We start from the raw sequence: 143,005 nt of genomic DNA on the forward strand, positions 1-143,005 counted from the left end.
AAAAGTTCTTCAAAGATAAGGAAAATGATATAGGTCAGAAACTCAAATCTACATTAAAAAGGAAGAGTGCTAGAGAAGGAATAGTAGGTAACATAAATGTCTGAAACAAGCCAGCACACTTCCTTCAAAAATTCTCCATGCCCCAGCCACACAGCATTCCTTCTTATGTTCCAGAAGCACCCACATCGCCATTGTCACATTGCCAGAATGGCTGCTGTCTTCCTCAAGGCTGTAAGTTATGTGTCCCCAGAGCCAGGTCTGTGAGGTGCTCAGTGCCTGATGAATGAACAAATGAATGACAGAGCACCCCAACCAGCAACTGGGTGGGTTATTAAATAGCACGTCTCTTTATTTGCAGTTCAGCAAGACGACTCCAGTGCTGACACTGTTGCATGAAGACCTCACCTGCTGGACTCTTTCTGCCCAGGTCTGGCCCTTCTTCAGGTCAAGCAGGAGATGGATGTTCTTCTGACACAGGTTGCTCCTGGACCCTGAAGGACTTCCACCTAGGAGGTAGAGAAATGCCCAAGGGACACAACAGGGAGATGTGGTTGGCCAAGGGGTAGGGCTGAGGATGACTCCCTGTAACTACACTGTTCTCCACGTTCCCAGAGCTCCATCTAGAGAGCAGAAACCCATGGAAGAACAGGCAGTGGTGCATCGGGCAGCTGGAATTGAAGCCTGAGTCAGTTTCTTCCAACTCAGAAGTCCCTGCTAACAGTTCTTCATCTCCAGTCATATGAGCAAACAACTGATGTGGCATTTATCATGTGCTAGACACCATCACCCCCAAGACAACGCTCCAAAGTAAATAGGTCTGTTGCAATGAGGAAACTGAGGCACAGGGGCATTATGTAACTTGCCATGGTGGAGCCGAATTGGAACCCAGCTTCTGCTCCCGAGTTTGGCTTAAGGTCTGCCTTCTGTATAATGGTCACAAACAATGCCCCCTCTTAAGGTTGTTTTTGGATCAAATGAGAAACCCTGGCAAAATGCCTTGTGCAGAAGCTGGCGTATAGTGAGTGCTCAATAAATGCCAGTGGTGCACTCCAACAGCCTTCTTGTAAGCATGCTGAGGTCGCCGTGCCTAAATCTCTCCCTTAGCCCCAGCATGGTCAGCGCAGCTGTTCACCACAGACAGGCTCAGGGGCTGCATCCTGGATAGCTACCATGGTTGTTTATCCTGCCATCGGCCCTCCACCTCCCACGGCCACATAAACAGCCCCTGTGTGACCACTGGGTCAAGCACAAGGGAAGGAGACCATGGGACCCAAAGTCACGTCCCAAGTTGGTGGCAGGTCTAAAACCTATGCAGCATCACTCCTTACACTACCATCTGTGACTCAAGGTAAGGTCAGCAGACCAGCAGTGACAATGCCCAGAAAGTTTTAGAAATGTGAAATTGCAGGCTCCACCGCAATCTCCTAAACACAGGAGCCCAGGCCCATGAATAATGGAGAGGCAGTGCTCTCTGACACCACAGAGTCAGGGAAGCCAATATGAAACTTGACTTCAAGTCCTTCCACAAACTTAAGAGAAGCATTGCAGGAGCCCAAGACAGCCAGCCCCCACCCACCTCTATGGGCCCTTCCCAGTAGGGAAAGGCTAAGCCTCTTTCCCAAGTTCCCCACTGCAGTGCCCCTTCCCACTGTCCAGGATAACCATCTTTTCTGCCCAGTTCCTCATTCATCAGCTCTCTCACCTGTTGCTCTTAGCAGTCCCAGTAGAAGGGTCTCGTACTGGAGTCCTGAGCTGAGCAATCTGTAAGATGTGATATGCTGCAAGGAACAGAGAAGGAGGGCCAGGTGGAGGGAGGCTGCCTGATAGCAGAACCTACCCAGACCATGGCACAGGGGCTGGGGTGGGAGGGCAGGCCATGCCTGGGCCGTGGCTGCAGTGGGCCTGGGAGCAGAGTCATATGAACAGGCCCTCAGCCTGGAGCCTTTCTGTGCACTGGCAGACACCATGAAAGGCTGGCAAAGCCCTGTCATGTGAAGCACAGAAGACAGGACACAGCCCTGCGAACTACATGCCCCTGCTCTTGATGTTGGCGTACCAGAGAGAGCATTGCTGGGTGTGGGCAGAAAACCCAGCAGTCACTCCCACTCTGCCTGCCCGCAGTCAGGAACACAGATCAACCAGTCCCAAACAACTTACCTTCGTCTCACCTGCTCTATACGATCTCGCGTGATGTCCTCTGTCATCTCACTTGGCACTTGGAAGATACGAGTGTGGCTGCAAAAGGCCATTCATACATTGGCATATGGGATCTGAGTTTCTTTCTTACCAGGCATAGAGAACGGCTGGAGATCCTGCGAACAATGGCTCTTGCCCTGACATCATGAACTTTTGAGGTGGTCTCTTCCCCTTCTCGACTCATGAGCACAAAGCCTTTTTCACTAACCAGGTACCCTTGAGCCCCCAGTAATGCTGAACAGGTAGCAGACCGTCCCAGGGAGAGCCAGGAACACAGAGTTGAGCGCCTTACTGAAAGCAGCAGGCAGTGGTCTCGTGAGCCATGGAATTCACCCTTCTGAATTCACCCTTCTGAATTCCTCTCCAATTTATCATCAGCTCTTGATGACCTGCATCACCCCAAACCCACTGTGGTTCAGAGATGATTCTAGGAAAGCCTATGGCGAGGAAGCTGCGGGGCCTCCTGGGAGACTCCTTGCTTTGTTTCGCTGTGCTGCCTCCACCTTCCTGCCTCTGGCCCGCTTCACCTCCATTCCCACTCTTCCCCTCAAGAGGCCCCCCTCTTTCCACCAAACACCCTAGTTCTGTCTCTGTAGACAATGCTCTCGCGGTAATGCTAGGGACTTTTGACAGTGATGACAGCATGGATGCTGCAGCAATGACCACAGCCAATGGGGAGGTAACGTGGGCTCATGAATATTGCTCCTGCATGGCAGAGCCAGGTCTTTGGCCTGAGAGGAAGATAAAGAATGCAGGGATCCCAGAGGAGGCAGGGAGCCCTGTCCTAGGAGGAAAGGGGAAGGCCTCAGAGAAGAAGGGGCAGTAGCACTGGGCCTGGAGGCCATGTGGGATGGCCAGCTTGCTCAGGCTCCTGTGCTGTAAAGTTTCAGACACCCTCCCGGCTGCTATTTCTCCAATTCCTTCCCAGGTCACCAGCTCCAGCAACAGTCCCAGCAAACAGTCCACTAGCAGTCTTTCCTGAGTGCCCCGGGCAGTAGGACCTGGGTCGCCCACACTACGCTCTCCGAGATACTCCGCGGGGCTTCCCTTTAACTAGCACACAGCTTATCCACGTAGCTAACTTTTAACTCTTTGAAACTGGGAACTATGTCATATTCTTTTCTCTCTTTTTCCAAAAGCCTAGCAAACACCAGGTGGCCAGTACATGCCTATCAAACAAATGAATATTCAACAATGCTTCATAAAGGGATATATTTCCTGACTACATACTTATTTCAGTAAGAGGGGGACCCAACACGAGTGGGCTGTGGAGGAAGGCAGGCAGAGGCTTTCGGTTTAAAATCTTTGTAGAAAATCCAGAGTGGAAAAATTGTAAGTAGATAATTGACTGATTCCTGCAGGCTGTCTCAAAAGCTTAAACCTAGTCTTGTTGCACAGCCAAGATTTTTTAAATATTGGCAGATGATGTGTGTGCTATCCAAATCAAGAGCACAATGTCTGCAATTCCATAGCACAACCACATCAGGCACAGAAAAGCCTGGATTATAATCAACAACATTTATGGTTTTAGGGGCCTCAGAAGGTTTCTCATCCAAAAAAACTGTTTCCCAGGGAGGTCTCAAATCCCACCATGTTATTCCTTTTGGTTATGTAATTACTGTGTATTTGAATCTTCTCAAAAGGCAGATGCCACTAAAAGGGGTAAGCACATGAAAACCCTTTCTTGAGAAATGGAGCCTCCTTGATACAAGAGATCAATGCCAATGATAAGGCAGGGAAAGGGAAAAGAAAGGAGGAAGGGGAGAGGGTTCCCTCAGTTTCCTGGAGGACCAGTCTTAAGACCTTAGTCCCTCTCCTGGGAAGGGTGGCTGATGTGCTCCAGAGACCCCCAGAGAACACAGGTGCAGGAAAGGAAATGGGAAAGTCTCCCTCCAGAAGAGTGATGGCTTCAGGACAGCTCCCTGGGCCTCGTGACTCGGCATCTGCAGAGCCAGGAGAGGTGGTGGGGATGGCTGTGCACTGGCAGGCACCCGAGAGGCTGGTAAAGCCACCATAACCGAGCACAGAATTCTAGCCCTGGGCGCTGGGAAGCCTGCACACACCTCAGTTGCAGATGACAACTTTGGCTTCTGCATTTTAAGAGCTTATTTTCTTTTAGCTCTTTAAAGTGCAACCACTTCTGAGCAACTCAAGTGCAAAAAGAACAGAAGTCTGAAATGTATTCAGAAGCATTTAAGAAATGGAGTGCAAGCCCAGTTTTCCAACCCCTCAAGTCATTTAAAAATGTAGAAATGAGCTGGGCTTTCAAGATAGTAAGAATATTCCCTTGAGACCCCAAAGCAAGGCTGAGAAATTTGTCAGCCAAAGACGGCATCTCCAGAGAAGAGCATCTGTGGGTTCGTAAGGAGAGGGGCTTGCACATCTCTCCCTGTCCTCCCTCTCCCCTCTTCACCCAGGGCAAATGGGACACTTTACCTCCATCTTATGAACTGGATCCGTGTTCTCTCCTCCAAGACCTCCTGGCTCTGATTTGCCGACAAATCAGACTTAGAGAGGTGGTGCTTCACCTGGGAAATCCAAAGGGGTCCATGTGATTCCTGCCCAGCATGGCCCCCAGCTTGGCTGGCACAGAGCCCAGACAAGCACCTCACTCTTGCCCAGAATCACTTATGGTGCACCTCCTGCCTCTCCCTTCTCCCTCACCCCCACTCCCAGGCAACATCTCAAATTCTTAGTTACCACATCTCTGGTCACATGGATGTCCTGGCCATGGGTGGGAGGGGAGTCGATGGACATCTTCTCCCTTATGCCCTGGGAAGGGTAGTTGATGGACAGCTTTTCCTTTATACCCTGAGAAGCCTCTTCTTCTGTCTGAAAGGTGAGCAATGTCCTCTGAAAATGTCATTCTGCATCCAACCCTGAGTCGTCTTCTCCTCTTCCTTCCTGTTTATTCCTTCTCCATCACAACTCACACACCACATATTCACACACATGCACTCCTTACCTCACTGTTCCTGCAATAAGCTACTTTCCTGTGATGTCCTCAGAACTCCCTAAGTCCCCGGCCCTATCCCAAGCTGTTCCTGAGACACCCTTGAGCTGGAAAGGATGCAGCTGAAACCCTCAAGCCAGAATGCTTGAGAAGCAGGATGGCGTTAGTGGCGGTGCTAACACATTTCCTACTGGGACACAAGCCACAGTGTCCTCCAGGACATGTGAAGAAATTAGACTCAAATCTAGGGAGGGTGTCTGCCAATGAACTTGAGTTCCAGTTCCATGAAGAAGGAAGCCCAGATCCTCACACCCACTGAGACCAGCTCTTTAGGATTTTGGATACCCCGAGTCATAGAGAAATCTTACTCACTTTTTTCAACCAGTGCTGTACTACAGATACAGCCTCGCTTTCCACAACGTCAATGTCCTGGAACAAATTGGCAAGTTGGTGACCTCAGAAAACCTAGAAACCCAGCTCCTCCCACCCACCCCCACCACTGTTACTCAAAATTATTTGTAAGATCTCTCTGAAGTGCAGCAGGGCCCCAGAGCGGGAGATGATATATGAGAAATTGTGACTACCATCAAGCTGCTTACCGAACTGGTTATTGGTAGGAAGGTAAGCCCTACACCTCTCCGAGCAAGAATATACACAATCCAGGTTGTAATTATCATCTCTGAATTTATACCAGGCCCCCTTCTTGGCTCCCTCCTTCCATTGAAGCTGCCTGAGAACTCCTATGGGACAGGGAGGTCATTGAAGGGAGGTGTCCCCCTGATTGGCTGACCTGTGATGATGTGACAATGGCCTCCCTTTGAAAGTGGTGTATATGAGTATAAATGCAGTTGCCAGGAGACCCTGCATTTTAGGCTCTGGGTGCAATGCCTATGAGTTACCGTGCTTCAAGGAGCAGAACCATTCAATAAAAGATGGCTTTCTAACACCACTGGCTGACCCTTGAATTCTTTTCTTGGGAAAGCGCTAATTTGAGAGTTCACCTTGAGGCAGGCGGATAGGGTTTGGAGGCAGGAAACCTAAAGCCCATTCACTCTGACTTCTTAGAACTAAATCAAAAGGAAAACCCCAACATTCCATGCCCAAGTAACAGAAGGACCAGAGGCTACTCCCTTTGCAACCCTCCCCTCTTCTGCATGGTAGATGAAAAGCTGACAGTACCCTACCACAACCGATCAGGCTGGTCATGGACCAGGTCTTCATTTGCATAGAGGTATATAATTTTGTAACTTCACTTCAACCTCTGATTGGTCACTTTCCACAACAAATCAGACATTTGCATAGGGTGTAACGTTGTAACTTCACTTCAGCCTCTGATTGGTCACTTTCTGCAACCAATCAGACTGATCACGAGCTGCTACTTCATTTAATAGGGTATTTACCAAGTAACCAATGGGAAACCTCTAGAGGATATTTAAACCCCAGAAAATTCTATAACCAGCCTACTCCTACCCTGTGGAGTGTACTTTCATTTTCATTAAATCTCTGTCTTTGTTGTTTCAATCTTTCTTTGCTTGGTTTGTGCATTTTGTCCAATTCTTTGTTCAAGACGCCAAGAACCTGGACACCCTCCACCCATAATACCCTGTCCTGTAACAACTTGTTATGTGCTCTTGACCTCATCATTAGTCCTTCTGGTCTGTTCCTTTGTCTTATACTGAAAGGGATAAAGTTGTGTCTCGTGTCTCTAGTTTTCTTCTAACTGTAACATTCCATAAATTTTCCCATGTTTATTCTTCTCAGGACTATAGAAAACCATTTTTCACTTTCTCCAATTCCCCTGATACAACCACTACACCTCTTCCCACTCAACAATTTGCCTCAATTTTGTGTCATCCCTGACATAATCAGAATAGACTAGGTTCTGCTGAGGACTAAGGCAATAAACCCACCTCCAAATAAAAAATGTTTATTTCTCACGCTCAAAACTCTAGGGCAAGTTGGGGAACTTCTTTTTTTTTTGAGACGGAGTTTCGCTCTTGTTACCCAGGCTGGAGTGCAATGGCGTGATCTCGGCTCACCGCAACCTCCGCCTCCTGGGTTCAGGCAATTCTCCTGCCTCAGCCTTCTGAGTAGCTGGGATTACAGGCACGCGCCACCATGCCCAGCTAATTTTTTGTATTTTTAGTAGAGACGGGGTTTCACCATGTTGACCAGGATGGTCTCGATCTCTTGACCTCGTGATCCACCCGCCTCAGCCTCCCAAAGTGCTAGGATTACAGGCGTGAGCCACCGCGCCCGGCAAGTTGGGGAACTTCTGAGCAGTTGTGGTTCTGACCTCCATGACTGCCAAATCAGGGAAGAGAGCACAGAGAGGAATCAGGTCAGTGTTCCACATTTCAGCCCAGAAGCTCCTACTTAGAGCCTTTGAGCTAGAACTAGTCCTATGGCCTCAACCTATCTCCAAGGAAGACTGGAAATTGTAAAATAACAGATGAAATTACCTGTCAACATCTCTGTTTCTGCTGCTATCCCCTAAAATTTATGTTTTCATTCTTACTGATGTAATTTTATTTTTGAATATTTAAAATATTAATGTGATTCTGAAATCAAAACTACATGAACAGATATATTCAAGGAAGTTTCATCTCTTCCCCTATACCTTCAACCATGTTCTAACTCACTTCAGAAGTAAAATTTTCATTAGTTTCTGAACTACACATCCTTTGTTTATGTTGACAAAATGAAGCTGATACATAAACCTATTTGCTTTATGATTACTATTTTATAAAATGCATACAGTAAAATGTACAAATGTATGTACAGCTGAGAAATATTTTTACACACACACACACACACACACACACACACACACTCTCTCTCTCTCTCACCTGTTTAACCACTGCCCAGATCAAGATAGAAAACATTTTTAGTAGGCCATTTGTATTATACTTGATTTGATGCTGTTTAAAATAATGCTGCTATGAAATTTTTATACTGTACTTATCTTTTGGTTGCCATAAGCACTAAATCTTCTGAGCATATACCAAAGATTAAAGTTGCTAGGTCATAGGCTTCACGTATGTGTAGCATTAGTATATACCAAACAGTACTGCAAAGGGGTTGTACTAACCTACTGCCCATAAGCAATGTATGAAAGTCACAGTTACTCCATATTTCTTCCAACACTTGGTATTGTCACTTCTTTAAATTTAGCCAGTCTAGTAGAGGTGTAGTGGTAATTAATAACACTTAAATTTTCATTTAACTGATTATCAGTGTCATAATGCATGTTTTTATTTGCCTATTGATTACTTTGGATATTCTTTTTTGTGAAGTGCCTCCTCAAGCTTTGTGTCCTTTCACTGAATTGTTGGTCTTTTCCTTATTGATTTGTAGATTTCTCAATATATTGTAAATAGTACTCCTTTTTCAACTATGTGTTTTACAACTATTTTACCTCAACTTATGACTTGGCTTTTCACCCTTTTAGTACTGTCTTCTGTGGAACCGAAACTCTTAATTTTTAAAGTCAGTCTTATTGTGATATATTTAAATAATATAAAATTTACCCATAATAATGTATAACTAAATAATTGTTAGTAGATTCAGAGAATTATGCAACCATCACAACAATCCAATTATAGAACATAGCTATCACCCCAAAAATATCTGTCATGCCCATTTACAGGCAACCTCTGCTTCCATTCTCAGCCCCACCAACCTGCTCTCTATCTCTAGAGATGTGCCTTTTCTGGACATTTCATACACATGGAACTATACCATATTATGTCTGGCTTATTTCACCAGTAAGTAGGTAGCATGTGGCAGTAATTCATTCCTTTTTATTGTGGTGTAGTATTCCACTGCATGGACATACCACATTTTGTTTGTCCGTTCACCAGTTGATGTACCTTAGATGGTGTCCAGTTTGGAGGCTACTATGAATAACACTGTGGTGAATATTTTTTGTTGTCGTTGTTTAATTTTTTTATTTTATTTTTCCATAAGTTATTGGAGTACAGGTGGTATTTGGTTACATGAGTAAGTTCTTTAATGGTGAATTCTGAGGTTTTGGTGCACCCATCACCCAAGCAGTGTACACTGCACCATATTTATAGCCTTTTATCCCTTGCCCTCTCCCACATTTCCCCCTCAAGTCCCCAAAGTCTATTGTATTATTATTATGCCTTTGCATCCTCATAGCTTATCTCCCACATATCAGCGAGAACATATAACACTTGGTTTTCCATTCCTGAATTACTTCACTTAGCGTAACAGTCTCCAATCTGATCCAGTTCACTGCAAATGCCACTAATTCATTCCTTTTTATGGTTGAGTATTACTCCATCGTATACATATATACCACAGTTTCTTTATCCACTTTTTAATTGATGGACATTTGGGTTGTTTCCACAATGTTGCAGTTGTAAATGGTGCTGCTCTAAATATACGTGTGCAAGTTCTTTTTTGAATAATGACTTTTTTCCTCTGGATAGGTACTCAGTATTGGGATTGCTGGATCAAATGGCAGTTCTACTTTTGTTTGTTTAAGGAATCTTCACACTGTTTTCCATAGCAGCTGTACTAGTTCATATTCTCACCAGCAGTGTGGAAGTGTTCCCTGATCACCGCATGATGCCAACATCTACTGTTTTTTTTATTTTTTTATTATGGCCATTCTTGGCAGGAGTAAGGTGATGTCGAATTGTGGTTTTGATTTGTATTTCCCTGAGCATTAGTGATGTTGAGCATTTTTTCATATGTTTGTTGGTCATTTGTAAACCTTCTTTTGAGAATTGTCTATTTATGTCCTTACCCTACTTTTTGATGGGATTGTTTGAGTTTGTTATAGATTCTGGATATTAGTCCTTTGTCAGATGTATAGATTGTAAAGATTTTTCTCCCACCCTTTGGGTTGTCTGTTTACCCTGCTGACTGTTCCTTTTGACCTGAAAAAGCTCTTTAGTTTAATTAGATCGCAACTATTTCTCTTTGTTTTTATTGCATTTGCTTTTGGGTTCTTGGTCATGAACTCCTTGCCTAAGCCAATGGCTAGAAGGTTTCTTCCAATGTTGTCTTCTAGAAATTTTATAGTTTCAGATCTTGGATTTAAGTCCTTGATCCATCTTCAGTTCATTTTTGTACACAGTAAAAGATGAGGATCCGGTTTCATTCTTCTACATGTGGCTTGTCCAGCACCATTTGTTGAAAAGGGTGTCCTTTCCCCACTTTATGTTTTGTTTGCTTTGTCAAAGATCAGTTGGCTGTAAATATTTCAGTTTATTTCTGGGTTCTCTACTCTGTTCCATTGGCCTATGTGCCTATTTTTATACCAGTGCCATGCTGTTTTGGTGACTATGGCCTTATTGTATAGTTTGAAATCACGTAGTGTGATGCCTCCAGATTTGTCCTTTTTGGTTAGTCTTGCTTGGGCTGTGTGGGCTCTTTTTTGGTTCCATGTGAATTTTAGAATTGTTTTTTCTAACTCTGTGAAGAATGAAGTATTTTGATGGAGATAACATTGAATGTGTAGATTGCTTTTTGCAGTATGGTCATTTTCACAATATTAATTCTACTCATCTATGAGTATGGGATGTGTTTCCATTTGTTGTTGTCATCTATGACTCCTTTCAGCAGGGTTTTGTAGTTTTCCTTGTAGAGGTCTTTTGACTCCTTTGTTAGGTATATTCCTCAGTATTTTAGTTTTTGCAGCTATTGTAAAAGGGGTTGAGTTCATGATTTGATTCTTTGCTTAGTGGCTGTTGGTGTATAGAAGACCTGCTGATCTCATACCTGGAAACTTTGCTAAATTCTTTTATCGGTTCTAGGAGCTTTCTGGAGGAGTCCTTAGGGTTTTCCATGTAAACGATCATACCATTAGCAAACAGGGACTGTTTGACTTCCTCTTTACCAATCTGGATGCCCTTTCTTTCTTTCTCTTGTCTGATTTTCTTGCTAGGACTTCCAGTACTATGTTGAAGAGGAGTGATGAGAGTGGGCATCCTTGTCTTGTTCCCATTCTCAGAGGGAATGCTTTCAATTTTTCCTCATTCATATTATGTTGGCTGTGGGTTTGTCATAGATGGCTTTTATTACATTAACCTGTATCCCTTGTATACCTATTTTGCTGAGGGTTTTAATTATAAAGGGATGCTTGATTTTGTCAAATGCTCTTTTGACATCTATTGAGATGATCATGTGATTTTTGTTTTTAATTGTTTATGTGGTCAATGACATTTATTGACTTGTGTATGTTAAACCATCCCTGCATCCCTGGTATGAAATCCATTTCATTGTGGTGGAATTTTTTTTTTTTTTTGACATGTTGTTGGATTTGGTTGGCTAGTATTTTCTTAAGTATTTTAACATCTATGTTCATCAGGGATATCAGTCTGTAGTTTTCTTTTTTGGTTGTGTCCTTTCCTCATTTTGCTATTAGAGTGATGCTGGCTTCATATAATGAATTAGAGAGGGTTCTTTCTTTCTCTATCTTGTGGAATAGTGTCGAAAGGATTGGTACCAATTCTTCTTTGAACATCTGGTAGAATTCTGCTGGGAATCCCTCTGATCCTGGACTATTTTTGTTGATAATTTTTAAATTTTAATTACCATTTCAATCTCTCTGCTTGTTATTGGTCTGTTCAGTGTATCTAATTCTTCTTGATTTAAGCTAGGAGGGTTATATTTTTCCAGGAATGTATCCATCTCTTCTGGGTTTTCTAGTTTATCTGCATAAATGTGTTCATAGTAGCCTTAAATAATCTTTTGTATTTCAGTGGTGTCAGTTGTAATATCTCCTGTTTCATTTCTTAGTGAGGTTATTTAGATTTTCTCTCTTCTTTTCTTGGTTAATCTTGTTTTGTCTGATATAAGAAAAGAAGAGAGAAAATCCAACTGGTCTATCAATTTTATGTATCTTTTCAAAAATAAGTCTAAATGTTCTATCAATTTTATTTATCTTTTCAAAGAAACAACTTTTTTGTTTCATTTATCTTTTTCAATTTGTTGTTGTTGTTGTTGTTGTTTCAATTTCATTTAGTTCTGCTCTGATCTTGTTTATTTCCTTTCCTCTGCTAAGTTTGGGTTTGGTTTGTTCTTATTAGGTTGTGTCATTATTGCCATTCAGTTTGAAGAAATTTTTAATTTCTATCTTGATTTTGTTTTTGACCCAATGCTCATTCAAGAGCAGTTTTTTAATTTCCACGTATTTGCATGGTTTTGAAAGTTCCTTTTTGATTTGAGTTCCAGTTTTATTCCACTGTAGTCTGAGAGAGTGCTTGATATAATTTTAATTTTCTTAAATTTATTGAGGTTCATTTTATGACATCATATGGTCTATCTTAGAGAAATTTTCATGCACTGTTGAATAGAATGTGTTTTCTGCAGTTGTTGGATGAAATATTCTGTATATATCTGTTAAGTCCATTTGTTCCAAGGTATGGTTTAAATCCATTTTTTCTTTATTGATTTTCTGTCTTGATGACCTGTCTAGTGCTGTCAGTGGAGTATTGAAGTCTCCCACTATTATTGTGTTACTGTCTATCTCATTTATTAGGTCTATTAGTAATCATTTCATAAATTTGGGAGCTCGAGTGTTAGGTGCATATATGTTTAGGATTGCGGTAGTTTCCTATTGGACAAGGCCTTTTACCATTACATAATGTCCCTCTTTGTCTCTTTTAACTGCTATTTCTTTAAAATTTGTTTTGTCTGATATAAGAATAGCTACTCCTTGCTCACTTTTGACATCTATTTGCATGAAATGCATTTTTCCACCTCTTTACTTTAAGTTTATGTGAGTCTTTATGTGTTAGGTGAGTCTCCTGAAGGCTGCAGATATTTGCTTGGTGAGTTCCTACCCATTCTGTGGTTCTGTGTCTTTTAACTGGAGCATTTAGGTCATTTACATTCGATGTTAGTATTGAAATGTGAGGTACTATTGTGTACATCATGGTCTTTGTTGCCTGTGTACTTTTCCTTGTTTTTTGTATTTTGGTTTTGATTCTTAACTTGTATTTTTGTTTTATAGGTCCTGCACGATTTATGCTTTAAAAAGGTTCTATTTTGGTGTGTAGGACTTGTTTAAAGATTTACAGCTCCTTCTAGCAGTTCTTGTATTGGTAATGACAAATTATCTTAGCATTTGTTTGTCTAAAAATGACTGTATCTTTGCTTCATATATGATGCTACATTTTGCTGGATACAAAATTCTTTGCTGATAATTGTTTTGTTTGAGGAGGCTGAAAATAGAGCCCCAATCCCTTCAGCTTGTAGGGCTTCTGCTGAGAAATCTGCTGTTAATCTGATCAGTTTTCCTTTATAGGTTACCTGAAGCTTCTGTCTCATAGTTCTTAGGGTTATTTTCTTCATCTTAACTTTGGATAACCTGATGCCATGTGCCTAGGCAAAGGTATTTTTACAATTATTTCCCAGGTGTTCTGTAATGATTGTTTCTTTTGCTGTACAGAAGCTCTGGAGTTTAGTTAGGTCCCATTAGTCTATTTTGGCTTTTGTTGCCAATGCTTTTGGTGTTTTAGTCATGAAGTATTTTCCTATGCCTATGTCCTGAATGGTTTTGTCTAGGTTTTCTTCTAGGGTTTTTATGGCTTTAGGTCTTATGTTTAAGTCTTTAATCCATTTGGAGTTAATTTTAGTGTAAGGTATCAAGAAGGAGTCCAGTTTCTGTTTTCTCCACAAGGCTAGCCAGTTACCTCAACACCATTTATTAAACAGGGAATCCTTTCCCCATTGCTTGTTTTTGTCAGATTTGTCAAAGATCAGATGGTTGTAGATGTGTGGTGTTACTTCCAAGGCCTCTGTTCTGTTCCACTGGTCTATATCTCTGTATTGGTACCAGTACCATGCTGTTTTGATTACTGTAGCCTTGTAGTATAGTTTGAAGTCAGATAGCGTGATACCTCCAGCTTTGTTCTTTTTGCTTAGGATTGTCTTGACTATGCAGGCTCTCTTTTGGTTCCACATGAAGTTTAAGATGGTTTTTCCAAGTTCTGTGAAGAAGGTCATTGGTAGCTTGATGGGGATAGCCTTCAATCTATAAATTACTTTGGGCAGTATGGCCATTTTCACAATATTGATTCTTCCTAACCATGAGCATGGAATGTTTCTCAATCTGTTTGTGTCCTCTCTTACTTCCTTGAAGAGTCGTTCATAGTTCTCCTTGAAGAGGTCCTTTACATCCTTTGTTAGTTTTATTCCTAGGTATTTTATTTTCTTTGTAGCAATTGTAAATGGAAGTTCGCTCTTGATTTGGTTCTCTGTTAGTCTGTTATTGGTATATAGGAATGCTTGTGATTTCTGCATATTGATTTTCTATCCTGAGACTTTGTTAAAGTTGCTTATCAGTTTAAGGAGCTTTTGGGCTGAGATGATGGGGTCTTCTAAATATACAATCATGTTGTCTGCAAATAGAGACAATTTGACTTCCTCCTTTCCTAATTGAATACCCTTTATTTATTTTTCTTGCCTGATTGCTCTGGCTAGAATTTCCAATACTATATTGAATAGGAAAGGTGAGAGAGGGCATCCTTGTCTAGTGCCTGATGTCAAAGGGAATGCTTCCAGTTTTTTCCCATTCAGTATGATATTGGTTGTGGGTTTGTTGTAAATGGCTTTTATTATTTTGAGATACGTTCCATTGATTCATAGTTTACTGAGAGTTTTTAGCATAAAGGGCTGTTGAATTTTGTCAAAGGCCTTCTCTGCATCTATTGAGATAATCATGTGGTTTTTGTCTTTGGTTCTGTTTATGTGGTGAATTACGTTTATAGACCTGCATATGTTGAACCAGCCTTGCATCCCCGGGATGAAGCCTACTTGATCATGATAGATAAGCTTTTTGATGTGCAATTGGTTTGTCAGTATTTTACTGAAGATTTTTGCATCTATGTTCATCATGGATATTGGCCTGAAGTGTTCTTTTCTTGTTGAGTCTTTGCTGGGTTTTGGTATCAGGATGATGTTGGTCTCATAATATGATTTGGGAAGGATTCCCTCTTTTTGTATTGTTTGGAATAGTTTCAGAAGGAGTGGTACCAGCTCCTTGTTGTACAACTGGTAGAATTCACCTGTGAACCCATCTGGACCTGGGTTTTTTTTTTTTGGTTGGCAGGCTGTTAATTGCTGCCTCAATTTCAGCCCTTGTTATTGGTCTATTCAGGATTTCAACTTCTTCCTGGTTTAGGCTTGGGAGGGTGCAAGTGTCCAGGAATTTATCCATTTCTTCCAGGTTTATTGGGTTTTGTGCATAGAGTTGTTTATAGTAATCTCTGATGGTAGTTTGTATTTCTGTGGAATCGGTGGTGATATCCCTTTTATCATTTTTTATTTCATCTATTTGATTCTTCTGTCTTTTCTCTTTTAATAATCTGGCTAACGGTCTGTCTATTTTGTTGATCTTTTCAAAAAAAACCATCTCCTGGATTTATTGATTTTTTGAAGGGTTATTTGTGTCTCTATCTCCTTCAGTTCTGCTCTGATCTTAGTTATTTCTTGTCTTCTGCTAGCTTTTGAGTTTTAGCTCTTCCAATTTTGATGATAGGGTGTCAATGTAGATCTTTCCTTGCTTCTCTGGTGGGCATTTATTGCTATAAATGTCCCTCTAGACACTGCTTTGAATGTGTCCCAAAGATTCTGGTACCTTGTGTCTTCATTCTCGTTGGTTTCAAAGAACATCTTTATTTCTGACTTCATTTCATTGTTTATCCAGTCAACATTCAAGAGCCAGTTGTTCAGCTTCCATGAAGTTGTGCAGATCTGAGTTAGTTTCTTAATTCTGAGTTCTAATTTGATTGCCCTGTGGTCTGAGAGACTGTTTGTTATGATTTCCATTCTTTTCCATTTGCTCAGGAGTGATTTACTTCCAATTATTGGTCAATTTTACAGTAGGTGTGATGTGGTGCTGAGAAGAATGTATATTCTGTGGATTTGGGGTGGAGAGGTCTATAGATATCTATTAGGTCTGCTTGATCCAGATCTGAGTTCAAGTCCTGGATATCCTTGTTAATTTTCTGTCTCGTTAAACTGTCTAATATTGACAGTGAAGTGTTAAAGTCTCCCACTATTATTGTGTGGGAGTCTAAGTCTCTTTGTAGGTCATTAAGAACTTGCTTTATGTATCTGGGTGCTCCTGTATTGGTTGCGTATATAGTTAGGATCATTAGCTCTTCTTGTTGCTTTGATCCTTTTACCATTATGTAGTGCCCTTCTTTGTCTCTTTTGGTCTATTTTGGTTTAAAGTCTATTTTATCAGAGACTAGGACTGCAACTCCTGCTTATTTTTGCTCTCCATTTGCTTGGTAAATTTTCCTCCTTCCCTTTATTTTGAGCCTATGTGTGTCCTTGCACGTGAGATGTGTTTCCTGGATATGGCACACCAACGGGTCTTGACTTTTTACCCAATTTGCCAGTCTGTGTCTTTTGATTGAGGCATTTAGCCCATTTACATTTAAGGTTAGTATTGTTATGTGTGAATTTAATCCTTCATTTTGATGCTAGCTGGTTGTTTTGCCCATTAGTTGATGCAGTTTCTTCATTGTGTCAATGATCTTTACCATTTGGTATGTTTTTGGAGTGGCTGGTACTGGTTGTTCCTTTCTCTGTTTAGTGCTTCTTTCAGGAGCTCTTATAAGACAGGCCTGGTGGTGATGAAATCTCTCAGCAATTGCTTGTTCATAAAGGTTTTTATTTTCCTTCATTTATGAAGCTTAGTTTGGCTGGATATGAAATTCTGGGTTGAAACTTCTCTTCTTTAAGGATGTCGAATATTGGCCCCCACTCTCTTGTGGCTTGTAAGGTTTCTACTGAGAGATCCGCTGTGAGTCTGATGGGCTTCCCTTTGTGGGTAACCCAACCTTTCTCTCTGGCTGCCCTTAGCACTTTTTCCTTCATTTCAACTCTGGTGAATCTGACGATTATGTGCCTTGGGGTTGCTCTTCTTGAGGAATATCTTTGTGGTGTTCTTGGGTTTGAATGCTGGCCTGCCTTGCTAGGTTAGGGACGTTCTCCTGGATAGTATCTTGAAAAGTTTTCCAGCTTGAATTCATTCTTTCTGTCACATTCAGGTACACCTTTCAAATGTAGATTAGGTCTTTTCACTTAATCCCACATTTCTTGTAGGCTTTGTTCATTTCTTTTCACTCTTTTTTCTCTAATCTTGCCTTCTCTTTTTAATTCATTGAGTTGACCTTCAATCTCTGATATCCTTTTTTCTGCTTGGTCTATTCAGCTATTGAAACTTGTATATGTTTCATGAAGTTCTCATGTTGTATCGTTCAGCTCCATCAAGTCATTTGTATTCTTCCCTATGCTCTTTGTTCTCATTAGCATTTTGTCTAACCTTTTTTTCAAGGTTCTTAGTTTCTTTGCATTGGGTTACAACATGTTCTTTTAGCTCTGAGAAGTTTGTTGTTACCCATGTTCTGTCAATTCATCAGACTCATTCTCCACCCAGCTTAGTTCCCTTGCTGGTGAGGAGTTGTGATCCCTTGGAGGAGGAGAGGCATTCTGGTTTTTGGCGTTTTCATCCTTTTTGTGCTGGTTTCTTCCTGTTTTCATGAATTTATCTACTGGTGGTCTTCGAAGTTGGTGACTTTCAGATAGGGTCTCTTAGTGGATGTCCTTTTTGTTGATGTTGAAGCTATTTCTTTCTGTTTTTTAGTTTTCCTTCTAACAGTCAGGACCCTCTGCTGTAGGACTGCTGGAGGTCCACTCCAGAGCCTGCTTGCCTCTGGATCACCTGCAGCAGCTGCAGAATATGAAGGATTGCTGCCAGTTTCTTCTTCTGTTATCTTTGTCCCAGCAGGGTACCCACCAGATGTCAGCCTGAGTTGACCTTTATAAGATGTCTCTTTGGATATATGGGGGTTGGGGAGCTGCTTGAAGAGACTGTCTGCCCCTTCTGGGAGCTCAAGTACTGAGCCAGGAGCTCCATTTTTCCATTCAGAGCTGCTGGGCATGTATGTTTAACTGCTGCAGTGTAACTGATAATCACCTTTTTTCCCAGGTGCTCTGTCCTGGGAAGGTGGGGCTTTATTCATAAGTTCCTGACATGCTGCTGCCTTTTTTCAGAGATGATGCCCTGCCCAGCAAGGAGGAAGTCTAGTCACAGTCTGCCAGCAGAGGCATTGCTGAGCTGCCGTGGGCTCTGCCCAGCTGCTCTGTGAACATCGTTGCTGTTTTGTTTACACAGGTACAGTTAGAACTGTCTCTGTAATGGTAGACTGCCTTAGTAATGGTGGACTGACTTGGTAATGGTGGACTGCCTCAGTAAAGACAGATTGCCTTGGTAATGGCAAACTGCCTTGGTAATGCTGGACTGCCTCAGTAATGGCGGACTGCCTTGGTAGTGGTGGACTGCCTTGGTAGTGGTGGACTGCCTTGGTAATGGCTGACACCCTTACCCCCACCAAGCTGGACCGTCCCAGGTCCAGCTCCACTTGCTGTGAAACTCTCAATCCAGAGTATTTCAGATTGCTGGTCTTTGTGGGAGTGGGACCTGTTGAGCCAGATCACCTGGCTCCCTGTTTCAGCCCCCTTTTTTTCAGTTGAATGGGCAGCTCTGTATCCCAGGAGTTCCAGGCACCAGTTGAAACAGCTGCCAGATTTGTGTGTTTTCGTGTGGAGACCTGCAGCACTGGCTGAAATAGCCATGTGGAAACTCATGGTGCTTGTCAGTCCAGGAATCTCCTGCTCTGTGGGCAGTAAAAACTCATTTGGAAATGTGGTGTTCACTCACCTTCTGTGTTGTTCTTGCTGGGAACTGCACTCCAGAGCTGTTCCTATTTGGCCATCTTGGATCTCACTATTTATTTATTTATTTTTGAAATGGATTGTCACTCCATTCCCCCAGGCTAGAGGGCAGTGGCATGATCTCAGCTCACTGCAACCTCCGCCTCTCAGGTTCAAGCAGTTCTCCTGCCTCAGCCTCCCAAGTAGTTACATGCCACTATGCCCAGATAATTTTTTTTATTGCATTTTTAATAGAGAAGGGATTTCCCCATGTTGGCCAGGCTGGTCTCGAACTCCTGACCTCAGATGATGCACCTGCCTCTGTCTCCCAAAGCGCTGGGAATTACAGGTGTGAGCCATCATGCCCGGCCTCTTTATGCTTCTTGTATTTGCCTGTCTAGGTCTGTAGCAAAGCCAGAGAAGTTTTCCTTGATTATTAGCCCAAATATATTTTCCAAGCTTTTAGAATTGTCTTCTTCCACAGGAACACCAACTATGCTTAGGTATGGTCATTTAACATAATCCCAGACTTCTTGAAGGTTTTGTTTATATTTTCTTTTTCTTTGTCTTTGTTGGATTTGGTTATTCAACTCTGGATTTGGTTACTCAAATCCAGCTCTGAATTTCTTTCTGCTACTTGTTCAATTCTATTGCTGAGACTTTCCAGAGCATTTTGCATTTCTAAAAGTGTGTCCAAAGTTTCCTCAATTTTTTATTGTTTTTTCTTTAAGCTATGTATTTCCTTGAATATTTCTCCCCTGACTTCTTGTATTATTTTTTGGATTTCCTTGCATTGGGCTTCACCTGCTCTGGTCCCTCCCTGATTAGCTTAATAACTAATCTCCTGGATTCTTTTTCAGGTAGTTCAGGGGTTTCTTCTTGGTTTGGCTCCATTGCTGGTGAGCTAGTGTGATTTTTGGGGGGCGTTGAAGAACCTTGTTTTGTCATATTATCAGGGTTGGTTTTCCAGTTTCTTCTCATTTGGGTAGGCTGTCAGAGGGAAGCTCTAGGGATGAAGGCTGATGTTCAGATTTTTTTGTCCCGTGAGGCATTCCCTTGATATAGTACTCTCCCCATTTTCCTGTGGATGTGGCTTCCTGTGAGCCAAACTGCAGTGATGGTTGTCTCTCTTCTCAGTCTAGCTATCCAGACAGTCTACCCAGCGCCAGCCTGGTACTGGGGGTTGTCTGCACAGAGTCCTGTGATGTGAACCATCTATGGGCCTCTAAGCCATGGATACCAGTGCCCATTCCAGTGGAGGTGGCAGAGGATGCAATGGACTCTGTTAGTGTCCTTAGCTTTGTGCTCTAATGCTCTATTTGTGTGCTGGCTGGCCCCTGCCAGGAGATGGTGCGTTTCAGAAGGCATCAGCTGTAGTAGTGTGGAGAGGGATCAGTGGTGGGCAGGGCCCTAGAACTCCCAAGATTATATGCCTTTTATCTTCTGCTACCAGGGTGGGTAGGGAAGGACCATCAGGTGGGGGCAGGGCTAGGCATGTCTGAGCTGAGACTCTCCTTGGGCGAGTCTTGCTGCAGGGCTGCTGTGGGGGATGAAGGTCACTGGAGTTGGGTACCTAAGAGGATTATGGCTACTTCTGCTGAGTCATTCAGGTTGTCAGGGAAGTAGGGGAAAGCCAGCAGTCGCAGGCCTCACTCAGCTCCCACAGAATCCAAAGGGCTAGTCTCACTCCCAGTGTGTCCCCCGCAACATCCCTGAGTCTGTTTCCAGGCAGAGGGAAAGATGGGTTTGAAAACTTGCCTGAGGCTTTCCACCTCCCAGCTGTGGTGGGTGGGGAGGGCTTTAGTTCTTACCCCTGCCTGTGAAGCCTGCACACGAGATTCGTGCCCTCCCCCAAGTTCTGGCCAGGAGGTTTCTTGCCCTGTTCAAATCGTTACAAAGTTCAGTTAGAGAATTCCTTCTTCCTGTGGAGTTTTACCCCTGGCTCCTCTGGCCACCCTCCTGATGGATCCCTGTGGTGTCAGGCAGGAATGGGCTTCTGGGGACTCAGCAACCTCCCAGGGCCTTCCTGCTGCTTTCTCTACCCCTGTATTTCACCCAGCTCAGCTCACTAACTTGACTCAGTTCCAGGTAAAGTTGAAAACTTCTCCCACAGAAAGACCTTCAGCTTTTTCTCCAGTGGGGGTGTGTGTTTGGGAGAGGAGGGTCTCCCATTCCCACTTCCAGAGTTGGGGCACTCACAATATTTGGGGTGTCTCCTGGGTCCTGCAGGAGCCATCCACTTCCTTCAGAGGGTCTGTGAGTCCTCTCAGGATTGCTGGTTGGTTCTTGCAGTCAGTCTGGAGCTAAAATTCATAATGCAAGCTTCTGCATGCTGCTCTGTCTGGAACTGCAGTCTAGTCCTGCCTCCTGTCCACCATGATCTGTGATGAACATTTGAAAAAATATTATGTGGAATGGAGATTTTGTTTATCTTGGGTAAATTCCTAGGACTGGATTGATAATTTTATGCTTAACATATTTTTCTTTTTCTTAACAGCTTTACTGAGACATAATTCACATTCCATAAAATTCACCATTTAAAAAATACAATTTGATAGCCTTTAGTATATTCACAGAGATGTACAACCATCACCTCGACCTAATTTTAGAATATTTTTATCACTCCAAAAATGAAACCCTGTCAAACTCATTTTTCTCCAACCCTGTGTCTCAGCCCTAGGCCACCACTAATCTACTGTCTCTACAGATTTCCTTATTCTGTACAGTTCATAAGAATAAAATCATACAACATCTGGTATTTTATGACTGGCTTCTTTAACTGAAGATAACATTTTTGAGGGTCATCCACATTATAGCACATATCAGCAATTCATTCCTTGTTACTGCGGTATAGTATTCCATTATATAAATGTACCACATTCTGTTTATCCATTCATCAGCTGATGGACATTTGAATTGTATGTCTTGGTATGAATAATGCTGCTATGAACATTTGTGTACAGGTTTTTGTATGGACCTATGTTTTTGGACATATGTATGGACATATATTTTCATTCTCTTGGGTTTATATCTAGCAGTAGAATTCCCAGATCATATGGTTACCCTATGTGTAACATTTTGAGGTACTGTCAAAATGTTTTTTAAATGGCTGCATCATTTTACTTTCCCACCATCAATGTGTGAGTGTTCTGTTCTCTCCACATTCTTGCCATCATTATTATCTGTCATTTTGATTTTAGCCATCCTAGTGAGTGTGAAGTGGTATCTCATTGTGGTTTGATTTGTCTCTTTCTAATGATTAATGATGCTGAGTATCTTTTCATGTGATTATTGGCCATTTGTATATATCCTTTGGATAAATATATACTCAAATCCTTTTTCATTTTATAATAGGATTATTTTCTTTTATTGTAGAGTGATTAGAGTTTTTTATATATACCCTGTATAAGTGTCTTATCAAATATGTGATTACAGATATTTTTTTCCCCATCCTATGGGTTGCCTTTTCACTTTCTTAATGGTGTCATTTTAAGCACAGAAGTTTTGAATTTTTATGAAGCCCAATTTACCTCTTTTTCTTTTTATTACTTGTACTTTTGGTATCAAAGCAAAGAAACCATTGCCCAGCTTGTGACCATCAAGATTTAATCCTATGTTTTTTCAATGAGTTTAATAGCTTTAGCTCTTGTATATATGTCTATGGTTAATTTTTAGTTAATTATTGTAGATAGTATGAGGTAGAGGATCCAACTTCATGCTTTTGTATGCAGATATCCAATTGTCTCCACACAATTTACTAAAAAAGAATATTCTTTTTCTATCTAATTGTCTTCTCATCCTTGACAAAAATCAACTTATTATAAATGTAAGAGTTTACTTCTGGACTGTCAATTAACCATTGTGTCTGTCCTTATGCCAGTACCACACTGTCTTGATTATTGTAGCTTTGTAGTATGTTTTAACACTGGGAAGTTTGAGTTCTCCAACTTGGTGCTTTTTCAAAATTGTTTTAGCTATTGCAGGATCCTTGAATTTTCTTTTTTTCTTTTTTCTTTTTTTTTTTTTTTTGAGACAGAGTCTCACTCTATAACCAGGCACCAAGCTGGTGTGCAGTGGCACAATCTTGGCTCACTGCAACCTCTGCCTCCCAGGTTCAAGCAATTCTCCTGCCTCAGCCTCCCGAGTAGCTGGGACTACAGGCGCATGCCACCACGCCCAGCTAATTTTTGTATTTTTAGTAGAGACGGGGTTTCACCATGTTGGCCAGGATGGTCTCGATCTCTTGACCTCATGATCCGCCCGCCTCGGCCTCCCAAAGTGCTGGGATTACAGGCTTGAGCCACCGTGCCTGGCCAGGATCCTTGAATTTTCATATGAATTTTAGGATATAAAAAAGAGCTTACTGGCATTTTAATAGGAATTTATTGATCAATTTGAGGAGTACTGCTCATTTGACGATGTTGTCTTCCACCCATAGACATTTATTTCTATTTATTTAGAGCCTAAATTTCTTACAATAAAGTTTTGTCGTTTTCAGTGTACAAGTCTCACACTTCATTTGTTATTATTCTTAGGTATTTATCTTTTTAGTGCTAGTGGAAGTGGAATTCTTTTTAAATTTCATTTTGGATTTTTCATTGCTAGTGTATAGAAGTATAGTGGATTTTCAAATAATAATCTTGTATTCCACAACTTTGCTGAACTCATTTCTTGTAATAGTTTTTTAGGGAATTCCTTAGAATTTTCTATGTACAAGATCAGGTCATCTGCAAATAATTTTCCTTCTTTATTTCCAATCCAAATGCCTTTCATTTCTTTTTCTTGCCTAATTATCCTGGCTATACAGGACTAAATAGAACTGGGAGAACAAACATCTTCTTCTTGCTCCTGATTTTAGGAGAAAAGCATGATCTTTCACCACTAAGGATAGTGCTAGCTGAGAATTTTCATAGATGCTTTTTATCAGTTTGATAAAGTTAACCTTTTAGTCCTAGTTTTTGTAGTGTTTCAGTAATCAAAAAGCGTTGGATTTTGTCCAGTGCTTTTTCTGCATTTATTGAGTGAACCATGTGGTTGTGGCTTTTACTCTATTAATATTGTGTACTACATTAGTTTTTTACTTTCAAATGTTAAACCAACTCCAGAGATAATCCCACCTGGTCAGGAAGTATAATCTTTTTTATATGTGCTGAATTCAGTTTGCTATTATTTTTACATCTATAAGAGATATTGGGCAATAGTTTGTTTTCTTGTGATATCCTTGTCTGTTTTTGGTATCAGGGTTTTGTAGCATTCAATTCCTCTTGATTTTTAAACCTCATAGAGTGAGTTGGAATGCTTTATTTTTTCTTCTGTTTTTTGGAAGCATCTGTAAAAAGATGAGTAGTAGTTCTTCTTTAAATATTTGATATACATTTAACTTGTTAAGAAGTGCCAAACTTTTTTCTGTAACATTTTATATTCCTATCAGCAAAGTATAAAGGCTCAAGTTTCTCCAGATCCTCACAATATTTGTATTATCTTTTTTTATCACAGCCATTCTAGTTGGTGTGTAAAGAAGTATAACATCTGTCTTAACTTACATTTTTCTGACAGCTTATAATATTGATAATCTGTTTATATTAGATAGATAATATAGCTTTATATTAGATAGATAATATAGCTATATATTAGATATTACACCAACACATATATATATAACAGATATATGTTATACATATATCTAAATCTTTATATACATATAGCATATATAGTTATATATAAAGATCTTTACATATCTTTATATATATAAAGATTTGGATACATATGATATATATACACACATAAAACTTATATATATGTTTTTTATATATATATATGTTTGTATAATATCCAAATATTTCTTTTTTAAAAAAATTAAGTTGTTGGCCGGGCGCGGTGGCTCAAGCCTGTAATCCCAGCACTTTGGGAGGCAGAGGCAGGTGGATCACGAGGTCAAGAGATCGAGACCATCCTGGTCAACATAGTGAAACCCCGTCTCTACTAATACAAAAAATTAGCTGGGCATGGTGGCACGTGCCTGTAATCCCAGCTACTCAGGAGGCTGAGGCAGGAGAATTGCCTGAACCCAGGAGGCGGAGGTTGCGGTGAGCCGAGATCGCGCCATTGCACTCCAGCCTGGGTAACGAGCGAAACTCCGTCTCAAAAAAAAAAAAAAAAAAAAAAATTAAGTTGTCTTCTTTTTACTGAGTTTTAAGAGTTCTTTTTATATCCTGAATTCAAGTCCTTTATCACGTGTGATTTGCAAGTACTTTCTCCCAGTCTCTTGCTTGTCTTTCAATTTCTTAATGTTTTCTTTTCAAAGCAAAAAGGTTTTAATTTTGATTAATTCAAATATTATTTCATGTATGAAATATGTTTTTGGTATCATATCTCTAAGAACTCATTGCTCAATCTAAGGTCATGAAGAACATTTTGTTTTCTTTGAAAAGTTTTATTATAATAGCTCTTACGTTTAGGTGTATGATCTATTTGAGTTGTTTTTGTAGATATGCTGTAGGTAAAGATCTGTATATGCTTTTTCATATAAACATATAAACATACCAGCACCATTTGTAGAAAAGACTGTTTTTTCCCCCACCGAATTGCCTTGGCAACTTTGTTAAAAATTAAATTGACCATAAGAGTTTATTCTTTTGTGCATTCTCAATTTTACTTCATTCTCAATTCTACCTCTGCTTACCCTTATACCAGCACCACATTGTCTTGGTAATTACACCTAGGTAGTAAATTTGAGATCAAGTAATATAAATCTTTTTTTCTTAAAACTTCCCTGGCTATTCTAATTTCTTGGATTTCCATGGAAATTTTAGGATTATTTTGCTAATTTCTACCAAGAAAAAGCCTACTGGAAATTTGATAGGCATTGTTTTGAAGCTATAGCTCAACTCACCTAGATTGTCTAATTTGTTGATATAAAGTTATTCATAGTATTGCCACAGAAACTTTTTAATATCTATAGGGTTGGTGGTCATGTCCTGTCTTTCAGTCCCAATTTTGGTAACTTGTTATGTTTTCTAGTTTTTCTTGCTCATCCTATGTAAAGATGTGTGAAATTGTAAAAAGTCTTTTCAAAGACCACTTTTGATTTACATTGAAATTCCCTATTTGTTTTTCCTCTGTTATTTTTCCATTTTCTATGTCATTCTTCCTAATCATCTTTTGTTTTTTCTTTCTTTATTTTTGCTTGTGTTGGGCTTAGTTTGCTCTTCTTTTTCTAGTTCATTAGGTGGAAGTTCAGATTATTGTTTTGAGAGCTTTATTTTTTTCTAATATGGGTGTAATATATAAATTTCCCTCTAAACATAGCTTTAGTTGTATTCTGTAAGTTGCATATTCTTATAAACTCAATCCAAGATACATTGACTTATTTTACCAAAAGTTATCTAGAAGTACAATAGTACCCCCTTATCCACAGGGAATATACTGCAAGACCCCCATGGATGCCTGAAACCTCTGATAACACCAAACCCAACTCCTGTCCATCAGTACACATCCTGTCTTCCACCTGCAAATAAAAAGTCTTTTTCATCTTAACTAAGCGCTTACGCACTGTGGCCATAGCTTCTGTGGTTTGAGGCGTGTGCCAGCAAAACTAGCATGAATTTATTTTTCTTTCATCACAATTTCATGGATAGAAGATTTGTTCTTACCATAAATCTCAGCAACATTAGCATATAGTTTTTTTTCTTTCCTTATTGAGAACTTTCACCTTTTCCCTTAAAGGAAGCACTTCATAGCTTCTCTTAGGTGTATCCAAACTGCCAGCATCACTACTCTTGTGCTTTGGGCCATAAAGTAAAATAAGAGTTACTTGAACACAAGCACGGTGACACTGGGACAGTCAAACATAACCAAGAGCGCCGCTAAGTGGGCGGGTAATGGGTGGGTAAGGTAGGCAGCATAGAGACCCCAGACATAGTAATAATTCATTTCCCAGGAGAAACAGAGCAGGATTTCATCATGCTACTCAAAATGGCTTATAATTTAAAACTTATGAATTTTCTATTTCTGAAATTTTCCATTGACTGTTTCAGACTGCAGATAACTAAAACCACAGAAAGTGAAAGCAAGGATCAGGAGGGATTAATGTATGTTGTTTTAACTTATAAATATTTGAAAAATTCCCAGATTCCTCCCCACTGTTGATATCTAATTTAATTCTTTTGTGTTCAGAGAATATCCTTTTTTATTTCATTTCTTTTAAATTGTTGAGATTTATTTGATAGTATAGCATATCATCTATCTTAGAGAAGGTTTCAAGTGTACTTACAAGAATATGTATTATGCTGTCATTGGTTGACTCAAGTGTTCTCTCGCTCTCACATGAAGCTGGTCAATAGTGCTGTTCAAGTCTTCTATTCATTTAGTGATTTTCTGTCTACTTTTTCCATCATTTATTGAAAGTCAAGTTTTTAGGTCTCTAACTTGCTGAATGGTTTATTTTTCCTTCCAATTCAGTCAGTTATTGCTTCAAATATTTGACAGCTCTCTTGTTTCACGCATAGACATTCACAATTGTTATATCTTCCTTTTGTCATTATGAAATATCACTGTCTCCAGAAATATTTTTGTCTTAAAATATATGTTGCTATTAACATAGCCATTCCTGTTCTCTTATGGTTATTGTTTGCATGGCATATACCTTCCCTCTTTTATTTTTAAATTCTTGTGTCTTTGAAGCTAAAATATGACACTTACAGACAGCATATAGTAAATTTTTTTTCATCCAGTCTAACACCTCCGCCTTTTGAGTAGTCCATTCACATATGTTATTCTGATATGGTTAAATTTACATTTGCCATTTTACTATTTGTTTTCTATTATGTCTCATGAGTTTTTGTTCCTTGTTCTTTATTCATTATATTCCTTTGTATCAAATAGATACTTTTAGTGTAACATTTAATTCCTCTTGATTTTTTGAACTGTATTTTTGTACTTTTTGTAGTGGCAGGTTTAGGGATTACAATATACATCTTAATTAATTATGGTCTACATCAAGGGAATCATAACAATTCTGGCAAACTATGGAAACTCTGTTCTAGTATACCTTCATTCCCTCAGCTTCCTCTGTACAGTTATCATACATATTAAATCTATATATGTTTTAAATCAATAATACAATGTTATAACAATTGCTTTATGTAATCATATAAAAGAAATTAAGAGAAGTGAAATATATATATTTATATGGACTTCTTTTTACTATTTTTAACTGTGGTAAACTAATATAACATAAAATTTCCCATATTAATCATATTTAAGTGTAGAGTTCAGCATTATTAAGCTCATTCACGTTGTGCAACTACTGCCATCATCCATTTCCAATTCTCTTTTTATTTCATAAAACTAGAATTCTACCATTAAACAGTAACTCCCCATTCTCCCTACCCTCAACCCCTAGAAACCACAGTTTTACATTCTTTGACTATGAGGTTAACTATTCTACGTATGCTGTATAAATAGAATTATACAATATTTGTTTTCTTTGTGACTGACCTATTTTACTTAGCATAATGTCTTCAAAGTTCATCCATGTGGTAGCATATTTTAGAATGCCCTTCCATTTTTAAGGCTGAATTATAGTCCATTATGTACATCGCGTTTTAAAAATACATTTACCTATTGATGAACCTGTGGGTGGCTTTCACCTTTTGGCTTTGTGGATAATACTGCTATGAACATAGTTGTGCGTATAGCTCCTCAAGATCCTGCTTCCAGTTCTTTTGGATATATAACCGGAAGTTGAATTTCTGAATCATATGATAATTTCATTTTAAAAATTGTGTAGCAACAGGTCTCACTCTGTTGCCCAAGGCTAGAGTGCATCGGCATGATCATAGCTCACTGTAGCCTCGACCTCCTTGGATCAAATAATCCTCCCACTTCATTCAGCAATAGCTGGGACCACAGGCATGCACCACCATGCCCAGCTGGGTTTATTATTATTTTGTAGAGACAGAGTCTTGCTATGTTGCCCAAACTGGTCTTGAACCCCTGGCCTCAAATGACCCTCCTGCTTTGGCCTCTCAAAATGCTGGGATTACAGGCATGAGCCACTACATCCAGCCTCATTTTTAACTGTTCAAGGAACCACCATATTGTTTTCCATAGCAGCGCTACCAAAAGTGTTCCAATTTCTCCACATTCTCACTAATGTTCATTGTTTTCTGTTGTTTTCAATGTGTACATTGTGGCCATTCTAATGGGTATAAGACAGTATTTCATTGTGGTTTTGATGTGCTTTTCATTAATGACTAGTGATGCTGTGCTTCTTTCCATGTGCTTATTATCCATTTGTATATCTCCTTGAAAGAAACATCTGTTAAGTTCTGTGTCCATTTTTTAATCAAGTCATTTGGGTTTTTTGTTGTCACTGTTGTTGTTGGGTTGTAAGAGTTCTTTATATATTCTGGACATAAACCTCTTATCAGATATATGACTTGCAAATATCTTCTCCCATTCTACTGGTCCCTTTTTCCATCTACTGATAGTTTTCTTTGATGCACAGAAGTTTGGAATTTTGAGGTAATCCAATTTATCTGCTTTTTATTTTGTTTTGTTTTGTAGCCTGTGCCTTTGGTGTTTTACCCCCCGCAAAAAATCATTGCCAATTTCAATGTCCTGCACGTTTCCCCCTGTGCTTTCGTCTAAGGATTTTATAGTTTTAGTGCCTACAGTTAGGTCTTTGACCCGTTTTGAGTTAATTTTTGTATATGGTTTAAGCGAAGGGTTAATTTTATTTCTCTGCATATAAATATCCAGTTTTTCCAACACCATTTTTTTAAAAGGCTATTTTTTCCCCCATCCAATAGTCATGGAACTACTGTCAAAGTTTATTTGACCATATATATATGTGAGGGATTATTTCTGGGCGGTCTGTGCTTTTCCATTGGTCTACATGTCTTTTTTTTTTGTTTTTCTTACAGAGATTTTATTGCATTTGGTCCACAGTCTGTAATTATCTTATGGTGGGGGTCACTGTGCAGTACTTGAGAGGGTGTGTGGCCGGTGGGGGTGGGGGAGACAGAACAGTATAGCTGGTCAGGCCCCGAAAGGGGAGAAGGAGGCTCCTTAAAACCTACTGAGGGACTGGGTGCCGTGGCTTATGCCTGTAATTCTAGTACTTTGGGAGGCCAAGGTGGGCCAATCACCTAAGGTCAGGAGTTCAAGACCAGCCTGGTCAACATGGTGAAACCCTGTCTCTACTAAAAATACAAAAATTAGCCAGGCATGGTGTAGAACCTGCAGTCCCAGCTACTCGGGAGACTGAGGCAGGAGCATCCCTTGAGACCAGGAGGTGGAGGTGCAGTGAGACAAGATTGCCCCACTGCACTCCAGCCTGGCAATATCAACAACAAAAAAAACCTACTGAGGCCACAGTGGGGTGGGGGAGATTAGCATGGAGAGGGGGTCAGGCTTAGCCCCGACAACTCAGAATTTCATTTCCTTGTACGGGCCTCAGTTTCTGCACTGGTCCCTGGGACAGGTCTGAGGGTCTGAGGTTGGTCTGTGGGGCCTAGGAAAATCCAGCCACTCAGGAACCTCAGATATTTAGCATCGTGGCTGGGCCCCCTCTTCCAGGAGACTCATTTTCCAGCACCCTCTCCACTGCCCCCCGCCCCCATTCCTCAGGAAAAAAAAATACACAGATAGATAGATAGATAGATAGATAGATAGATAGATAGATAGATAGATAGATATAGATATAGATATTTAAATAATTCCTGAAACTTTTGCGGGTACAGAAACCACAAACTAATTGGCTGACAAAAGGGGGAAGAGGCAAAGCAACTGGAAACCTTCAGGGACCCGTTTCCTCCGTGCCCAGGTATCTTCTCCTCAGCACAGCTCAACGCACATCCTGGACGTGCCAGCAGGGACCCTCACCCTACACGCATGGGGATACGGCCTTGACCCCTTCCCCCACGGCCCGGTGGCTCAGTCCTGCGAAGGAACCAAGGCAAGAGGGGAAAAAAGCCCTGCTGCCTGATCCCACGCTGCCACTCACAGACCCTCGGTTGATTGGCAGCACTAAACAAAATAAAACAAAAGAAGATGAAAACACAGAAAAATCCAAAAACCCAGACGGTGAGACGATGTGGGGAGAGAGCGTGCTGGAAGCCTCAGTAGCCGGCCTCCTCCTGGTAATAAGGGGGGTATTCAGGGGCCTCCCCCGGCACAGGCCGTCGCCGCACCCAAGGGAGCCCCGTGGGCCACTGTGCCTTGCGGGCAATACCTGGGGTCGAATATCTGGAGGCCCAGGCTGAAGACCTGGCCGCCTTGTTGGCGCCCTGCGTGTAGCCCTTCTGCAGGGGCACGGAGTAGTTGTCACACTTGTCGGTTCCCAGCTCGGTGTCACAGATGTGCCTCCGGGTCCCGGGAGCCGTCATGCCCACCTGGCTGGCACACGTGTTTATCCCCATCTGGAGGCTGATGGTCGAGTGGTCCGTGGGGAGGGCAGGATGTGGTTCTTGGGGTCGTAGAGATGCCTCCTCGTGCCGTACGCAGTCATGCCCGACTGGCTGGCGTATTCGTTGGTGCCCACCTGCAGCCCGATGACGCACTGGCCGGCCTTCACGGTGGCGTCGTGGGAGTTCCGCTCCTGCTTCTCCGAGTACTTGACGCCGATGTCCGCCCCGCTCTGCAGCCCCTCAGTCTCGGCCCTCCCCGCCAGGGCGAGAAAAGACACCTGCACCTGCGTCATGTTGCCACGCTCAAACTGCTCGTTGGCCTCAAATAGGTCGCGGCGGGCTTGTAAGAAGTTTGAAACCAGGAAGTGTGAGACCTCCAACTTTAATTCTTCATTTTCAAGATTGTTTTGGCTATTTTGGGGTCTCTCAAGATTCCATATAAATTTCAGGATGGATTTTTCTATTCCAGACAATAAAATTGGAATTTTGATAGAAAATGCACTGAAACTGTAGGGCAATATTGACATCTTAATGATATTAAGTATTCTAATCCACGAACACATTTACATGTGTCCTCTTTAGTTTCCTTCACAATATCTTATAGTTTTCAGCATACAACGTGTATTAGGTCATTCTTGCATTGCTATAAAGGAATACTTGAGATTTAGTAATTTATAAACGAAAGAAGTTTAATTAGCTCATGGTTCTGTAGGCTGTACAAGCATGGCTCTGGCATCTGCCTAGTTTCTGGGGAGGCCTCATGAGCTTTTACTCATGGTAGAAGGCCAAGCAGGAGCAAGCACTCACATGGTGACAGCAGGAGCAAGAGAGAGGGTGGGGGTGGGGGCCATACAGTTCTTAACAACCAGATCTCACAAGCAATCCTCTCCTATCATGAGAACAGAACCCAGGGGATGCCGCTAAATCATTCATGAGAAATCCACCCCCATGAATCCAATCACCTCCCCCAGGCACCCACCACTGGGGATTACATTTCAACATGACATTTTTTTTTATCCTATAACTTTGCTGAATTTGTTTATTAATTCCAACAGGTACTTTTCATATGTGAAACTATTAGGGTTTTCTTTTCTTTTTTTTTTTTTCCTTGAGACGGAGTTTTTGCTCTTGTTGCCTGGGCTGAGGTGTAATGGTGCAATGTCAGCTCACCGCAACCTCCACCTTCCAGGTTCAAGCCATTCTCCTGCCTCAGCCTCCTGAGTAGCTGGGATTACAGGCACACGCCACCACGCCTGGCTAATTTTTTGTACTTTTTTAGTAGAGACTGGATTTCTCCATGTTGGTGAGGCTGGTCTCGAACTCCCAACCTCAGGTGATCGGCCCACCTCGGCCTCCCAAAGAGCTGGGATTACGGGTGTGAGCCACCGTGCCGGGTCACCATTAGGGTTTTCTACATATAAGATCATGCCATTTGTAATCACAGATAATTTTACTTCTTTTCCAATTTGGATGCCCTTTTTCCATCCTAATTGCAATGGCTGGAACTTCCAGTATTATACTGGATTTTGGGGTTTTTTGTTTGTTGTTCTGTTGTTGTTGTTGCTGTTGTTGTTCTGTTGTTGTGGTTGTTGCTGCTGTTGTGGTTGTGGTTGTGGTTGTGGTTGTTTGAGACAGATTCTTGCTCCGTTGCCCAGGCTGAAGTGCAGTGGTGGGAGCTTGGCTCACTGCAGCCTCCACCTCCTGAGTTCAAGCAATTCTCCTGCCTCAGCCTCCCAAGTAGCTTGGATTACAGGCATCTGCCACCATGCCCACACAATTTTTGTATTTTTTATAGAGACGGGGTTTCACTATGTTGGCCAGGCTGGTCTAGAACTCCTGCCCTCAAGTGATCTGCCCACAGCAGCCTCCCAAAGTGCTGGGATTACAGGCATAAGCCACCGTACCGGGCCTCCAGTATCGTATTGAATGAAAATGTCAAAAATAGACATCCATCCCTTGTTCTTAATCTTTGAGGAAAAGCTTTCTGTCTTTTACCATAGTGCACGATGCCTGCTATAAGCTTTTTATATATGGTCTTTATTATGTTGAGGTAGTTTTATTCTATGACTAGTTTGCTGAGTGTTTTTATCATCAGAAGGTGTTTAATTTTGTCAGATGTTTCTTCCACATCAATTGAGATGATCGTGTGTTTTTATTTCTCTTATTTTACTAATGTAATGTATTACATTGATTGATTTTTGTATGTTGAAACATCCTTGCATTCTAGGAATAAATTCTACATGGTCATGGTGTATAATCTTTTTAGTATGCTGTTGAATTTGGTTTGCTATATTTTGTTGAGGATTTTTGTATCAATATTTATCAGGGACGCTGGTCTCCAGATTTCTTGTAATGTATTTGGCTGGCTCTGGTATCTGGTATTTTAGGGCAATGATCATCTAAAAGAATAAGTTTGGAAGTATTCCTTCCTCTTCAACTTTCTGGAAGAGCTTGAGAAGGATTGGTGTTAATTCTTCAAATGTGTGGTAGAATTCACCAGTGAAGTCATCTGGTCCTGAGATTTCCTTGATTGGGAAGTTTGCGATTATTGACTCATTCTTTTAGTATTCATAAGTCTGATCAGATTTTCTGTTTCCTCATGATTCAGTCTTTGTAGATTGTATGTTTCTAGGGTCCATTTCATCTAGATTATCCAATTTGTTGGTATACAATCGTTCATAGTATTCTCTTATAATCCTCTTTATTTTTGTACAATTGATTGTAATATCCTCTCTTTTACTTCCAATTTTAACCATTTGAGTCTCCTTTCTATTTTTTTCTTGGTCAGTCTAGCCGAAGGTTTGCCAATTTTGTCAATCTTTTCTAAGAACCTATTACTGGTTTTGTTGATTATCTCTATGATTTTCCTATTCTCTATTTTGTTTATCTCTGCCCTAACCTCTATTATTGCCTTTCTCCTGCTAGCTTTATGTTTAGTTTGTGCTTCTTTTTCCAGTTCCTTAAAGTATAAACTTAGTTTGTTGATCTGAAATATTTGTCCTTTTTATTGTAGCATTTCTAGCCATAAATTTCCCACTTAGCACTGTTTTCACTGCATCCCAACAGTTTTGGGATATTGTGTTTTCATTTTTACATGTCTCAATTATTTTCTACTTTTCCATGTGATTTCCTATCAGCCTATTGGTGTTCAATAATGCATTATTTGATTTCCACATACTTGGGGATTTTCCAGTTTTCCTTCTGCTATTGATTTCTTGTTTTATTTCATTGTGGTCAGAAAAGGTATTTTGTATAATTTCAGTGTTTCTAATGTATTACGATTTGCTCTGTGGCCGAACATATGTCTACTCTGGAGAGTGCTCCACGTGCACCTGAGAGAAATGTGCTTCAGCTGTTGTTCAATGGAATGTTCTTCAAATGTCAAGTAGGTCCAACTGGCGCATTTTGTTGTTCAAGACCTCTATTTCCTTATTAACCTCCTGTCTCGTTGTCTACATAGAATTTTCTATCAGCTCACATATTTACTTTACCGGTACTCCTCATTTCTTCATGTGGATTTGAGTTACTATAAAGTTTCATTCCCTGCAGTTTAAAGAAATCTCTTTAATATTGTTTGTAACTCAAGCATGATAGCAACACATTTTTTCAATTGTTTTGTATTTAGAAATAACTGGCAAGGTTCTGGTAACCTTGTGCAGTCATGCACTGCATAATGACATTTCAGTCAGTGATGGACTGCACGTACAATGATGCTTCCATAAGGTTTTTTGGGTTTTTTTTGAGACAGGGTCTTGCTCTGTCACCCAGGCTAAAGTGCAGTGACACAATTACAGCTCACCACAGCCTCGATCTTCTGGGCTCAAGCAATCCTCCCACCTCAACTTGCTGGGTTACTGAGACCACAGGCACATGCCACATGCCTGGCTATTTTTATTATTATTATTATTTATAGAGACGAGGTCTTGTTATATTGCCCAGGCCTGTCTCAGACTCCTGGGCTTAAGTAATCCTCCTGCTTTGGCCTTTTAAAGTTCTAGGATTATAGGTATGAATCACTATGCTTGGCTCCCATAAGATCATAATACTGTATTTTTACTATACTTTGTCTATCAGACATGTTTAGATACACAAATACTGACCATTGTGTTACAGTTGCCTACAGTATTCAGTACAGTCACATGCTGTACAAGTTTGTGGCCTGGAGCGTAGGTTATACCATATAGCCTAGGTGTGTAGTAGGCTATGCCATCTAGATGTGTGTAAGTACGTTCTGATAATCACACAGCAAAATCACCTAATGATGCATTTCTCAGGACATATCCCCATCGTTAAGCAACACATGACTGTATTTGATACAATAGAACATTTTTGTCAAACTAACGAGTATAATGACTGACCAGTATCTCCTAATCATACTAGACAATGTGGAGAGGAAGAAAAGATGTGCTCACAGACTCAGATTTCCAGCTTAAGCACTGCATTAATGACATGAAAGTTTCTATAACTGTCCTGAAAGAAACTCCTCCTCTAGTTACAGAGCTGAGATTGCTGAAAACTAAGCCTAGAAGCTCATCCTGTGAATAGCTGAAATACAACACAAATTGAATTCCCAACTGTGTTCCTCTGATTGAGCTGCTACAACAAAATATATTAGACTGGGAAATTTATAAGCAACAGACATGTATTTCTCACAGTTCTGGAGGCTGGGAAGTCCAAGGTAAGACACTTGGAGATTCAGTATCTAGTGAAGACTCACTCTCCGCCCCACAGACCATGCCTTGTTACTGCATCCTCACGCAGTGGAAGGGCAAGACAGCCCCTTTCAACGTCTTTTATACGGACAGGCATCCCATTCACGAGGGCAGAACCCTCATGACTTAGTCGCTTCCCAAAGGCCCCACCTCTTATACTATCAACTGGGGATTAAGTTCCAACATAGGAATTTGAGGAGAGGGGACATCAGCATTTAACCACAGCACCAACCTAGCAAGATGTCTGGTGTTAAAGTGAAGGCCTTGATTGGGAAGTAATGGGGTCTGGAAACTGGAATAGGAACACATGGAAAGATCTTCATGAAGGTGGGAATGTTGAAACTCAAATTCTTCTGAGTCTTTCTTGCCAGTAGGAGAAGTTCTTCCATCCGCGTTGAAGGATCTTAACTCTGCTCTGCCTAAGCAACCTGTATTGGACCTTCTGAGTCACCTACCGCTGAGTCTCCTTGGGACCCATCCCCACCAACCCTCTTTGCTTCTAGACCTATAAGTCCATTCAAGTCCCAGCAGCCTCTAAAAGGTGAAGCACAAGGTGTGACCAATAAGGAGGGGGGCTACATTCCAAGAGAACTACATGTTTTTCAGATTTATACAGACAGAACTTTGGGGAATATGCGTGGAAAGAGATATTAAGGACATGGGAGAATGGTGGAAGGAGCATAAAGTTGGGTCATGTCAAGTTTATCAATATGGGCCCATGAAGCAAAGGTTCTAGACATAATGCTACAGCTCAGAGAGCAAGAAACTACTCTAACCATGTGTTTTGTTGATTGGCTGCAACATAGAACAAAATGTGGGGTACACTAAATGAAGTTGAAATGCCAGAGCTGCCTTTCTGCACTGTAGAACACAGGTCTCCAACCCCCGGACTGGTCTATGGCCTGTTAGGAACTGGGCTGCACAGCAGGAGGTGAGCAGGGTGGGGGTGAGAAAGCAAGCTTTACTGCCTGAACTCCACCTCCTGTCAAATCAACAGTTACATTAGATTCTCATAGGAGCACAAACCCTACTGTGAACTGTGCATGCGAGGGATCTTGGTCACTTGCTCCTTATGAGACTCTAACGCCTGATTATGAGGTAGAACAGTTTCATCAGGAAACCACCCCCCTAACCCACAACCATGGAAAAATTGCTTTCCATGAAACCTGACCCTGGTGCCAAAAATGTCGGGGACCACTGCTGTAGAGGAAAGTGTCCAAAGGCTCAAGAATATTGGAATGTTAATATGGCCTCATCACGTAAGACCTGCTCACCCAGCCCAGGGTCTGGAGGACCCACCTGTCATCACACTGTGAGAAAGAAATTTGCGAGAGGAGCCCCAGCATCTTTGAAGAGCTCTGTAGTCGCTCTCTGTTGGTCAGAAATTGCAGCGAGAACTCCTGCCACTGAATTGGGAAACCTAAATGAAATGGAGATAATTGGATCCTGGGATGGCAGGGGCCAAGTGGTGACATAATCACCAAAGGCAAAGCCAGTGTGGTTAGTGGAACACAGAGCAGAGTCAAAGCAATAAGAACAGTCTGGCTCACAGAGACTGTGACGTTGGTAGGTTGTTCATGATGTCTCTAATCTGCTGAAGTCTTATTTGATTTGTATAAGTGTAAGGGTTCCAGGCCAAGTAGACAGAAGTCTAACTTGAATCATGAAAATAGAGAGTCACAACCCATTTGTCAATTCTCAGACTTGACCCAGTGTACAGATCCAGAACCCCCTGAATGAAGGGCAGGCCAGATTCTCTTGAGGAAGGATCCCACTACTCAGCCAAAAGTGCATACTGTTAATTTTTCTCCCCTGCCAACAATAGCCCTTTACTGTGGTGACAGTGCATTAGGGGAAAGAAAATAGACTTTTCAGGGATTACTGGTTCTGAACTGATACTAATTCTAAGAGACTCAGAAAGTCTCTGTGGTACACAAGTTAACATAGGGGTTTACAGAGATCAGACAATTAATGGAGTTTTAGCACAGGTCTATCTCACAACGGATAAGGTGGGTCCCTGAACCCATTTTACGGTTATTCCACTGAGTATATGCAAGACATAGACTCAGTAACTGGCCAGGTCCCTATATTGGCTTTCTGACCGGTGGAGTGAGGGCTATTATGGTAGGAAACGTCAGGCAGAAGGTCCTAGAACTGCCTCTACCTAGGAAAATTGTAAGGAAAAAACAACAGCATTTAATACATTCCTGGAGGGATTCCAGAGATTAGTGCCACCAAGATCTTGAAGAGGAATGCAAAGGTGGCAATTCCCAGTACATCCTCATTCAACTGACTGGTTTCGCCTATGCAGAAAGCAGGCACATTTTGGAGAATGACAGTAGATTCTCATAAGCTTAACCAGGTGGTGACTCCAAGATATGGTCCAGATGTGCGACTCCAGATGTGGTTTCATCACTTGAGCAAATTAGCACATTCCCTTGTATCTGGTATGTAGAAATTGATCTGGCAAGTGATTTTTTTTCCTCAAAACCTGTTAGTAAAAGCCATCAGAAGCAGTTCTTCCACATGGGCCATATGATCCAGCAGATTCAATGATGCTTGAAGTGTCAGTGGCAGATAGGGATGCTGTTTGAAGCTTTTCACAGGCCTCTATGGGGAAATCACAGTGTGAACCATCAGGATTTGGGAGCAAGATTTGCCGTTCTCTATAGACAACTTGTCTCCTTTTGAGAAAAGCCTTTTGGAGTACTACTGGACCTTATTAAAGACTGAGTGTTTAACCGAACCAACAACTTACCATGCAACCTAATCTGCCCATCATGACCTGGGTGTTGTCTGGCTTACCAAGCCCTTAAGCTGGGTGTGCACAGCAGCACTCCATCATCAATGAAAGTGATAGAGTTGAGATCAGGCTCAAACAGGCCCTGAAAGCACAAAAAAGCCCATGAGGAAGTGATCCAAATGCCCATATTCTCCATCCTGCTCCACTGCCTTCTCTCTCCCAGTACACATGTGTTGCCTCATGGGGACTTCCCTGTAGATCAGTTGGCAGAGGAAGAGAAAACTCAGGCCCTGTTTACAGATCATTCTGTGCAATATGCAGGCCTCACCCAAAAGTGGAGCTGCAGCACTCCAGCTCTTTTGTGACACATCCCTGAAGGACAATGGTGAAGGGAAATCCTTCAAGTGGGCAGAATTTTGACCTGTACAGCTGGTGTTTCACTTCGCTTGGGAGGAATAACAGCCAGACATGTGATTATATGCCAACTCATGGGCTGTGGCCAATGGTGTGTTAGATGGTCAGGGTCTTGGAAGAAATATGGTTGAAAAATTGGTGACAGAGGCCTAGATAAGAGGTATACAGATAGACCTCTCTGAGTGGGCAAAAGCCGTGAAGATATTTATGTCTCATGTGAATGCTCACTAAATGATGAGCTCAGCACAGGAAGACTTCAATAACCAAATGGATAGAATGATCCACCATGTGGATTCCAGTCAGTCTGTTTCCCCAGTCACCCCTGTCATCATCCAATGGGCTTATGGACAAATGGCCAGGGTGGCAGGGATTAAGGTTTTTATGCATGGGATCAACAACATAGACTTCCACTCACCAAGACCAACCTGGCTACAGACAGTTGGTGCCCAATCTGCCAGCAGTAAATTTAGTCCTGATGTGGTGCCATTCCCCTGACCACCCAGCTATCTGGCAGGAGGGTGATTACAACGGCCTACTTCCACCATGGAGGGGTAGTGTTTTGTTCTTGCTGGACTAGATATTAACTCTAGATACAGACTCACCTTCCCTGCATTCAATGCTTCTGCCAAAACTACCATTCATGGACTTATAAAATGTCTTATCCACCATCGTGGTATTCCACATTGCATTGTTTCTCCCAAGTAACTCACTTCATAGCAAAAGAAGTGGGGCCCATTCTCATGGTATTCACTGATCTAACCATGTTCTCCACCATCCTGAAGCAGCTAGATTTGATAGAAACATGGAATGGACTTTTGAAGACTCAGTTACAGTGCCACCTAGGTGGAAATACCTTTCAGGCATAAGGCAGTGTTCCTCAGGAAGCTGTATATATTCTAAATCAGCATCCTAAATATGGTGCTATTTCTTTCATAGCCAGGGTTCATAGGTCTAGGAATTGAGGCATGAAAATGGGAATGGCACCACTCAGTATCACCCCTAGTGACCTACCAGAAAAATTTTGCTTCCTAGCCCCATGACATTGTGCTCTGCTGGCCCAGAAGCCTCTTAGTTCCAGAGGTAGGAATGCATCCATCAGGACTCACAACAATTTCATACAACATAAAGTTCATGTCCACCCAACCACTTTGGGCTTCTCGTGCCTCTGCATCGACAGGCAAAGGAGGGAGTGTACTGGCTTCAGTGATTAATCTTAATTACCAAGAAAACACTGGATTCTACTCCACAATGGAGATAAAGAAGAGCATTACGGAATGCAGGAAGTTCTTAGGATGTCTCTTAGTATTCCTATGCCCTGTGATTAAAGCCCAAGGGAAACTACAACAACCCAATTCAGGCAGGACTACTAACGGCCCAGACCTTTAGAAATGATCCCCAACTTAGCCATTTTTCCTTTATATGTTTTCTTCTTGCGTTGAAAGAGGCTCTACCTCAAAGTCATGAAGACATCCTAAGTTTTTTTTATAATATTCATTGTTGTAGAAGCCTTTACATTTAGATCTGTGATCCATGTCAAATTAACTTTGAGCATTGTGTGGTGAGTAAGGAATCAAGATTTTTTCATTCAGATATTCATACTGACCCAACACCATTTATTGAAAAGACCACACTTATCCTGCTGAATTGGAGAGTTACCTTTATCAGAAACAAATGACGATGTATGTACAGTGCCATTTCTGGGCTTCCTTTTCTATTCTATTGGTCTATTTTTTGCATCAACAGCCATTTTTCTTAATTTTTTTCTTACTATTGATCTTGATATTTAAAAGTCTAAATTCTCCTGCTTTTTTATTCTTCATGATTGTCTTGATTATTCTAGGTCTTTTGCATTATATATATATATATTTAAAATCAGATTGTCACAAAATATTTCTGGAATTTTTATTAGTATTTTATGGAATCTGTCGCTCAATAAATTAAAGAGAATTGACTTTTTGAAAAAGTAAGTTTTCCACCCTAGAACATACTATACCTCTCCATTTATTTAGGTCTTCAACTTTATCAACAATATTTTATAGTTTTCTGTATAGAGAATTTGCATAGCTCTCATTAAATTTGTTCCTAAGTATTTGGTATTTTAGTGCTACGTGTGTGTGTGTGTGTGTGTGTGTGCGCGCGTGCACGCACGTGTGTGTTTGAGGCAGGATCTCACTCTGCCACCCAGGTTAGAATCCAGTGGCTCAATCATGGCTCATTGCAACCTCAACCTCCTGAGCTCAAGCAGTCCTCCCACTTAGCCTCCTGAGTAGCTGAGACTGTGGCACACACCACCACATTTGGCCTTTTATTGTGTAGAAATGGGTTTCACTATGTTGACCAGGCTGGTTTCTAACTCCTGGCCTCAAGCAATCCTCCCACCTCAGCCTTTTAAACTGTTGGGATTACAGGTGTGAGCCACCATGCCCGGTCACATTTATTTCATTCTGTTCTATTTATATTTTTTGTTGGTAGTAAATAGAACTTGTTATGTTGTACCTGTGTTCAGCAACCTTATAAATTTCACTTTATTCATAGTAACTTTTTATAGATTATTTGGGATTTTCTACATAACCAGTCATGTCATATGTAAATAATGATAATTTTTCTTTCTAGCCAATTATTATAGTATTTCTTTCTTGTTCTTGCTCTCTTGCATTGGCTAGTACCATCAGTAAGATGTCGAATAGATGTGATGAAAACAAGCTTTGCTTTAGTTCTAATCTTAGAGGAAACGTGTTTATAATTTCACCATTAAATATGATGCTAGCATTTTAATAGATTTCCTTCATCAAATTAAATAGCATTCTTTCTATTCCTAGTTTGCAGAGACTTTGGTTATGAGTGTTAAGATTTATCTATTTTTTCTGTATCTGTTGAGATGATCATATGGTTTTTCTTTTGTTCTATTATTATAGTGCATTACGTTGACTGATTTTCAAATGTTAAACCAACATTATATTTCCATGACAAATCCCAGCTATTCAGGAAATAAATCCAGTCATCCCACAGTCGGGGATTGGATTCAGGGATGTCTGTGAATACCAAAATCCACAGATGCTGAATTCCCTTTTATAAAACGGTGTACTACTTGCATATAACCTATGCCATCCTCCCATATATTGTGTCATCTCTAGATTACTTATAATACCTAATACAATGTAAATGCTATGTAATAGTTGTTATACTGTACCGTTTAGGGAATAATGACAAGAAAGGTCTGTACATGTTCAGCACAGATGCAACCATCCATTTTCTTCCAAATACATTTGATCTGCAGTTGGTTGAATCCAGGAATGGAGAACATAACATATACAGAGGGCCAAGTGTGTGTGTGTGTGTGTGTGTGTGTGTGTGTGTACACAAAGCTGTTATAAATGACACTATAGCTTCTATCTCAGTTTTTCAGATTTCTTGATCTTAGGAAACTTGATGACTTTAATCCAAGTAGTCCTGTGGTGACATGCACATGGAGAATAACTGAGGTCTCCCATCAATATCCAGTATCAACTTACCAGCCAGGTTGAAAGCAAATCTTTCAGGAAAACCTTCATATGACTGAACACCAACAAACATTCTGAAACTTCCCGAAACACCCTAAGCCTGAACCACCCAGTTAAGCTGCTCCCAAATTCCTGGCCCACAGGAACTGAGATAATAAACATTTATTGTTGTTTGAAGTCAAAGTTTAGGAGTGATTTGTTATGAAGGAATAGACAAATAATATTAAATATATATATATACATTCTTTTGCAGCTTGTTTTTTCATTTAACAATATGTCCTGAAAATTATCTTACATGATTTCAGAAAAACCTTCCTTGTTCCTTTTACAGTTTACAGCACTATATGTTGTGAGTGTATTGTAGTTTGCTGAACCAGTCTTTTGTGAATGTGCAATCAGATGTTCCCAATGTGTTCATATTACAAATAATGCTACAATTAATACCCTGTGTATAGTTGTTGTGGTTGTTGTGGTGGTTGTTGTTGGAGGGTAGCTTCGGGGTAAATTCATGGAAGTAGGATTCAGCGTGTAATATATTTGTAGTTTTGTTACATATTGCTAGATTTCACTCTGTAGGGTTGTACCATTATTACTCCCACTGGCAATAATAGCACACCTATTTCCCCAGGACATCAACAGTATTTTATTAAGCTTTTGAACTTTCGCCAGCCTAGTAGATGAGAAATTATATATCTGTGTAATTTAACTTGCCTTTCTATAATCATGAGGAAAGTTGAGCATCTACTCATTTGTTCAAGAGCCATTTATATTTTTGGTGAAACTGCCACACGTTTTACCCATTTTTTATTGAGTATTTAATTCTTTACTTTCATTCTTGAGAGTTCTTTATGCATTAGTATACTCGTAATCTATGATATATGTAGAAAATATTTTCTTTTAGGTGTTATTTCTCACTTTTGACCTTGCTCATGGTGTTTTTACCATGTAAAAATTTTCCTGATTTGTTTGTTTGTTTTATTATACTTTAAGTTCTGGGATACATGTGCAGAACATGCAGGTACGTTACATAGGTATACACGTGTCATGGTGATTTACTGCACCCATCAACCCGTCATTCAGGTTTTAAGCCCTGCATGCATTACGTATTTCTTCTAATGCTACTGCTTGCCTCCCACACCCCAACGGGCCCCAGTATGTGATCATTCCCTCCCTGTGTCAATGTGTTCTCATTGTTCAATTCCCACTTATGAATGAGAATGTGCAGTGTTTGGTTTTCTGTTCCTGTGTTAATTTGCTGAGAATGATGGTTTCCAGCTTTATCCATGTCCCTGCAAAGGGCATGAGCTCATTCTTTTTTATGGCTGCATAGTATTGCATGGTGTTTATGTGCAATATTTTCTTTATCCAGTCTATCATTGATGGGCATTTGGATTGGTTCCAAGTCTTTGCTATTGTAAATAGTGCTGCAATAAATATACGTGTGCATGTGTCTTTATAGTAGGATGATTTATAGTCCTTTGCGTATATACCCAGTAATGGGATTGCTGGGTCAAATGGTATTTCTGGTTCTAGATCCTTAAGGAACTGCCACACTGTCTTTCACATGGTTGAACTAATGTATACTTCACCAACAGTGCAAGTGTTCTGATTTCTCCACATGCTCTCCAGCATCTGTTGTTTACAGAATTAGAATGATCATCATTCCAACTGGTGTAGATGGTATCTCATTGTGGTTTCGGTTTGCATTTCTCTAATGACAAGTGATGATAAGCTTTTTTTCATATGTTTGTTGACGTCATAAATGTCTTCTTTTGAGAAGTGTCTGTTCATATCCTTTGCCCACTTTTTGATGGGGTTGTTTGGTTTTTTTTTCTTGTAAATTTGTTAAAGTTTCTTGTAGATTCTGAATATTAGACCTTTGTCAGATGGATAGATTGCAAAAATTTTCTCCCATCCTGTAGGTTGCCTGTTCACTCTGATGATAGTTTCTTTTGCTGTGCAGAAGCTCTTTAGTTTAGTTAGATACCATTTGTCAATTGTGGCTTTTGTTGCAATTGCTTTTGGTATTTTATTCATGAAGTCTTTGCATGGTTGTAGATGTGTGGTGTTATTTCTGAGGCCTCTGTTCTGTTCCATTGGTCTATACCTTTGTTTGGGTACCAGTACCATGCTATTTTTGTTACTGTAGCCTTGTAGTATAGTTTGAAGTCAGGTAGCATGATGATTCCAGCTTCATTCTTTTTACTTAGGATTGTCTTGGCTATACAGGCTCTTTTTTGGTTCCATATGAAATTTAAAGTAGTTTTATCTAATTCTGTGAAGAAAGTCAATGGTAGATTGACAGGAATAGCACTGAATCTATAAATTACTTTGGGTAGTATGGTCACTTTTATGATATTCATTCTTCCTATCCATGAGCATGGAATGTTTTTCCATCTGTTTGTGTTCTCTCTTATTTCCTTGAGCAGTGGTTTGTAGTTCTCCTTGAAGAGGTCCTTCACATCCTGTGTAAGTTATATTCCTAGATATTTTATTCTCTTTGTAGCAATTGTAAATGAGAGTTCACTCATGATTTGGCTTTCTGTTTGTCTATTATTGATGTATAGGAATGCTTGTGATATTTGCACATTGATTTTGTATCCTGAGACTTTGCTGAAGTTGCTTATCAGCTTAAGGAGTTTTGGGGCTGAGATAATGGAGTTTTCTAAATATACAATCATGTCATCTACAAACAGAGACAATTTGACTTCCTGTCTTCCTACTTGAATGCTCTTTATGTCTTTCTCTTGCCTGATTACTCTGGCCAGAATTTCCAATACCATGTTGAACAGGAGTGGCAAGAGAGGGCATCCTTGTCTTGTGCCAGTTTTCAAAGGGAATGTTTCCAGCTTTTCCTCATTCAGTATGATATTGGCTGTGAGTTTGTCATAAATAGCTCTTATTATTTTGAGATATGTTCCATCAATACCTAGTTTATTGAGTGTTTTTGGCATGAAGTGGTGTTGAATTTTATCAAAGGCCTTTTCTGAATCTATTGAGATAATCACGTGGTTTTTGTCTTTGGTTCTGTTTATGTGATGGATTACATTTATCGATTTGTGTATGTTGACCCAGCCTTGCATCCCAGGGATGAAGCCGACTTGATCGTGGTGGATAAGCTTTTTGATGTGCTGCTGGATTTGTTTTGCCAGTGTTTTATTGAAGATTTTTGCAATGATGTTCATCAGGGATATTGGCCTTAATTTTTCTTTTTTTGTTGTGTCTCTGCCAGGTTTTGGTATCAGGATGGTGCTGGCCTCATAAAATGAGTTAGGTAGGAATCCATCTTTTTCTGTTGTTTGGAATAGTTTCAGAAGGAATGGTACCAGCTTCTCTTTGTACCTCTGGTAGAATTCAGCTGTGAGTTCATCTGGTCCTGGGCTTTTTGTTGCTGTTGTTAATAGGCTATTAATTACTGCCTCAGTTTCAGAACTTGTCTATTCAGAGATTTGACTTCTTCCTGGTTTAGTCTTGGGAGGATGTATGTGTCCAGGAATTTATCCATTTCTTCTAGATTTTCTGGTTTATTTGCATAGAAGTGTTTATAGTATTCCCTGATGGTTTGTGGGATCAGTGGTGATATCCCCTTTATCATTTTTTATAGTGTCTCTTTGATTCTTCTCTCTTTTCTTCATTAGTCTGGTCAGTGGTCTATTTTGTTAATCTTTAAAAAAAAAAAAAACAGCTCCTGGATTCATTGACTTTTTGAAGGGTTTTTCATGTCTCTGTCTCCTTCAGTTCTGCTCTGATCTTAGTTCTTTCTTGTCTTCCACTAGCTTTTGAATTTGTTTGCTCTTGCTTCTCTAGTTCTTCTAATTGCGATGTTAGGGTGTCCATTTTAGACCTGTCTCACTTTCTCCTGTGAGCATTTAATGCTATAAAATTTTCCTCTAAACACTGCTTTAGCTGTGTCTCAGAGATTCTGCTGAGATTGAGAATCATCAGAATCATCTCAGAATCATCTCTGAGATTCTGTCTCAGAGATTCTCACATTGTGTCTTTGTTCTTATTGGTTTCAATAGAACTTATTTATTTCTTCCTTTTGTTATTCACCCAGTAGTCATTCAGGAGCAGGTTGTTCAGTTTCCATGTAGTTGTGTGGTTTTGAGTGAGTTTCTTAATCCTGAGTTTTAATTTGATTGCACTGTGGTCTGAGAGACTGTTATGATTTCCATTCTTTTGCATTTGCTGAGGAGTGTTTTACTTAATTATGTGGTCAATTCTAGAATAAGTTCTATGTGATGCCGAGAAAAAATGTATATTATGTTGATTTGGGGTGGAGAGTTGGAGAGTTCTGCAGATGTCTATTAGGTCTGCTTGGTCCAGAGCTGAGTTCAAGTCCTGAATATTTTTACTAACTTTCTGTCTTGTTGATCTGTCTAATACTGACAGTGGGGTGTTAAAGTCTCCCACCATTATTGTATGGGAGTCTAAGTCTCTTTGTAGGTCTCTAAGAACTTGCTTTATGAATCTGGGTGCTCCTGTATTGAGTGCCTATATATTTAGGATAGTTAGCTCTTCTCGTTGCATTGATCCCTTTACCACTATGTAATGCCCTTCTTTGTCTCTTTTGATCTTTGTTGGTTTATAGTCTATTTTATCAGAGGCTAGGATTGCAACCACTGTTTGTTTGTTTTTCCTTTCCATTTGCTCAGTAAATATTCCTCCATGCCTTTAGTTTGAGCCTATGTGTGTCTTTGCACATGAGATGGGTCTCCTGAATACAGTACACTGATGGGTCTTGACTCTTTATCCAATTTGCCAGTCTGTTTCTTTTCATTGGGGCATTTAGCCCATTCACATTTAAGGTTAATATTGTTATGTGTGAATTTGATCCTGTCATCATGATGCTAGCTGGTTATTTTTCACATTAGTTGATGCAGTTTCTTCATAGTGTGGTTGCTCTTTATATTTTGATGTGTTTTTGCAGTGGCTGGTACTGGTTTATTCTTTCCATATTTAGTGCTTCCTTCAGGAGCTCTTGTAAGGCAGGCCTGGTGGTGACAAAATCTCTCAGCATTTGCTTGTTTCTAAAGGATTTTATTTCTCCTTCACTTATGAAGCTTAGTTTGACTGAATATAAAATTCTAAGTTGAAAATTATTTTCTTTAAGAATGATGAATATTGGCCCCCACTCTCTTCTGGTTTGTCAGGTTTCTGCAGAGATCTGCTGTTAGTCTGATGGGCTTCCCTTTGTAAGTAACCTGACCTTTCTCTCTGGCTGCCCTTAACATGTTTCCCTTCATTTCAACCTTGGTGAATCTGACAGTTATGTGTCTTGGGGTTGCTCTTCTCAGGGAGTATCTTAGTGGTGTTGGCTGTATTTCCTCAATTTGAATGTTGGCCTGTCTTGCTAGGTTGAGGAAATTCTCCTGGATAATATCCTGTAGTTGGAAGTTTTCCAACTTGGTTCCATTTTCCCTGTCATTTTCAGGTACACCAATCAATTGTAGGTTTGGTCTTTTCATATAGTCTCATATTTATTGGAGGCTTTTCTCATTCCTTTTCATTCTTTTTTTTTCCTCTAATCTTGTCTTCACAGTTTATTTCATTAAGTTGATCTTCAATCTCATATCCATTCTTCTGCTTGATTGATTCAGCTATTGATACTTGTGTATGCTTCATGAATTCTCATGCTGTGTTTTTCAGCTCCATCAGGTCATTTATGTTCTTCTCTAAACTGGTTATTCTAGTTAGCAGTTCCTGTAACCTTTTATCAAGATTCTTAGTTTCCTTGCGTTGGGTTAGAACCTGCCCCTTTAGCTCAAAGGAGTTTGTTATTATCCACCTTCTGGAGCCTGCTTCTGTCAATTTGTCAAACTCATTCTCTGTCCAGTTTTGTTCCCTTGCTGGCAAGAAGTTGTGATCCTTTGGAGAAGAGGCATTCTGGTTTTGGGGATTTTCAGCATTTTTGTGCTGGTTTTTCCTCATCTTTGTGGATTTATCTACCTTCAATCTTTGATGCTAATGACCTTTGGATGAGGTTTTTGCATGGATGTCTTTTTTGTTGATGTTGATGTTGGTGCTTTCTGTTTGTTAGTTTTCCTTCTGACAGTCAGGCCCCTCTGCTGCTGCAGGTCTGCTGGAGTTTGCTGTAGGTCCACTCCAGACCCTGTTTGCCTAGGTATCACCAGCAGAGGCTGCAGAACAGCAAAGATTGCTGCCTGCTCCTTCCTCTGGAAGCTCTGTCCCAGAGGAGCACCCCAGATGTCACATAGAGCTCTCCTGCATGAGTTGTCTGTGGACCCCTGCTGAGAGGTGTCTCCCAGTCAGGAGGCAAGGGGGTCAGGGACCCACTTGAGGAGGCAGTCTGTCCCTTAGCAGAACTCGAGTGCTGTGCTGCTCTCTTCAGAGCTGGCAGGCAGAAATATTTCTGTTGAAGCTGCGCCCACAACTGTCCCTTCTCCCAGGTGCTCTGTCTTAGGAAGATGGGAGTTTTATCTATAAGCCCCTGACTGGGGCTGCTGGCTTTCTTTCAGAGATATCCCATCCAGAGAGGAGGAATCTAGAGAGGCAGTCTGGCTACAGCGGCTTTGCCACACTGTGGTGGGTTCCACCTAGTCCAAACTTTCTGGTGGCTTCGTTTACACTGTGAGGGCTAAACTGCCTACTCAAGCCTTGGTAATGGTGGATGCCGTCCCCTCACCAAGCTCCATTGTCCCAGGTCAACTTCAGACTGCTGTGCTGACAGTGAGAATTTCAAGCCAGTGGATCTTAACTTGCTGGGCTCCATGGGGGTGGGACCTGCTGAGCAAGACCATTTGGCTCCCTGACTTCAGCCCCCTTTCCAGGGGAGTGAATGGTTCTGTCATGCTGTGGTTCCAAGTGCCACTGAGGTGTGAAAAAAACTCCTGCAGCTAGCTTGGTGACTACCCAAATGGCCACCCAGTTTTGTGCTTGAAACCCAGGGCCCTGGTGGCATAGGCACCCAAAGGAATCTCCTGGTCTTCAGGTTGCAAAAACAGTGGGAAAGCATAGTGTCCAAGCCGGATAGCACTGTCCTTTATGGCACAGTCCCTCATGGCTTCCCTTGGCTAGAGGAGGCAGTTCCTCTGACCCTTATACTTCTCAGGTGAGGCAACGACCTACCTACCCTGCTTCTGCTCGCCCTCCGTGGGCTGCACCCACTGTCTAATCAGTCCCAGTGAGATGAACCAGGTACCACAGATATGCAGAAGTCACCTGCCTTCTGCGTTGGTCTGTCTGGGAGCTGCAGAGGGGAGCTGTTCCTATTCAGCCATCTTGCCCCCTCTCAAATTTTCCTGATTTTATGAAGTCAAATTTATTAATTTTTTACATTGCATCTGGATTTTAAGTCATAGTCAAAAGATTTTTTTCCCACACCCCAAATTATATAGGAATTTACCCATACTTTCTTAGAGCACTTACATGGGTACAGATTTTTACACTTAGGTCTTCAATTCTTTAGGAATTTAATAAAAATATCAGTTTACCCTGTGCATCAGTTATTGATTGCCTCAATAATGCTGTATTAACAATCAACTATAAAATGCCAGTGGCATATAACAATAAGTGTTTATTACTCATAAATGCTTGAAATCATAAACACTTGGAAATATGAGATTCCACCACAGGCATCAGCTTGGTGTCAGCTAGGTGTCTCTCCTGACCTTGACTGGGCTCACCTACATATATGAGGATCAGCTGATCAACACAGGCTTCTCATATAGGCTGGTTCAAATTGGAGCAATTAGAGCAATGTGGCTCTGCTCTCCCAGCAAGCTACCATAGGCACATTCTCGTGGCAATGGCACAAGCACATCAGAGCAAGCTCCAAAGCATGGCCCTATTTCAAGTCTTTGCTTGTATAACATCTGCTGACTCCCCACTGATCAAGCCCAATCAAGCCTAGAGTAGAGAGGGGAGACACTAGAAAGCTGTATGGCAAAGACTTTGAATACAGGAAGGGGTAAAGGATTGAGGGCATCTTTGCAATATGCTACATCCTGCAGTCTCCTAGATCTAGCTCATCCGAGATTTCTCCTTATCATCTCAGGCTTCTTGAGAGTCTTTATCCTTCACTATCTTCCCTGTAAGTCAGTCAGTCCACTGCAATTTGGCTTTTTGTCCTGACTATTCTACTACACCTGTTTTCAACAAGGTTGCCAGTGGGTTCTAAACTGCCAATCTAATGTGTATTTTTTTGTTCTGATTTTTTGTGACAGAACATGTTATTTGAGCATCATCCTGTCAAACATTCTGTAAGCAGGTCATATTTGTGCCGGGTAACCTCTGTCTCTCAATATCCACTCTCTAGACCTCCCTCTCTGTTCTCTTCCACTATCCGGACCACATCAAAGCACTCCTGTGCCTTCTGGCTACTGGTTAGCTTCAGCCTGTGGAAACCCTTGGCAGGAGATTGAAGGGCAAAAGGAAAGTAAGATCCAGGTATCTGCTCCCTTGGCTCCACACCTGTGAGGTTATCTGGGGCTGTCAGTAGCCCTGGTCACTACTCTTCTCAAGGCCACCTGCTCCATGTGACATCTTCTCGTTCCCAATTATGGTGGCCTCTGCTTCCCCACTTGCCTCCAGGCTTAAGGGGGCGGACAGCCAGCCACTAACTGCCTGGGTTCCCGCACCACTCACATGGCCTTCCTACACCCTCCCACACCTATGAAAACATCCCTTTATAAACACATCTTCCTCCCATTGTGTGTCTCCTGATGAAACCCCAACTGATCCACTGTGGCATCATTCATTGCTCCCCTCTCCCTCCCGGTACATCCACTTGCATTTAGGACTTGGATGTTATTCCTTCTACTCATCTAATCAAATCCAAAAAATTATATGGAGGCAAATGGGAAGAAAATGGAGAGAGCCTGTGATCCCTACCCTTTGAGATTCTAGGAACTGGGTGTCCTGACAGGAAACAAAAACAAGCACACAGACAGAGCTAAGACTTTACACAAGCAGTGTGTGGTTCTCCCTGGCCTACGGAGCACAGCACCGGAACTTAAATCCTTCCACCTCCAGACACGTGGTCTCTACCCACGCAGGCACTGGCAGCAGCAAGAGCAGCAGACATCCGAAGATGCAAGGTCCACCACCCCAGACTCCTTTGAGCTGAATACAGGCTCTTGAGTTTCCATTCCTACCTGCAAGCAGTGAAGATATCCTGGATTGATTCTGGAATTCATGCAAACACTCCAAGGATTCTGAGAAATGTAAGAATAAGGGACCTGGGATAATTGGCCTTCCTGTTTATGTGGCAAATGAGACAGAGTCATTGAAATGTATAGTTCCAATGGAAAGTTAACTCAGTTTTCATCCCAGCCTGGAAGACAGTTAGGCGATATTTACATGATCTTTCTCTTATACTTGACCCTAGTGACGACTTCCTCCTTCTTGGGCCCCCTTTTTTCTGCTTGTTCCTTAAACATTGGTGAACCCATGATGCTCTTTTCAGCCACTGCCCATTCCCCCCGCTCTGTGCCCTCATAAGTAACCTCAACTACTTTCATGATCTAACCTGAGGTTCCATTTTTTTTTCTCTGCAACACATTGGCTTAGGGACATGTGTTGAAAAAGTCCCAGGGCCAGATGAGGAACTTGGTGGCTCCAGGAAAAAGTTTAGTGTGCAGAGATAGGTAAACCTCAGGGGAAGACAATAATAACCCATGGGACTGCGCCTGTTCTCTCTGACCTCCAGGGAGCTGAGAAAGAGCTGAGCAAGGGACTCCTCTGCCTTTAATGCCTTGAAAGAGGGTTGAAAACTGCCTGCTGCTGCTGCTGCTGCCATACTGCTAACACCAGAAGCCAAAAATGGTATTTGTAGAAATGCATGGTCCAGAGATTATAGCACCTATGAACCTATCTAACAAAGACTTTACTCTCGAAAGAAATCCAAACACAAACAAAAGATGATGGAGAAAAGGAAGTGGTGAGTAATAAATATACACAAATCCATATGTATGTACCTATATGCATTCAGAGATATTTTATATATGCATGTAAGTACATATATATTGAAAATTAGCATCTAAAAATAAGTAATCCAAAAATAAAGATCTTAAATAAAAGAGACCTACTTACTGAAAGACAAATTATAATAATAGCTTAGAATAAATGTACCAAACTCTCTCAGCAAAGCCTGGGTATTAAGATGGAGAGACATCAATAAAAATGTTCAAAGGCATCATTCAGGTTGAGGAAGAGAAAAGTCGGGAAGTAAAAATGTCCTAAAGTTTCGCCTGATGCCAGGTGGAGAAAACAGCCAGACAACTGAGTGTCTTCACGGAGGAAAACGTTGGCATTTGCTATCACTCAATAGTGATGAAAATATGAATTTGAGTACTTAGAAATGGAACATTATCATTCATGGAATGGAAAATGATAATTGAACCCCCAAATTTAATAAGGGAGTTAAAAAGCAGTAAATAACAACTGAAAAATAAATAGCAACCAGCAAAAATAAGGAAAAGGATGATTGGGAAACCGCAAAATAAAATGACTTAAAAAATACAAAATAAGGTAGAATGCTGTATTAAGTATAACAGTCATTACTGAATGTGAATGAACTGAATGATCCTCTGAAAAACCGACACCATCTGATTAAGAAATATTTTTACAAATATGCGATCTAGAAAAGTAAAAACAGTGTACTTTGAACAAAGACAAAGAAAGGACGGAGGTTTTCAGTGTTGGTAAGAAGGCCAACCAGATAGCCTAAAAAGCCTCCTGCCCCAAAATCTAGAATCCTGGATAGGATGTAGCAAGCGTACCTCTGAATGTATAGCTGAGTTATGACTTCTTTAGCCAAAAGTGAAGAGAGAATTAGAAACCAGAGTCCTAAGCATGGGCTGATGCTCCAGTTGATCGCACAGAGAGAGAGGTAGGCAAGAGGGGAAGGGTCCAATCTCTAAGAAAAGAACAGGGACTTGGCTCCTGGGGAGAGGTGTCAAACACACAGGCCCGTGTAAGGCAAACTATCAGTCCTGATAGAAACCCAGACCATTTACGGGACCACGTCCTCAGAAAAAGGACCACCACAGGGAGAAAGGGATGCTCATCTGTCTTAATCTGAGGTCCATATTATTTTAGAGCTTCTCTTGTCTCTCAATGAAATCTTACCATTTAACTCATAAAGGTCTTGCCCATTGTTTTCTCTTGTTTTGCTGTTGTCATCACTATTATAAAGGTGCCTTTTAAAACACGTCTTTTTGTTGCTGGTATAAAGAACTCCATCCACCTTGGTTTCAGCAGTCTTGCTTGGTTCTCTTAGATTCTCACAGATTTTCTGTGTATATATTCATAGTACTTGAAGATAATCAATGTTTTGTTTTACTTTCTTTTACCCTTTTATTGATTTACTTTTTAACCACATCAGTTGGATTTTCAGCACAATATTTCATGATGTCATTGATGTCATTTCTTTTCTTATTCTGGGCTTCAGAAGGATTCGCCATGAATCATGACAGCTTCTGTAGGCTGTCAGTACACACCCAGTTCTGTATCAGCAAATGGAGCATCAGCCCCAGCCTCCCGGGGACAGCTGTGCTGAGCTGCTCATCCATGCTGGGACCCTCTCACCAACCCATCCTTTATCTCCCGGGTGAATGGAGAGTCCTGCAGGCCAATCAAAAAGCACAGGCAGCTGGTGGGTCTTCTAGTTTTCGAGAGTAGGTCCTTTCTAGCATGCCCACTTCCTTATGCCTTCGATCCCTTCAGCCGAGATCTGCAAGAGAGTTCTGACACATCTGTTCCATCTCATGTGGGCCATCACTCTCAGCAAGCCTCAAGAAACCACTCAGCAGCCATAAGAATTGCCTTCTGGGGCCCTGGCAAGATTATTAAATCTCATATCACTGGTGGGTGCCCCCATATTAACAAACTCTCCCTTGAAGATCTCTCTAGTCTGGACCTCTTGGCCCAGCACCCTCAGCATTCACCCTCAAGCACACTGCCCGGTCTCTGCCCAGCACACAGTAGCCAGACCCTTCAGTTCCTTGAAGAAATCCCTCCCCTCTCTTAGGAGACCCAATGCTTGCCTGAGGGGATATGCTGGGCCTTGACTCTCTTCATGGTCTAAGTGATAAGAAGGGACAAATGGAGCAGCTATGGATGGGAAAGCTGCTGAGGAAGTCAAGAACTTCTTGTAAGATACCTGCTTCATTTGAAGCATCAGCCCGTTCTTCAAGCAAGGAGGGGTTTCTGTCTTCCAGAAAGGGAGAAAGGCCAGTTCCGTAGGACCAGAGGTTTTGGGGAGTCTGGAGGCTCAAAGTCTTCCAACACATTTCTCTCTCTGTTTCCATCCCAGATGGCGGGCCTCGGTTCTTACCTATTAGATCCTGACTTCGGTGTATGAGATTCGTCTGGACAAAGATTCAGCCTGCTCCAGAATTCTGCTTCTCTAACAATTAAGTCCTGGGTCTGGTCTTCAGCTTGGTCTGCCCTTCTGCTGCATATGGGAGTCTCCTTAAGGCCACCAAGGAGGCATGCTGACTCTCCTTTGCTCTAAATTGGAGATTGGCTGCCCTGATGCTGCCTTTTCTCTCTTCAAAGCCTCAAGGGCATCCGGCCATTCCATCCCACAGTTCCTATCAGTACTCTTTCTTCAGAACCTCTCAAATGTAAGGTGTTCTATGAACCAGTATATCTCTTTGCCCCGTACCTTGCCTCAGTCCCACGTAGGTGACCATCTTAGCAATTGCTCTGTTAGCACACACCAGCGACTGCTAATACTGTACCTGCCACTCTGATGGAGTCCTTTTGCCAGCCAGTGGTGAGTGACCTAACTCCTGAGTTCCAACCTCGGAGTCCCCTGGCACCCAGTCTTAGAAGGGGTTTTCTAGGTGCAAAGCCTAAGCCAGGCAATGGGATGTGGGGTGTTTCATTGTGGAAACATCCAAGAAAAAGCTAAAGAAGTAAAGAAAGCTAGACAGGCCTGGGGAAAGAAGAGACGAAGGATGTCACCTCAGGTGAATTCTAGCCATGGCCTGATCCTGGAAAGCACCATAGAGATGCCTCCTCTTTAAATCAGGCAGGTGGCCTTTTGTATCCCTGTGCCAGCCATTGGCTGAGGGTCACTCCCGGGAGAGGAGCTTGTCATTTCTCGGGCAAGGGGGCTCATATTAGCCAAGGGCACTCCCCAGTGATGGGCAGGGTGGGGAGCACCTGTGAGCTATGAGCCACCAACATGCAAAGAAGTCAGGGTAGGGGCACACCCATCAGTAGAGGGAAACTGAATGGGACACTTTGGCACCCACGGCGCTCCTGAGCCCTAGAGCTATGATGTCCTGGGAAACTTGCATTCAGCAATCAGCAAATGCCCCTGTGCTGTCAGAACTTCCCCTCTGCCTCCTAGCCCAAGATTTGTCAATAGTCACTGTCTCCACTTTCTTCTCAACCCACTGCCATGGGGCTTCTGTCCCCACCATGCCACTGACGCCACCCTTGTCAACATCATTAATTACCTGCCTCTATGCTACACTCAGCGGCTTGTGTGCACCCCTTCTCTTCTCTGTCTCCTCTCTCTTCCTAGGATTTAAATACCATCTCTCCGAGGACAGTTCCCTAACCTGTATCTCCACTGCCAGGCTCCCTCTGGAATCCCAGGCCCACACACCTAGTGGCATCTGACCCGACACCTCCAATGGGAAGTTTAATGACACTTTCAGACCTTACGGCTCTTGACGTCTGCTCCCTTTCATACCCCCTCCTCCCTCAGTCCTCCTTCTCAGCTGCTCAGGTCAAAAGCTGGAGTCATTCTTGATTCCTCCCTTTTCCTCACTCTTGCGGCAAGCCTTTCAGCAAGGCTGTCGCCTCTCCCTCCCACACAGATCCAAACCAGCCTCCTTCTCTCCACCTCTGCTGTGGCTGTCCTGGTCTAAACGCCTCTCGGCTGGGACTGTAGATGGCATTGGCATCTCTCTGCTCCCTCTGCAGTCACCCTCCTATAGTCCGCTCTCCACCAGCAGTCAGAGAGGTCTTTCTAATACATAAAGCAGATCAAGCCTTTGCCCAGCTTAAAACTCTCCAATGACTTCCCAGCACCCTAAGAATACAATCCAATCCTCCTTCCGGTTTACAGAGCCCTGGCTTGTCACTCATCCTTCTCTTCCGCTGCTCTCCCCTTCCCACTCACGACTCATTCTATTCCTCAAACACAAGAAATCTACTCCTACCTTCAGATCTGAAGAAACAGCACCTCTGCCTGGAAGGCTTTTCTCTGCTGAGCTGTACCTGACTGGCCCCTTCTCAGCAGCGTGACCAGGCTGAAATGTGACTTTGAAGCCGTCTTCCCTAACTACCCAACCTAAAAGCATCCTGCCCATCACTCCACACCACCCAACTCAGTTCCCTACATAATACCCATGACACTTTCACAGTTGTTGATTGGGTCACTGGCTGGACCCCTACATCAGAACGTGGGCTGTGGGAAAGCTGGGCCTCTCTGCTGGTTCAGGCCATTTCTCCCTCCTCACACTGCTCCTTTGAGATGTGTGCCTTTGGGGTCGGCCGCCTCCCCTCTCGTTGCTGACATCCCCCATCCTCAAGAGGCTCTCATTTGCTGAAAATGTTAGCGCCTGCCCCAGTCTTCCCCTTTCCAACACCAGTCATTATTCCCAGGATGGACCCTCCCCGCAGGAAATCTGCACACTACCCTGGCCTCTTTGCTCTCTGAGCACGTCTTCAGTGAACTTCTCTACCCTACCTGAGCCAACCACTCCCAGTCACACATGGGCCCGCTCATTACCAGATGCTTTTCCTTTAAATTATGAGCACCGGGATCCGCCTGTAAAGCCCCATTCTTCAATCACAGATAGCCAACACTGCCCGCAACACAGAATCCAGTCATCACGTCTCGGATCCACTGGCCCCATCACTTTATTTGCATCTATGCCTCTCGTCCTGTCTCATGTACTCACCAACCTTGGACTCCATGGTTTCTCATGAGTATTATTTCACCCTCCCCCTCCACTACCTTGCCCCACTCCCTCCATCATACTTTCCTAGAAAATCCACAACTCTGGATAAACCACCGCACATTCGTAATCACCAGCCCCAAACTGACCCCGCGCAGCCAGCAATCCTCAGCGCTTCCCCAGCATGCTGGCTGCTGCAGGTTTCCTCCACCACCCCTATGGCCCCTCTGCCTTCCCACTGATACCCTGCTTCTCACTTACAGGGAAATGCAGGCCATGGCAGGGGAGCTCCCTGCTGGCCCCTGGCTGCCCAGTGCCTTCCCCTGCAGGCCAGTCCTGCTCCTCCCTGCTCTTTCTCAGGGACCTTGTTCCTTTCCTGAGCGCCTTTCCCTCTGGTATCTTTGGTCTCTTCTGTTGAATCATTCCAGAGCATGGAAGCGTGCATTAATCCCTTCCAACTAAAACTCAGGCAATGCCCACCTGTGACCCATACCCTGCCAGCTGTCATCCCGTTTCTCTGCCCCCGTTGCTATGCGGTATATGAACTCTGTCTTTATTTTCTGTTTTCTGATACTTTGGAATCTGATGACTTGCTGACCCTGGAGGGACTGCCCCTTCCAGATTAGCCAATTCCTAGAGCCAGTATTTGTTAAATACAAACTCACCAAACCCAGAGCCCACACCCTACGACCTCCTCCGTGGGTCTTAGACTCCTGCCCTAATCACCCAGGGCCAGGCACTAGACACCTAGGTACCCCACCCACAGCGTTCAGGTCCCCTGCCTCCCAGCTGACTCCAGTCTTCCCCAAGTGGCCCTGTGGTGTGGTGTGGTGTGCCGCTTCCCCTCGGGAACCGTAACGAACTGTCTTTTCAGTGACAACTGTCTTCTGATGTGCGGGCCTTGCCGTGCCTCAAATACCCATTAATAATAGGGTTAAAACACCATATTTTAAGGCACTCGGTGTCTGAAGTGTTGTCTGCATAACAGTCCCCAGTGGTCTGCCCCCACTCCTCGGTGAGCTCCCCGCCGGCCGCTGCTCCCATCACACCACTGAAGCTGCTCTCCCAAGGGCACCAACAACCTCCAAATTAAATAACGCCAAATATCATAGGCATTTTTCTGACCAGTCATTCATTCTGTCGATAAATATTAAGTCTCTCTTTTGTGGCAGCCATTGGGGCTCCAACAGCGAACAGGACTGATGGGGGACCCACACGAAGGAGCTTCCCCACTAGTGAGGCGGACACGCAAGGAGCCAGTGAAACCAAGTGCAGAGAAAGGCTTTATTTAGGTCAAGGAGCTGCCACTGCCCAGACCCACACCCATGATAGGACGAAGGGGCCTCAGGTGTGAAGGGGCACTTCCTGTTGTCATTTGGTGATTAGGGCCCCAAACTGAGGACCCACAGGCGCTAAGCGCCCCTCCCCACCCAGAGCACTGGTTACCTCCCCGACCAGAGCGCTGGTTACCCCCCCAACCCCGTCCAGAGCGCTGGTTACCCCCCCTCCCCCTTCCAGAGCGCTGGTTACCTCGCCGTCCAGAGCGCTGGTTACCTCCCCGACCAGAGCACTGGTTATCCCCCCGCCCCGTCCAGAGCGTTAGTTACCCCCCACCCCATCCAGAGCTCTGGTTACCCCCCACTCCCGTCCAGAGCGCTGGTTACCTCGCTGCCCAGAGGCGGCACAGCTGATGTAGCGCCACCCAGGACAGCGGCAGGAAGGAGATGGAAGTGAAGGTTCCAGTCCAGTCACTGGCCTTCTGAGGAGTGCCTGGAAGTGCTAAGAGGTGTTTCCCTCCCGCTCCTTATGCGGGTGGAAAGGATGTGCTTCCCCCTCAAAGCCAAGTGAGATAATGCCCCACAATCATCTGGCATAGAGAGGGGGCTGCCAGCAAGGAGGAGCAAGTGGCATTTCTGCTTGGAGCCTGCCGCTGAGCTGCACATCCCTGCACTGAGCCTGTGCTGCTAAGGCAGTCCCCGAAGAGCTGGACAGGCACCCTCTGCATCTGCCCAGACGTGAAGAACGTGTCTCTCCTGCCAAGAAGGCTGGCTCCCTCCGAGGGTAGCTCCCTCAGAAAGGCCAAGGGATTTCCCCAAGGTCACCCCTTTCATAATGGCAGAACCAGGACAAGGACTTTTTCCAGGGGTGGGGGGCGAAGGCATGCCATTGTAAATGCAGACAGTTTCCCCCCGGGGCTGAGGAGCACAGGGTTAGAAAGCAGCCTCTCAAAAGCAGTGATGAATCTGGGACCAGAATTGCAGGGTGCTGCCCACCTCTCTCCACTGAGGAGCCAGGGTATCGCGACATTCTTCTTGAACACCAGGTTTGTAGACAGATGGCTCCTAGGCCTCTGACCACAGAGGAAAAGGGTTCCATGGGAATAGGGAAAACAGCCCAAAAAGAGAGGCTGGGGACACGGGAGACTGGCTAGACTCTGCAGCACAACATCTGCATGATGAGGCAGAGCCGGGCGCCGCAGAACCAACCCCAGCAGAGCCTGAGCCCTGAAATCAGCACTGTCTCAAGGGGTGGAAAGCCCAGGAAGTTTGCTGTTACATGGTCTCCCCCAACCCTTTCTCTGGCACCGTAATCTTCCTGAACTTCCACTAATAAAAGCCCTGGCATTGCTCAGCAGGGTTCCCAAGTGCCATTTCCTAGACTCAAGGAGCTGCGTGACCTCACTTGAGGAATACAGGTGTCCTGGGACTGTGTCACGTTGACCTGAAAGGAGACCTAAGGGAAAAAGTCCTGGGCCTCATTTTTATTTTCTAGACAACTTCCTACTTCCTTAAAGCCTTTGAGCAGCAATGAGGGTGGGGAAAGGACGAAGGGAGAGAAGGAGGGAAAGAGGGGAATTGAGGGAGAAGTGAAGGGCCATTGATAGGCTCATTCATTGATCTCACCAAAACAGATAAATCAGACCTATTTAACCTGTGAGGTTACCGTGAGTATCAAATGAAATAAAAATGAAAGGATTTCTTAAAGTACGGAGCACACGAAGTTAGGGCCAATCTTAAAAAAAGGTGAAAGTCTCTTAACTTTAACAGAGACAGTCCTCCTGACCAAAGCTATTTTTTTTTTTTAATTTAGCTTTGCCAGAGAGCCTGCGAGTGTTACAGGATTGTGAGGTCAGCCAGCTGCTCCTGTAGAATGCTGATGCATGATGGGAGTGCACACCGCCCTGCTCATGGCCTCGTGCAGGAGCCTAGAGCTGGCTCTCACAGGGTGCAGCTGGCCACCTTGGCCACGCGCATCTGTGCATGAGAAAGAGACGCAAGACACTCCATGCATCTGCTTCTACAAATTAAGACCAAATATATACGAGACATCAAAAGGACTTATCACGGCCCGCTAGAAGCAGGGGAGGACAGCGGAAAGAGCAAATGGAAACTAGGAAGGAAAGAGGATTGCGGCAGATCACTGAGGCAGAGGAAAGCCGAGTGGCCCTCCTGGCAGAACGCCCCATCTCATAGCTGTTAGGGAATTTCACATGGCAGAGGTTTTTAAACGTATAGATGGGCCTATTTCTGTCCGTTTGCTGGTTTGTTTGTTTGGCTGTTTGTTTTCTTCTCTTGGTAGGCATAAACGGGAATATCATATTTTGGCATCTGATCTCCACCTAGATCCCAAATAAAATGAGAAGCCAGCCTAGTAGGTGTTGCTAGGGAAGCAGGGGAGTATTGCCTACATCCAGCATGAGGAGGGAAGAAGGACGACGACGGGCCAGGGAAGGAAGTCAAGTCCCTCAACTCAGCCCTGGGGGAGACAGAGTGAAACGCTGAAACCTGACCATCCCTCCCTCTCAGGGAAAAGAAAGGCAGAGACAGAGGGGCTATCGCACCCCTGACTCTTACGTGAGATTTTGCCTAGGGCCAGCAGGACCTAAATGGACTCATTTAGACAAAAGATGGAGTCCAACTAAAAAATTACCTTCATTGCATAATTGAAAAGTCAGTGTAAAAAGCCTACAAAGTAAAAGAGAAGTGTGTGTGCATTAAACAGACAAGCTACGCCCTTTCCACCTTTGCTCCCCCAGTGCTGCCTCCCCATGAGGCCCTCTCTGAGCACTCTAAAATAGTGTTCCAAACTCCAGCCACCTCCCTCCATCTGTGCATCAGCTGCCCCTCACCCTGCTCATTTATTTTTCCAAAGCACTTTTTACCCCATGCCACTCGATGTCATTTTCTTAGCACAATAATGACTCATTCTCTCCCTACCACTAGAATAAAAGCCCTCCAAGAGCAGGAGCCTTGTATAGCTTGTTCACTCATGCACCCCAAGTGAACTGAACAGTGACTCACACGCAATATGCCCTCAGTACATGTGTGTTCAATGAATGAACAGCGACCCCTTCATCTCCCAGCCTCAAATCCTTTCAGAATCATGTTGAGCCGTGAGTTTAAAACGGGCTGATTAGGGAGACCTACGCCCACGGGTGAGATGAGATAACATCAAGAAATACTTCCTAGGTATAAAAAAAAAATTAGAAAATGAACTTTTTTTAAGCAAATGTTTATTTATATCAAAATACAAAACATTTCTGAAGCAGAGTAATGTTACATGAGGAGCAATTAAATACTAAACGTCTTTTCATCAGTTTAACTTGCAACACTCCCGGGGAACCTTCACTGGCTGCACATCGTGTCATTGATGTGCCTTCTTTTTTCTCTTTTTGTTTGCTTATGCACTTGTTTGCTCATTTTGATTTTTAATTCAGGATATGAACATGCAGTGTTACTGGGGATGAGTTGGTTAGTACTTAGCAAGCCTGAAAATACCAGCGAGTGGAGCCTGGCGTGGTAGCCTGAGCCGAGGCAGGCTGCAGGTTCTCTTCCTAATTGAGTCTGGGGTGTCACTCCGTTTTTAACTGGCAGGTCTAAAGCCAAAGGGATCACTGTCATCAGTAGCCAGGGCAGGCATTATTGCTTAGGGTTGTAGAGCAGGCGTGGCTTTGGGGTCATCTCCAATGGGGTCTTCTCAGCGGTTTGGGAAGAAGTAGGGCAGTCTATAGGCCCAGGCCCAGGAGCAGGGTGCCCAGGGGCCCTGCAGGGAGAACCCTCTTCCCCAGGAAACCAAGAAAAGGCTGGGGAGGAGAAAGCTCCTCCCGCTCTTGGAAGTCTGTGGTTTGGTGGCTGGGGGTGCCTGCCCATTGGAAGGGCCCCTTATAAATGCTTTGAGTTTGGAGATTTTGAGGGGAAAAAAAGCACCTGATTGAGAGTACAGCTGTTTCCAATACACCTCCCTTCCCTGATGGTGAAGGGAAGGAGGCAGGAAATGGGGGAGAAAGCATCTCCCCTTCATTCCCACACCGCCCCACTCCCAGAGCCAAGCTGGGTCACCTTCAAACTCCCACTTAGTACATTTGCTTTGGTGTTGTGCACCTGTGAGCTCTCTCTCGCTCTCTCTCACTCTCTCTCTCACACACACACACACACAAGTACATGCAAGTATATATATGCAGGTGCACGCACGCGTGCGCGCACACACGCACCTGGTTTCCTTGCAGAATCTGCTCAGGCAGGAGAAAGGTGTCCCATCCTCACCATCATCTCTTGCTTCCAAGGGTGCCCTTGGCCCACAGGTCCCCAAGACCCAGCCCCAGGCTTGGCACGCACTGGCATTCCCAGGCTTTTGAAAAGAGGGTGATAGAGCAGGGAGCTCCTCACAGACAGGTTATACAGAGTGTAGAATATGTTTATATAAGGCTTTGGTACAGCACCGATTTCGTGTTCTTATAGTTTGATTTCTAAGTTATCTTTTAGAAGAAAAAAAAAAGCTTACTGAAAAAATAGTGTTTTTATTTACTTTTGAGTTACATACCTGAAGTTCAAAAAGTAAGCCTCTAGTTGCCATTCAAGTTCACACTCGAAGGTGTTCTGTGTGCAGCTGTACAATTTGTTGGTTTGTCTTTAATATGGAACAAAAGTCAGCCAACCAATACCATAAAGTCAGCTGCCCATAACTCACTTTAACCAGTCCATACATACATACAGAAAAGAAAGAGAGAGAGGGAGAACACAAAAGCCGCCCCTAAGTCACCCACCCCAAACCCCCAGGGTAAAATCAAAAAGAAGACAAAATACAGCAAGATAATCAGGAGCCAGTGGGAGGAAGGAGATTCGGCCCACCTGGCCTCTTCGAGAACAGCACCATGAAGCACCCTAGCGCAGTGATGTTGTAATACTCAACATTCAAGAAATGGAAACGAGGTTGGAGTGGCCTTCACAGGAAGACCTGGCATGGATCGGGGGTCATCCCCGAAGAAAGTGGAAGAAAGAAAGAGTTCGAAATGAGAACAAGAAATCTCATGACGAAACTGACAGCAATATCCAGAAAAAGAAGAACTACAGCAAGAGGCTGCCGCGCACCGAGAGGTTACAGAGTTTGTAAGGGATCTGGGGGAGGTAGCGTCGGGAGCCCCTCCCCACCCACACTGCCTGCTCACCCCCACCAGGTGAAACGGAGGAAAGAAGCTCATCTAAAACTTGCCTCCAGGTGTGCGATGGGAGAATTCTAACCCGCGATCAAAGTCCCTCCTGTGGAAGAGAGAACGCTGAAGACCAAGGGCCAGGGGCCGCTGATGTGAAGCAGGATGTGGTCCCTTCACATCAGTGGCTGCAGAAAAGCCCCCTTCCAGACCCTCTATCAGTAGCCCCACAAATGGCAGTTAGGAAATTAAATCTGAATGGGACTTCAAGACCTCTTGAAACTGATACGTACGACTTAGTTAAGTGGAGCGTTAAACTGCTGTTCTCCCCTAGGCAACAATTCCCCTTTCTAACACCTCGGTCTAAAGGTCTAAATTCCCCTTTCTAACACCTTGGTCTAAAGTTCCAGAATCAAGACTATCCCATAAAGTACCCTCCTCCCAGTCCCTGGACTCTGAGACCCCACGCTCCAGTGCCACAGCCAACCCCCTACTGGCAGGAAGTATGCTGCGCAGGCTTGCCTCTTCCCCCACCTCCTCCTTTCACACTGCCCAAGTGGGTGGACGTGAACATCTACCGCAAAGAGGAGTGGAAGCGCAGCAGAAATCCAAGACAAGGCCTCTTCCCCAAGCCGTTGGTTGGTGACGACGGGGACGGGGCCCACACCCATCCATGGGAGAGCGATTCCCGCAGATCCTCCTGTTCCCAACTCTTGCTCTATACAGCAGACAGAGGTAGCAAGACGAAAACAACTCCTCAGATACCCCCACCTTCTCCCAAACGGGAAAAGCACCAAAATTCAATGTCCATTCTGCTATGTGGGGACCAAGGAGCATATCCCAAGCATGGGAAAGAGCTCAGGCTCCTGGCAGTGGCTGTGGGCCGTAAAGTCTCCATCGGAACACACTCATCCACCTGTCGCACCAACTGATACCACAAGCGGTTACCAGGCCTCCTCCTTACTCCACATAAAGCAGATCTCAATGACCTTTCCTCCGAGTGCCTTTGGGAAGGGCTGGCTCTTCAGAGAAGCTGGAGGTCGCTGTTAGGCTATCCTTTCCCCTCTGACGCCCACCCTTACTTCATCTTGCTGAGCAGTAGGGCAGAAAGGTCACAGGGAAGCAGTAACATCCCCTCCATGCTGTAAAATTTCAAGGTAGTGGCTATGGCCCCATCTTCCTTTTCCCTCTGCAAAACAAAGAGCCCAGTTGGAGGCTGAGGAATGGAATAGTGACATGCGGGCCAGTGGCTCTCCCAGACCTTGATGCTGCTGAGGACTGAGCCTTGGGCTGACCCTGGTGGGATGGCGAGCCCAAGGGCATGCCCATGGTGCTGGAGCGATTTATTCTGCTGGTTGCATGTGGCCCAGAAGTCAGGCAAAGTCTACGGAGAGAGAGGGGATGATGGGTCTAGGAACCAAAAGAACGGTGATGGAAGCCTCCCTACAGAGACTGCTGTCCTGGGAAGGGAACAGAATTTGCAGCTCTTCTTCTTGTTCAATGTCCCTAAAAACTCTTACGAGAAACACCCAGCTACAGGAGCCTGCAGGGAAAGATCAGCCAAGGCAAGGATAGACACACTGCCAGTGGCCCTGGCACTGGGCCCTTCCAGCTGCGTGGACGGAGCCCATTTCCCATCAGCATCCTTGGAAAGTGGGAAATGTTCTCAGCAGTTAATCTGGGGACCCAAGGACAGTGCCTGAATGAATGGCAGGGCCTCACAGTCCATGTAAGGAACAAGAGTTAGACTCAAGCTTCACCCCAACCTATTCTTCCCATAATGCCCCAAAACTGCCAAGCAAGCCCTTCTCACGGTGAAGACATCTGTGTTCCTCTAAGGACTGAACTCTGTAGACGAGAGCTCTTAGGGAGTGCCACATCTTGGTTAGGAAAGGGGTTAGTATTGCCCTTTGCTGAGTGATGAGCAGGAATAAGGAGCCGAAAGGTTGCAGTCCTGAATCTCTCCTCGCTGCCTGCACCATCTGGCCCAGCACCGACTTCAAACACATCACTCTGAGCTCCCAGCAAGTCAGGAAGGAGCTAGCACCCAGGAGACACTTGCTGAGGCTCCAAGACAGGGCCCTTGCATATGTATGAGGTCTGGAATTTATTTGCTCAGAGAGGTATTCTTCAGGGCACACTGCTTCCTGCCCAGATACAAGTGAACTCCTGCTCCCCAGAATCTCCCATTCTGGGTCCAGTTCTGCCAGTACATTGTTAAGTTCTGTAAGTGCCAGCTGGAGGCCAGAAAGAAGGATCCACGAAGACCCATTCTCCCAATCCTGCCCGAGGTTAATCTCTCACTCCTGATCCTCCACTCACTGTCCCAGGATTGGGCCATGCCATTTGCAATGGCACTTTATTTTCCAATTAAAAATAACTGAAAAAAACATAGATGACATAGTTATAGCATATATATCACATTCACACTGGCTCTAAGAAGCTGCAGTGACACTACCCAGGGCATGTGTTTTCCAAGACCAAGTCCATGCAGCCAGCCTGGCAAATTCTCCCATCGCCATGCCTTCTAGGAGCTGTCTGAGCTACAGTGCTACAAACCAAGACAGGTGTCACTGTAGGTCCCTAGGTAGTCTCAACCACCTGCTTTCTAATGCTGCAAAGCTGGGTTCGCTGAGAAACTGGGTACCTTCCCACAGTCACATGGGGACAAAGTCATAGTTTTCATCTCCTCCCCGGTCTTGCCCTGTCAAGCACCTCTGCAAAGAAGTCCAAGTCAACCTCCCTCCCAAGTGGCAAGAGACGCATGAATCCTGGTTCTTTAGGGCTACCAGATCCTGCAGCTCCACACAACCTTCAGCTGACTCGTCCTTCCTGCAGGTGGGTTATTTGTTTTGTTATTTTACAAACTTTCCCTATATATGCATTTCCATCAGAAAGACACAATCAACTCTGACTGAATAGAGAGAATATCAAAAGAAGAGCAGGGAAGGCGGCGGCATCAAGGCATGAGCTGGTATCCCAGGCTGCCTGGGAAGTCCGCACTGCTCTAAACATCTCTAAGCACAAGTACAAAAATAAAGCGAACTATGACTTCATATAGATATAGAGATATAGAGATAGATTTTACATAGGTTTTCTTTATATTTATATGTGTGTGCAGAGGGCACAGGCCCCTGCGCATCTTGCCCGGCACTCATCCCTTGCCCTCCCGCTCCCCATACCCCGCATGTGCCACTTGCCCGAAGATCCTGGTCACCACAATTGCATCTGATCCTTGCCCCCCACATACATTCCCTTCTCTCCTTAAAATAGAACCAATTCTATAGATTTATGTAATTTTATGTACAATCTCCATAAAAATACACTAAAGATGGTGTATTACTAATTTGACCCTCCTACCAAAACAGAAGTTGTCTAGCAAAGGAGCCAACCAAAGGAGGGTCTACTGGGCCTGACACTACGCAGGCAAATCAGCGTGTCTGTACAAATCTCTCTCACACACACCACATACACGCACGCCACACCACACACACAGACACACACCATACACAACACACACACAAAAGACACGTCACACCACACACACACGCACCACAAACACACATGCATACCACACACAACACACACACCAAACCACCCACATCACACACACAAATACCACAGACACACACACACCACACACACACCAGACACACACACCACACACAATACACCACACACAACACACACCAAACCACCCACAACACACATACCACACAGATACACACCGCATCACACACACATACCACACACACACCACATACAATGCACCACACACAATACACACAACACACCACACACAATACACACAACACATACCACAGACATACACCACACCACACACAATAAACACACCACACCACACAGAATACACATACCACACAAATACACACACACCACAGACACACCATACACAATACACATACCACACAGATACACATCACATCACACACATATACCACAGACACACATACCACACAGATACACACCCACATCACACACATATACCACAGACATACCACAGACACACACACACATACAATATACCACACACAATACACACAACACACCACACACAACACATACCACATACATACACCACACCACACATAATAAACACACCACACCACACACAATACACACAATACACAACACAGACACACACACACACCACACACATACCACACATGCACACCACACACAACACACACACAACACAGACACGCACACCACCACACGGATACCACACACACACTACACCATGGACACCACACATATACAAATATAGGTATCACACACCCCACACATCATACCACATACACCACACAAACACAAACCACACACATACCAGATACAACACATGCATACACAAAACATACAAACAAGCACACCACAGACACATACATCATGTGCACGCACACACACCTCACTTCCTGAATCCAGGAAAGAAACACTGGACTAGACAGCTGGTTGGGGGTTCGAAACCAGGGGGACAACGTGGTGCCTGCAGAGGGACACGTGAGACAATCCCCTTTCTCCGTCGGCCAGGACACACCTTTCGTTCGTGGGAGGCCATATAAATCCTCATTAATAGAGTGGTTGACAATTTCCCTTTCAAGAACTGCAAAACGACTGTGAGGAGGTCCATCCCCTCCACCAGAAATACAGTTTCATAGACCCCTATGCCAAAAGGAGGCCAAACCCCTAAGTCCCACCACTAGCGTGAGGAGGGCTGGGCACTCACCCCTTCCATGACTTATGTGAAAACCCCACACATGGCCCAAAAGCATACCCGAAGCATTTCTAAGGCCGAAAACCCAAGTCCCCCTCCCCGGTCCAGCCCCCTGTCCTCCCAGCTCCCCTGCCCCTCCCACCACCTCCCATCATAAAGCATGCCCGTGTTCACTATCCCCGGAGTCATACAGAAGTGGGGAAAGAAGAGAGGGGAAGGGAAGCTAACTGCCATGTATATAGGGTGGCGAAGGAGAGTCTGCCCTAGTTGCCAAAATAAATCCAGGAAATCCAGTGCCACGGAGAGGTAGGATTGGTGGAGCACACTTCTTCAAGACCCAAAAGAAAGGCAGACCCAGGCAGCCATTCATGTCCCCATCTAGTGCGATGGGAATGGTGACAACCAAAGACCCAGGGACAAGAGCTGAGCATTTGTGCCACTGGGCTAGAACTGTCCGATCTAGCTCTCCCAGCCAGGGCTCCAAAGCTGGTAGCTTTTCACCAGCTCTCATCCAAAACCCTGACTACCACTACTGACCCGCTGCAGAAGACAACACCCATGTGATTTTAATGACTGGCCACTATTCCACCAGAGTATCTGGCAACCAAGATACCCGGACTCTTCTTTCTCTAAGATGTGGGCAGCTGTTAAAACCCTTGTACAGATGCTTCACATGTCATCATCCTACATGGGAACCCTCAGGGAATGGTAGTGTCTTTGGACCAGATTCAATCTACTGAGTGTTTTTCTAACAGCTTAAAACGAGGCTGAAAAAACCTTCCACCTTCTTGGCAACCCAACACACAGAACATCTGGTGGGGTTATTATACTTGCCACTAAAAGGTTTTGAGAGTATAGACAGGAACTCAGAAGTAAGGCTCTGGACCAGTACAAATTCACTCGCAGTCAGAGGGAAGGGTGGTGGTGGGTACCCCTAGCCAAAGAGCAAGCTGGTAAGACTGCAAGTCCAATCTGGGCTTTGATCCTTGGTTTACTGACTTCTTCTAAAGAAGAGATTTTTAATTCTGCCTCTTAATCTAAAAAGAAGCAGAGCTGGAGACATTAAAGAGAGAAGAACGGCTGGTCAAGCCGAGAGTTTCAGGTGAAACTCTCACCCTCCCACTTCAACCACAGACTAGTGACTTTACCCTATCAAAAGAAGAGAAAGGAAAGAGAAGGCCTCATGAAGCCACTGTGCAGCCTCATGGCCTGAAGGAAGCCTCTATACCTCAAGAGGAAAGGGTGATGAAGGCACATCAGGCTCCAGTTCCTCCTCTCTATCACCATCACCATCAGCAAGGCCCACAAACATTTTCAGCTTGTGGACGGAGAGGCAACCCGCCACTGCAGCTTATGAAAACAAACACATGAACCTCGCGAGAATGGAGCCTCCTTCTCCACTGATGAAGAGCTGGAGATCGGATGGGCATCTCAAGACAAGTCTCTCAGCTTTGGGCCTGAGGAGCCCCCAAAAACAAATAAAGTTGAAATACAATATAAAGATGTTCATGTTTGGTTTGGGCACTTAGTGTTAGAGGCTAATTCTAGAAGAAGCAAGGAAGGTCTAGCTAAGAAGCAAGACCTCTCCCAATATCCAGTCTGGGTCCACATGCAGGACCCCACCCCACAATCTGTCCCCGATGCCTCGGTCCCCCTCCCACACACCCTGCATGGCTGCCACTCCCCAGCCAGACACCCACCAGCCAATCATTCTTCATCATCTTGGGATGATCCCTCAGTGTATACCCTGCACCCTTACAAGTAACTAAGTTATCACATGCCTCCAAGAGATGCTGAGACTTGACGTCCCCTGGGGTGGTCTCACCATCCTAACCCATGCCTGACCTCACCCTCTGTGCTCCTTCCAGTCTCCCCAACACCTGTCAAAGCACACAGGCTTCCCCTCCACCCTCCAGTTCTCCAACTCCTCCTCCTGAAACGCCCCTGTCCCATCCATTACCCTAGTCAATCTAGAACTGGCCAATAAGACACCCCTTTAGCCCTCTCCCCAAGGCAACACACACAGCCACGCGGGGTTCTACATACCACCTATTAGAGCCTGTTTCACTTTATCTGAAGAAGATACCCAGGCAGGGCTGGGTCAGAAGCCCTGGTGGGAATATGCACAGCTCGTACAAAGTGCTGCAGAGGCTGGACTCACAGGGCAACCTCCATGACCTGCTCAGCTCCATCCTCTGCCCCTTCCTGTAGCTCCCCCAACCATCCCTGCAGTGCCCACAAAGCTCCTTTACATGCAAGCAAAGCAAGCCCAAGATTAACCATTAGCTTTTCTTTTCCTAGGTTTCTCTACATATTAATAAAATGTACTTTATGTACAATTCTTCCCCCACCCCACCCCCAAGCCTGGAAAAGGCTTTTGCTAACAAAATGGGAAGAAACAGATTCCAGCCACGCAGTCTTCAGCCCTGGAGATTCAGATCGTGAACAGTGCCAAAGACGCTGGAGGCTCCGTGAAGTCTGTCTGTCCCCGGAAGCTACTATTTTGTCAACCTTGTCCCCCACCCCAAATAAAGTCAGAAAAGTTCACGTTTGAACCTTAACCTAGTTTCCTCGGCATGAAAAGGGCAGAGGAATAAACAAATTAAATCCGTTCAACCCCAAATATTTTAGACCACAAATCAAAAATAAAGACAGAGAACATGAGAAAATATCAAGAAGTACTCAGCTCTCCATCCACCCGGCTTCAGTCTTCCCCCAAGTGCATGGTTGTGGGACCTGAAAGGAGGGCACAACCCCGTCAGCCTGCTGGGAAAAAGGCATCCTTCCTGTTAAGAAAGTAGGATCTCAAAAGGCCTGTCCTACCCCCAGTCTCTCAAGGGAAGCTGCTTAGAGGCAGGCTGGCAGCAGTCAGGGCCACTCCCGGACACTGGGCCAAGGGCCACCTCAACAATCCAGCACAGGACCCCACTGGGCACCAGGGAGCCCATCGGCAGCCCGCCAGGAAATCAAGACAGCCTTCGCCTCCCCACCTCGTCATATGTCTTCTCTTCCCACACAAGCACAGGCACCCCTAAGAACTGTTTCACCCTCTTCCTGGTCTGTGGGTCACCTGACACTACAATAGCCACAGTTCCCAACTACGATGCAGAAGGAAGAGGCAGAGAGACATCTGAGATGCAGGAGCAGGTTTTCGTCGGAGCCACTTCTACTCCAAGGCCACCAGACCGTAAAAGGGGAAGTTTGGAACTCATAATCTCTCACAGAGTGAGCACAGAAGTCCTAAGAAGCTGATTAGTGGTCACTGCCATTGCTCAAAGGCAGACTATGGAGGACATTGGTCCCTAGAGGTGGCTATACCCCCATCACACACATGTTCACAACCACTCTGTCACACACACCCACACCCAGCACCTAAGCATGTGCCTGTGGCATCTTTACCCTCTATCCCACAGAGAGAGGGGACTGTGTTCCATCAATTTACATCACAAGTCCATGGGGTGCAGGAGGTCTGCTGGCCTCCGATGACACTGTCACAGGAGGAAGCCCTCATGGGAGCAGAAAGAGCTCCAGGCCACTGAGAGATGGGTAGACCTCACATCCTTGCCTTAGCCCAGGGAAGCCACAGCACAGTGGCCACTCAGTGACCAGCAAAAAGCACAGCTCCCCATGTTGGGTCTACGTGCTGAGGTCACGGGCACTGTCAGAGGAAAGCAGGAGTCAGCACCTTGGTTAACACAGGGGGTGCCCTGGAAGGCACAGCCACAGCCTGAGCATCTCAGCTCCTCATCATGTCCGAAAGAAACAAAGCCTTCTACCTCATCATCTCCTCTTCTTTTCTAACCTGAGGGCTGGAATTCCCAGATGGTGCTCAGAAAAGTTGGCCAAATTCATCCCGAAGGCTGACCACCTGACGCCCATATCCCAGTCCATCCCAGGGCCTGGCTGACCCCCCTGAGCTCTGCAACGGAGAAATCCCACACTGCCAGGGCACAGAGACTGCACGCCAGCCCCCAGGGAGCCCCCACCTCCTACCCCAACATCTCAGGTAAGCTGGGTCCCATCATCCCCCGGGAGAGACGCTGAGTGAGCCGCACAGCATGGCATGGAGGCAGAGGGTTTGCTGCCTTGAAAAAGAACACAAAGAGTTGTACGATCTTCCCTCTTGCAGGACAGCTGCTCAGTGGTCAAGTGGATTCCAATACCCCAGAGATGCACATCAGCCCGAAAGCCCAGGTTCCACCCCGAGGGTGCATGGCCCAGTCTCAGAAGCCCCTCTGTGCCTCTCTCACCACGACCCCTTCAGACGTGTTCCGAAAGGAACCTCGATGACATGACTTGCACGGTAAACCTCAAGGGTGAGCTGGTCCTCAGCTCCCTGGGTGAAAGGAAGGACCAGAGCCTGTGTGGCAGAGAAGAAATCCATCCCCTAAGATGGAAATGCCAAGAAGAGACAGCAGCCATCCAAGGCCCCATCCTGCAAGGTCACTGGGCCAAGCCCGTGGCAGCTGCATAACACCAGCAGAAGTCATCTAGTGCTGCGTGGCTCACGTCCAAGCAGGGAACTCAAGAGAGGTGGGTGCCCCCAAACCCACCAAGACAGCAGCACCGAGAAGGAAATACTTCAAGGAACCTTCGTTCTAGGCCAAGCCAGAAGGGGGATCCTACACAAGAGTGGGGGAGGGGCAGGCCTGCCCTCCTCCTCGCCCTCGGAGCCTTCTGCCCTGTCCTTGGGCAGCACCATATCTTATGGGCAGAGAGACATCTTAATGGGAAGATGACCTCACGAGGCTTCTGGATGCTAAGAGTTTGAACCAGGACAAGACTTTGGCAGAGGAAGAGTCAGTGCCCAGACCCTACTCATCACCCTTCCCACCTTCATTCCTACACCTCAGCCACAGACTAGAACTGGGCAAAGAGGGCGGGATCCAGAGTGTTCCAGGCCCCAGCAGCTGAAAGTGCCCCGGCTTCACCTGGGCCCATCCTCCAGGAGCTCGGGTCCAAGGGCGGAGGAAGTCCCCAGGGCAGAGAAGAGTCGGCAGGCAGCACGTGGTGAGTATGGGGAAGGCGCAGGCGGCCCCGCACAAGTGGTAATTAATCAATCTGGAGAATTAGCTCCCACAAAAGGAAAGGAGGATCCAATCAGCCGCTGTGGAACAGCGCTGCAGAGAGTGCTGAGCCGGAGACGGTATAAATAGAGCCGGCAGCTTGGAGCCAGCACAGGTGGCTCCGCAGTGGGGGAGACTTTGGCCACAGAGCTCGCAGCCTGGCTGGGTGGAAGGGTGCTGCTGGATGAGCTGGATTTGTGCACCAGGGGCTTGTTTTATAGCCCCACGGCTGAGTAGCCTCTGCTTCTGCAGCATGAGCCACGCTGGAAGAAAGATGCAAGTCTGGCTGCCTGGCCACCCCTTCTGCACCCAGGAACCAAGAAATAAAGGCTTGAGTTTAGTTCTGCAGTAACTCATTGCTGGACCCCCACAGAAGGCAGTCAGTAATCACAGCAAGGCCCCATTTCTGTTCTGGGTGGGAGAAGGTAGGAGACAAACAGAGAATTCAGCTGAGAGGCATGGATCCTGTTTCAGGAGAAAGAATCCCCCAAGACAGATGTCAGGCACCTGGCCAACGCACAGCCAGCCCCACTCACAAACCCCCGCTGGCCACTGCCCTCCTCCTCCTGCCTCCACTGACCGCAGAGAGCAACAGCACTTGCCTCAATGTACATATATATACACATAGAGAAACCCACACACTACAGACATATGCATCTGTATCTATATCTATATATATGTGGGGTGTGGAAGATGGACGTTAAGTCCAGCCCTCTTCCAGGACTTGAAAAACTAAAACAGAAGCAGAGCAGTAAAAGCCATTGCTTTCCTCTTCACTTCCAAAGACATTGGAAGAGATGAGAAAAATCAATCTAGCAAAGCAGGGGGCAGAGGGGAGGAGACAGGTGTCACCCAGTCTCCAATCCACTTCCTGACCTCAACCCACAGGAGGTCTGCCTGCCCTCCGTCCTGAAGACAGGTGGCCAGGATCTGGAGGGAGACACCCACTCTGGCAAAAGAGCAAGCACGCAGGACAAAGTTCTGGGCCGCCCTCGGCAGGCAGAGAAGGACACGCCCCCACACGGTGGCCCTCCCTGCCTGAGCCCAGCAACCTTGCCCAGCGGACACCTAGAGTGAGGTGGAGTCACAGCAGAGTGGCATGGCCTGGGTCATCGTGGTCCACACTGTTGAGAATCGCTGTCTGGTCTTCTGGAAGCTGGCGGTGGCACAAGTCTGAGAGCCGGGCAAAGGGGTCAGGACGAGAGTGTCTCTTCTTCTTTCGGAGGCAGACAGCTTCGTCGGGCCACAGAACCTGAGAGTTGGGAAGCTGCTGAGCCTGGGAGGCAGAACCATCTAGGGAGAAGGGAAGAGGGACACAGAAGAGAAGAAGAGCAAGCAGGTGAAAAGGAAGCACGCAGCCCCACTCACCGTTTCCACCTGCACATGTTCTGGGTTTCTAATGTTAAAACAAAGGATTCACCTGAGTCTAGAGAGACCAGACCAAACTGCTGCAGAGAAACCACCTTCTTTACCACTAAGGCAACCAGCAACCTGACCCTGCTACTTTCACTGGAACAGGAGTTAAGAAAGTGGGATGGAGAGGATTTTCTTTCTCATTCATTTCTTTCTCAATCAGTCTAAACATATTTCTTTTAGTGCCTCTTGGGTACTAGGCATCATTCTAGGTACTGGGGATCAGGAAGGAACAGGTGGGACTCAGGGCATCTTTCTCATCTGCCCCAAGCAGTGACCAGCTTTATACAAGATTTTAATTACATGCAACAGTCAGGCCTTGACCCTTCCTGGACTGCGTGGGCCTCTCCTCTGCCTCATGCCCCTCCTGGAGATTAAGCAGGAACGCCTTTGCTATCTTCAAAGACTATGCATCCATGTTAGGGTGCGGAGGAAGAGACAAACTGTCAAGATTTTTAAAATACAGAAATAACTCATGCCTGTAATCCCAGCACTTTGGGAGGCCGAGGAGAGTAGATCACGAGGTCAAGAGATTGAGACCATCCTGGTCAACACGGTGAAACCCTGTCTCTACTAAAAATACAAAAAATTAGCTGGGCACGGTGGTGCGTGCCTGTAATCCCAGCTACTCGGGAGGCTGAGGCAGGAGAATTGCCTGAACCCAGGAGTCAGAGGTTGCGGTGAGCCGAGATCGCGCCATTGCACTCCAGCCTGGGTAACAAGAACGAAACTCCATCTCAGAAAAAAAAAATACAGAAATAAAATTTGCAGTTACTGAAAACACTACAAAGATAAAATAGGGTCAACTAAGGCACAACTCCTGCTCCTTAAAGGGTTAACACTTGAGTTGAGTCTTAAGAGAAGTCTTATGAGCCTTCCACAGATGTGAAGGAAAATTATTCCCACCAGAAGAAACAGTATGTGTGCAAGCCCCAAGTTAAGGGTAAATGTGGCGTGTCCCCGATACAGAAGGGAGGTCATCTCATTTGGAGAAGAGTGAGGCAAGAAAGACAGGCAGGGCATCTAGGAGCTTGAAATCTGTTCTGGTTATGATGGGAAGCTTCTGGAAGGTTTTAATCAGAAGTGTGTGTGTGTGTGTGTGTGTGTGTGTGTGTGTGTGCACGTGCACGTGCCTGCACATGCGTGCTCATGACTAAAGAGAGGATGCTGGTACACACCCTACAGCTCGCTCTGGCGGCTGTGTGTGGAATCTGCGGTGCAAGGTGCTGCAGTCGTCAAGGCGGGACAGACAGTGACTCGGAACACAGAGTTAGCAACAGAGATAACAGAAAGTGGCCAGATTCAGGATGTGTTGCAAAGGCTGAACTAACAGGCCTTACCTAGTGGACTGGACATAAGATGTGAAGGCAAGGAAGAATTTGGGATGAAGGGGCCTCACACCCCGGTAGGTACCAGTGCCAGTGACTAAACTGAGGAACAGCTGAGGAGAAGCAGGCCTGGAGAGGCTGACCAATAACTCTACTTTAGACATCAAGGCATATGAAACGCCCAAGTGCATGTCCAACTGGCAACTGGAAATACGAGCCATGACCTCAGGGAAGGGACCTGGGCTAAAGACAGACATTTGGGAGATGCCAACATAGACCTGGTAACAGGACCACTGCCATCAGAACAAGAGAGAAGGCAGCCCTCTGATGTGGCGTTTTTTTTTTTTTTTTGCAATAAAGAAATATATAAGTTATATATAAAATACATGTTGATGGGTCATAAATGAGTTAAGAATGGGCTTAAATGGGTTGAAAATGCAGCTTTGAGTTCGAATTTCTAACCCAAGCCCTAAAAAGATCATTTTCTCTTTCTCTGCCTCAGTACTTCCATCTATAAACTGAAAGGATACTAGCACCAGCCAAACGCTATCACTGTCTCCCAGAGATTCATGAGGCTTTGAGTTTCTGTCTAACACTCTTCCATACTCCTGTCTATAAAGACAGTTCCTGTACAACAGTTATCAAAGATATGCAAAGAAACTGTTCAGCATTCTCCCCTGACAGCCTGCCACAACACTCCTAAAACCATTCAGGAAAAGAGGGTGTTTAACAAATATTAAGGAATTTTCTATTCTTGAAGAGGGCTAAATTCGTTTTGCACTCAGAAGCTACCTATCCCTGCTGGATACACAATGGACATACTTCGATAGAGACACCCTCTCTGTGGGGTAAGGAGGCTTCACTCCATCTCACTGAGAAGAGCGTAGCCACCCTGCAGAGGCTGGGCCCAGCCTGCAATGTACCCTGAGCTCCAAGTGGGGTCACATCATGCCGGTGTTCACTAGAAGGCCTGAAATGATAGAGGGCAAGGAAGTAAGGAGACAAGAGTTACATGCAAGGTGAACTGCAGAGTGGAAAACTATATCTGTACTATTTGTGTCGTTTGAAAACACACTAAAACAATAGCATACATTTTTCTGAAGCTATAGGCACAGAAAAGGTTCTGAAGGCACACACACTGAAAGTGACACTTCTCCAGGTGAGAGGAAACAAATTGGGAGGGCAATCAGAGATATTCCCCTTATCTCTCTCATTTTGTATATGCAAATTATGTTTGTGTATTGCTTGAAAAACAGTGTTAAAAAGGAAACAAAGAACAAGAGGAGCTTGTGGATTCAATTCTAGAAAAAGCCCAAGGTTGGGACCCTAAGCCCAATAACCCTCCTGACCACGGCAAGGCAAGGTGTGGGGGTGGGGCGGGCCTCTGCCCGTCATTTACCGGATCGTTTCTTTGACTTTGAAGAGCCCTTGGATGACTTTTTGGGCTTCTTTATCCGTTGGTATTTCAGAGCCTCCAGCCTCTCAGGTGCAGCAGCGTTCCCGGGTGCAGGTGGAAGTGTTCTGGAAAGGATAACCAGAAGAGGCACAGGTCAGCTCCCAGATGTGTGAGGCTTTGGAAGAGGGGCTGGAAGAAAGCCGAGTAGCTGACCCATAGAAGGAAAGACTCCAGTCCTCCAGAGCCCGAGGTGCCCACGATGGCTCCATGACACCCGCCTTTCTATTGCTCCTGGAAAGAAGAAAACCCAGCAGAAAGCTCCAGGGGAACGGCCCATCTCAGATGGGAACCAACCTGCAGAACAACCAGAAGACCCCAGCAAAGGGAGAGAGAGAGACTTTAACAGTAAGCCCCTTCTCACGTAACTCAAGCTGGGACGCATTCTGTGTCAGAGACACAAGCAGACTCAGCGTCTGGAGTTCCTAGAAATCACCACAATCAAGACCTTTGAACGGAAGGTAAAAGAGCAAATTAGAGCAGGAGAGCAAGCAGCTCCCATCCCAGTGAACTGTCCTCCATCTCCAGAAAAGGGGGTGCTAAGTGAGAAACCCAACCCCCAGTGAGACAGCCTGGAAAAAAACCAGCCTTGCCAGCTTCTTCTCCTCAGCCACAAGATTCCCAAACAGCAGCAGCTAACAGCAAGGAACACTTGTCACACACCAACACTCTGAGAGCAGTGTCTCCTCAACCCTGCAGACTAGGCTCAGCTCTCCTCAGCCATGTAAGAGAACAGGATGGGGTAGCAGGAGGGGACAGCAGAGCAACCAAATCTGGCAGCCTCCCAGAGCCCTCGCCATCTGTAACAAGAATGTGGTGAACCTCTGTATTTTAAGATTCGGCAGAGAAACGAGGTTGTTGGAACAGAAGACCGTGTGTACTGGCCTCTCTTCCTCCATCCTGATTGTCACTTCCCTGGTGAATCAACTGCACAGTTAGGACAGGGTCCACAGTCTGGCCACAGCCCGGGAGCAGCCCAGGTAGGCAAGGGAACCAAGAGAGCTGAGAGAAGGGGAGGTCTGTGACACCTGGCGCGTATTGGAGAGAATCTTTAAAGAGTCATAAAAGAAGAAAACCTAGGAGACATGTTCTCAATACCATTTCTTCTCTAAGTAACCAACTGGGAGCCTGAGGAATGAAGGGGAAAGAGAGACAGGTCACTCTGTCTTCCCACCAGCACTGGCATTAGCATGTGACTAGAGAAGTGGGGGCGCTCTGGGGCCGTGGCGGATGGACGTGCCTCCCTCTTCTTCTCCTTGAATCCCCCAGCTCCTCCCCTATCTCCACTGCAGTCAGGTTTTAGAAAATCCTGATTAAAAGAGGTAGGACAGACAATGCTGGGAGGGCAAAGGAAGTCCCCAAAGGTCAGCAAGTGGTCTGAGATTAAAAAACAAAATTGTTAGAGGGTTAGGAAGCCAGCAGCCTCTTCTCCCGACATCAAATACCTTGGCAGCGAGGCGGGAAGAGGAGACTTACAGACTAATTGCAGATAAACCTCCAGTCTCTGGGGTTTCCTGCATTCACTGGCAATGCAGTGACTCCATCTTCCTTGGGGAATGTCATCAGAGTCCTTTAGTCCATAAAGTTTCAAAAGGCTCCCTCAAAGTTCAGGTCAGGGTCAACCTCTTGACTTTCCACATCCCCTGACAGCAGAGCTAAAAAGGCCACACAGGGTCCCTTAGGTAGGCACACACAGCCCTCTCGTGAGGAAGTGGCCCAACTGCCCATCTACCCAGAGGGATCCTACAGTGCAGCAGCAGCTGGGAAGGAAGCGGGAAGGCAGGCAAAGGAGGCAGGTGCCCAGGCGGGAGGGAGCACACCTTCCCGGTGCGGATGGCACATCTTCACCCCTTCTCATCCTCGACTGAGGCTTCTTCGTGCTGCCTAAAAGGAAAGTCAATGTGAATCCACCTGTTCAGCCAATCTCTGTCTCCTGGCTGGCCTCTTCAGAGGGACCACACAGGGTGAGCGGCGTGTGGTCAGGGAGGCGCAGGACAGCAAGAACAGTGATCTCCAACATCATCCGGGGAGACCGCTGGGGCATGAGAGAAACTGGTACAGGGTGCCCTGAAAACTGTTAGGAATTCTTTAAGGCGGGTGAAACTTCCAGGGGTGATATGATAGTTAGAATCAACATCTTCTCAGTGTTGTCATGTTTACCATTTAGCATTGATTTACCACTTACCATGGCAGGCACTGTCCCACATGCTGTACAATAATTGCCTGTAATCTCTACAGCAAACCTAAGAGGTAAATACTACAATGCCCCCATTTTTCAGATGGAGACACTGAAGTTTAGCGAGGTAAGCAACCTATCCAATAACCCAGTCACCGTGGGACAGCGCCAAGACTCTCGACATTAGGCTCACCTCTCATCTGACCTTCCAACGTCTTCCCAATGAACACAGGTAGAGCAGCTACAAAGAACAAAAGCATGGCGTCCCCACCACACCTGAGAAATAGATCTGCCTTGCAATGTACTTGAGGCTAGCAGTGACGTTCTCTGCTTCAGTGGAACAGCCCCGGTAACACAGACCAGGGCTGGAGAGGAGCCTGCTTAAGTTATATCTTCAGGCAAAAATTCCCAAACAGTAATGATTCAGTGACCAGAAGCAGCCGATTTTCCTTTGAGAAACAGCCAAGTTCCAGCCCTTCCAGGACACCTGCTGTCCACCTGTTTAGCTCTGGGCTCAGCACCCAAGCATGGCCACAGGACAGAAGAAGGCTCTGGACACACCAAGACCCTCGCCCAATGCAGGAGGAAAAAACTAAATCAAGCGTCTGGCAGAACGGGAGGGAGGAAGCGGGGCAGGCAAAATGAGTCTATTTTTGGCACATGGTACAGAAAGGACGCATAGAATGTGATCTAACAGACTTTACCAACAGCATGTAAAGCCCTGTGCAATGGAATCACCTCCCTGTTTTAGGAAGGGTGACCATGTCTACTGCCAATGCCAGCCCCACCTGGGGCCCTTCAGTCACGGAGCTCTTGGTATCAATGTCTCAGACAGGAAGCTTGAGTGAAGCAACTCCATTCTCTCCCTGGAATTCAGCTGTCAGGTAAACCTAAGTTTGATCTGTAGATAACCCCATGACACCAGAAGCCAGTCCTGGGCTCTCCAAGCATCTGAGGTCACAGCTCTTTTCCCAATCAGCCTACAATGTTCTAAAGCATGCAGGAATGCTTTGAACCCTGGGACTCCCCTTCTTCCAGGAAGTCAGGGATTACTGAAAGATGAGGGCCTCAAAGCCTCAGCACACAGGTGTTTTTTGCAGTTCAGAACTACCAACGATTGCCTGCAACTTATTTCTCTCTTTTTTTTTTTTTTTTTTTCAGACAGGGTCTCTGTTTCCCAGGCTGGAGTGAATGGCTCAATCTCAGCTCACTGCTGCCTCGACCTCCCCAGCTCAGATGATCTTCCCACCTCAGCCCCACAAGTAGCTGGGACTACAGGAATGTGCCACCATGCCCAGCTTTTTTTTTTTTTTTTTTTTTTTGTATTTTTTAGTAGAGACAGGGCTTCACTATGTGGCCCAGGCTGGTCTCAAACTCCTGGGCTCAAGAGATCTGCCCTCCTTGGTTTCCCAAAGTGCTAGAATTACAGGAATGAGCCACCATACCCAGCCAGTACTCGTTCTCTTTTCAAAAAATCCATATAAAACCCAAATCATGACCAGGTAGCCTAGGAGGTATTATTTGCTTAGCTCTCAGCTTACCCAGAAGAGCTGAGGAAAGATGCACCCAGGTCAAAGTGGAGGCAAGCCTTAGGACAGGGAAAGTCAAATCCCCTGCACATTTCCTTAGCTCAGCACCCAGGAACTGACCATGATGACCCTGTTCAGGGGTCCCCTGGCCAACAGGCCGAAGCAGTGGCTTGATGGGCATTTTCCTCCTCTTCTAATCACCTGAGAGCAAATACCACTTGCCTGATTATACCCTGATGGAGACAGGGGAAAGCCACTCACAGACGGGCCATAGCCAGGGAAAGGGTGGGCCCACTGCAGGAGTCTGGAGGCCTGAACCCAGCCCGCTGACCACAAGACGGAACCCTCCTGGAGGGCCAGGCTCAGACCGGTGCTCTACCTCAGAACCTGGCAGAGCCTTATTTCCAAAAGGGCCCCTTCCTAAGGCTGACCCAGGAAAGGGGCCACTCCATGCTCCCGACCCACCTGCCTCCCTGTGCTGACAGTCAGCCTGAATGGGAAAGGGAGTGGAAGGAGAGGTGAGGACAGGGCATCACTAGGCTCAGATGGGGGCGAAGAATTGGTTCGGCCTCCCCGCAGTCCACAGAAAGGACAGGTCCACGCAATACAACTCCCCATGTTGAGAAGGGAGTTGGGAAGAGGAGAAAAAAGGGAGAGAGAAAAGAGGAAAGGCAGGGAAACAACTACAGGTATGGCCCAAAGGAACAGGAGAGGAACTGAAAGGAAAAGAAACAGCGAGAACGCACGTGGACAAGAGCTGTCACAACTTCTCCAAGCAAGACCGAGAGGGCACACATGCAAAGGTGCAGCATGGAGACAGCATCTGAACAGAGCCTGCGTCTCCCCAGGGCCCAGCAGCCATACCGGGGAGGCTCCCAGCAGGCAGGAGAGCCCAGCACCGAGGGGCTGACTCAGGATGGGGAGGGTCTCCTTCTCCTAGGCTGGGGATGCTGGCCAGGCCCGGGAGAGAAACGATGGTCCCTCATCGCTGCCCCTGGTTTCTGGGTTTGCCACAGCAGTGAAAGGAGAGCGGGCTTCTCTTGGATCTGACATAGTGGGGACACTGGGAAAGGAGAGGGTCAATGGAGTTGAGTGAAGGGGCGAGGAAGTAACACATGGGAGTGGAGTCTAGGAATTTCCAGGAGCTGGAGTGAGAGCTGGTCTAGGGCTCGAACACCTCTTAGGGCTGTGGAGGAGTCACAGGTGGGACATGGAGGGAGATGGGGAAGGTGGAGGACCAGTGGGTCTCTGGCCGCAGGAGGGTCCCAGAGCAGGTGAGCTCATAAACACTACCTGACAGCCCTCACATTCACCCTGTGCCAGACAGCCTCACCCACAATTCCAGGGCCTATGGGCTGCTGACAATTTTATAGCTGCAGATGATAAAGAAATGTCAGGGCAGTCCTCTTTCTAGAGGCCACTCTTAGAATTAAATGAGAATTATAGCCCTGGTTAGGAAAATCAGCCTCCTTTGACATCTCTAGGTGGGGAAGGCATGTGTCTCCTTCTCACCTAGGAAGCCAGAACCACCCGGACTGGAGGCTCGCTATCTCCCATGCAGGTGCCTGATGCCTGACTGCGTGTGCCCAGGCGCAGGCTGGGGGGTCCATGGTGATAGGCAGTGCCTTGTTAGGCTACTATGAGAAGGAGCGAGCTTCGGGTGGCCCTGAGCCTCTGTGAGAGACTGAAAGTCTCCCTGAATGCCCACGTTCCTTTGGCTTCCACGTGGAAGGACACTCAAGGAGAGGTCAACTGCAGGGGCAGAGGGAGGGACACAGTGCTGGTCCCTGGGGGTTTCACTTCTTGCCAGCTCAATGCCTGTCTGCCCATGGGAAGCCTCCCTTTGGGGAGGTCCTCCTAAGGCCTTTTCCCTACAGTGTTACCCAGGGAGGTTGGCAAGGTTATAACAGGGATCTTGAAAGCAACATGGACCCAAGTACGAGGTCACATTTCAGTCCTGTGACTACCAAGGTTGGGCTGCAGAAGGCAAGGAGCACAGGGGAGCACATTTCCCTACAAAGCCCTGCAGGACTGCAGGGACCTGACCCTGGAGGACCCCACTGGCAGGTAAGAAGTGGGGTTCACCCCCAACCTTGTGCTCCTCCAGAATACCACGAAGATCCCAAGAAGCTGGTGAGAGGTCAGCACCCCAGGGGAAAGGATGCTATGCCTGGAGCTGCTGGGAAAATGGGGGTGGAGGGGTCTCCCTGGATACCAGAGGGGCCACAGAGAGGTCCCCAAGGGTGCAGAGATGCAAAGCAGATCTCGGGCGTTCTGGGCTCCTTTGGGGTACATGCAGGGCCCCAGGGCTTCTGTGGGAGGCCCTGGGTGTACTGGCAGCAGGCTGGCGAGGCGTCAGAGTGAGGAGAGCCGCAGGGGGCTCTAGAGGGGCCGGGAATGGGGTAGGGGGCAGAAGCTGCAGCTAGGCAGTGCCGAGCATGGCTCGATGTGGGGAACCCAGAAGCCGTGGGGATCGAGGAGCGGCAGCGGCCACCCCACGGGGCGGTGAGGGGACATGGTTTGGATCCCCTGTCCAGGAAGCAATGGCCCGGCCAAAGCCCCGTCCGCCTGCCCGCCCCCGCCCGCCCAGCCGAGGAGCTCCCTTACCTATTGAGCTGAGGAGAGGCTTGTCTCGACAACACTGCCCAGATAGCTGAGATCAATCAGAAACAAAGCAGTTATCAACACCGGCCGGGGGGGCACCGCCCACGCACACCCAGAGGGAAGCAGGGGGGGGCACAGCGAGCACCGGACAGGCGAGGCCGGAGCATGGGGGAGGGAGGAGGAGAGAGACGGAGACCCAGACACGATGGAAGGAAGCAGATGAGCTGAGCGCGCACAAAGCACAGAGACAGGGCTGCCGCGGCACCTCCCGCGCACACAGAGGCTGCGGGCTGCGGCTCCTCCACCTCCCTGCGCCCTAAGCCCCGCACCCCCTTCACCAGCCCGGGAGCAGCCCACCACGGGGCTGGGGTGGGAGGTGACCTTGTACTTCCAGGTACCAGGGAGGGTGGGGGACGGGGCAGGGGGAGGGCGCTCGGCTCCCTCCTCCTCGACCACCTCCCATCCTGCCTACCACCAGGCCAGCCTCCTCTGGAACTCTCTGCTCCCTCCACAGGCGGCTACATCAAGAAGAGAGACCAAAGGACGGAGCCAGAGAGAGAAAGAGAGAGAGAAGGGGGCAGGGAATGGGGTATCCAGGGGCACTACAGAGGCGTGGCTGGCTCTTCTGAGCAAGTCAGGTCAACCCAAAGACGATGGAGAGGAAGGAAGATAGGCAGAGAGAAAGACTGAAGGAAGGAGGGGCAGGGGAAGGAGGAAGGGAGGGCAGGGGAGAAGGATGAGAGAAGAAGAGGCACAGACAGGTGTCCAGGCTCTGGTACCTGGAATACCAGCTGCTACAGTTTAGAGAGTGCTCTCTCAGGCCGGCTGATCACGGGAGCTTGTCTGTCTGTCTCTCTGCAGCTTCCTGCGAGGTATACAGGTGGGGGTGGGGGACGTGTCCTGCACGTGGTCACAAGGCCTGACACTTTTCTCTGGGCCTCCAGGAGAGGCTGAGGAGGGGGCTGGAGTCCGGCGCTCGCTAGGGCTGCTAAGGGCCAGGAGTTTGGGAACAGGAGGCCCCTGGCCTGGTGGTCCGGAGAAGTCAGGCTCTGGGGTCCTGCTTAGCAAGGAGGAGGGGCCGGGGAAGAAAAGGAGGCTAGACACGAGGTGTGTGTGGGCAACCCCCAGGGCCACTGCCCGATGCCAGGACCACAGGGACCCGAAGAGCCGTCAACTCCAAGAGGGACTGGGGCCACCCTTACAAGGCCACTCGCTGTGATCCGCCGCTCCCCGGTAGGTGGTGGGCCCGCTGAGAGCTCAGGGCTTGCTGGAGAAGATGCCTCATGCTCCCGGCAGGACACCTGAGCAGGTGAGCCTGCTCCACCCCAGCGACTGCACCCTGTCAGTGCCGCGGCGGCCAGAACTCCTCTCCCGAGGGATGCTGGTGCAGCATGTCCACACAAGCCCTGTCGCCGGGCGGATGGACGGGGTGGAGGGCAGGGCGAGGCAGGTGGGGAAGGAAGTTGACCAGGTGTGGGTGGCGGAAGAGGCGGCGCACTCACCCTGAAGTAGGTAACGTGGGTGGTGGGGGCTCTGGTCGGAGCAATTCCTCCCCCATCCTTCGAGGGGAAGGTGTCTGTCCAAACACGTCCAAGCTGTCCCCAGGCCCCGCAGGGGCGGGGCCGGGTGGAGGGGAAGGGTAGCCTGTGGCCAGTGTGGTGAAGCCCATGGCAGGCCGGTAGCTGGGACTCCCGCTGCGGCTGCTCTGGGAGGGGGAGCCCGTGGACGGCGTGGACTTGCGAGAGAAGCTGACTGCAGCCGGCGGCTGCAGGGTGATCTCTGACATCTCTGCCTGCTGCAGGAGGCCTGGGCGAGGCCGGGCGCGGGCGGCGAGCTCAGGGGAGCCGGTGCGGGAGCTGAGGGGGCTTTGGGTCAGAGGTGAGAGCCTGGAAGGCTGTAGCACCACTTGATGTAAACTGGGCTCGGCGCGCCTGGCCTGCCGGGGGCTGGGCCGGGGCCGGGGCTGGGGCTCATACCACCGGGTGTCCAGGCCAAATGTGCTGGGGCCGCCGTGCGCCCCCGGCTCAGCCGGCTCGGGGTAAGGCAGCACGGGTATGCCCATGCCTTGGCTTGTATGTCTCAGCTGCCCTTGGCTTACCAGAGGTTGCATAGGTCTGTCCTGCCACTTGGCAGTGGGGGGCGCTGGGACAGGGCCCCTGCCGGGCGACTTGCCTGCCCAAGCCTTCGGTGCCTCCAGAGACAGGATGCCCGGGTAGGCCGCGGGCACCTGCAAGGAGGTGGGGGGCAGTCCTCGGGGGAGGCCGGCCTTGGGCTGCAGACTCTCGGGCACATCACAGGGTGGCAGCTGGTGGGGGAACATCATTGCTGGGGTCTCCAGTCCCCCAAAGGGGAATTCTGGCCGGCCCCAGGGCTCAGGGGAGCGCCCTCCTGTAGGCGTCTGAGTCAAGGGCAGCGTGCTATTAGATGCGTTCTCTCCATTCTCCTCAGGGATGGTGGGGTGGCCAAAGGGCCCCTCGGTGTGCAGGGGTGGGGACGACATGGCGGAGCTGAGGGGGCTGCCCACTTCTGGCACGTAGAACGGGGGTGGCTCCACCTCCCCAGGGCTGCTGCTGCTGAGGTACCCATAATACTGGCCATGGTGGAAGGGCCGTGGGGCAGGGGGCCGGGCCTGGCCTGTGGCCTGGAGCCGACCTTCCAGGCCACCGGGACCCTCCAGCCCGCGGGGCTGGAACCGAGGGCTGTATGCTGGTGGTGGCAGGTAAGACTCCTGGCTGGACGACAGAGGCGTGAGCTGGGACTTCAGGGCGGCCACAGACGTGGGCACCAGGGGGTCCTCGTTCTCCTCGTCCGACTGGCGGAACTCGGGGTACATGTCTGTCTCCTCAGCGAAAGGAAAGCCCTCGATGCGCCTGGTCTTCAGCGAGGGCTCCATCTCGGCAGGGTCCATCACGAAGCGGCCATCAGGGCCCCTGCTGATGAGTTCAATGGGTGTGGTGGCCTCTGCCTCAGCCTCTGCTTTGGCCACGCTATACTTCTTGCTGCTGATGGCCCGCTTGGTCTTCTTGTACAGTGACAGCTCCTTCTCGCGGGTGGGGCTCAGCATCCTCTTGGCTGCGGGCTGGCCCTGGTCATCTGAGGACTCTGACGGCGCCCGGAGCGTGCGGATGCTCTCAGGGCTCACCTTGCCAGAGGACAAGCTGCAGGGAGGAGCGAGAGCCGGGAGGGGATGAGGCGGGGGAGTCTGCTGGCCAGGACTTCCTTTCCCTCTCTTGGCAACCACCCAGCACCCAGGATCCTCATGCTAAAGAAAACTGGCTTTGTATCGTGGTGTGAAATGCTTTGGCCAACTCTCCACTGTTTGGACGTGCATCCTTTTTTTTTTTTTTTAAAGACGGGGTCTTGCTATGTTGCCCAGGCTGGTCTTGAACTCCTGGCCTCAAGCAATCCTCCTGACTCAGCCTCCCAAAGCGCCGGGATTACAGGTGTGAGCCGCCGCGCCTGGCCCCCCATCATCCATCTTTCCAATGAACACCCCCCTCTCCACTTTTGTGCTGGCCTGCCCCTTCTCTGGTGTGCTCTAAGCACACCTCCAGCTTCATTTCCCAGCTGTTCAAGACAAGCAAGCTCACTTTAATATCAACTTAAGCAATACATGTTAAGGAGGCAAATCTGCTAGGGTGGGAAAACACTAGAGAAATACATTCCAAGTCTGAAGAGAAACTGATTACCGGCTAATTTGGATCATCTACACTGCCACTCCCTCTACCACTGTGGACAACTTACAATTAACACACAGGTCAATCAAGAGGAAATGGCTTAGAGACACTGAGATGGGGCTGGGCAAAGCAAGCCGTCTACGCACACACCCCCTGCCATGAACAGCACAGTTCTCCCAGGATCAGAGACACTTACGGAGACTCCAGGCTCTTCCTGCAGTGGGTGATGGAGAGCGGAGGGTCTGGAAGGAAAGAGAAGGGGAGAGGCTGCTGAGGCCAAGCCAGCAACCACACAGCACGCTCATCTGTAGGGGCTGATGGGGCCAAAGCACCACCGCACAGGGAACAGCTATTCACGGTGGGCATCTTTGGCCCCTGCCTTCATGCTAGCTTGGGCCCCAGCAGCCTCTCCCCACCACCCCTGCTTCTTAACCCCACTTTCAAATCAAGTCTCACGGGCAGCTCTACCCACAAGATCTCAATGTCCCTATTTCCAAGGGGGGCCATGCTAAAAATGGTCCGTCTCTCTTGATGGGGAGCATTTGAAACCGAGCCAGGGAGAGCGAGGGAAGGGGACAGACACCCACCTTTTTTGCGCTTGAGCTTACGCTTGCGCTGCTTGTTGACAAAGCAGGCGGCCAGGGTGCTGAACAGGATGGCAGCTGCCAAGAAGCAGATGGTAGCTACGATTCCCGCCAGCACAGGCCGCGCCAGCCCGTCCTCGGTCAGGTCCGGCTGCGGGAAGATGTCTGCAGGGAGGGTGGGGAGCACTCATGAGCCCATCCTTCCCCAGGTCCTCACCTGCTCCGACCTTCAGTCCCCCAGCGTTTTGCCCTGCCTTTGTAGAACAGATAGTATCAAGGCTCAAGCTCCACGCTGAACTCTAGCACTGAAGAGGTTTGGATGGCTCAGGAAGAAGAAGAGAAGAGAGTCTACAGAAGTCAGTCTCTACAGAGTGTGTAAAGAAAACACCCATGGGGATAATGACTTCAAGAGTAATCTATACTTATCTAGGGTGTTACCTTCTGCAAAGTACTTTCATGCACGTTATCAGCTCTTCTCATTTAACCCCTTGAGCTAGACAGAGCACACATACTGCTCTCATCCTCTAAATGAAAGAGCTCTGATCCACTGAGTTGGAGAGACCTGCTTATGTGGATATTGCCATCAGTGCTCAAACCAGAAAGCAGCAGCCTGCTCCCAGGCTGGATTTCCTGCCTCACACCAGGCTGTCTCTACAAAAGGAGAGCCCAGGTGTGAAGGCAACTTGAGGCTAAAATACTACAGCAGGAAGAGGGATTATTACTACAAAATTCAAATCCAAATGTATTTAACCCCTCTAGCACAGGCATGCACCTCAGGTACAGAAGGACCCTCGAGCTGGCAGGGATGGCCGAGATGGATCCAAATCTCCCGTTTCACAGCAAAGAGCTGAGCATCCTCCTTTCCTGCCCAAGGCTACAGAGCTTGTTATGATGGAACCAAGACTAGACCCCAGCCTACCATCTTATAGAAAGTTATAGCGGTAAGTGCCACTGCTTAGGGTCAGCAAAGGCAAAATCGATAGATTGTAATGCGTTTGGCCAGAATTCATTGCTGCATCGATAGTCATAACGGATAAAAATAATCCAAATTATGCTGATCGTCTGGGTGGAAAATGAATGCAACAGCCTTTGGAAATGGGGGACTTAATACAGGGAATGCTGAGGCTGCTGCCTCCTCCTTCCCCCGCGTGGGAAGATCTGACGAGGCATGTTTCTTGCCAGGAGGCAGCATAAAGCTACTAAGCACAGAACGGTCTGGGGTGAGTCCACACAACACCCTTCTTCACCTCCAGCCTTGGCTGCAAGCTCTCATCCCAGTTCCTCCATCTCTGAGTCTTTTCCCCAGAGAGAAGTCAAGAAGGACTCTGGGTTCTGCTACCTATAGGACACAACTCTGCGTGCCTAATGCCTAATGTGTGAAGCAGGAATCCCACTCCACACCCGCCCCTGCTGTCGTGCTGCTCCAGCGCGCCCTCCCACAGTGTGCCCACACCAGCACTTCCCCAACTCCACAAGTCCTGCTGCATGAGCTCCTCAGACAAGGTCACCACCACCTGGTCCCAGGGGTCTCTGGGTGAGTGGTGCCCAAGGAAATGATGCCATCACTTGCTTATAGGCAAGAGCCTCTTCCCATACCAAGGATACCCCTTTCACTGCGGGAGGGACCCTGCTATGTCTCAGGAACTATATAGCTGGAGAGAAGATGTGTAGAAATGGGACCAGAGCCAAGAAAAAGAGAGATAAATGGAGAAAATGCTAGGGAGTTGGCTTTATTTAGCCTTAAAAATCTAGAGAGAGGAAGGAAAGGAGGAAAACAACACCAAACAACAATTTTCCAAATAAAACCCACATAATTATAAAGAAGTCTATCACAGGCATTCAATAAACACTGGCCGACCTGGGGTTTCCTCTGATTCACAGCCCCTCCCCCATGAGGAAACTGAAAATGTACAGCAAAGAGCCCTTCAATCAAGTCCTTTCTGACTACCAGAATGAGAAGATTAGTTGAATTTCTTTCTGTGGCTATCTTATAGAAGCGTCAGAAACTCAGCTTCTAAGCTTCACGGAATACCACACATCATGGAAATATGGGTTTGGTGGGTTAAGAAAGGCTACAACTAGCACAGTTGCAACGAGACACCTCCTTAGTTTCCAATCCAGCCTCTCCTCCTGGAGTAGCTATTTCACAAAACAACTTCCATGCAGCTCACCCTCAACCCAAAATACCTGTGCTGGAGACGCCGGCGATGTTGCTGGGCTCGCTGATCAAATCCTGCATGACGGCGAGAACCCGGAACTCGTACCATGTGTCCTACAGCCCCAGGGACAATACCCAGTCAGCCGAGGGGCCTGAGATGACCGCTGCCCCCACAAACACTCATCCTGCACAGAGCCTTGCAAAGGGCAGGGCACCCAAAGCACAGGAGGACTGCTAAGTATCTGCTAAGTGATGGCGGCACTGGCCAACTGTGGTGGTGCAAACACTGTCACGACAGCTGACTTCAAGATACGAAAGTGAGGTTATCAAAAGCATGGGGAAGAGACGTGCAGTAGGCTCTCCAGGGCCACTGTGAACCGACTCTAGCAACCACTGTTCATAAACGAGTGTCCAGGAAGGAAGACAGAAGGACAGATGCGACTGTCTGTGTCTTACGAAACCAGCTGCTTCCTCTCCCCAGCTAGATATGGAAGATTAATGGGGCTATTGGAAAAACAGATAATGCACTTTCGTCCAGGGACTCTAAATTATTGGAGGAGGGGTGCTTCCCTGGAGAAACCTAGAAGAGAATTCTTCAAGGAACTTCTCTGCCCACCCCAGGTGAAGCTCAGCAAGGGGCTGGGGTCAGTGCTCTGATGACGCTTGCCGGCCTCACAGCCTGCCCTGCCCAGCTTGTGTCAGTGCTGGGACCCTCAACAGAACACAGGTCCCCGCTGTCCCGGAGCTGGCCCCAAGCCTGTGAAACCTCAGCAGCCATGGTCTCAGTCCAGGCCTTGGTAGTGAATCTGGGAGAATCCAGGACCGGCGGTGAGGACGTACAGTATGTGGCTGGCCTCACACACCCAAAGTTGGTCACTCAAAGCTTCCAGTGGCTCTGGAGTCTTGTCACTTCCAGGATTTGGAAAGCAGCAGCAAGGAAGAGCAAAGCCCTCACCTGTGACAGATCCTTGGCAAAGAACTCTCCTTCAGTGCCGGGGATGGCATCATCCAGCATCTCCCAGCGCTCCCCGACGCGGAACTCCATGACGTAGCGGTCAATGGGAAAACTGTGGTTGGCAGGCGGAAGCCAGGACAGGAGCACACCCTGCTGAGTCCGATTGGCTATGAGGCACCTCGGTGGGGTGACCAGCACCAGGGGTTCTGGAGTTGTAATAGGGAATGCTGCAGCGGGGCAGCGGGGGAGGGAGAAGAAGCACAGCACATCAGCAAGGCCCAGAGCGGCCGTCGCACTCCCACGCTCCTGTGCATGCACATCAGGGCCCAGAGGGTAGCGGAGTCAGGGCCCGGCGGCCCAGGACTTCAGGGTTCTGTCTTCAGAGTACTTCTAAAGAACACACATGAGGGAATCATGTACCGCAAAAGGGAAGAGAAATGGGAGCTACAAGGAAGGAGGAATAATTAAATGCCATCAAAGCATCTCCTGTGCTCTTCCAGGGAGCTAGGGATATCTTCTTTCTCAAAGCACAGCAGTCGCTCTCCCCATTCCCTTCTTGGCCAGAGTGTGGGGGTCAACACAAGGCCCCACAGAGGTGCCAAGGACTGAGGGTGAGCATCTCAGCCCACTGCCCACCTTGGCAGCCATTCAGGAGTGGATTCTGGGAACAGGGCTGGAGTAGCGCCACCCACCCACACTCTGGGAAGAGCCTGTTCACAGCGGCCCTTTCTCTGGCTCCAGAGCAGATCAAACACAACTGTGGCCAGGCGGGGAGGAGTACGAGGCTGCCTCCAGGAAGGTGGAGCGACCACGGCCTAGAAGACTCCGTGGCGGGAGGCAGCCGCATGCCTACCGCCCGATGGGGCTGGGGCCAAAGGAAAGAGCCAGCAGGTGGTGCCAAGGAGGGAGAATGCCCAATCTCCCCTGAAAGCCACAGAAGTGGCAAACGTGGCCTCACAAGGAAAGAGAAAATTCTAAGTGTCTTTCTTCCAACCAAAAAAGCAACAGGAACTCGGCCAACAGTGCTCTGATGCGGGACCAGCAAACCCCACAGAGGCCACGACAAATTCTCACGGGGAGATCAGATGGCACAGCTCTGTGGAGCACTCAGCAAGGTGCCCGGCACACAGGAGACCAACTGCTGGCTGCCTGGGCCACCGCCCCCACCACTTCTATGAACCCCGCTCCTGACATCCCACCCCGGGCCCTTACCTAAAGTGCTCACAGTGACCACCTCACTGAAGGCGCTGGTTCCCAGCTTGTTCTGGGCCAGGACGCTGAACTGGTACACTGTCTCAGGCTCCAGGGTGTCCACCAGCAGCCAGCTGGGTCCCGGCGGCACTGGCAAAGACAGCCAGTCATGGGGCCCAAACTGTGCCCGCTTCATCCTGGCCGAAAGAGAGAGAGAGGATAGGGGACGAGGGGCGGGGTGGGTTACGCTGGAGAGAAGAGGGTGCATGCAGGGTGCTCAGGGAGAAGGCACTGGTGGGCCTGGCATTCCCAGGTTCAAGGGCAAGAAGAGGGCATGGCCCAGGGTGGATGACCTGCCCAGCTTTGGCTGTGCCAATCCTCCTGATGCTGGGTCACCAACCACAGCTGGCACCTTCTCTATCGAAGGGGCCTTGAGGTACAAGTCATGCTCAGGACACTGGTCAAATTAATTACCAGCTGCACTGTGGGAGAATCCCACCCTGGTCACAACCCTAAGAGCGAGCTCTGCCTTGGGAGAGTAAGGACACTGGGGTGTGGGGACGAGCAGCTCAACAGTGGTGGGACAAGGGAAGGAGCCCAGGGGATCTGGCTGCACACACCCCCAGGGACAGCCAAAGTAGGGTCTCAGGTCCCCCACAGGGCTCATTCATCCAATTGCCAGCACAACAGGGGATTACAATCAACAATAATGTATCAGACTTGAGTCATCTGAGATGCCCAGGTTATAAGACCATAATGACCACGGGTTTCCCCACGGGGTAGGGGGGGCAGGATCCCTAAGGCCGTAAGGGTTGGAAGTCACAATCTCGAAGGTCACACTGTGCATGGAGAGCAGGAAGACAGGGCCGAGAGCTTTCCCTTGTTCCACAGGCCCCCAACTCCCAGCAAAGCCGGCGGGCTATGGGTGCAGTGCCACCATGTCACCACAGGGAGGAGACATGGTCCTGTGGGACGGGCCTGCTCCTTGCAGCCCTGAGCTGTAGCCTGGTTGGTGCTCAGGGCTCCCGGCTCACTACCATGCACACTCAGGAGGGTGAGCTGAGGCAGCAGAAAGCAGAACAAAACGAAGTCGGTGCCAAACGTCGGAGTCAGTACACGGAATTAGAGGCAGGCAGAAGGAAAGGAGACCTCCCCAACCTCGGCCCCGCCCTTCCCCGCCCCAGGCAACAAAGCAGTGAGCCAGATGTGGAAAAGCAGTGCAGATGAGCAGCAGCGTGGAGCAGTGCCACGAGCAGCAGGGGAGCCCCAATCTATGCCCGAACCCCCACTGTATGCCCAGACCTCCCACTCAGGCATCTCCAAAGACAGCCTGGCCATGCCAGACCTCCCTCCCTGGCCACCAAGGCGCTGAGCAGCACCAGTCTCCCAGCGGCTACCAGGCAGGCTGGTTAGGGCCCCCACGCTGCTGCGGGAGGAACAAAGTTAGGGGATGGGAGGCAAGCTGCTGCAACTCCCCTCATCTAGGTACAGTTCTCCAATCCAGAATCAAGACCCCAGGACACGCCACCTGGGAAGCAGCCACCAAACCACTGTAACGGGAGACAGGGCGGGTTCTCCTCTCAACTCCCCTCGCTTCTGAGAAGTGGATTAAGGGGTCTCCCTGAACCTCCTGAGCTGCCCCGGGCACCTGCCTTTTCCTACTCCTCAGGCTCGAGTTGAGCCTGGCTGGAGAGACACGTGCAGGTGAGACAGGCCTAAAAGAAGGCACTGAGGGGCTCACTCTCCTGGCTCAAGGTTGTCACCCCCAGGGCAGGGCAGGGCAGGTGACTGCTGTTCTTGGCTCAGGACAGGAGTGTGGGGAGGAGCAGCCCTGGTTGGGGGGGAATGGGAGGAGTCAGCTAGGCTTCCATCTCCTCCCTTCCTGTGCCTCTGGCCCTCACCCGCTTGGCACATTTTTGAGATCTCTATCTACGGTAAGGTTTATGCAAAGATCTCAAATCACTGCATCCAGCTAAACTGACAACAGAGGAATGAAAACAATCGAGAAATACATGATCCTAGAGAGAAAATGCCGGGGCTGACCCCGGGGCTGGCCCCAGGGCTGGGAAGTGAGCATCACCTCACCACACCAGTTTCTGTGGCCACTGGGGAAGAGATAGAATAAAAACTAGACTACAGGAGGTGGGGAGGGTGAACACACAAAAAACACGGTGGGAAAAAACAAGTAAGACCTGGTATTTGCCGGCACAACGGGGGATTACAATCAACAATAATGTGTCGTACGTTCTTAAATCACTATGAGTAAAATTGGATCGTTGTAAGACAAAGGACCAACGTTTGAGGGGTGATACCCCTTTACCCCAATGCAATTATTACGCATTGCATGCCTGTATCAAAATAGCTCATGTACCCCATACCTGTATATAAATGTACTATGTACCTACAAAAATTACAAATACAAAAATATTTTTAAAAAATTAAAGTTCTAAAAACTAGACTCTACACTTCAGGTTGGGCAATTTCACAAAGCCCTTCAAAAGGAGGAGTCTCTTCCAGACTCCAGAGGAATCCAGAGGATGAAGCAGGATGCAGAACAAAGCAGCAGATCAGCAGGGAGAGGGCGCAGAGAAGCCCGGACCACTCAGGCCGCAGGGACACGGCCGTGCCCAGAATCCCTTCAGACCCCTCCCGTCACCCACAAGGACCTCGTCACTGTCTCAACCCACCTCACTGTGTGCAGGGCTGGCGGGCCAGGAACTACAGCCACCTCCTACCTCCCCCCACCCAGGGTGGCCTGCAGGCAGACAGGGGAGGGGAGAAGCAGAGAGCAAAGCATGCCGGGGTGACTCACAGAGGTCCGTACCAAACTGAGAATGTCTGCTCGTAGCCTCCATCATAGCCTGGTTCCCAGGACACGTTGGCAGTTGTCATGGAGACCTGGACCCGGACACTGCCCGGGGCATGGGGGCTGGTGCCTGGAGATCAAGTGGAGACCTCTCAGACTGAAAAGAACTCAGCCACGTGGCTGGGCACCCACCGTCTCGCTGTGGGGAACCCGAGAGGCTGAAGCACGTGGTAGCAGAGCACAATACTGCAAGTGAAGGGATGGGGGCGAGGGGAAGCGGTCAGGCACCGATTCCCCTGACCCTACTGGTTAGTGGGGTTGGAGCAGGAAACCTGTCCCACTGTGCAGTCTAGTCCAACTAGGAGATCACACAGCATCAGGAACGGGTCCAAGGGAAACCAGAGCCCTCCTCATCCTGGCCCAAATCCTGTGCTGCTCTGGTGAGCACAGAAACACTCCCTCCTAAGGTATAGGCATGGTCACAGAGTCCCCTCCTATAAGGTTCTCTGGTCTCATGACACAGCTCCATTCCACCCCAATGCCAGCGTGTGGCCAGTACAGCACAGCAGTCAGGAGCCTCATCCTGGCTTCGAATCCCGGACCCACCACTTCTTAGTGATATGATGCCAGAGAAAGCGTTCGGGCCACACCAACCTCTGCTTGAAGGAACATACACCAGGGAAAGCCCAGCTAGCACCTCCCGAGCTGTGCGGGACAAGCTGTGCAGACCACTTGGAACAGAACCTAAATCTGGTGGCAAAGGCTCAAAAAGTGTTGGCTGTGACCGTGATTATAGCTGTCGGGACCCAGAAGGACAGGCTGAGAGGGTACAGGCAAAGGCCCCCGGACACACGCCTTGGGCAACTGGAAACAGGAACGCCTGGACACAGAACACCAGTAACTTCCTCCTGCCCGCCTCGGCGCACCAGGCCTCGCCTGCAGCTGTCAGCTCTGTGCCCTCATCCGAGATGCTGCATGGCCCCCATCTCCCTCATTCCATATTCCAGCCTTCCCCCCAGGCCCTTAAACTCGAAGGCTCCACAGTCCCTGCCAGCCACACAGACACCTTTCTCTCACTTGGGCTGCTGTGTACATTAGGCCTGTCCCCAAAAGGCCTCCCTGAGGAGAGGAGCCACTCTGACCTTCCCTGACAGAGCCCACAGGCAAGGGCTGCATGTGCTGGACTCCAGGTTCAGGGCTGGACTGACTTAGGAAGGACCCCCCGCAGCATCCAGCACCCCACCCCTAGCCAGCCTGCTCTGGCCCCACCACCCGGCCCAGTCTGCCAGCCACGTACCGATGACGGTGAGGTGGGTGCTGGCAGTGATGCTCGTGACCACGTTGGTGGCGACACATTCCCACTCCCCGTGGTCCTCCTTACTCAGGGCACGGAACTGCAGGCTCCCACTGGGCAGGGCACTGTGCTTGCTTCTGCTGGGCTTCCCTACCTTGGCCAAACAAGGGGCAGGGAAGAGGGTGGGAACAGAAATAGGGGTGAAAAGCCCAAATCGGGTGGGGAGGACGGGCCTGAGCCCCGCCCCCTGCCCATGCTGCCCCTCCTCCTGAGTGCCTGCTGCTCTTCAGGGTCAGCTCACTGCTCAGGATGTAGTGTGGTCAGGGCAGGTCTGGAACAGAACTGCTCGCTGGGTCCTCACACCTCCCCAAGGCCCCAGGAGCTCCAGGGCCCAGGTACCTTTCTCCACGTGATGACAGGGAAAGGGTCCCCCGCGGCTGCGCAGGGGATGAGCAGCTCCCGGCCGGCCTCCTGCCTGTACTCCCAGCCTGGTAGCACCGTGAAATATGGGGGGTCCTGGGGAGGAAAGCACAGGCACCCTCATGAGACCGGGGATCCAGGTGCTCAGCTCATGGAGGCCATCACAGCCCCGGGACCTCACCTTCAGGACAAGCCTCGCAGGGGCAGACTGGCCCATGGTCCCCAGGGTGTTGTAAGGCACACAGGTATAAGTGCCAAGAGCCTCCTCTGTGGCCTCCTCAATTCGAATGGAGCCATCCTCCATCAGGGTCCAACCCAGCTTCTGCCAGACACAGATGACAGAGCGGGGAACACTGGTCAGAGACTCTGCATTCCATGCCAGCTCTCCCCAGACTGGGTCCCAGCTGGGCCAGACAGCATGTGGGATGGCACAGCAGCTCTAGCCTGGGGAGAGCGGCACCCACAGACCCCAGAAGACCACAGACCCCCTACGGAAGCTGCTGTTTTCCCAGGACTTTTGGAAGGGGCCGGGAGTCCTGGCAGAAATCCAGAGCCCAAAGTTAGCATCACAGTATAGGGGGGAGCCCTCACTCCGACCCCCAACATGCATCTCTCTAGCACCTTCTCGACCTGCAGAGGGCGGCCGTCCTTGTTCCACTTGACCACGGTAGCCGGTGGTTCTGCGTCCACAGGGCAGCGGATGTAGCCATGGATCCCCACGGGCACATAAATTACAGGGGGCATGTTGAGGACACGGGCTGGGTCTGCACAGGGGAAGCACGGGGGAGAGCAGACAGACACAGGGAAGCCAGGTGAGAATCCAGGCTGGTGGCCGCCCATGCACCAGCCCAGGCACTCAGAACTTCTGCTTGGAATGTCTGGAGGCACTCAAAGGCACGTCCAAGCCCGCTCCAATCCTCAGCGCCCCTGCCATGCTTCTGCCATGGACCTTACCCGCTGGGCGAGGACTCTCAATGTCCATTTCCCTCAGTTCCTAGACCCCGAACCTCAAAGCCAACATCTTCCCACACCCTTCCCCAACTGCTCCTTATCCCAGTCTCCCGAGCAACAAGCAGTTCCCCTCTCCACATCCTGAGCCAAGAGGAACACCATCATAGGCTTAACATTACGAGGGGTATGTTTCCTCCCATTCTGCTAGTTATCCAGCCTTCCTTGGCATCACTTTGCCCATCTGATTGTGCAGCTGAAATGCAGAATCAGGCCAGGTGCAGTGGTTCACACCTGTAATCTCAAGACTTTGAGAGGCTGGGGTAGGAGGGCTGCAAGAGGCCAGGAGTTTAAGACCAGCCTGGGCAACGCAGCAAGACTCCAAATCTACCAGAAAAAGATTTTCATTTTCTGGGCGTGGTGGCACACACTTGTGGTCCCAGCTACTCTGGAAGTTGAGCCTAAGAGTTTGAGGCTACAGTGAGCCATGATGGCACCACTGCACTCCAACTTTGATGACAGAGCAAATGCTGTCTCTAGGAGGAGCAACAAGGACCCCACACCTCTCGCGGTGCAGGCTGAGTCGCCTCCTCTCAGTACTCCCCTATTTCCCCTGAGGGCTACAGCGGAGAAGGATCCAGAACTAGGAAGGCAGTGAGGATGAATGAGCTGGTATCTTTTAAGCATTTTGAGCTCTTCAGAGAACAGCGTTACATAAATACCAGGCCGAGTTATATATTTAGACATAGCTTCCTACTTTTGCATGGTAGAGTTTTTTTTCTTTCCCCTCCAAGGTTTTCAAAGCGTTTATGAATGGGAAATACTCTGAACACTGCTTTTTAGCAGAAATAAAAATCCTTGTCTCACCCACCTGTAAATCTCAACCCCCTAGATTTTCTTTGAAGGCAGGAAGGAGGCAAAAAAGGACAAGGGGGAGTGGGTGGTGACGCTGGCACCGGGGAGACAGGGAAAACCAAAACATGTCTCCACAAAGACAGATGGCCTATGGCCTCGAGGAGGGGGCCTTCATCTCGGCCAGCTCGTCTTCCAAAGGCCACCACCTGTTGCCTCCTCCTGCCCCACCATGGCCACCTCCTTGCCAGGTGGCACAGACTGCATCCAGCGAGGAGGGACGGGGCGCACCTTTGTGTTGGACGGGTCTCTCCTTCCTGCAGTTCTTCCCCACCCCAGCACAGCTTGGGCCCATCCTAAGTCACGTACGAATAACTTCTTGACTTGCTTTTTCCCGCTGCAGGTCTGGGGAGCTAGATGTGCTGTCCTGGGCCTCATGGCTCTCTAAAGCTTGGGCCTGGGAATACAGCACACCAAAAGCCCTTTAAGTGGTTGACAGCTGAAGCAGAGAGGCAATGCACTCCACAGAGAGGAAACAGTGAGACTGCAAGGTTAGGGGTCCGATGGGGCTCTGCAGGGGCAGCATGCTCCAGCACCACGACCAATGGTGGACATGTCCACATCTAGCTCCGGGCAGCAGCCGACCAGCTCCACTTCCAGGGCCACCGGCCGTTCTCCATTTGTCCTCAGCTCATTCATTGACTCCGGTCTTGTCTCCAGACTGTTCCACTTCTCACCCCTGCCACTCCCTGTCACTGGGTGTGAGCAATCTGCCCACACCAGCCAGCAAATGATGGAGAGTCTGTCGTCTACAGCAACAACGCCAGCCTTTGTTGCCTGAGTGACAGGGCCGTCCGCAAATCAAAAGGAGGACATTACTCCTCATTACTCATCCTTCTCTGTCTCAGGGCTCAGCTTGCCAGGGGGCCGGAAAGCAACTGGCTGCTCCGTATTAAAGATCAGCAAGCTGAATAGCGGTGCTTGCACAAAAGCCCTCGAACGTCTGGGTGAGGAGCAGCTCATTTGTCTGGATCTCCAGCCACCCAGGGAGAGAAGCCCCGGGAGCCAGAAGGAGCAGGTACTGGAACTGGATCACATTGCCCCCAACACAGACGTGGTGTGGAAAGGCAGGGAGTGAGGCTGGGAGAAACCTAACCCTGCACAGGCCTGGGCTATGCTCCATCAGACACCTGAGAAAAGGGCACCAGAGAGCGACTGGTTCTGGGCACAGAGGTAGGCAGCTTTCAGCCCGAGGACCACTGTCCAGAAGGAACTGCTCAAAGAGTGTCTTCCTGAGTGCAGCCTGCAATGAGCTGATGAGATGTACTGGCTGAACAGTGACACCTGGCCAACGAAGGAGGGGCTGGTCCACCCCGACTGGCCAGGGCCTCGGCCTCCTCTCCAGCCATCCTCCTTCTTTCCTCATTTGTTCTTCCACCCACATTCCCCAAATGATGCTTGGTCTTTGCTGCCCTCCAGCCTACAGTCTGGCTAATACCAGAACCTTCTGGGAGCCCCACCACCCAAGCTCCCCTGCACCCCTACTCACACTGCACCGTCAGGTACGCCGAAGCGGAGGGGGAGCGCCCCAGGCTGTTGCTGGGCACACAGGTGTACTTCCCCGAGTCCTCCGGCTTCACCCGGAAGATGATAAGGGTCCCATCGATTAGGATGCGCACCCTCAGCTTCAGGTCACTGCAAAGTGGCACAGGGACAGGGGGTTGGGCGGACAGAAGGGGGTCTTGCCACAGACACATAGTCACTGTTACTGCCCCAGATGTGGCAAGGAAACCCCATGCCCCTGGCATTCCCAGGGCCCTTCCATGCAGACCCTGGCCTTGGCATGTGGGACACATGGACCAGACCGCCTGCCTCCCCCAGCTCCCAGAGCCGTGGGCAGCCCGCCGTGCAGTTTCTTCTCAGGGGCCCTGCCCATGGGGGCCGGGGCGGAGACCCCAGTGAGAAAGTCAGAGCACAGTGCTCACTTCTGAAAGTAGACGTTCTCGTCCTGCCAGTACCAGGTGTAGGTGAGGTTGCCCGGATACGCCTCTGCCCGGCAGGTGAGCAGAGCATCCTGGGAGATGTTGACGGTGATGTTCTCAGGAGGGGAGACGATGAAAGGGGGCCCTGGGGAGAGCAGGGAACAAACCCCACCTCACCTGATCAGGGATCGCAGCAGCACCCAGGCCCCCTGGGAGCCCTCAGTGCCCAGGAAAGGGTGCCCTGAACCCTGCGATGGGGACAGCTGTCATGCAGACACTTCCAGATGCTATGTGTGCTCCGGCATCCTGCCCACCACCCCTGCCCCCGCACCTGGCTCCCCAGACCACCCACCACACACACACCCTTCCTGCTGGCCTTCTCCCAGCAGAGCCCGGGCCAGAGATGCAGCAGGGAGAAAGGCAGCTCTTTTCAAATATGGAGCAAGGAATAATCTAGTCTCAAGGAGTCAGGGCTATATGCCGCTCCCCAGCCAGAAATAAAGATGGCAGGTTGGGGTGCAGACGCCTAGGCGTAAGCAGAGGGTGAAAGTCCAGCAGTCCTGGTGCTGGATGTGCAGACAGAGGGAAAAGCTGTGGCCCAGTCTCCCCTGAGAGAGAACAGCTTCCATCCAGGCTCCTGAGGGACCTCTGGCCCTGGCTGCTGCTCGGCACTCAGAGGCAGGAGGAGCATGCAGCTGCCACCAACCCCCCAACCCCAGAGTTCCTCCAGGAGGCAGAGCTGGGAAGGCCAAGAAGGAGGCCGAGCTCAGCACAGGGTGGAAACCCCCCAACCTGGATGCTGCCCTGTCCTGTGCAGTTTCTGGCCCATCTTGGGGAACTCTGGGGCTCCAGGCAGGTCACACTGGCATCTCCCTGTGCTGACTGTACAGACCCCAGCTTTGCCAAATGCCCACTGTGTTATTTAAATGTCTGGGGCTTGGATTGAATTTCCATCTTTATTTATTGATGCCATCACTAATGGATAGATGACCCGAGGGAGGTCTCCTCTCCCAGGGAGGCGGAGACGTGGTAGAGATGCTATCTGAACAGAAGGAGAAACCAGAAACCCATGCAGCAGGGGCCCCTCTGCCACACCATGTGGTGCCCGGCCACAGCCTGCCGGCCCGGCCTTCTCCCAAGCAGCCCACGTGGGAGCTCTGACCTGGCCAGCAGGAGGCACGCAGGAGCCCTGCACAGGTCTTCATGGATGCCCGCGCCTCCACCAGCCCCAACTGAGCCCTGGGAAAATGCCTCCCGTAGCTCAGCCGGACTGGACATCCCTGAAGGAGCCCGGGGGTAAAGAGGTTGAGGAAGTGGCTCCTACCTTGGACAAGCAGGTGGGTCGTGTGGATAGCCTCCCCTTGAATGCTGTACGCTCGACAGGTGTAAGCACCTCTGTCCTCTCGACTGACCGATGTCACTGTCAGGCTGCCGTCACTCACCTGGGGGCCCAAAACAGACAGAGCTCAGCACCCACGCTCGCACCCAGCACCGCTACCTTCAAGCAGGGAGATGTGGTCGGAAACACTTAAGGAGGAGATGAACGCAGAGACACACGCATCTGGAGGACACGAAGGCCAGGTACCCCCCTGCCCCCCTCCCACCAGTGACACAAAGACGCCTGCAGCTGAGCCAGGCCATGGTTTTCCAGCCTCCTCTATGCTTGTGCACGTAGCATCAGGGGTCGGCTGCGGTCGGGGGCCGCCCTAGGGACGAGGGGGAAGAGACTACAGGGTCCCCACCTAGAACCACACTTACCTGGTATTTCCCACTAGCACCGAGGAGCGTCCCCTCCTTGAGCCAGGTGACGATGGGCTTGGGGTTCCCAAAAGCTGTGCAGGTCATGGTGATACTACCACCCTCCTTGGCCTCGATGTACTGGGGGGGTGTTTCTGTAAAGGTGGGTGGGGCTGCAAAGGAGACCACAAAGGTGAAGGACACGCCTCAGCCAAGTCGCTGCCCTGCAAGCAGTGCCTCCCCCACACAGCACCCTCACCGTGGCTCTGCGGAATCCAAGGACAAAGGAAGGAAGGTCGGGATGGGCAAAACTTTCTGCCTGCCAACGTTACCAGCAGGGAGACCTGCATCCAGACCCAGTCTGGCTGGTACAGTACCCAGCTTCTATACTGTAGCTCATTCCCAGTTCACTGATGTTTACTGAGCATCTACTCCAGGGTGGCCGTTACAGCACACTGTCTGCTCCCAGCTCCCCAGGCTCTTCTACCATCCTCCAGTTCTTCCCCTTACGATGACCCATGACACCCAGAGCTCCTCCTTCTTGACTCCAGCTCAGCCAGGCCCCTACATTTCCAGAACACTTGCCATCTGAGCCCCACCAAGGCCTAGCACAGGTGCAGGCCAAGGCTACACGGAGGCTCATTTTCCCAGATTCTGCAGAGAAAATCAACCAACTTCCTGCCTCTCTGGCTTCCGTGGATGAAGGTGGATAGCCCATCCGAGAACCACTCCCTTCTTCATTTTTCTGATTATGCCAGGTCATCTTCCCCCTTGCATTGGAGATTTGATTAAAACTCCATCCTGTTTGGATAATCGGCTTTTAACAGACTCAGTCCCATTTGCCTGAGCTGCTTGTAGAAGCAATCCGGTCAATCTTAACCCCTTGGACTGTCAGTCCCACAGTCTTCTGAAATGGCAAGGAGGCCCCCAGTTCTGAACTCCAGCCCTGAGGCCCAAAGCAGTAGGCTGGCACAGGTCAAACTGAGCTCATCCCAAGGTACCTGAAGCTCAGAACCCAAGTTCGTGCACTAGCCTGACACTTCTGGCACCCTTGACAAGTTACTCAGCTTCTCTGGGTCTTACCTAAATCTCCCACCTCCAGAAATGATGTGAGGAATAAACATGTAAAAAGCAGCTTGGGAAATGCACAAAGTGCCAGTACCACCACCATCACTATCATCTCTTCAGGAGCCAGCCGCTCAGGCATTCATAGGAAGCTTTGGGAGAGGTCCCTCCTCCCCACACAGCCCTGCCCCGAGAAGCAGAATGCTGCTATAGGGTCTGGTCCTGCCTGCAGCACCAACCTCATCTCCCTCCCAGCTCACTCTAACCATACTGGCTGTCTTCGTCTTCCTCAAATGCGCCAAGAATGTCTGACCTTGGGGCCTTTGCCTGTGCTGCTCTCCCTGCCTAGAAATGCACACCCGATCTCACTCATTTGGTTCATGCAAGTCTTTGCTAAAATGCTGCCTTACCCGGGCAGCCCATCCCATCTCAGATGGCACTTCCAGTGTTCTCTACTCCCTCGCACTGTTTCATTTTCTTCAAAGCACATGACACTTACAAGTCTCTGTCTCTCTATGTGTTTACCTCCTTCTTACCTGTCCCCTTTATTAAGATGGTGGCTCCTTAAGAGCAGCCCCCTTTTGCGTAGGTCACCACATGCCCAGCTTTTAGCACAGTTCCTGGATGTAGTAGCCAAGGGCTCAGCAAACATTTGTTGAATGAACGAAAGAATGAAACAAACAAATGAGTAGTGCTCACACATACACACACCTACAGACCAATGCCAACGCGAACACAAACACAAAACACGTCCTAAGAGCAAGACCATGGCGAGACCACTTTCATCCCCAATCCCCAAAGCCTGCAGCTCAGTGTGTGCGGGGCAGGGGGCACGCGGAGGGTGACCACTGAAAGCACACGGGAGCACGCATCATCACACACAAAAACACACACCTCGCGCATCCTTGACAAAATCAATTCTCATCAGTGTCTAAGAAAATACTAAAAATAATGGCAAAAAGGCATTCAAAGTCCTTGTATAGGGCTCCTGGGATCCTGACTTGTGGGCGTCTTCCCACCAAGAGCGTGTGCTCATCTCCGACACAGACCCTTCCTGCTTGGCCCGCCCCTTGAAATATGGTTAACACGGACACTGCCTCTATAACCTCCGGTGCCAAGCTTAAAAGAAAAGATAATAAATTAAATTTACATCCTGAAGTGACACATTACTTACTAATTACATAATTACTTTATTATTTAGGTGCTAATTAGGAAAGTACTTTGAACAATTTCTAGTTTTCAGGAAAATAATGGTTTGACTCTCAATTATTTACTGAATTAGATGTTAGCTTGCCAGCTGCATTTCCAGGCTTAATTCTTTTTTACAAGTGCCCTATAATTAATAGTGCAGGTTAGAAATAGGCTGCCCTCTCCTCCATGTAATTCACCAACCTAAAGGAAGGCTTGGCTCAGGCTTTTGGGGTATTTTATATGTGATAAAGAAATAATTGGGTCTGTTTCCACCCAACTGGTCTTCAAAGAAAATACAGAAGGAAAATGAGACAATTTGTAATTCTAATTGTTCACTGGCCTTTCATTTTCCAAAGGTGATGCACGTCAGAAAACGGCTGACATTAAACATTCTAGTTTGAAAGCAACGGAGTGCTGGTGCTTGGATTCCTTCCTTCAACAACGGAAACATTTATGCTGGAAGGAGCCTCAGAACTTGGGAAGAAGAGAAAGGGGGAAGAGGAGAAGGGAGATCTCTCACCTCGGAAGGGTCTGTCCTGTTCTGCCCGTGCGCAGGTAGCTGCCTTGACTATGTTAAGGCATCTTTTAGCACCAGCCCTGGTTCTCAAGCCTGGAGCACATGGTGTGCCGTCCTCAGCTTTCCCTCCCAGCACTTCCCTATGAACAACCTCCCGTGTTCCCAGAATGCACTGCTCTCCTCACTCTGAGCTTCCGAGCATGCTTGTCCACTCTGCCTGGAGGACCCTACCCGACTTCCCACCTGCGTGTGACCAACTCCCCTCCCTAGCCAGATCTCTGAAGACAGGCCATTTCTTCAGGGAAGCTCTCCTTCCTTTGTGCTCCCAAAGCCATACTGCAGTCATCTCTGGATGTGACAGTCTCTTGAAGTCTCCTTAGGACCCGGGACAGGGTCATGCCTCCTGCTGTATCCCCAGAGCCTGCCACAGAGTGGACATCCAAAAATATGTTTCGAATGGACAATTGTTGGTGGATTCAGAAGACTACCAAAGTCCTTTGCGTCTTCCAGCCTAATAACCCTGCTACTAGATTTTCACCTGACTTTGTTTTTTTCCTCTGGAGAAGGAAGGTGGCCAGCATCTCACACATAATTACCCATATGTAATTAACACTCCAGACTACTGTGCAAGATCCTTTCTTTCGCAGCATTTCACTCAGTCCTCACAACAAACACTGCAAATCATAGGCACTGCTTTTTGTAACTGAGGAACCTGCCGTCCGATGGGTAAGTGACCTTGCCCAGGGCCACACAGCTAATACACAGTGAGTTTATGAAATGAGCCTCACCTTTTAAAGGTCTTGCTCCATGCTTATCCCACCCAAAGCAATTAGGAATTCCCAAAGAACCAATTCCTACTCACGCAAACTAACACAGATATGCTCTAGAACATACAATTGCAAGTGAGATTCGACTTTCCAGTCATATGCACGTCCAATGAATGCCTGGTGTCTCAGATTCCCGAAATGAACACTGCCAACCAGGATGATGCAAAAGAATGGAGGCAGTGCCCCAAGATGATTTCACCCGCTGTTCAGGACAGAGCACAGGAGAGAAGGGAAGCAAAGCAGAACCCTCAGCCTGTTGTTCATCGCAGCAAGATTTTAGCGGCAAGTTTGCCTTTCTAATTACACTTTGCTTGGGTTCCTATTCCCCGATCATGCAACAGCTGGCACCAAAAGGGGGTGACTCAAAAGCTTGCAGGTGGTCAGAACAATCCCCCCAAGATTTCAAATGTGCTTCAATCAATCTCTTGGGACTGACTGACAGGAGCCAGCTACCTCCCACAGCGAAGGCTGGGCTAGGCAGGCTGGACCGACACCAGCTTTACGGTTTCTTTTCCCAAAGCCAGTGACCTTGCTAAAACATAACATCCTCTGTTCTTTCAGGACTCTGGACAAGTTCTCAGACCCAAAAGAAACACAGGTCTGGCCCAGTACCCACTAGGTAGGGCAGACAGAGCCACCCTTCAGGGCAGATCAATACTGAGAGAAGCTTCCAAGCAGGAACATCCATTTCTCTCTTCTAACCACAGCATCTATGGTCTCGAGCATCAAAACCAGAAGGACCTAAGCTGTATGTGGTGCACCCCAGCACCCACGCTGTTGAAGCGTCAATAGCTAGCACAGTATCTGCAACACAGTGGTGGCTGGATACACTTTTGTCATCGATAGAATAATGAAGGATACATTGTTAATTTTTTGGCCAAAAAAATGAAATGAAATGTTTTTTAAAATCCGCCCCACTCCCATTACGGGGACCACTTCTCCTTTATCGTTTCTCCATGGTTCCAGTCTTCTGGCTCCTCCAGAGTACCTCCTTCCAGGGACACAAAGAGGAGATTCTCCCTCCAGGGAGACTCTGAGAACCCAGTCCCCAGTGCTGTCACTGCTAGGGACCCAGGCCCTCAGCCTAGGCCAACTCCTGGAGCTCTGCAAGCTCTCAGGGCTTCCTTGCCCTCACCCAGACCCCTGAAAAGCACCTTACCAAGCACAAGTCACTTAGCCTGAGCTGTAAGTAACTGATGGCCATTAAAACTGTGACTCTTCCCAGGATGCCTGCATTTTATTAGCTGGTAAACCCCACAGGAGCAGGGACTGGGTACGGGTCTCCTTGCCAGTGTTTATCCATCATCTGCTACACACTCCACCCTTGGTACGTACTACTTAAATGAACACAGTTAAAGAGAACCAAAATATCAATCTAAAAAGAAAGACTAACTCTGGGACCCCAGGAATTCCACCAGAATTGGGGTAGCAGGGTCTTCCCAAGGCTGGGAAATAATCCCAGTAGTGACCTTAAAGCCTCAGTGACCTTTGTCTCCTTAAGGCCTCAGCCTTCCTGGTTTGAAGCAGCAGCTTCTCATGCCTCTCTAAGGACTCTGACAGCACCAAGCGTGCAGAGAGCTGCCACTCCTGGGCACCTGCACTGCCTGCAGAGGCTTCAGGAGGACAGTGGCGGGGGCGCTGCAGGAGCGAGCTGATGTCTTACGGGACCACCGCAGCCAGGAGGGGGCAAGAGGTAGGGTGCATTCAGGGGAAGAGCTTCCTCTGGGGCAGGCCCTAGGGTCAGTCCTCCAGGGCTACTCCACTGATGGTGAGGTGGACCCACCCTGGAAGGAGCCCTCACTCACCGTTGATGGTGAGGTGGACCCACCCTGGAAGGAGCCCTCACTCACCGTTGATGGTGAGGTGGACCCAGCTGCCGTTGTGGAAGGTGTCATACTGCTGGTCCAGCATGAGCACTTTGCACTCGTACCAGCCCTGGTCCTCAGAGCGAACTTGTTCCAGACGCAGAGATGCCTTATCATGAAGACTGGCCCGCCCTGGGGGAAGACAGCAGACAAATGCCCCACAGACCATCAGGGAAGGCCAGCAGCTCCCCACCCCCTGCCCCAGCTAAAGATAGAGGACCCATCATAATCTTCATACCATTCCCTATGGCAGGGTCCTGGAATAACAGCTGGCACCCACCTCCAGCAGCAGGTGGCAAAGGAAAGGGCATAGTACTTTGGCCATGGAGCCACTCTCCTGCCCCAGCTGGCCCTGCCCCAGCCTGCAAGGCAACTCAATGCACTTGGCATTGAGAGAAGCCTCAGTTCCTTAGAATACTCCCATTCTTTTGGAGATCTCCTGGGACAAAAGTAAGGCATGATGGATACAGAGCTGAGAAGAGATGAAAGAGAGGGAAAGAGAGAAAGAAAGTACCAACAGAAGGTGGGGGGTCTCCAGGGCACCCAGAAGCACCTCCATTCAGGTTGAGCAATATCCCTATCCCAGCAGGGTGCCCAGCACTGGCTCACCCAGCTTCCCTCTTTAAGGCAGAGGGAAGGCAGGCTGCAGACCAGGATGCTAGGGTCCCCTCCCGCCCCTGCTGTCAGTGCCAGAGAGACTACGTATCCTAACAAAGCCCATTGACCCAAGGAGCTAAGGGCAGAAGGGCCCAGAAATCCAAGAACAAGAAAAGGATTGGCAATCAGAGCAAACATCCCGGAGCCACCCTTCCTCAACTCCAATCCGCATCACAGTAGGGCACCATCTGTGTCTCACTTCTGGCAATGAGGAGGCTGGAGGTGCAGAAGCCCCTTCCATGACACCAGTAGGGTGGAGCAGCCCTTGGGGTCGGCCCCCAACCCCACTACTCTTAGCTCACCCCTCACCCCAGCCAATAGCACAGCGCCTCTGCTCTCCTCCTTGTCCTGACACTGGCAACCTGCCTAAAAACTAGACTCTCAAAGCCAACCCTGGTCAAAAAGAGAGCATGAGACATAGACACAGGAGCGAAAGACAGACAGAGACGGAAGCATTCTGAGAAAGGCAGGGCAGACCTCAGAAGCCACCAGCAAAGATGAAAGTAAAGGCAGTGCCCTGCCTGCTTCCTCCCTTCCTTTCAACCCCAACACACTCTCACTCAATGACACGCACACACACGCACACACACCCACGCCCTCCTCTCCCGCGGGCTGGGGGGCAGGCAGCGGCATGAGTCACGAGGCCTTTGCTGGCAGGAGTAACTGCCAAGCAGGACACAGATAGGGCCAGGAGAAGGAGAGGACGGCATGGCAGAGGAGGCAGAGACCAGGCACCTGCAAATAGTGGGAGGCCGGAGATTCATCTGTACACTCAGGATGGGAAGGCGCACTGACATCAGAAGAGCCAAGTGGGAAGGGGTGGGTGCAGCCAGCAGGGCAAGCCACCCTGGCCCAGGGCTGCCTGACTCGCCCTGCTGTCCTCTCCAACCCACTCTCCCACCCAGGCCTGTCCAGCTTCCCCCGCGGCTCCCAGCCCTCTCACACCCCAGGTAGACTGTTTAGAAGGCTTTCCCCTGCAGCACCTCCACTTCCCTCTCCTCTCACCACTTAATTAAAACCTACCAGAGGACAAGGGATGGGAGAACCATTCAGAGACTGGGAAACAGAGATAAAGAGTGGTCAGGAAAAGTCAGGGCCCAGAGGGGAACCCCAGAGGAGCTGACTCCAGATGGGGAGGGCGTGGGAAGCCGGGCGCCCAGACCTTACCTGCATACTCAGGGTCCACGTGCGGGGGGTAGTAGCCAAACTTGATGAAGATAGGGATGGGGACCCCAAACTTGAACCACTCTACAACATAGGGTGGGGGCTGTCCCGTCACTGGGTGGATCACGTCGCATCTCAGGACCACGGACTCCCCAGCTCTTGCCGTCACAAATTCGGGCTCCTCTCGCAGGCCGTGGGCGCCTGATGGGGACAGCCAGGTTGGACACAGAAAAAAGGTGACAAAGAGATCCTGCCTCGGCAGCCCCATGCCCGTGTCACAAGGTTCCCCCCCGCCGACCAGCCACCCTCCATGGGCTACCCAGCCCTCCCAGGAGGGTTCCACACACACCCTCCATCCCTCTCCACCTCGCTGCTCATACCTCCCTCTGTCCTGGGGCCCCCAAGCATCCACAACTTGGGGGAAAGGAATGGCGGAGGAAAGGAGAGAGAAGCCATTCTCTTCAGTCCTACATGCCAGACCTTCCCTCCCCAGTCTCAAAGAGCAGCAGGCGTCATCCAGCCCCACCCCCTGCTGGCATCCGGCCCCAAGAATTACAAGGAGTTGAGGATGTGGAGGTGAGGGGTCTCCGCCCCCTCTGGAGGCCCACAGCACTGCCCAGCTGTGGCAGCCTGTGCACACAGAACATTCTTTCTGCACCAGGACACTTCCCACTACAGCCTGGTGGGAAATGACAGAGCCAGCCTTCCTCCTCCACCCCACCCCCAGCTCAGCCTGATGTGCACGGCACAAAACAAGGGTACTCCATGCAGGAGCTGGGAAATCCCTAACAAGCTCAGCCGAGGCTGTTCATGGCAACACCAGAGGGAAAGCCCCGCAGGCCGAGCCAGCCTCTCCAGCCCCTCCTCCCAGCACAGCTCTCGCCAGCCCTGCCGCAGAGGGGGCAGTGGGAGGGGCCCAAGCTCCAGACATCACAATTAGAACAGGATGCTGGGGACGGAGACCAGTTGGGGAGACCTCAGGGCTGCCCCTACCTTGGGCAGAGGAAAACGAAACCAGACGGTGGGATAGGGCACACCCACCCTGGCAGGCAGCAGAGGGGGGCCAGCAAGGCAGCGACCAGGAGGACCACCCCGCCTCCACCCCACCGCAAGCCAGAGGATGCTGCAGAGAGGAAGAGCCACGCGCCCCAAGCACCGCAGCCCCGCTCCTGGGCCCGAACAGGGCACGCAGCCCTCCTCCCAAGCCAGGCTCCGCTGCCAGGCAGGGCCAGGGAGGCCACAAGGTCACCTTGTCCAGCTACATCCTAGGGAAAGGGACAGCTGAGGGGAAGCCTCACCTCCTTCATTCCCTGGTACTACCGCCACCCCCGCAATTGGCCACAGCTTTCCCAGCCCCAGACCCTCCGGGTCCCAGGCCAGGCACCCGACTCTCCAAGGCAGCACCTAGGACAGCAGCTGCAGTACCAAAACCCAAAGACAGGGAGCCGGCTGGGACTCCCGCAGGAAAGGATGCCCAGAGGAGGGCAGCACCAGCCCCTGCCAGTCCCCATTCTGGTGCCTTGGTCTGAATCCCCCTGCGTCTCGGACCACCGTGTGTGCCTTCCCGTCTCCATCCCTTCATGTCTGTGTCTGGACACTTCTCTGTGTCTGTGCACACGCACACACATGCCGGGCTCCTCTGCATGTGTTCTCTCTCTCTGTTTGTGGGCTCTCTGGCTCTCCCTCTCACTCTTTCGGTCTCTCTTATTTGCCTCTCTCTGACTTCCCTGTCTGTGTCTCTCTGGCTTCTTCTCTGCATCTCTGGATCTCTGTTTGTCTGTCTTGCTGGCGCCTCTGTGTGTGTCTGTCTGTCTCCCTCTGGCTCCTTCTCTGGATTTCTGTGTGTCTGTCTCTCTCTGGCTCCTCCGTCTGTCTATCTGTCTGCCTGTCTGTCTTGCTGGCTCCATCTCTGCATTTCTCTCTCCATCTCTCTCTGGCTCCTGCTCCTCCTCCATGTCTCTCTCTGTCTCTCTCTGTCTCTATTTCTCCCTAGCTCTTGCTTTATGTGGGTGACTATCTACCTGCCTATCTTTCTCCCTGTTTCTATCTACCAGCATGCCTCTCTGTGTGTCTGTGTGTCTGTGTGTGTGTGTGTGTGTGTGTGTGTGTTTCAGTTGGCTTATGCAAGGGGAGGGGCTTTGCCTGCTTCTCTGTATGCAAGGGCTCTGTCTCTGCATGTGTGTACTTTCGTGTCCGTGGTTCTCCGTGTCTGTCTGTATGTCATCTCTGTGTGTCTCATTCTCCCTCTCCCCCTCCCCTGCAAGTTGCGGAAGAGGGAGGAGGCAAGCCCTTCCAGAAGCTGATTGGCTCCCGGTGACATCACTGTTTTCTAGAGAAAGAGCTAAGATCACAGAGTATTTTTGGACAGAGCAGAGCACTGCACTCACCTGCCTGAGGCCCCAGAAGGTTTCCCAATTCCCCCACCCCCAACCTTGCTTCAGGCTAAGTTTGCATCCCCGCCCCTCAGGGAAAGCAGGGAGAGTGCCCAGCTGCAGCCTTGCCTCCCCCACAGCCCCAGGGGCCCTCAGCAGGACAGCCTGCCTCCCAGCAGCCAGGAGCACAAAGGCAGATGCTGAACCAAGAGGAATGGGTGAATAATGGGCACCATGAGCTTGCAGAGAAGCAGTGTGCATATGTGAATGTGTGTATGTGTGTGTGTCTGCAGCACAGAACAGTGAGGAGATAAGAAACTACAGAAGCCTAGGGGAGGAGGAGGGAGTTATTCCCAGGGGCCAGGTTACCTAGAGGAGGGCAGAGTGGGCCACAGAAGGTGGTTCCTTCCCCGGGCTTTGGCCCTAGAGCCCAGGCAGGAGGAACAGAGGCCTAGGGAGACAGCAGTCGCCTCCAACAGTGAAGTTTTGCTCTGGTGAGCTGGCTTCCAGGTAAAGGGCTCTAGGGGGCAATGCCAGGAGGTGGGTGGGCTTTGACATGGGCTCCCGCTGTGAGGCTGCTTATTTGCACCTAGCCTGCCTCATTCTCACCGCATAGCAATGAGGCAGCCTCTTCACACCTTCCCCAGCACCAGGCTCCCACCCCAGCCCCAGCCTCCCACCCCAGCCCCAGCCCCAGCCCCAGCCAGCCCCTGGGCTAAGTGCTGAGCACCCAGCGTAAGGCCTACCCCCAAGGCAGGCAGTCCCCTCCCGGCATCTCTTCCCAAAGACTCTTTCAACCAGGGAGAGGCAGCTGCAGAGAGAACACACCCCAAAGAGGATAAGTAAGACAAAAATGAGAGGGAGCTTCCCCAAAATACAGCAGCGGTGTGGGCAACCATGTCCTGGCCTCCATACTCAGTCCAAACCCTCTTGCTTTTCTGGATCCTAAAATATTTATCAGTTTTCCGCCATCTCCTTCACACACATATGCGCACACGTGCACGCACACACACACACACACACACACGCACGGCATGTTCTCTCACTCCATCACCCACAAGCACTTCTCCCTAAGCCTGATCGTTTCTGAGCCAAAGTATGTCTAATAACACACTCTCTCCAGAAAAGCTCAACGTGAAGAAAAGTAATCAGGCTGGCAGTAAAGAGGAAAGATGGAGGAGAGATAGAGAAGCCCAAATATAGGGGGAAACCACACCCACATCCAGGAGTGGAAGAGCTGCAAAGCCGCAAGGGAGGAGAGCTGGAGGATGGGCCAGGTGCGGAGCCTAGCCCTGGGAGGGAGAGCTCAGGCCATCTGAACACTGTCAGAGCACCCCAGAGCCTGGATGGGGGCAGAGTGAGACTGGAAGGGGGAGGGGCTGGCCCCTGAAGGGAGTGAGGAGGAAGGGGAGGACCAGGAGGAAGAGGGGAAGGGGAGGATAGAGTGTGCTGAGCCCCTCTCCCATCACAGCAGCCCAGAGGGGCCAGGCCCCTCCCTCAAAGGGGGAAAACTGGCACCGTCAGGGGTGGGCATAGTGGAAGGCAGCCATGTGGTGCCATAGGTCTCACACTCTTTTTAGACAAGGCCAGAAATAGCAGTGCCCAAAGCCTAGTAAATCTGTATCTTAGGGGTGTGCCCAGCTCCCTTTGGAGCAGTTATGGCAGGGAAGAGAAAGTATGAGGGCAAAAAAAGATGAGGTAGCCCCCCGAGGTCTGGCTGACCTTTTGGGAAGCCCACAGGGTATGTATCTCCTGCTCTCTGGGACAGGTGGTATCCAGTGGGGTGGCTGAGTCCAGGGCTGCCATTGGACCCCCTGTGCAGAACCATGAGGCATCCAGGGCCTGGCACAGCCCCTGTCCAACACGCACAACCTGGAGCTCCTCCCCCAGGGAAGGGCTAGGGAAGGAGGGTACCTGAGAGCAGGACTGCTCTAAATACGGAGGAAGGTGTGCAGGGGAAGGTGTGAGGAGCAGGGCCGGGAGAGCATCAGCTGGCACGTAAGCCTCACATGCTGTGAATGCCTGCTGCACACTAGGCTCTGTGCTTGGAATGCAGGGAATCTCAGTCCCTGCCCGCAACGGCCTCCTGACACAGGCACTGCTGTCTCTCATTGAAAAATGAGCAAACAGGGAGCTGTGCGGCTCACTCAAAGTTACTCGGTTCCAGCTGTGCCCAACACATGGATGGCATCCCCGTCCTCCTTCTCAGAAAGCAGATGGGGCAGAGGGCATCCTGGCCCAACCCAGGCCCTGGGACCAAGGCCTCTCACCCACTGTCTCTCCCTTTTCCCTTTCTTAGGGCCTGAGCCAGAGGTCGGCAACTCCTACCCCACACTTGGGACAGGTTTTGCCAGTACAGACCCTGAAGCCTGGGGCCATAGGGTGGGCCTGTCTCAGAAGGCGGCTGCGTGGGCCGACCAGCTCTGGGGAGCCTGGCCTTCTGCCTGAGACTCTGGGACCCCTACCTGGGTCTAGCTGGTGGCTGGGGAAGCAGGGAATGGAATGAGCACCAGCCTCTGTTGCTCATTAATACAAGTCCTTATTGCAGACTCCTCCTCCTCCTCCTCCTCCTCCTCCTCCTCCTCCTCCTCCGGGCACCAGACTTCCAAACCACAGGCCTGTTGTCTAATAATACCAGCGACAGCCACCGCCACCTCCATCTGCCAGCCTAAAAATAATCCCTGCTGAGTCCAAAAAAGGCACAGCCCCCAATAGTCCCCCAACCCCTCCTCCCTGACAAGCCAGGAGGCTCCAGGAGATTCCAGGAAGCTGGCAGAGCCGGGGCTCTCACAAAGTGGGAGGCACACGCCCAGAGGACGGCAGGAGGAAGGCGGGACCCAGAGCACAGCGAAGACCCAGAAAGGACAAGGCGGGGGAGAGACGTGGCCCAAAACGCTGACAGGCAGGTACAGGTCGTTCTGGACACCCTTCTGCCTCCAGGAGAGACCCCCACACCCAAACCAGCAGCACCTCAGAGCATGTCCACCCTTCGGTGGTCTCCCCTTGGTACCCTCACAGCCCTCCCAGCCCCCAATTGCCACCAAACCTCTCTGGTTCAGTTCAGAAGCCAGGGGTCAGGGAGACCCAGCTGCTCCTTAGGGAGAGAGGGAGAGAGAGGCACTGGGGAGGGGCAGGCTCAGCAGGCTCCTTCCTTCTGCAAGGGCTGCTCTGCCCTGACCCTTCTCAGCTGGGCTCCCCAGTAGCTGTGAGGCCGGGATGCTATTAGCAACCATAATTTTGCTCTCAGCTAGATTGTATTTCCAAGAGCCCTTTCCCCAGGAGCCACTGGCAGGAAGGAAGTCAGTAATTCAATCTCCGCTCTGCTCCTTTAATGGCTACTCAGCAGAGGCAAAGCCACACCCCCATGGCCCTTCTTCCTACCTGGGCAGAGGCCTGCCCCGCACTCTCAGGGCCCAGGTGCACACAGCCCTGCAGCCAGCAGGCAGCCTGGCAAAGTGAGGGTGCCATGGGTTCGGCCCCCAGGAGGCTGGGCTCCATGGTAAGGTGCCAGATAGAGGCGGTAAGTCCGTGGGAAGCCGAAGTCCCATGTTTACTCCCCAGGCAACGTCAACATTCCTACTCCGAAGCCAGAAAACGAAGACAGTGACTCACCTCGTACAGTCTGTGCCTGTGTGCAAGTCACAGGCCCCCATTCCATCTCAGGGGCACACACAACCAGGAGGGAGGCAAGGGGACTCGGGGGGTGGAAGGCCAGGCTGAGCAGGGCCTTCTCAGAAGGACAGTCAGGCCAGCTGAGGCTCCAGAGCCCAGCCCTGGCACACATGGACCCTTTCTCCAGAGCCCTCTTGGAGGCCCCATCTCCTGCTTATTCACACAAGAGAGAACAGAAAAGCAGGAAGATTCCCGAGAAAAATAGGTCAGCTGCCTCCAGCAGACTGGGCTCACACCCGTGGGCAGTGCCTTGTGGGGGATGGGCATAAGCTGCCTCTCCAGCCCTACAGTCCTCTGGAGTGAGCAACTGAGACCATAGCCACACCCTCAGGGAGACAGACAGGCCCTGGGTTGGGGCCTGCCACTCTCGTAACCTCTAGGCTGCCTGGAGTCCAGCACTGAGGGTACCGCGGCATGGCGGGAGGGGACAGGAAGGCAAAGAATTGGCTCCAAGGGTCTCTCTGCTCTCAGGCTGCAGTGGGGAGAGAAGTGGCCCCCACCTCGTGCCTGCACACTAACTTCCCCACCCTGTCACACTCCACACATATGCACACAAACACACAGGCACTCCAGCACTTGTGGGCATGCACACATACAGCCTGCACATGTATGTGCGCGCAGGCATACATGCATGGACACGTACAGGTATGGGCACATATCCACACACATACAGGTGTGCACACATACGCAATGCATATACATACAGGGGCACATATATGCACACATGCAGGAGCACACACATATGTACACGCCTATAGCAACATGTGTGTATGCACACACACACACACACACACACACTTCTGGACAGCTGGAAGCTCTCAGCAGTTGCAGCTCTTTGACCATTCAGATCCACTCTTCACACAAGCTGCTTAGCCTGTTCGAGGAAGCAGGTGGAAGGGGACCGCTCCCTGAGCATCCTGCCTCCCAGCCTGAGAAAGCCACAGGATATGGAGAAGTGAGCTACGTTAAATCTCAGGCCCAGCCCTCTTTGGACCTTATCTCCCACCCCCACCCACATCTTGGCTCTGCAAATAGAAAGGCTGTGGGGACAGGAGGGAGCACCCAGCAGGGCTGAGGAAGAGACAGCCAAGGAGGAAGACACAGCCTGCCAGGCCCTGAGAACCGGCTCCCAGGCTGGGGAGAGGGCAAAGGCACAGGAGGTCGGAGTGAGGGCCAGAGAGATGGTGGGGCTCAGAATCTTCAGCGAGGCAGCCTCTGCTCCTTTGTGACCAGATCCCAGCTTTCTATCTCAGAGCCATAAATGCAAAACCACTCCAGGTATGGGACCCTGCAACTCCAAGACAAGCACATGCTGGGCCACAGGCTCTCAGCTGAAAGCTGATTTTGCCCCTGCCCCTCAGCCAAGCCCTCAACTCCCCAGCTTCCCCCCGGGCACATACTGCCAGATACACTCCTGTCCCCAGCGTGTGTGTGTTGAAAACACGCACACAAATCCACCCACTGACCACTTCCTGAGTTAAGTCCTTCTCCGCCGACAGGCTCACCACAGGGTCTTGACAGCAACCTCTGGGTCCAAACCTCCACCCTCCCATCTTCATTACCAAAAGGAAAAAGAGTAGGTCAAGGCCAGGTAGAGACTAGAGGGCAGTGGTTCAACTACCAGCAGGATCTGAGTCAGAACACCACTGTATTTGGGGACACTGTAGTCAAGCATAATGCAACCACAGAATCTGTGGCAGACAGAGGAGGCAGCCGTGGGAGTAAAGTCCCAGACTTCCTTCCCCTATCCAAGGTCCACAGTCAGCTAAGCACGGCCCAGGGTCCTCCCACAGAGTGGGAACTCCCCGCGGCTGGCTCAGCAGCTGTCTGAGATACCGAGTCTACACCAATCACTGTCTTCCAGGTTCTGGGTACCACTCCAGCCCCTCTCTTCTCCACACTCCCTCAACCTGTTCACTGACCTTCACCTTCATCACCTCCCAGGCACACACACTCAAAGTCAAAAGGAGGAGCCCATTCCAACCTCTGTTCCCCACCCAAGGGTTGTTAGAGTGGAGTCCCAACATAGCACCATCCCTTTTGCCCCTCTGCCGGAGCAGCCCCTGCTATGGCCAAATCCTAAGAGTAGCATCTCAAAGTCCCTCCTGCTGAGGGATTTCCCCAGAAGTCACCTCTGCCAGTCAGAGAACAGCTGAGCCCTCACAGGGAGCCTCACCAGCATCTGAACACTGGCTGGTGCTGCTCACTTGAGCGGGCGCCCATCCTCTCCCTCCAGAGGCTGCGTGCTGGGAGCCCCCACCTCCCGGGCTGTGTCCTTCCATAAACCTCTGGCCACTGACAACATTTCAGCTTTGGAGACCTTGCAAAGGACTTCCAAGCAGCTTTGAGGCCTGCACACGTGTCCCTGGGATGTCAGGTACAAGAGGTTCTGCCCAGAAAAGGTCAGCCCAGAAAGGGGTCTTACGTCCTAGCACTGGCAGCCTTTCAAACTTCCCCACAACACATTTCCAGTGCCTGGTGCCCTGAATAGCCCAAGGGAAAGAAACTAAGGAGGATCCTGAAATCCCAGGGGCAGTCAATAATAATGTTAATGTTTACTGAGCACATACTATTTAACAGGTAGTTGTTTGTTTCCTTATAGCACTAATGCTCACCTAAAAACCCTAAAAGCACATACTGTTAGCACATTTTCTATTGAGGCAAGTGACATTCAGAGAGGCTGAGAATTTGTCCAAGGTCACAGGGTCAGCAGGTGGCAGAGCCAGAATTTGAATCCAGTCTTATGGCTCTAGACGTAGGTCCTTAACTACCACACACAGAGCACTTGAGGCTAAAAAAGACCCTAAGACCAGTAAGGTCACCCTCTGCTTCCAGACAGGGGTACATGTCCAGCCATTCCAGACAGAAGGACCCCTCTGCACCCTGAAAGAGGGCATAACCTTCATGCCCGGCAACCTTCAATTTTGGGAAGCCCTTCCTTCTATCTTGCAATGCTGTGTGTTGCTGCAGTATAAACTCATATTCCTTTATTCTGGGTTTAAACTTGCAAAGAAGTCCATTCCCCCCACCCTGACTTGGGTTTGGAGGCTATTTCAGAGCCTTTCTACAGCGTCTCTTTTCTATTCAAAGATCCCAGCTCATCCTTTTGTGCTTTCAGGGACAGTCCCATAGCAGGAACATACCAAAAACGGGAGGGGAGGAGGATGCAGGCATTGGAAGACGACGAGGAAATGGGGGAGAGGATGAGGCTCCAGGCAGACTGTCAAGCGCAGCCCGACCCACCTCACATCCACCCCCGTTCCGTAAGCTTCCGCCACCACCTTGGCCTCAGTGTTCCCACCTGACAAACGAAGAGTTTTAAAACCACCCGGACCAACATGTCAGTTAATAAAATCACCCTTCCCTTCGCCCTCCGCTGTTTCTGTTTTCAGACACCATCACCCCCACCCCAAGCAGAGGCGACATATTCATTCCATTCCAGAAAGTTTCTTGAAGCACTACCCGCTGCACAGACGGGTGACAAGAGAACCCCGTGAGAGGCGCCTCCAGCCCACCCAGTGCCCCGCGCCGCTAGGAGAGGGTACTCCGTCGGCGGGTCCTGCCTGCTGACTCCCACCCACGGCGGGTTCTCTCCCGCTGCCATCTCTTCCGGCTTGGTGAACTTGCCCGCAGCCAGGTCGTGTCTGTGGGCTGACAGCTCTGAGCTCACAGTCCTGGCACCCACCAGGCTCCACTCCGACTTCCATACAAGGGCCGAGAGCCGGAGATGCCACCCAGAGGCTTGCAGGTCGCTCAGCTCATCTCCAAAGCAAAAGCCGCGCGCTCACGCACGCATCACCCAACTCGGTGGCTTCCCCCTTGCGTCTCCTCCAGCTCAGAACCAGGAAAGAGAAAAATCCCCCCTCCGCTCAGATTCACAGCGTAGGGACCCCCCTCCCCTCCCCCTGCCCCCAGCCAGCTCTGCCTTGCAGCCGGGGAGGGCAGCGTGGGGCCCGCGCGGCTGCGGCGCGCTCCCGGGGAACTTTTGCCTGGCAGGTGCCGCTCAGAGAGGCGCGGGCGCAGGCCGGGTCCAGCCAAAAGCGGACACTCCTCGAAGCCAGCCTCATCAATCCTCCTCCTCTCACGGGGCGCCCCTGCAAGGGGGCTCAGACCTCCAGCTGCCAAGATGTGTGGGCAGGAGGGGTGCGAGCAGAGCTCTGGGCGCCCTAGGGCCGCGAACCCGGAGCCTTAGACGCGTGTGCCGCGAGTCCCAGGGCTCCAGATCGCGCCTCCCGGCAGGCGCTCCTCGAGGCGCGGGGCTCGAGCGCGCTGCAGCCTGCCCAGAGACCGCAAACTCCCGCAGCCGGAGTTTCCCGCAGCTCTGGGAGGCGGCCACCGGGGCAGGAGGCGACCGGTTCGCCGCGCGGGTGTGTACCGTGGGGACCGTGGTGGGCGCAGTCGACCTGGGTACCACAGCGTCCTTTCCCCGAGTGCCCGGCAGTCCGTGGGCTCGGGCGCCTTCCCTCCCACCCCTCCAGCCCGAGGCCCCCAGTCCCTCCCCGACAGTGCCCCCGGGCGCGCCTGGCCCAAGCCGGAGCCCGAGCCTCACCCGCAGGAAAGAGCGCCGGGGAGCCGGGGAGATGGGAACCCGGGGTTCGGGGAACCGGGGGGTCGGGCGTGAGGGGCCGAGGGCGCCGGGAGGGGTAGGGAGGGGCGCCGCACTTCAACTCACCTTGAGCCGCAAGCCCTCGGGTGCCGATCACACTTGCTATGAAAGTGGCCACATACCAAATCATAGTACTACCGCGCCAGCCCGGAGCCTCATCCTATCGCAAAGTGCTCCCGCGCCCGCACGCGCCTCGCGCCCGAGCGCCCGCCTCGCGCCCGCCTCGCGCCGCCTACGCCCCGCGCCGGTGCTCCTGCAGCCCGGGCGGCCAGCTCTCCATCCCTCCTCGGCTCCGCTCGGCTCGGCGCGCGCCTCCCAGGCCCCGGCGCAGCGGCACCTGCACTACTCGCCCGGGCTGAGCGCAGCCAGGTCCAAGGTGAAGCCTAGCCGGGCCGGGCCTCCGGGACCGCCCCCGCCGCCCGCCTATTGGGCGCCGCCCGCCATCCCGGGTCCCGATTGGTTCGGCCGTCCGCCCGTCGCGGCGCGAAGGAGGCGAGCCCATTTCAAGGTGCGTTGAAGTGTGGTGAGCACAGAGCCGCAGAATCATGCGCATTGCCGGGGAGAAGGCGGTGTAGCGTCTCTGCCCGCTTCTCTCTCGGCTCACACTGCATGGCAAGTTTCTGGTGAAGGAAATGGTAGCTTCTAACGGGACCCTGACGGGTCTCAATTTCCCGGGACAGGTCTGAGGGGAGTGGAGCCCCCGCCCACCCAAGGAACCCAACATCCGGTTTTCATCCTGCAAAAAGCAGTTCCCGAGAGGACCATGCTGATTCCGTGATGGGGAAACCCGGGAGCCGACGGCCGGCGAGAGCCGGGGAACGTCCTTTGCCGGAAATCTTTTCAAAGAGGTCACGCGCCGCTTCCCCACCCCCACTCCCACCGCACCCAGACACGTCCCCAGAGCGGCGCACCACCCCCTCCAAACGTGATGCAGGCCGGGGGATGACTAAAATGACCTCTCAAAGTCGCTAAGATTGAGTGAGTCATTGGCTCAGCTGCGAAGTGCCACAGATCCCTCAGGAGCACGCGTGCACACACACTCCACCCCCAGTGCTGGTCACTGCTGCTCCATCATTACTGAATCCCGACTCTGAGCTGTCAAAGTTGGGTTTTTTTTCCCCACTTCTCCTGATAAAGGCTGCTTCCTCACGCACATGGTTCCTCCCCTCCACACCTTACTCGGAGCCCAGCCTCGTCTCGGCCGCACGAAGCCAAGATGGGTTTGGGGAACGCTTTAGGAGTCTGGGATAGAGGAGACCCAGGGAAAGGGAAGGGGCTTCTTATCCTACAGAGAAATGTAACTAGGAAACTGGAAGGTCTTCGTTTGTCCCAGTCGCCCTACCCTAGCTTCTCTCCGTCCCCTCCCCCAATACAGTTGTATTTGCAGAAGAAATAAATGAATGTCATGGAAACATCTACTACAAACAATCACCTCACACCAGCGCTCGCAGGCTGCTGCGGTGAAGATGTTTGTTCTTTCAAGGAGTGAAGGCAGTGGTAAGAATCACACCACTCCCTGGGGTGGGCTGTTGGCCAAGGAAGGAAGACAGAGGGTCAGAGAGCCAGAGCGCAGGAATTTCATCCTTTCAAAGCACTCATTAGCCACAAAGCCCTGGCTCCAGGACATGAAGCTCCCAAAAGAATACGAAGGAGACGTGCTTCTGGGAAAGCGTGCGCACAGGTGCACACACATGCACAGAAAGTGGCCTTGAACACTGGAGGTGCAGCCTTCCCTGACACCAGAACCCTGTTAGCGCACGGCCAGCTGGGAGGCAGAAAGCAGAGCAGTGAGCACATGGATAAATATTGAGGGTCTGGCTAGGATTCTTGAATAACCTCCTACCCTACCTACCCCTCCACTCGTGCAAACACACTCAAGATGCATAACTTGGGGCCATCTCTTCCTGAGCCATGATTTTGGTTATCTTCTTCAGCAAAGATGCATTTTGGGGGACAGTGAAGTGAGCTGGAAGCTCCAGGTCTCATTGATGCAGTAATTTCCAGGTGGCATGACCTGGAATAACTCCACCACCAACACACACACACACACACACACACACACTTACACACTTTCCTAGGGTCCCAAGACTGTAAAGACATATTGGAATCCATTTGCAGAACTGGTCATAGCAGGATTCTTCTCCTCGCAAAACCTCTAAGCAGCTAACTGTCGCCTAGAGAGGACTGCTGGATCCCCAAAGGCTGGCCCCAGTTCCTCACCATTGTTAGGTATGAAGTGGGAAACATCAGGTCTCAGAGAAACCCTCTCCTCGGGGCCTGCGGGGCAAGGAAAAAGATGGAGTCAATCTCACCATCTATCTTGACTGCTTTGTTTGCCCATCCATTTGTCCTACTCAGGGTTGTGGCTTCTGCTAGAAAAGTAAACCTGTCTATCAGAATGGATGGTGTGGACATGGAGGCTCATGCCAGTAGTCTCAGCTACTCGGGAGGCTGAAGCAGGAGTATTGCTTGAGCCCAGGTGTTCTAGGCTGCTGTGATCATGCCACTGCACTCCAGCCCTGGTGACAGAAGGAGACCATGTCAAAAAACAAACAAACAAACAAACAAAAAAGGTGTCAAGTTGGAAAGAAAAAAACACATCACAAGCTTTAGAACATGAGTTGCGTTGGGAAGGGGTTTAAAGAAGCTATCTAAAGAGGAGAATAAATTTCTTCTGGATAAGTCTACTAAAAATAGAGTAGAACAAGGGATGAAGGCAGAGAGGAAGGAGACGAAAATTAAGATAAAAAGGGAAAAGTTCATCATCATCATCATCATCATCATCAGACCTGTCTCAACTGGGTTTCAGATCGGCTTACAGTGAGAAGTGAGTCTCATCAAATCTTCCTTTCGGCATATGGCTGAGCTTTGGACCCAGAAAGGATGGCTGCCCCTTCCTAGCATAGACACATCCAGCTGAGTGTTCAAGGGGAGCATGGATCCCAGATGTCCAAGAGGGACATGAGGGAGGAACATGAGCCACTCCCCTGAATAGCTCCTAGGTGTACCTGATAGTCATCAATGTCACTGATAAATTCAGTAATCTATCCAGGAATGCTATGTATCTCAGGTATGGGAGTGTCTGTCATCTTCTTTTAAGAGGCATTGACTTTTTGGAAATACAAAACAATAGTCTTATCAGTGTGTCTATGAAAATAACCATATGTAGCCACCTAACTGCACATCCCCAGAGGCCTTTGGAGGACAAGTGAGAAAGGGGGCGGAGCTTGTAGAAGAGGAAACTATCCTCATTCCCTCTTCAGAGTCATTGAACAAGGAGGACTCAAAAACAATAGTTTACTCACCTGTCACTTCTCACCTTCCTCAGTGGTTCCAGACCTCATTGCAGAATCTAGGGTAGAACAATTGTTGGGACAGCTGCTTGTGAAAAAGAGAGGAAGCTCTAAATCAAAGCAATTTACTCAACATGAACACCCAAGAGCATGCTTAGTGTTTACATAAATAGGGAACTGTATCAGTTGTCTTGCCATGTAAAAACCCAGCCCAAAATATCATGGCTTAAAGCAATAAGGTTCATTCATTTGCTCATGAATCTGCAATTTGGACAGGGGTTGGTGGGGACAGCTCTTCTCTACTTCATGTGCCATCAGCTCCAAGGGGGTATGGACCGCTCTCCTTTCAGAATGGCTCGTTCACGTGGCTAGCAGATCGACGCTGGCTGTTAGCCAGGGCTGCCGGCAAAGGGCTTTGGTTCTTCCTCAAGTGGGTCTCTCTGAAGGCTGCCTGGGCTTCGTCACAGCATAGTGGCTATGTTCCAAGAGCTAGCGTCCCAACAGAACCAGGCAAAAGGCATATTACCCTTTATATCCTAGCCTTGGAAGACACATAGCATCACTTCCATCAGGGTCAAAAACCTGCCTCAATTCAAAGGGAGAGGACATAGTTCCCCACCTGTCACTAGAGCAGTGTCCCTGTCACATTTTAAGAAGAGTTTATGTGATGGGGGAGAGTGTGACAGCCATTTTTGGATGATACAATTCACAATGAAAACAGTCTTCAAAATTGAAGCAAAAGATGACCTCTAGAAGAAACATCTAGAAAGAAAGGTATATTAGAGTTCTTTAGAAAAATAGAACTAATAGGATTGATATAGACATCAATATTGATATGTTTAGATATAGAGATGTAACTGGATGTATTATAGAAATCGGCACATGCAATTATGGAGGCTGAGAAGTCCAGTGATATGCCATCTGAATGCTGGAGAACCAGAGGAGCTAGTGGTATAATTCGGTCTGTGTCCCAAAACCTGAGAACCTAGAGTTCTAATGTCCAAGCAACAGGAGAAGCTGCCCCAGCCCCAGAAGAGAGCAATTTGCCCACCCTCAGCCTTTGTTGTTTCATATGGGCCCTTGATGGAGGATAGGCTGATGCCCGCCTGCACTAGTGAAGGCAGCCCGTCTTCCCTCAGCCTTCCAATCCCATCACTAACCTCTTCCAGACGCACCCTTGCAGACACATCCAGGAAGAAGGTTTTATGAGGCATCTGGCAGCACTTACCCTAGTCGACATCTAAAACTGACCATCACAAAAGGGCTTGGCATATAGGATCTGATCTCAGAGTTTTCTCCCTTTGATTCAAGCTACCACTACCAGTCCCAGGTATCAGGGATGTGCCCTTGGTCCTTACAGAAGATTAGGCTGTTTGTGAAGCAAATCCTTTCACCTTACTTACTCTTAATACACCAGACACCAGTCAGCATATTTTAAAAGAACTTGAAAGGAGAGAAGAAAATAAAGAAAATAGCATTTCTGAAATATAAATATCTAATGTTAAGTCTGATACAGGAGAAGTGGAGAAAAGCTTTGCAAGGGTCTCAAGCCCTCTTACCATAAGAATTTTTCACCTAGGCTCGAAATCCTCCCAGAAGGTGGCCTTAGGTCTTAAGTTGTTTTTCTGGGCCCAAGTAGGTATTCTAACCATCCATCTCGCCCTCTCCAAATATAAATTCCTGAAGACCTGTTCTTATTCAAACACAAACTTCATTATGAGTCAAATTTACCAGGGTGGGCACGGTGACACACGCCTATAATCCCAGCACTTTGGGTGACTGAGGCAAAAGGATTGCTTGAATACCAGCCTGGGTAACAAAGCAAGGCCCCCATCTCTACAAAAAATTTAAAAATTAGCCAGCACGGTGACATGCTCTTGTTATCACAGCTATTTGGGAGGCTGAGGTGTGAGGATCGCTTGAGCCCGGGAGTTCAGGGCTGCAGTAAACTACGATTGCACCACTGTACTTCAGGCCAGGTGATAGAACAAGATCCCGATTCAAAAAAATATACTAAAATACCCAGAGTTCTACTTACGTGCAATTTCCTCTGAAGGCCACAGCTTGGTTAGTTGGTGGTAACTGACCTGGAGACTGATCCAGCCCTTCCTAGTTAAAGATAACCCATTCCAACCACCACAGGGTCATTTTATATTCCATCCAGCTGAGACCATAGCCCAGGAAGAGGGTCTACCCGAATCTCATCCATTGCAGGGCTGCAGCCTAACATTACTTCCCTATGCCCTCACTATCCCGTGCATATGGCAGAGGTAGCATGTATGCCAACCACTGCCCACATATGCAAGTGGATGGCAGATGACTCTCTCACATCCTGTCCTGGTCATGCGTGTGTGCACAGGTATAAACATGCAACTCTTCACCACAGAATTCTCTCATGCTGAGCCTGAAGCCCAAGTTCTTAAAGATTTGTTTGTGGCAATGTAGTAGAAGTTAATGATAAAGAAACTGGAATTTTAGCTGAACTGTATTCATTTCTTGCCTGGCTGAGAAGGGAGAAGTCCTTGCCCAAGGTAGAAAGTAAACTTATTATTTAGGATAAGCTTATTTGAAAACCAGGTGGACAGCACTCTCAGCCATATTCATGTTCACTGCTCTGCATGAAATTTGTCCCACAGAACTTGGGAGTCCTATATAGATAGCCCTGCTTGTGAACTGCCCCCCAGGAACATGTCACCCTCACTCTTCAGCAACAGCCGCATCATTATAAACATTGTTCTCACACCTCCTGGGGCTACTCTGGCCCATCTGAGTATGACCTTAGCCCATGGCCACAGGCCCCAGCTGCAAGGCGCAGTAACAGACGGGCAGCAGCAAACCTCACTCAAACTCTTGGCATCCAGGAGTCTGGAAGACAGCTAGGAGCAGGGCTCTGCTGCATCATCCAGCTCCAGCCCCAGCAGCCCAAAGATCTGGGTCATTCTCTGTTGTCTGAGTTCTACTTCTTCCATCTGGAAAAGGAACCATAGAAGGTAGAAGGCAGTGGGAACTAAGGCCTTAGGAGAGAGAAATCTGAAGACTCTAATGGGCAGCTTCTTTGTCATGGACTCTCCAGTAGCCCAATGCCATGCCCCTGTGATATAATACAGCAAGAAAATGGGACCTGGCTTTCTCCCCGAGGCTTGAATGACCAGGATTCTAGCATAGCATGGACATTTCCACAGAGGCACATGAAGTCCTGGACTCAGGCAAACGGCAACCTTGAAACTGGCAAAAGGTAGACTAGAGCAGTGGCTCAAGAAGCTCTGAGGAGTCAGCCAAGGAGCAAGCCATGTTAGAATGCCAGAAACAGGCCCAGGGCCTTCGCTCGAGGAGTGCCAGCAGAAGGGATTCCCTGATGAATGAGTAGCACCTGGACACCAGCCTGCAGTCAGCACTGCACTAGGCCCTGTGGAGAACACCAGAGTGACCAGCCAATCTCAGTCACTCAGGAGCTTAGCACCCGGATGGAAAAACAAGGCTGACCACATGAACAGTACTTACTAAACTCTGTATACACCATCTCAAGAGTGATAATAGCCCTGACTTGAATTGCCGTAGAACAAGAAAATGGCACAATGGCTCACGCCTGTAATCCCAGCACTTTAATAGGCTGAGGCAGGCAGATCACCTGAGGTCAGGAGTTCGAGACCACCCTGGCCAACATGGCGAAAACTTGTCTCTACTAAAAATACAAAAAATTGGCCTGGCGTGGTGGCAGGCACCTGTAATCCCAGCTACTCGGGAGGTTGAGGCAGGAGAATCGCTTGAACCCGGGAGGTGGAGGTTGCAGTGAGCCAAGATTGCACCACTGCACTCCAGCCTAGGCAGCAAGAGCAAAATTCCATGAAAGAAAGAAAGAGAGAGAGAGAGAGAAGGAAGGAAGGAAGGAAAGAAGGAAGGAAGGAAATGGAGATGGTGCAGATGATGAGAGTTGAGTGAAGGAAATGAGGTCTGAGCTCAGTCTTCGAGAAAGGAGAGGAGAAACGAGATGGAGGGAATAAGAGACTACCAGCCAGGAAAGCTGCTGCTCTGAAATTTGCTGAGGTCAAGGGGCTGGTCTGTATAGCACCTAGCCCCAAGTGGGCACTCCCTAAAGATGTGTGCCAACTGAACATGCAGAAGTGGCAAGGAGGTGTCCAGGCTGGTCAGTGTGTGGCACGAGGAAACAGGCTTCTGTGTTTAGAAGAGAACTGTGTAGGGGGAGAATGAGGAAATAGGTCCAGTCCCTCCAAATTAACCCCCAACTCACCCCATTGGTGGGTACGCAAATGGGGTGAGTTGGGGGTTAATTTGGAGGGAGGCAGTAAGAAACAGGTCTGGGTGGAAGGAGAAAGCACCTCTCTCAGCTGAAACAAAACTGAAGCAGAGGGCACAGAAGTGGGGGCTGGGGAGAGGAAAGAGGCCCTCGAACGGGTGTGGGGGCCTGGGCTTCTGCGTTGTGCCTGCAGATGGATAGGCTGGGGGTGGGAGAGGAGACTGGGCCCTGGAGCCACAGCTGGTGGGCTCTAGTGGGTTTATTCTGGTACCCATTCGACCCCCAGACCTCCCATTCCCGGACCTCTCCACACAGAGCTCTCAACACCAACACAAAAGGGCCTTGTGTGGTATTACTGGAGATGCCCAGTGCAGCTTTATCTCACTGCCCCCACCCTTCCCCAGAGCCTTGGCATGCACATTGCTCCAGCAGGTGCAGGGGACTGGAAAAGAAAGGCTGGGGACCAGACAGGGGCCAGAGGTCAGATGGAAACGTCAGCCTCCCTCCCTCCCCTCTTATCCCTCTGCCCGGCCTCTTTCACAGCCTTCTATCCCAATCCCTCCCTTCTCTGTTTCTCTCCTCTCCTTCTCACTGTCCCTCCCCTCGCTGGGCTTCAGACTGGTATGGACAGCCTAGAGACAGATCTGGATTTATTCTTGGAAAACACGTCCATGGCAGAGGGTACCACAGCAACAAGTTTCCATGGTGCTTGGACACAAGGCAAATATGGCATAGAGGAGAGATTCCCGGACTCCGAGTCAGAAGACCCGGGTCCTGTCCCTGCCTCTCCTCACCACCAGTGGCATCCTTAAGCAAGTTGCATAACCTCCCTAAGCCTCATGTTTTTTGTAAATGTCCAACCATTTAATCAGCAGTCTGAACCCACCAACATGTGCCAAGCACCTACTGGGAGTCGAGAACTTTACTAGATGCAAGACAAGTAACACAAACATGGTTCTTGCCCTCACAGAACGTACAGCTAAGAGCAGGGTTGCTCAGAAGAATAAGTGAGCTAAGAGGTTAGTATGGCGGCCAGTCCACAGCAAGTGCTCAAAAGGTGCTGTGCACATGAGGTCTACCAGAACCCCAGCGAGGAGAGTGCGCTCAGACCTCCATCTACCCTGTGGGATGGGGCTGCAATGGTTCTGGCTAGAATTAGAGGGTGATGCTGAACCTCTGACCTTGTCTGCAGTCCAGTGTCCGTTCTCGGTGGTTAAAGACCAGGGGAAAATATGAGATGAGGATAAAGAGGACTGCCCGACCAGGGGAGACCCAGCTGTCGAGATTTGGGTGTGTGCATGAGAAGGGTGTGTTCCTGGAGGCAGGGTAGGAGGGATAAACATAATGATGGGACCTGTTTGGGAAAGGAGAGTTGATCCAGAGCACTGCCTGGGGAGGGCTTAGAAGCTGGACTCCCTCCCCACTCCCTTTCTAGGAAAGCAACTTGGAAAAGCAGAGCCTGTGCCTTGGTGGTGGGCACAGCTGCCAGGGAAGCCTGGGGCGGTGGGGGACAAGTGGGAGGAGGTCAGTTGAGGCACTGAAAAGAGAGTCTCATGGGGAATCCGGGACAATGAGCTGATGGAAGGGGGAATGGAGGAGACGGAGGGGCTGTCTCTGCGATGGCTGCTCTCCTGGCAGCTTCCCAAGGTTAATTGAGGGGCACCGAGCAGCCTCTGCGACATTCCAACAAGAGGGAAGCTGGTTTGAAAAGAGCATTTGCTGAAGGAGAAGGGGCCTTTCTCTGCCCTGGGCTGCCATCCCTTTGTGGAGTTTCTTTGAGGCATGAGCCCTGTGAAAAAGCAGGGAGTGAGGAGGGGCGGGGGAGGGGGGTGGATGGTTCACCATTCATCATCCAGGCCAACTGGCTACTCTTGGCAGAGAAGAAGGGGTCAGTGGCTGGTTCAGCCACCCTTGGCCCTGAGATGATGGTAGCTGGGAAATCTCTGTACACGGAATTCCACCGAGTCTGACTCTAATATGAATTATGGACATTTAGAGAAGGACATGAAGGAAGAGAAGGGGAGGAGGCTGAGTATCAACTGAAGGACAGGCAGTACCCTTGGGGAGATCAGGAGTTGGCAGTGTAAAAGAAAATGTTGACAATTTTTCAGATCCCTGTGTCTAGGTTGAAGGGTTTGGCGTAATCGGAATGCCCAGGCTTTTACCATATGGTATGTTAACACAACTAAAACCCACGTTTCTGCAAACACACACACACAAGCAGCGTGCTGCACACACAGCCCTTGTAGGAACACACACATATGTAAAATCACATGTACAGAGGTCCACACAGCAATGTGGACCCTCCTGCGCACACACTCACACGCAGAATCTCTTCAGATAACCACACGTATGTGATGTACACCGTCTGCCCCTCTGGGGCTGCTCATATGTGCAAGTGTGTGCGGCATCCTCACGCATCACGAGGCTAACGTGGGCTGTGTGCAGGTAGGATGCGTGAACACGTGTGTTCGTGTGCAGGTGGGCCTCGTGCTCTCCCACACCAGAACTCCTGGCGTGGACGTCCCCAGAACACGCTCCTCGTGTTGCGTAAGTCGGGCACCATGGAGACTTGTCCTCCCAAAAGCCGCCCTCTCCACCCCTGCCCCGGGCCCCGCGTCCAGGCTGCCCGTGCCTCACGCAGTCCTGGCCTCTGGAGCGCCCGGCTCCCGCCCGCACGGGCCGCAGGCGCTGGGGAACGGCCGCCAGCAGGTGGCGCCGGCAGGAGCCTCGCGGAGACCAGACGGGCAGGAGGAGGACAAATCCGCGTCTTGGCGCGGAAATGCAGCCGTGCCGGCGGGCTCCTAACCCCCCTTACTGTGCCGGGACCGAGCCCTGGAATGATCTACCGAGACACCAGGCCGAAGAAAGCCACTCCCGAGAGAAGACAGAAAGGACAAGACCCCGCCCCCGGGAGGAAACGGGAAGCGGAAGATCAGGGACGGGAAAGTGGAGGGGTGCAAGGAGCCCCTTCTGCGGGGTCCGCCGAGGGCCCGGGTGTGTGTGCTCGAGTTCCGTGTGCACCTGGGGCAGGGTCCGCATGCGCGGGTGAGCGCTGCACTATAATTCGGGGGCTACCCGTGTGTCAGTGGATATGGAAGAAGGAGGTGTGAAAAGCTTTGAGGACAAAGGTGTGTGTGTGTGTTTGCACACGCGTGTGTGTCTGCATATGTCCATGCGCGTCTACACATACTACTTCGTACAGGGTGACTCAGGGAAAAGGTAAAGATGAAGCCAAGCAAACCAGACCTCAAAACCGCAGTAGGACCAGCACCCCACAAACCAGTCGTTAGCCTTCTCCACACACTCCCCACACCATGCACACTCCAGGGACACACACTCGCACACCACCCACACAGACAGGTGCTGTGCCACCCCATAGAGACCTACCACCCACACATTTTCTCACATACACGCAGGCCGGTAGAGAACCTAGAGATACATATAGATACAGCAACGGCACACCGGCTGTGAGTGCACATGCATGTGTGTGCACTCGCACACATGCTGCGCTGTACCTGTAGATCCTTAGTGCCCCTACACACCCAAGAAAGGGAAAGAGAGAGGTTCAGGGCAGAGAGATGACTCCCATCCTGTAAAGCACCCTGGTTTCTGAGCCTCTGGTGATTGGAGAGATGTGTTGAATCAAAAAGCCCCTTGTCTGAGGATAGGGGCACAGGGAAACAAACAGAGAGCCTTCTACACACACACCTGTGTGCCCCAGGCTGGGGGCAGTGGTGGTCCAGCCGAGTCCCTCAGCACTGTGGACAGCGCCTCCATAGCCTGGCAGCGAAGTCCAGAGCAGTTCTCAGAAGTGCAGGACACCAGAGGCCGCTTACCTACATCCAGAAGACCCACTAAGTCAGATACATTCATGTCCAGCTCTGTTGACCTGGGAGTCTTATAAACAATACCTACGTCTCATGACTGTAGGAGGATCAAATGACTGGTGACCATACACCACCCAGCACTGTGCCTGACGTGTGCTAGAGTACACTCGATATTGCTAACAACTGCTCTGGCTCCCAGCCCCAGGCACTTCCAGGCCAGGAGGTGAATAGTCTGTGCAAAGCATATTGATTTTCTTGGTGACACAGCATTGCCATGTTGTGGAACTATGAACCAGGAGGTCTGGGTTAAGCCCCAATCTTGCCAAATTTCTGAGACCTAGGCAGGTTACTCACCCCATCTGAGTCTCCATTTCCCGTCCACTAACCTGGACCAATCACAATAATGATACCAACTCAAACTGAGTTTCCTGAACGCCAACCCCTGTTATAAGCACTTTACAAAGATTAAATCTTTGAATCTTTACGACATCAGATGGAATGATCTGTTACTATCCTCATTGTATAGAAGAATAAACGAAAGCACTTGCCTAAGATCACACCAGTGGTAGGGGCAGAAACTGGATTGGAACCCAGGAAGCCCGCCTCCAGAATCTGTATTCTCAGCCATGACACCGTGCGACCTCCTTCGTGGCATGCCGTGTGCATCCAATGACGTCATGAGTATAAAAGGAGCTTGAGGACTGCACAGCATTATACGAATGCTAGGGTATATTGTTATGCATCCCAGCCTGGCTCATGTATGAGTAATTGTGCAAGGAGTGAGAGCCGAAATGAATACAGGAAACCGGGTGGGGACGGGTGCCATCTGGGACTGGCACATCACACCGAGAAAGGAGAAATGGGTAGAAGACAGGCCAAGAGGGGCGGGCAGCCATGTGCACCCTCACATGACTTTTGGCTCTCTTTTTAGTCAGTCCATGACTAGCTAAGAGATCAAAATAGTTTCTAGAAAATCAAGAAAATAATTTAAAGTTAGCCTGAAATCCTTCCAATCCTTCTATTAATTATAATCTTTGTCTTGCCTGACATCTCTCTTGTCCTTCCAACCCCTAAAGCTGTATTCAGTCCATTTATCCCTCCGCTCCTCCCATCCGCACCCCTCAACCACCTTCCCTCATGTGGAACCCATCACCTGGTCTGTGGCCTGAGAATCAGTATGCCAGGAGAACAAGTGCTAAGTTGGGTCATCCTAGGACAGGTCCCAGAAGGACAGTCAGGAGGCCTCTGTGGATTCAAGAAGTTACTTCTGTTGTTTCAAAGAGTAAGACGTGGAGACTGGCAACTTCTTTGCAGATTACTTTAGGCAGAGGAGACCTCTGGACTCTCCATCCCCGACCAGCCTCATCCCATAACCTGTTGCTTTCTGTTGAAGGTTCTCTGATGCTCTGAATTGAACCATTTCACTTACGTGAGCACAAACTCCATCTTTTTGGAAGCCCAGTACATCTCGTGCTTACATGGCTACTGTCCAGGGCAGAACAATCACTGGCCAGGGACGGAGGGGCTTCCAGAACCTCACACTGCCCCATCTCCTATGCTGTCCCTGTCTTCCTTTTCTTCCCAGAATCCCGGGCAGTCTTCCCAGCCCTGAGCTGGCCCCCCTTCCTTGCCCTCCTTGCTGATGAATCTGTTAGGCAGAGTTCTTTCCTTGTGCTCCTCACGGTTGCAAATGATCTCAGCGTTTAACAGCAATGGCTGTGAATCTGTCACCATTAGCGGTCAGTAAAGGCACCCAAGCACTCTGCTCTCTGTTTTATTCTTGCTCCTTTTCTGTCTCCTATCATGTTCTTCTCCTGCTTCCTGAACCCCATCCCCCCTCCGTGACTCCCCCACTGCCTAAGAAAGATGCAGCCACTTCTCTTCCAAAGCCCATGGAACAAGAGTCTTAAGGAGCCTCAGAACTGCCTGGGTTTTCAAGAATGGCCATTCAGTCCTTCCCTCTTTACTCACAGCGGGGACGGCCCCACTTCTCTCTTCACCTGCCACAGGCAGGCAGGATGCCAGGCACTCAGGCTTCCCTGAAGCAGCCCCTGCCCTGAGCTGGTACTACCTGCTTCCCAACATCTCTCTTTGCTTTCCACCCCCTTGAGCTGTTTCTGTTTCCCCAAACCAGGTTCATGGGCCACCTGCTTCAGGATCACCTGGAGCACATGATAAGAACAGCCTCAGATCTCCCCAGACCTGCTGAATCAGCCTGGAAGCCAGGCCTGAGAGTGGTGCCTCTGCAAAGCCCCCGGGGCTCAGGCACAGCTTGGGGAGCCACTGTCTCTGTAGGAGCAGGGACCATCCTCCAAATCACTCACCTTCTCTCCAGATGAGCAGGGGTCCTCAGACACACACAGTCTCTGTGACCTGTAGCTAGGGGAGCCCCTGTGCTGGCCGAGCTGGGCCTGGACTGTGAGCCTGGCTCTGCCACTCACTTACCTTGCACGTGTGCCTCCATTTCCGCAGCCACAAAATGGGGCTTGACACTTGTTCTCTCATCTCATGATTATGATGTATGGTTCAAAGGAGAAAAGACAAGTGGAAATCTGTTGAAAGGCAAGTTGAATAAATGAAGTGTGATTCTGTTATCATGTAAGAGATGCCTGGTGGTGAAAGACACAGTGTCTGTCAGAAGATGCTGTTCCCATCACGCCTGTAGACCAGCAAACAAGCAAGCAGCGTGGCCTCCACCTCACCACTCCCTGAGGGCTTTTTCTCAAAGCTTGTCCTGAGCCCAGGAAAGGAAAGGAGGCTGGGCATCAGGCACTCACAGGAAGAGTCCCAGAACCTGCTGAACGAGGCTCTGCTCCGCCCACGCTTCCCCCATCTGCCCACAGGCCTGCAGCCCCTACCAACAGCAGTGGGCTCAGCCTTCTGCATCGGCTCCTCTCCCTCTAATTACTCCTCACACACTCTGGCGCCAGGCCCTCCAACCAAATTACAATTGATTCTTCACTCCTCTTGGATCAATGCCATCGACCCTGGAGCAGGGAGGATAAACCCAAACTCACCCTCTGGGAACCAATGGCCCAAGGCAAAGCCCGGCAAGAGACCTGCCCATGCAAACTTGGAATGTACATGCACACTTGTGTGTGCACACACACACATTCATCCCCTTGCCCAAGAAGCATATGGATCAGTGTGTGCACAAAATGCACTGGGCCACACATGGGTATCCACATGTAGACACATACACAGTTTGATATAGACAGACACTTTCATTCACATCTACATGCATGTACACAAAAAGCACACATGCCCACTTATACACAGAGGTACCATTGGCTAGAGCAGAGGACACTCTGAGGCTCACAGGAAGCATGCTCCAGCCAAGTGAGGAGCTGGATTCTTGCCCATCCCAGCCCCCTCCCCAGCTCCCCTCCTAGCTCCACGTGTGAGCACGCCCACCATCAGTTATGGTGGGAGGGGCCCAGCATCCCTGTGACACACACCTCCTAGCAGAAGCTCCTCTGCCCTTGTGGAGGCCTGTAGCGTGCCCTCCCCTGCAGTGGGCCCTGCCTCCTCATCCCTGTGGGGTGTTGGAGAAGTGCCTAGCTGCTTCTTCAGCAGACAGAGCCCATTATAACCCAGCTGGGCTCTCTCTACACCTCAGGCCTCAAAGGAGCTTGGAGCGTGTCTGCACCTGAGGCCCCAAACCATTGGAAAAGAGGTGCCAATCCCTACAGATGCCAACACAGAGTGACAGCCACCAGCTCACTCCCCTCCCACACAGAATGGGAACATGAATGCCAAGTACAGAGGAGAGAGGAGACAGAGTGGGACCAGCCATCCAGTATTGCCCAAGCAGACACCCAGGGCCTCTAACTCCACTGCCCCTTTCCTAGGCCAAGTTCTCTACTCCACGCCAATGGCCAATGACCTCCTGCCAGGCCCATCTCTAGGTTAAGTCACAGAAACACAGAACATCAGAAGGAGAAAAGCCCTGGGAGATTCTCACTTCCCTCCTGGCCATATTCTCTTGGTCCCTAACTTTCCTTAATGACATTCTCAGCAAGGGACTGTCCCTCACACTGAACATACAGTGCCCCGGGACACCGTGGGGAGCAGAGGACACTCATCACACAGCCGGTTCTCTGCCAAACCACTCTAAAATTCTCTCTAAACAGAGTAAAATCTCCCTCCCCAGAATGTTCCCCAGTTGGCGTGAAGTGGAAGGAAAGCCATTTCCATAATAAATGGTTGGTCTGCAGCTTGTCTGAAGGAAGCACCACTATTTCGAATTTTCACTCATAGTTCTCAGGGTGGGGCTCTGCAGAAGCTGAGGGTGAGACCTGGGGGTGATCTGACCCTCCAAAGGAGGTGAAGGACACCATGGTCTCCCCTATGCAAAAGGAAGAGCTTGAAAAAGTCAGATACCTGTCAATCTATGGAAGAAGACTTATTTGAATTTTTTCTCTAATTTTGTCTACTTATTTCCCTGTATTATACTAATATACTACTAATATTCCCAGTGAGTTCGTGGCCTCCGCCTCCTGGCAAAGAAGCTGCATTTGCAGGCTTGCAGCAGCTGAAGACACATGTGTATGGTCTGAGGAGGGCATCTTCAGTGCTGTGGGTGCAGGCTTGCAGCAGCTGAAGACAGATGTGTATGGTCTGGGGAGGGGATCTTCAGTGCTATGGGTGCAGGCTTGCAGCAGCTGAAGACAGATGTGTATGGTCTGAGGAGGGCATCTTCAGTGCTATGGGTGCAGGCTTGCAGCAGCTGAAGACAGATGTGTATGGTCTGGGGAGGGGATCTTCAGTGCTATGGGTGCAGGCTTGCAGCAGCTGAAGACAGATGTGTATGGTCTGAGGAGGGCATCTTCAGTGCTATGGGTGCAGGCTTGCAGCAGCTGAAGACAGATGTGTATGGTCTGGGGAGGGGATCTTCAGTGCTATGGGTGCAGGCTTGCAGCAGCTGAAGACACATGTGTATGGTCTGGGGAGGGCATCTTCAGTGCTGTGGGTGCAGGCTTGCAGCAGCTGAAGACAGATGTGTATGGTCTGGGGAGGGCATCTTCAGTGCTGTGGGTGCAGGCTTGCAGCAGCTGAAGACAGATGTGTATGGTCTGGGGAGGGCATCTTCAGTGCTGTGGGTGCAGGCTTGCAGCAGCTGAAGACAGATGTGTATGGTCTGGGGAGGGCATCTTCAGTGCTGTGTGTGCCCCAGAATCAGAACTCTGGCACGTAAAGCAGAAGCTTCTGTCCTCGTGGTCTCCACGTCTGTGGTCTGAACCTTCTCTCTGTACCCTATTTCCTGTCCTGTATCACACAGAGCTTTTCCAATACCCTTGAGGGCTTAAGGACCATCAGCTCTGCCCCCTAGACCCCCATACCCGACCAGTTATAACTGCATGGACTGAGAGGGATTTCCAATTTGGCGGTCCCTTGAAGGCCAGAGTAGTGGGGAGAAGAAGCCTGTGGGAGACCCCTGCTGCCGGCTCTCTCATCCACCATTGTATTCCCACCACTCCACCATCGACACAGAAAGGTTGGAGAGCATTTCCCAAAACACCTTGCACTATGTTTCTCAGTGTGGGTTAGATGCCACCAAGCGTGCGCACTTGCACAAGATTTGGCAGACAAACAGGGGAGGGGGTGTCTTCCTGCAGCCCTAGCTGTTGGTGGTTATCAATGTCATAGCAGGCTGGCAGGAGTTTCCAGCTTTCATTCTTCATTTTCCAAGATTCAAAATGTTAGCCTGCACAGCCTCTCCATCTGACGACCTGCTCCCTGAATTCCACTATCTCTTCTCCCATCTCCAGGTCTCCAGAGGCCTCTCTGGGGCCAGTGGCAGCTCTGACGTCCAAGGGCATACCCTCGATGGTGCCTCTGAGTCACAGCTTCGCTAATTCTGTCTTGTTCTGGGAGCCACTATAGTAGCCTCAATGCTGAATCTGATTGTGTAAGCCCCCAAATTCCTGTACTCAATCCCTTTTGGCTTGAACTACGTAAAGTGGAGACATTTTCCTTTACTGAATCTTGACATACAAGATGCAAATTGAGTTAAGAACAGTTATGGTGTCAACTTCATTCAACAGACATTTAATGAGCTCAAACTGTTTCACCTGGCACTGTGCCAGGCACAGCAACCTCGTGCAAGCTGGTGCACCATGTTCTGACATGGTGGCGAAAGGCAGGCCAAGGGGATCCATGCCCAGTGTTCACCCAGTGAGCCCAGCTCAAGGGAGCAAGGTGAGTGGGAATACGGCAGCCATGACTTCAGACAGGCAGGGTTGAGTCCCACCCAGTTCCACTGCTCACCCCAGATGCAGGTGGTCAGCCAACCCTCTCTCCAGGGCTCAGCCGCTTTGCTTCACTCCCACCGCACCTCCTCCCCTTTGCACTTTCATCCCTCATCCTTCAGACTCAGGGGATGTGCTCTCCTCTGGAGGTCTTCCTGGCCCTCCTCCGTCAGTGCCTCTGTTCCATGCTTCATAGAAAGTGTTTGATGAATTGAATTCATCTGATTCCCATCCCAGCATTTTTTCTTTCCTGCACGCACGTGCACACACACACATGCACACACTCTCACACACACTCACCACTGGAGTAAGCTATTTGCCTTGGGTGGGGTTCCCTAGATGCTGAGTCTGAGAGGGGGATTTCTGTGTCAGGGAATTATGGAGGGAGGGCTCCTAGGAGGAGCCTTAAGGAAGGGAGGAAAGCAGAATGCCAGGAAAGAAGCCAAGAAAAGACATGGCTTTCTCTGATGTCTCTGTTCCAACTGCCCTCCCCCAGAAACCTGGGGCAGGAATAGCACCGCAGACTTGTCCCACGTTGGGGAAAATGCTGGCCTTTTGTGACCTGCACCAGTCCCTCCTGGCTGCAGGTCACCCTGGTGTGGGGTGTGGCCTCTCCAGCATCTCCCTGCAAGAAAGAGAGCAGCTCTGAGCAACAGCAGCCCACACTCAGAGAGAGGCAGAGGGAGGGACTGTGGCAGCCCAAGAAGGAGACCTGGGAGGCGCACTGACTGCAAAAGGTATAACACAGCAAATGCACTGCTGGATTCCTAGAGAATAAGAACTGGACAGAATGGGGTCGAGGGAAAGGTAGCAGGCTCCTAATCCAGTTGCCTTTCTCCCCACCAGCCAAGCCAGAGCTGGGCCAGGCCTATTCCCAGCAAGACGGCACATGGTCACAACAAAGAACTGGTTATGCTTGCGGGTGTTGGGGATTCATAATGAGCTTATTAAAAGAGTGACATAAAGCTGCAGGGCGTGCTTTTACTCTATGCCACAAACAGAGCTGTTGTTTAGACACCACTGAATTCTGCCCTGTGTGGTGTGACCTGTGCGCTGCCCATGGGCACCAGGGCATGGCACAGGGAAGACGCCCCATTCTGCCTGAAAACTTTGCATATCTTCTGAGTGCCTCCTCAGGAGGTTTCAGCATCTGGCACCCCTTCTTATGATCAGCCTGTAGGGAGATTTCCTTCTCTCTAACTGGAAGGTGGTGTTGTTCCACCCAGAAGCCAGGACAGGCGGAAACAGCTCTATCAGGGAAGCACTGCAGCCCTGCAAAGACACGGTGAGCAGAGAACGTGTCATCTGAGTCCAGAAAGAAAGGGCAGAGCCGGTCAAAGTGGGCCTTTCCCAGAGAGAGGAAACACAGCCCCAGAGCCTGCAAGGTGACCTGGATACCTTGTACTTTGGCAAGGAGGGACAATACCACAGTGACCCGATGCCCCAGTTCTCTGCCCAGGGGACTGACATCAGGGTGAGGTGCCACCTGCCTTGAGGTGGATCTCCAATCTTCTTCTTGTTACTGTTGTTTCTTCACGTCTAAGCCAGAAATCTGGAATTTATACCCCCTACCAAAGACTTTAGTGGGGGCCAGCATCTATCACCAAACCAGCAAAAGAAGCCATCTGGGAAACTCTGCAGAAGCCTCTTCTAACCTGTACTCAGCCTCACTACTTTCTCTCCTGCTTCCTATCCCTGACTTTTCTTCCTGCCCTAATAGAGCAGGTGGTAATTCTTCTTAGGGTGGAATTGGCCTAAGAAAATATCTCCCCTGACCAAGAAGAAAAAGTGACAGCAACAGGTCCCAGAGAATCTGTCTCTATACGGACACATTGGATGCCAGAGCAGAAAAGCCTGCAACAGACACCACCAGCCTGGAGTCCCTGGTGGGTGTCCCCTCCTGTCCCCAGTAGATGACACTGGTGGCTCCCTGCTTACCAGGCTGGGGTTGTACACTGTCTTAATTTTCTGTATGAGCAACGTCCACATTGGTTCTTACCTGCATGGTGAGCACTGAGTTGCGGCAGTAAAGAAAGAGTAACATTTTACAATAGAGCTGGGAGGCTTCTCCTGCAGTGAGAAACTGCTAAAACTAGGCTTAGCCAGGAAGATGGGACTCAAGCACCAGAGAATGAAGGGAGATGTAGACGGGGGTGCTGTCGGGGGACAGAACCGAGTCAAGCATATAGTCTGCCTGAACCAGCTGGTTGGCCCTGGTCAGCCTCTTGGGCTAAAATCTGTCCTTGTTACTTTTATGTTCGCCGGGACATCTCCCTCCACTCACGTTTGGGAGACTGCTCCTCACACGGCAAATACACCATCAGCTCCGCACAGCTGCTTGGAAATACTGTTTCCTTCTCTCTTGAGCGATTGAGACATACTGGAAATGCAAAAGCCTTGTGAATTCTGGGGACGTGCAGGGTCAAACTGCCCATTCCCTGCCTCCAGAGCGCACTCGCCCTGGAACTCAGGTGCCCTCCTGTGCCCACACGAGTCATGTGAACATGGAAGACAAGGCTTGGCCAGGGACCCCAGTCCCTGCACACCTGAATCCGCGCTGTGCCAGCTGCTCTGGTCCCTGGCCGGAGCTCCCCCTCCCTGGCCCTGTGGTGCTCCTGCAGAGTTAGATGTGGGGAGAACAAAGGCAGGCCAAAGCATGCTCTTAAAGTTTGTGCTGAAGGCCGGGCGCGGTGGCCCAAGCCTGTAATCCCAGCACTTTGGGAGGCCGAGGCGGGTAGATCACGAGGTCAAGAGATCGAGACCATCTGGTCAACATGGTGAAACCCCGTCTCTACTAAAAATACAAAAAATTAGCTGGGCATGGTGGCGTGTGCCTGTAATCCCAGCTACTCAGGAGGCTGAGGCAGGAGAATTACTTGAACCCAGGAGGCGGAGGTTGCGGTGAGCCGAGATCACGCCATTGCACTCCAGCCTGGGTAAGAAGAGTGAAACTCTGTCTCAAAAAAAAAAAAAAAAAAAAGTTTGTGCTGAAAACCCCAAAATGGTCCTGGAGGGCAGCCTGCACACAAACGTCTCCTCTGGCCAAGACCAGAGGCAGGTGTCCTTTGCTCTTTCTTGTCTCCAAGTCTACACCCACTTGACCAGAGCGGGGAGGGGAGCCTTCTCAAAGCAGGATTGAAAGCAGAAGCACTTCCTTCTCGTGCCAGCGCAGAGCCCCAGCCAGGCACGTATAGGTCAGGATGGCCCACCAGTAGGAAGGAGGACAGTCCTAGGCACAGAATCCCCAGAGAGAGGGATCAAACCTACAAGGTGGCCCCAGACCACCTTAGCCCCAAGCCACCCTTAATCTTGGCCCATGGAAATCCAGCTTCTTTCCACTTACGCATGAGCTGAGGGAGAGACTAATGGGCAGGGAAGCCCCGGAGCTTCCCCTTGGAGCTGGCATCCCAGGCCAGATGTGGTCCCTCCACTGAGCAGCACTTCCCACACGAAGAAGTTAGGAAGCTGCCTGTGTTTCCAGGGCCCTCGGGGGCTCCAGCTCTCACCTGAGCTAACACAGAATGAGAGGCCAAATTGCGATGCCGTGGGAGGCTACAGACGGTGTTTCCTGAGGGTGTTATTTCCAGTCTATTGCTGTGTTCACATGGCTCCGCCCAGTGATTACTATATTACGGTATATTAATCATAGGCTAACGAGGCACTCCACCCCACTCCTCTCTCCAGGCTGTACAGGATCCCACAGCATCGCCAGCTCTCCTGTATCTGCACCCCCAACCCACCCTCAGGGCCAGCCTTGGGCTCAGCCCCCTTGCCTGCAGATAAACTCAGAGGAGGTTATTTCTTGCGTCCACATCCAAGCTAACAATGTCCAAAGCCGGGGTTTGGAGCCCACAAATCTTTGTGATGCATTAACCCCTCCTCTTCACTCTCTGGTGACAAAGGTCTGGGAGGCAAAACAAAGTCCAGGAGGGAGGAAAGTGGTTCTGAAGGTTTTCTCGGGTCCAGGAGAATGAGACGGAGCTATGGCTCTCTGGGACCTGTGAACTCTCCCAAGTGCTGAATGAACTTGACTTGTTCCTGGGGAATTGGTTCACTCAATAGCATTTAAGTCTTTACGCGGCAAGTGCTGTTTTAAGCAGAGTGAACAGGAAAGTTCCTAACTCCTGGAACTCCACTCCTGGCAGAGGTACGGTGTCAGGCCTTGGCCTGCTGCAGGGAAAGACCTTGGTCCTCAACCGTCTGGTGAGGACAGTTCAAACCAGTCACTTCAGGGTAGGGTCTGAGTCCTCAGTGGGTCACTGGCTTCAGGAAAAATAGAGAGTGGACCCAGAGAGAGAAGACTCAGTCCCTGACTCCAGGAACAGAGTCTAGCAGGAAAGAAGTACAGATGAATGCAGTGCCTCGCATCAGGACCAAAGAACCAGGGAACATGCCACTGAGCTGGGCCTGATGGCGCTCAGGGACAACGTCACTATGTGTATCAGTGCCTGTTTCAGGAGTCAAACCCCTCACCTGTGACTTATGCTTTGCCCTTATAGGCCTGTTCATTTTTTTAGGAGTCCTTCAATGGCATGAGGTCATTTGTATGTGCTCACCCACAATATGAGCAGGGCATAGATTATGC

At 49.0% G+C, this 143,005-nt stretch overlaps 2 protein-coding genes and 1 pseudogene across 6 annotated transcripts; all 3 read right to left on the bottom strand.

Annotated features, from left to right (window-relative positions):
* Nucleotides 1–326: 326 nt before the first annotated feature.
* Nucleotides 327–5,893, bottom strand: SPATA19 (spermatogenesis associated 19). 2 transcript variants are annotated; one of them, XM_012449238.2, is made up of 7 exons: nt 5,749–5,893; nt 5,522–5,578; nt 4,897–5,028; nt 4,633–4,724; nt 2,158–2,235; nt 1,703–1,778; nt 327–506 (listed from the first exon to the last, which is right to left on the bottom strand). In XM_012449238.2, exons 1-6 carry the CDS (start codon nt 5,824–5,826, stop codon nt 1,712–1,714), a joined length of 504 nt encoding a protein of 167 aa, XP_012304661.2. In that variant the 5' UTR covers nt 5,827–5,893; the 3' UTR covers nt 327–506; nt 1,703–1,711. The 2 variants fall into 2 exon arrangements, with proteins under 2 accessions (XP_012304661.2, XP_012304660.2); XM_012449237.2 differs by having other exon boundaries at nt 327–620.
* Nucleotides 5,894–30,981: 25,088 nt separating this feature from the next.
* On the bottom strand, nt 30,982–39,807 carry LOC105715029 (calponin-2-like; annotated as a pseudogene).
* Nucleotides 39,808–65,906: 26,099 nt separating this feature from the next.
* IGSF9B (immunoglobulin superfamily member 9B) lies at nt 65,907–120,956 on the bottom strand. Of its 4 annotated transcripts, none has more exons than XM_012449159.2 (20): nt 120,858–120,956; nt 110,145–110,342; nt 108,306–108,452; nt 102,877–103,028; nt 102,443–102,560; nt 101,122–101,263; nt 100,686–100,831; nt 97,958–98,100; nt 97,518–97,658; nt 97,316–97,432; nt 96,920–97,070; nt 95,641–95,752; nt 92,838–93,013; nt 91,626–91,852; nt 90,700–90,784; nt 88,516–88,677; nt 88,125–88,170; nt 85,754–87,409; nt 77,889–78,010; nt 65,907–75,041 (listed from the first exon to the last, which is right to left on the bottom strand). In XM_012449159.2, the coding sequence occupies exons 1-20, from the start codon at nt 120,919–120,921 to the stop codon at nt 74,833–74,835; spliced, it is 4,314 nt and encodes a 1,437-aa protein (XP_012304582.1). In that variant the 5' UTR covers nt 120,922–120,956; the 3' UTR covers nt 65,907–74,832. The 4 variants fall into 4 exon arrangements, with proteins under 4 accessions (XP_012304582.1, XP_012304580.1, XP_012304581.2 ...); XM_012449157.2 differs by having other exon boundaries at nt 95,629–95,752; XM_012449158.3 differs by lacking the exon at nt 120,858–120,956 and adding an exon at nt 110,522–110,604.
* Nucleotides 120,957–143,005: the final 22,049 nt, after the last annotated feature.

This window comes from Aotus nancymaae, unplaced genomic scaffold (assembly GCF_030222135.1).
Source record: "Aotus nancymaae isolate 86718 unplaced genomic scaffold, 86718_ANA_hifiasm-v0.15.2.pri h1tg000012l, whole genome shotgun sequence".
Lineage (NCBI taxonomy): Eukaryota > Metazoa > Chordata > Mammalia > Primates > Aotidae > Aotus > Aotus nancymaae.

Excerpts from the sequence above, each read along its gene's own strand:
- SPATA19 (XM_012449238.2), bottom strand. The coding sequence starts at position 5,826 with ATGATAATTACAACCTGGATTGTGTATATTCTTGCTCGGAGAGGTGTA. Across the intron at positions 4,725-4,896 it reads TCCATGTGACCAGAGATGTG|GTGAAGCACCACCTCTCTAA; the intron begins GTAACTAAGAAT and ends TGGATTTCCCAG. Across the intron at positions 2,236-4,632 it reads ATCCAGTTCATAAGATGGAG|CCACACTCGTATCTTCCAAG; the intron begins GTAAAGTGTCCC and ends GGCCTTTTGCAG.
- IGSF9B (XM_012449157.2), bottom strand. The coding sequence starts at position 120,921 with ATGATTTGGTATGTGGCCACTTTCATAGCAAGTGTGATCGGCACCCGA. Across the intron at positions 93,014-95,628 it reads TCAGTTTGGTACGGACCTCT|GATGAAGCGGGCACAGTTTG; the intron begins GTGAGTCACCCC and ends TCTTTCGGCCAG. Across the intron at positions 88,678-90,699 it reads CGCCGGCGTCTCCAGCACAG|ACATCTTCCCGCAGCCGGAC; the intron begins GTATTTTGGGTT and ends CCCTCCCTGCAG.